General features: G+C 57.1%; 2 protein-coding genes and 1 long non-coding RNA gene across 10 annotated transcripts; all 3 read left to right on the top strand.

Moving 5' to 3' along the window:
• Positions 1 to 1,729: 1,729 nt before the first annotated feature.
• On the top strand, positions 1,730 to 15,560 carry RAB36 (RAB36, member RAS oncogene family). 6 transcript variants are annotated; one of them, XM_067015649.1, is made up of 11 exons: positions 1,730 to 1,965; positions 2,669 to 2,751; positions 5,777 to 5,868; positions 7,574 to 7,639; positions 8,038 to 8,139; positions 10,114 to 10,178; positions 11,660 to 11,711; positions 12,620 to 12,701; positions 12,967 to 13,057; positions 14,351 to 14,470; positions 14,718 to 15,560. In XM_067015649.1, the coding sequence occupies exons 2-11, from the start codon at positions 2,683 to 2,685 to the stop codon at positions 14,780 to 14,782; spliced, it is 804 nt and encodes a 267-aa protein (XP_066871750.1). In that variant the 5' UTR covers positions 1,730 to 1,965; positions 2,669 to 2,682; the 3' UTR covers positions 14,783 to 15,560. The 6 variants fall into 6 exon arrangements, with proteins under 6 accessions (XP_066871750.1, XP_066871749.1, XP_066871747.1 ...); XM_067015648.1 differs by having other exon boundaries at positions 14,351 to 14,480; XM_067015646.1 differs by having other exon boundaries at positions 12,922 to 13,057; positions 14,351 to 14,480.
• A 3,552-nt stretch (positions 15,561 to 19,112) lies between these two features.
• On the top strand, positions 19,113 to 21,240 carry LOC136792728 (uncharacterized). 2 transcript variants are annotated; one of them, XR_010836992.1, is made up of 3 exons: positions 19,113 to 19,263; positions 19,893 to 20,056; positions 20,551 to 21,240. It is a non-coding gene; the product is annotated as an uncharacterized lncRNA (long non-coding RNA). The 2 variants fall into 2 exon arrangements; XR_010836993.1 differs by having other exon boundaries at positions 19,133 to 19,263; positions 20,460 to 21,240.
• A 1,293-nt stretch (positions 21,241 to 22,533) lies between these two features.
• Positions 22,534 to 121,226, top strand: BCR (BCR activator of RhoGEF and GTPase). 2 transcript variants are annotated; one of them, XR_010836991.1, is made up of 24 exons: positions 22,534 to 23,904; positions 72,104 to 72,270; positions 77,643 to 77,747; positions 78,310 to 78,495; positions 83,834 to 83,941; positions 86,798 to 86,858; positions 88,068 to 88,120; positions 90,357 to 90,497; positions 94,572 to 94,693; positions 95,714 to 95,882; positions 97,045 to 97,164; positions 97,757 to 97,832; positions 99,155 to 99,259; positions 99,918 to 99,992; positions 101,390 to 101,487; positions 103,016 to 103,147; positions 114,010 to 114,069; positions 115,054 to 115,163; positions 116,473 to 116,612; positions 117,137 to 117,271; positions 118,024 to 118,129; positions 118,567 to 118,729; positions 119,081 to 119,565; positions 120,251 to 121,226. XR_010836991.1 is itself a non-coding variant. In XM_059040095.2 (23 exons), exons 1-23 carry the CDS (start codon positions 22,599 to 22,601, stop codon positions 119,168 to 119,170), a joined length of 3,828 nt encoding a protein of 1,275 aa, XP_058896078.1. In that variant the 5' UTR covers positions 22,534 to 22,598; the 3' UTR covers positions 119,171 to 121,226. The 2 variants fall into 2 exon arrangements, 1 of the variants encoding a protein (XP_058896078.1); XM_059040095.2 differs by having other exon boundaries at positions 119,081 to 121,226.
• Positions 121,227 to 121,716: the final 490 nt, after the last annotated feature.

The following is a 121,716-nucleotide window of genomic DNA, read 5'->3' as shown; positions in this document are numbered from 1 at the left end:
CTCATTTCTGTGGTTACCGTCTCACAAATGCCTCTGGAAACCATCTAGCCCCACATGCCTCTCTCTGCAAACAGAAACTAGCTCACAGAAGCTCAGTGACTCAGGTCAGCCTTTAAACAGCCATTAATTATGGAAATTAATGTTGTAGCATGAGCTCTAGAAGCCAAGGCATATGATATTCAGTCATCATTAGGTTCAGAACTATGCAGATGAAGGTCAGGAAATGGAAGGCGTGTCCATTCCTTGTCACTGCAGGGCGATCAAATGCCAGTGCTACAGCAAGAGGCTTTTCATATGCCATGATTGCAGAGAGGAGGAGGTGTCTGTGGGAAAGGTACAAAGCACACCGGAATACATCAGGGCTAACTCAGAAGGGCTGAGACGGGGGATATTATTGTATTCTCTCTGTTCCAGAATGTTTATTTTCATTTGAATTATTTACCGAATAGGTGATATATGCACATAGAAGAAAATCCAAAAAGTATGAAAGTATAATGTCTCCCTCCCTGCTTGGTCCCCAGCCAATGGATTGTCCTTATCTATGGCAACCACTGGAATCTTTCCATTCATAAACTAATTTATATGAGTAAATACAATTCATTTACCTTTTAATGTAATGGGAGCATACTTCAAACAGTGTTCACCTTCTTTTTGTAAATGTAATATTTGTTCACTCATTTAACATTCACTCCATGCCTGCTTATGTGCAGGCACTGTTTGGCTGATGCAATAAATCGTGTGGACTATACACAAGAACCCCTGCTCTCATTGCGCTCAGTGGAGGGAGACAGACAATCAACATAAACAGCAAGTTATATAATGTGTTAGAAAATACTAAGTGCCTGGGAGAAATAGAGCAGAATAAGGGGTTGGAAGGATGCGGCAGTTGTAAATAGGATGCCTCATCTAGAGGTGACATCTGAGCAATGTGGCTATCTGGGGACAGAGCCTTCCAGGCCTAGGAGACAGCTGATGCAAGCACCCCGGTGCCTGGCGTGTTGGAGGAACAGCAAGGAGGCCAGTGGAGCATGTGTGGGATGGGGGGTGGGGGGAAGCAGTAGGAGATGAGCTAAGAGAATAAATGGGGCAAATCACATGGGGCCTCTTGGGCTATTGTAAAGACTTTATTCATCTAAGAGCGATGAGGAGGCATTGGAGGGTTTGGAGCTGAGGACTGACATGATCTGATCTGTGTTTTAACAAGGGATCCCTGGGGACTGCTGAACTGGGAATAGGATAGAAGCAAGGGTGGAAGCAGGGAGACCAGTTAAGGGGAGAGAAGATGATGATGGTTGGGACCATGGTGAGATCAGAGGAAGCAGGAGGGAGAGAGAAGATACTGGACAAATTTTCAGGGTAGAACCTACAGGATTTACTGATAGATCAGACACTGGATGTGATGGAAAGAAGTCAAGGGATCTTGGAGATCCCTCCCTACCAGATAACAAGAAAAACACGAAATATTTTACATAACAAGAAAAAGGTCACATTTGCTATATTATGAAAATAAGTACTTAAACCCTTCACATAATTCCCTCCACGTTTGAACCACCACCCCTCCCCAGCCATGGTGACATCAGGGAGGCCAGGTGCGCAAGTCTCTCCACGGTCAGCCCCGCCCAGGCCCGCCCGTGGAGCCCGTCCGTGGAGCCCAGGCCCCTGGCCGCCCAGGCCCCTGGCCGCCCAGGTCCCTGGCCGCCCAGGTCCCCGCCCACCAGGCCCCGCCCCTGTTGCCATGATGATCACCAGCCCCAGGCCGCGTCCCGGAGTCTCCCGCGAGGCTCTGGTTGCTATGGTGATCGCTGCGCAAGGCGCTGGCGGAACACTTTTGGCTGTGAGCCCCATCCCCGACGTCCCGGATTCGTCAGACGCCCGCCTGTCTCGCGTGGTGCTCGTTGCCATGGTGATCGTGGCCACTGGACCCTCCGGACTAGGCAGCGTTAGGAGCCTCTGCAGCCGCCGCAGGTGAGTCAGCCGCCCCTTCGGACTCACCCTCTCCCGCCTGCGTGATGCCCCGCCCACCTCCCACTGCATAACCTGAAAGCGGCCTGGGCCCCGGGCCTCCTCGTTTCCTGACCGCACACCCCGGGGCCCCAATGCTGGTCTGGGGAGGGACGGTCCGATGCGGAGGACCACAGGCCTCTCTCGGTCAAGGCCACCCAGTGGGGAGGGAGCGGGAGGGAGAAGGAGCCGAGGCTGTGGAATAGACGGGAGGGGCCCGGTGCCGGCTGGGGTGGTTCTGGGAAAGGCCTGTGGGCTGAACCCTGAGGGCCCTGCATACCCAGAGCCTTCATCCCTTAAGGGGCAGGAGCAGGGGACCCCTCCCCACTCTACTTCCTCTGCCTGAGCTGTGTGCACAGCCTGGCGACTGTGTTCCCTCACTCAGCCCAGAGCTGAGCTCAGGGAGGGGCCACTCCTGGTGGACATCGGGCAGGAGACTCAGGTCTCCCCGACTCCCAGGCCGCGTGGCAGGCCTGGTACCCGCCCCCGTACCCCAACAAACACTGCCTGCAGATTGGAGAGGTGACCCCTGGCATCCTGACATTCCTGACAGAGAAGGAAGCTTGGACTTGTTTTCAAAGCTACTGCAACATTAGGCATCAACTTTGGGGGAGTCCCCAGGGATTTGCACAGCTCCCTAACTCTCTTTCCCCTGTTGGGGCCACAGGACTCCCTGAAAGGATGAGGTCCTCTGTGATGCCTTTGGGGCCCACTGTGAGCCGGGACCGTGTCATCACCAGCTTCCCTAAGGTAGGGAGGCGTGAGGCCAGCCCTTGATATGTGCACTGCTCTCCGCACACCATGCCCTCATCCGGCTTTCCCCACCTCACTCACCACTGGAAACAAAGCAGGTGAATTGGGAAGGTCAGTCCCTCACTGACAGACCCCAGGGACTCAGCAGACTTCTTGAGAAGCTTGGCGTTGACTTGCCCAAGGTGGGCCAGCAAGTGAAAGGTGACACCAAGAGGTAGTGTGGCATGGATGTTAAGAGCACAGACTTTGCAGTCAGACTGTCCTGCGTGTGAATCCTGCATGTCATTAAGCTGTGTGACCGCAGGCAAGTTACTCAACCTCTCAGAGCCACTGGTACAGAAGGATAATTCCTCTCACATTGGGTGTCTGGCTCATGGTAAAAGGAAGCTCCCTTGCCCAAGTGTGGTCACTGTTTTTCTCATTTTAATTATGACATTATCAAACAGCACTCCAGTTTCCTAACACCAAATCCAAAGTTCTCACCCCTTACCATTCTGCCTTCTGTCCTTGCTGGAAACTCACAGCTCTCCCATCTGTATTAAAATCCATTATTAATCACAGCAGGGGATGCAAATCTGCACAGCCTCCTAAGGGGGCAGCGGGATAATGTCTCCCAGCACTGCAGATGCTCCTGCCTACCCTCTGCTCCGGCCGCTCAGGGCCAGGCACTGCAGCAATTTGTAAAGTAGAAGGCCAGACACAACATAATGTCCTCGAGAGGGGGCCACTTAGACAGCAAAATGCTGCTTCCTGACACAGACTCGGGGAGGCATGAGCACCTCTCAGGGGCTGATGCACAATGAGAGCCAAAGTAAGCTGTTGAGCACCACGTGTGAGAAAAGGAGCAGGAGAAAAGAAATGCACATGTTTGCTTCTATGTGCAGGGTATCTGGAAGGATGCTTAAGATCGTGCCATCAGTGGTTGGCACTGTGTGTGGGGGGAGAAATCCTCTCTTTTGAGTCTTGAAATCTGTGCCCAGGCCGGTGGGGGAAGGAGGGTAGGCTCTGGGTATTTGGGGTCCGCAGTCATTCCTCCTCCTCCTCTCCTGCCTTCTCCCCCGCCGAGTTCTGTCTCCAACATGCACAGAGAAAGCCTCGGTGCCTTAGACCCGTGGACAGTGCCCCCAGGACTTTCCATCTCATCAGAGGCCCAGGCAGCTGCATCTCTACTGAACTTGACAGTGGTGACTGGGGATGATGGGGACTGGGGTTAAAAAGCCAAAGGAAGGGAAGCGAGATTGGCACAAAACAGTCCAGGTCTCATGGGATGAAGGACCCCAATTACAAAGTGGGATGAGGCTCAGAGAGGTGGAGGACTGCCTGAGGTCACACAGCTGGGCGTGGGGGAGCCCAGACTTGACCCAACCGTGGCCGACTCCAGAGCTCTGACGTTTCCCCACCTTGGGAGGCAGTCTAGGGCATCCCTGCTTCCACAGAAGGTGAGATTATCCCCCAGCTGCCTGTGGCCAAGTTCATCCCACACTCCAGGGCCACAGCACTTCAGACCCGAGCAATTCGTGGTCAGGGGGGCCCAGTCCTTCCTTCACCCCATGTGCCTCGGTTTCCCTCTGTGCACTTCCTGCCAGCCTTCCCTAGCACACTTCTCCAATCTGTCCCAAGTCCTGGGACCCCTCTACTGACCGCCGTGTCTTGGCCAGCCCCCAGCTTGACACTGACACGGAAGTGGACGGAAAAGCAGCCAGCTTTCCCGAGAGGTGGCCACACACCTTCGCGTGGGTAGGGGCCCTGGGCTGAGCGCTCGTCTGCACTACCCACTTACTTCTCCAGTGAGCAGACCAAGAGGTGCCGTGAGGGGTGCCCCCACCTTACAGATGAAGACATGGGCTCTGTGAGGTCCCACCCTGACCCTTGGCTGAGCTCCTTCACCGTCCCTGCTGCCTTGGTCACACAGAGCCGAGAGGGCAGGTGGACCAGGGCAGAGCCGCAGGGGCCCTGAAGGACAGAGGGGTGGCCCAGGGACCACAGCAGAGCACAGCAGCCTTCTCCAGCATGGCCTGCTCCCACATCCTGGCCGTGCCCCACACTTAGCCTTGGCCAATCTGACCGTAAAACGTAATGGTCACCTTTCATTTGTTTAATATCATTTTTTTCTAGTTATAGAACAAACCTGCGTTCGATAAGTGTCATGGTGTCTTTGCTGAGCACTTAGTACATATGTGCCAGACCAGCTCTGTGCTGGTGGCTTCACAAATATAACCTCGTGTTATGCCCCCAAGTCCCTGAGGTTTTCCAGATGCAGCAATTGAAGTTCAGAGACATGAGGCAGCTACCCAGGGTCACACGGCGGCTGAGGGTGAACACAGGGGCCCTGCTCTTAGAACACTACCCAGTTCTGCCTTCTGAAAAATGTGGAAGATGAAAGTGCCTTCCAGGACATTTTCCATGCACAGATATGCATATATATATATTTTTTTAACATCTTTATTTGAGTATAACTGTTTTACAATAGTGGGTTAGTTTCTCCTTTACAACAAAGTGAATCAGTTATACATATACATATGTTCCCATAACTCTTCCCTCTTTTGTCACCCTCCCTCCCACCCTCCCTATCCCACCCCTCTAGGTGGTCACTAAGTACACAGACCTACTAGAGCAGATATGCATATTTTTAAAACAAAGATGGCATCAGAGATCCACAGAAGGTGTAGGAGGATCTTGACGCTAAAAGGGCCCTTACAGCCCACCCCTTCTGTCACTGGAAGAGGCCCAGAGGGGACAGGGGTTTGATACACCCACAGCAAGGGCACAGCTGCCCCCAGCGGGACACAGCTCTCTGGATCCCCGCCTGGGCACCCTGGTGTGTCCTGGTCCCACTGCTCCTCCTCGGGGCTCACAAGACTCTGGAGCCTTAGGAGTCGCTGACAAGGTAGAGGACGGATGTGACAGAGGCTCAGGAAGGAGGGAGCTCTGGGTAGTAAGTCACACCTGCTGCCCGCTTGGCGAGCTTTGCAGGGTGATGTGGCCACCTGTCTGTCTCTCTGTCTGTCTGTCTTGTTTCCAGTGGTACACGCCCGCCGCCTGCCTGCAGCTCCGGGAGCACTTTCACAGGCAGGTCAGCGCCGCCTGCCAGCACAGGAATACGGGGACCGTAGGGTGAGTGCCGGCTTGGCCAGGGGAGGGTGGGGAGGACCGAGCGCACGTGTGAGTGTGTGGATGCACATGTGAGCCTCGTACACAGACAGGCCTGAGGAGCCGTTTATCTGGCTTTACCTGCCGCACCTGCTGTAGGAACAGCTCCCCCTCACGCCCCCCCCGCCCCTGGTGAGGCCGGCACCGAGGTCTGAGCACGGCTGTTCCCTCTAGAAGTATTTCCTGCCCTTCAGGCCTCAGACTTAGTGTTGGGTCCCTGCGGTCTCCACCTGCCCCCTTGCCCAGGTGGAGCGGGTGCCGCCCTGCACCGTGCTCCTGAACTCCGTGCTGGGTTCCTCACCAGGCCACACGCAGGAAGGAGAGGCACGTGTGCGCCCTGCCCCTGCCTCAGGGTGCCTGGCACTGTGGCACAGGTGTCCTGCCATGGTCACACCTTCTTAGCAAACAGGTGTGGGGTCCTGTTTCCGCCCTGCATCCTGAGGGGCTCATGGTCTGCTCAGGGAGAAGGCTGAGCTCACAAGTCACATGGGGACAGTGAGGCCAGGATGGCCGAGGTGGCCGTGGTCACGGGCTGAGCATGGCGGCGGCTGCTGGGGGAGTGCTGGTTCCACACCAGGGGCTTCCCACCAAGAAGCTCCCAACCCTTCCCCACACTCAGTGCTGTGAGGCCAGGGAACTGGGGCACGGGAACCCAGTGGCCCTGCGGCAGCACCTTTACTCCTCCTGAGAAGCAGAGTCAGGGCCACCTGCTCCAGAACTAGCAGCACAGGGAATTCCCTGGCGGTCCAGTGGTTAGAACTCAGTGCTTTCACTGCTGGGGCCTGGGTTCGATCCCCGGTCAGGGAACTAAGATCCCGCAAGCCTCGCGGGTATGGCGAAAAACAAAACAAAACAAAACACTAGACGCATGCGCGCATGCGCACACACACACACACACACACACACACACACACACACACACACACAGAACGAGCAGTGCAGATGCAGTGCCAAGGTAAAGGACACAGGCAGGGGTACAGGGCCTGGGGCTGTGTGCCTGCCAGGACACCACCATCACCCTGGAGGGCGTTCCAGGGCCAGGCAGGCTGGGGGCGTATTGTGGACTCAGGTCTGCACGCCTGGGCCATGGCTCTAAGGTTCTCAGGCTCCCTGGGGAGGGGGGACCCTGCTCACCTAGAGCAGCTACCCCTCCCTCTGTGTGTGTCCTGCACTTGCACAGCAGCATTCCTGGGACTGTAGGTCACGCCCAAACCACCAGCCTCCTCCACCTGCAGACAGCAACAGGGCACCTCTGTGTCACCTGGTGACTTGGTGCAGCTCACCTGGCCACGTCTTTGAGGGAGGGGCCATGTCTACTCTGCTCCCAGGCAGCAGCTAGTTCTGGGGCAGGTGACCCAACTTGGACACAGCTCCTCCTGGGGCTCTTCCCGCTCTTCCCTCAGCCCAAGACTCAGCCTCCCGTGGCACCCATTTGTGATTCTCACGGCAGAGACGTGGACCCAGTGGGGTCAGGGGTACAGAGTCCCCAGAACAAATGCAGGTCCTCCTGCCCTCCCCTCTGAGGGCCAGCGAGGGGGACCGACATCCCAGAGCGTGTCGCAGGTGACCTGTCCCCATCACCAGTGGGGAACGCAGGGAAGGAGGGGCCCGTGTGCGTGAAGATGCTCTCGTGACCGCGCCTGAGAGAACCGCACCGTCCTCCTCACAGGCTCAAACTCTCCAAGGTGGTTGTGGTCGGCGACCTCTACGTGGGCAAGACCAGCCTCATCCACAGGTGCGCCACCAGCCCGGGAGGCTCCGTCACATGTCGTGGTGGAGACCATGTGGCTGCTGGGAGGGGGTGCAAGAAATCCGGGAGATGGTGGGTCCACGGGGAGTGCGGCGTCCTAGGAGCCTGGAGTTGGTCACACCATCCCCGGGGCCACAGGCTCCCCTCCCTGCCCTTCCTGTCGGCAGACGCGGTACTTTTCACTGCCTTGACCCACTTGTTGGTCTCCTGCTGCCGCAGCCTCTCTCCCCACGGAGTTCCCGCTGGCAGCTCTGTCGCCCATGGCCTGTCTATGTGGCCCATCTCCATGGCCATCACCGCCTGGTCTTCCCTGAGGGTGGACTTTCACTGTCAGGAGTGACACCTCCACACGCGGTCTCTGATGGTTTCCTCGGCCCCCACAGGTTCTGCAAGAATGTTTTCGACCATGACTACAAGGCCACCATCGGGGTGGACTTTGAGATGGAGCGCTTTGAGGTCGCCGGGATCCCCTTCAGCCTCCAGATGTAAGTCACCGTGCCTCACGCGTTTCCCATCATATGGTTGTGGAGGGCTTCGCAGAGACGCCAGGGAGACCCCAGGGAAGGCCTCGGCGAGCGGGCAGGAAGCCCCAGGCGGTTTTGTGAAGCTGGGCTCTCTGCTGCCCCAGTCCGCACAGGCTGATGTGCCCGCCCCCGCCCCCAGCCTCCGCTGGTGCTCCCAGTGGGCCCTCTGTGATCCCACTTGCCAGGCCAGCAGCACGGCCTCCGGCAAGTCAATTCAGCCCTCCAGCCTCTGTTCCCACCTGGAAAACGGGGCCAAAACCGTTCCCTGCGTGCTGGGCTCTAGCGGAGGCCACACGGTCCACAGGCCTGACGCTCCCCTGTCTCTCTCCCTCTGTCTGTCTGTCCCCTCCCTGCCAGACCCCATGCCTTGGCCTCTCAGGGACACACAACCCCCCAACCCCTGGCTTCGGCCCCTCCCCTCTAGTTTCCCTCAGAATAGCCCAGGGTCTCCCCGCAGCCTCACGCTTTCCCACCAGAGCCCCTCTCCTCCAGCACCTGCTGGTCTCCAGCCTGGCCCTCTCCTGCGTGGCTGCCCCTGCTGGCATTCCCTGGGCCTCTGTCTGGTCCCCTCCTCCTGCACTCTCCCTGGTGCTCACCCCTGCTCCCTGGATTCACTCCTCGGACCTCCATGCCCCGGGCTGGGCCTGGGATCGCGGTGATCACGGTGGAGCTTGCTCCCTTGTGGACTTCAGCTCCTAATGTGTCGAGATAGTGCCCGCTCCTCTGAGACCAGCCCCAGTGCAGTCCTGGAGCAGATGGTACCACCAAACCTCGCCCAAGGGGGTGTACAGGGTCAGACCAGAGCAGAAGAAGCTGTGAAGACGCAGGGCTGCAGGACCGAGGGGATGAGGCAGGAGAGTGAAGCAGCACGAGCTGCTGGGGACAGCCTAGCTGGAGCTACGGAGGGCAGCTGTGTCTAATTAGAGGGCCCAGGAGGAAGCAGGGGGCTCTGCCTCTCCTTGTCCTACACTGAGGCCATTGCCAGCCAACCAACTGGGCCCACTGCCAGGCCACCCTCCCAGCTCCCACCCAGAGTATTCTTCAGAAGTGGAAATGTGGATGAATTAATGAAAGAGTCAAACAGTTCTGCATCACGCTGGATCACTTGGAAAAATTTCAGATTATTGGTGTCTTGTTCGTGGCTTGTCTACTTGTTAGTTTACTGAGAAAACTTAAATTTTGATGTGTTGATTTTTAAAAAGGGTGGATTTTCAGACTCAGCCCTGCATTTTGACCTCCAGCCTTGTTCTAAGCCAGGGCAAGTAGATCTCATCAGGTAACTTCCTCTATCTTTACTGTGCCCATGGCAGACTTCATTAATCAATTGTTGCATTTTTTTTCCCATGGAGCCAGGGATCAGCTCCTCCAGAGAGCCAGAGCTAACTGATCAGAGAAGCAAACCATGTCCTTGTTAGACAACACACCCCACCCAGGGAGCTGAGCGTCCACGCCACTGCCATGGAGAAGGTGGAGCCACACCCCAGTCACACATGAGCAAGTGGCAGAGCCCCAGTTCCATTCCCGGGGTCGCTTCTACAGGTGGTCTTTCACATCTTGAGAGCAGCCACATCAGGGAGCACAGTCTCTTTTTTATGGCACAGTCGGAAGGGACTGAGCTACAGCTCCATTCATCTGGTCAGTGGAACTGCTAAGGCTGTGCCCCTCCCCTATGAGCACAGTGCATCCAGAGAGGGGGTTCCCCATGGGCACCCAAGGAAGGAATCATAAGGGGTTGGGGGTGGGGCTGGCTGGCTGGCAGCAGGCACTTTGTGACACCCATGCAGCTGGTGTGGGCACGTGGGTCTCTGGCCCAGGGCCCCACAAGCCTGCTGGCTGTGGCCACTGTGATCATGGCTTAACCCGCCACCTCTCCATTTCCCTTTTTCTCTCCATCTCCCTCTCTCTCTCTCCCCCTCCCTCTCGGTCACGGCACAGCTGGGACACAGCAGGACAGGAGAAGTTCAAGTGCATCGCGTCTGCCTACTACCGGGGTGCCCAGGGTGAGCAGCCGGGTGACAGCAACATTGGGGCCTCAACCATATGCAGCAGGGGATCCCTGTGAATTCCCTGCCGGGCGCACAGCGAGATGCCCCGGTCTTCCGTGCAGGCACCAAATCTGTCCTCTGAGAGCCACTGAGGAAACACGGGGCCAGTCCTCGTCTTCCAGCCAGGCCCAGGCCAGCCTCGGCAGCCACGTGCTTTAGGGACCCATGGTGGTGGGTGCTACCTGAAAGTCTCAGCCCCAGTTTCAGCTCAGAAAGACGCTCAGAGTGGGGAGTGCTTGTGCAGAGACCCCAGAAAGAAGAGCAGAGTCAACTCAGCAGCAGGGGGGCGGGGCTTGCTGGAGGGGAGGAGTGGAGGTGGGCCCCCAGGTGGGGGCCAGCGGGGCTCCTCGCCCACCACATCCTTGTTGAGGGTGCCCCAGCCCTGGGCAGGCCTCCTGGTCAGCAAGCAGTGGCAGCATAAGCCCCCTCCTCTGACCAGGAAGAAGAGAGAAAGGGTTTCAGTGAGAGCGGTCCGAGGCATCCAAACTGGACTCAGATGATGAGGTACAGTTAGGTCCACTCAGTACTGGTGTTAAAAGTCACATTTTCACTAAGGTTTGAAAAAAGCAAAAACAGGAAACCACGAGCACCTCGGCTGTGGATTGGAATAATAGCTCTGCCACGTCTGCTGTGGCCTCTCTTCTCAGGGGGATGACACCCCCTGGGAATAAGGCGTGAGGCACCTGGCACAGCCCCTCAGACAGCAGCCAGGCCACAGCCACCACCACCATCAGCTTCCTCCTTCACTTCTCAGCCCCTCTGCCAGGGCGGGGCGCGTGGGTGGGCCTCCTGCAGCCTTCAGCCAAGGTGCAGAGGGAGGCCCGCATCCAGCCCTGGGGCCAGAAGAGAGCAGGCCCTCTGGAATGCTCTCCACATGGGGCCCCCCAGGGCACAGGGGACCAGACAGGGTAGTGATGAGAGGAGCTGGGGGGAGCGGGGGCTGCATTTCCCAATTTCCTGCCCACCCTGCTCCTCAGAAATTGTTCCCCTGAAGCTGGTCGTTGCTAATCGCCTGCAGAACCATAGCTGCCAGTGGGGGAAAGTCTGCCCCACGTCAGGCCCTGGGCCAAGAGCTTTAAAACAGCTGCTCCAGCTTAGTCTTCAGAGCTACACTGAGAGCTAGAGGTAGCTGTGGTCCTCACCGTGTCACAGACGAAGGCTGAGGCTCTCAGCGTCAAGGCCTCACTCGCACTCCCTCAGCTGTAAGAGGCAGGGGGGAGATTTGAACGCAGGGGCTCACCTTGCCTCCCTGGAGCCCCCTGTGGCTGGGCTGCTGGGTGTGGATCAGAGTGGGGGGCTGGGTCCCCAGGGCGGCCATGGGTGTCTCCCTCCCAGCCTCCTCCGTCCCCATCAGTTCCGCGGGAGCCCCCTTGTCATGCCGCGTTTGCCTCCCCCATCACTGACCGGCTCCTGGCTCCCCCCTCCACCCCATGCAGTGATCATCACGGCCTTTGACCTCACTGACATGCAGACCCTGGAGCACACCAGGCAAGTCTGGGGCTCTGCAGCCCCCGTGGGACCCTTGGGCCCAGAAAGCTGCCTGGAGGGCTCCCTAAACCTGGGCCACGAGCTGGGCCCCTGACAGTGGGTACAGGTGACCAAGCTCGCTGGTCAGCACCCACCACCCACGGGCCGAAGACTGTTGGCTGCCTTTTTATCCTTCAAGATCTGCAGCTACAGCAGAAGGCAGGTCCAGCTGGGCCTGTGGCCAGTGCAGAATGGCTCACGCTGGCTTCAGTGCTCTGCTGTTGTCATCTTGAATGCCTTATTTAATTTGTGGCGAGGGGCCTGGCATATTCACCTCGCCTGGGCCCTGTCAGTGGGGACACAGCTGGGCACTTGCTGTCTCAGGCAGAGATCTGGGTAAGAGCCGGCGGTTGGGAATTCCCTGGTGGTCTAATGGTTAGGACTCCATGCTTTCACTGCCAAGGTGCAGGTTCGATCCCTGGTCAGGGAACTAAGATCCCGAAAGCCACACAGCACTGCCCAAAAAAAAAAAAAAAAAAAAAAAAACCAAACTTTTTTTAATTAAAAAAAAAAAAAAAGAGCCAGGGCTCATCAGTTGACGGACCAGAGCCCCTTCACCTTGCTTTTGTTTGGGGTGTTCACAGCTGCATGTCCAGCCCTGTGAGGGAGGCCAGGCTGGTCACTCCAGTTGGTGACAGTGCAGGACTCACCCAGGGCGAGGGTAGAGCCATGGCCGGGACGGGGCCTTCAGCTCCCCCTACAGCGCTCCTGCGTCCCCACCCACCTGAGGCCCCCGAGGCGAGGCCAGCTCGGGTCAAGCTCCCCTCCTTCTAACCCCCGGCCCTGGGAGGACCCGGGCTGCACCCCATCCCAGCTTCCTCGGCCCCTGGGGGGGTGGGTGCCGTCTCTGCCTGTCCCCCATGTTCCAGGCAGTGGCTGGAGGACGCACTGAGGGAGAATGAACCAGGCGCCTGCTTCCTGTTCCTCGTGGGGACCAAGAAGGACCTTCTGGTGAGCGGAGCGGGTCAGAGCCAGGGGTGGCCTCGGGAAACGTGGCCCCTTCAGTCTGGGCTTGTGGAGCAGAGGGTGACGCGGACGTGCCTAGGTGGGAACTTGCAGGCGGGGGTCTGAAAGCAGGGGCACTCGGTTCCCGATGCTCGGGGCTCGTCCCATCATGGATGGACGCTGGCTCTCAGACTCACCTGGGACTGCCAGGCTCACCTCTGGGCAGGTGCCAAGGCCCAGGGAGCTGGGTCAGCAGAGCCGCTTCTCCCAGTCAGGGGCCGCGTGCGAGCAGGCGGAGGCGGAGGCCGTGCGCCTGGCCAACGAGATGCAGGCTGAGTACTGGTCTGTGTCGGCCAAGACCGGTGAGTGGGCGCGGGGCTGCCACCATGGTGATCGGGGGTGGGGGGCCCTGCCCTGGATGGGAGGAGTGGCACACCTGTGTTCTCTAGTGAGACCCCCACAGCCGCTGTGGGGCACATCCATCCCGTCCCTGTGAGGTCACGTCCAGAGTCTCAGGGAGGCAGTGGTGGGGCTGGGGTTGGAACGCAGCCTTACCTGTAACCACACCATCCTCCTGCCCCTGACCTGGTACAGGTAGGAGGGGCCAGTGACCGGCTGTCCCTCCCTTCCCCAGGTGTCATCATAGAAGGCACTCAAACATCCCTCACGGCCCCCCAGCCCTCCCCCACACCCCACCCAGTCTGCCCCAGCCTCACTGGGTTCCCGGCCCCTGAGCTGCCCTCGCCCACGGGCACTGCTTACCCCGGCCCCCAATGCCTCTGAGCCTCATCATCCTCATCTGGGAAGTGGAGTGTTGCTGTCAATCTCATTTTATTTTTAATGGAAAAATGTGTTTTAAATGATAAAAGCCATATGATTCACTGAGGAAAAATGAGAAAATGCAGAGAAGCAAGGAACAGATTTTGAAAACAGGTTGTTGGGGGGATGAAATGAAATAACTTTCAGTGCCTGGGGCACAGTAGGCCCCAAGGCTGTGGGGACTCAGGAATTACACCTGGGAGTCCTTACCCTGGGCGAGGGGCCGCCGTGGACACCTGCCCAGGGGTTGGGTGAGGCAGCAGGAGTGCGAGTGGAAGTACCACCTCCAGCCCAACACAAAAAGGTAGCAGCCCCCATGTCGTTCCCTCTGCTCCTTCCTGACGGTGTCCCTGAGACTGTGAGAACCTGCCCTCTTATTGGAGTAACAGCATGTTCCCTGAGAGCTCCCTATGGGCCAAGAAGGACTGCCCTGTGCGGTGGTATAGGTTGTTAACTGCACAAGGGCAGCATGCGTGTCGGGGGCTGGGCCTGGCCCTGTGCCCAGATGGGTGGTCTTGTCCTCCTGGTGGAGGAGGCACAAAGGCCCCACATGGGGGCCAGTGGCTCTAATCCTCATGGCTGCCCGCTGGAGAGGTGCTCAAAGGTTACAGGAAAGCAGGCCGGTGCTCAGTAGCAATTGATTGGAAGAGCAGATGCCGGAAAACCAAGGCTCAGAGATTTTCAGGAGCAGCCAGGGCAGGTGGCCAGGGTGGGGACCCCATCTTCTGCACAGTGGGGGTCTGTCCTGGCTCCCGCACCGCTGGCTCCCCCACCCCCCAGTGCATCCATGGGCAGGGGCAGAGGTGGCCGGGGTCATGGCTGTCCCGTGCCCACAGGGGAGAACGTGAAGGCGTTTTTCAGCCGTGTGGCCGCCCTGGCCTTCGAGCACTCGGTGCTGCAGGACCTGGAGCAGAGGAGCAGTGCCCGGCCGCAGGTCGGCAACGGGGACATCATCCGTACGTGCAGGTGATGGGCCGGGCTGGGGAGAGGCTTGCGGCCTGAAATCCGCGTCCACCACCCTCCAGCCCAAGAATCAACCATTCCCTTGGCTTGTCGCCCTCTCCTCTTGGCTCCTGGCTGCCCCTTCCCCCATCCCTCTGACCTCCAGCCTGCAGCCTCCCTGCCCACCTGCCAGCTCACACACCCACCCCCATCAGCTGCAGGTGCCTGGTTGATGCCAGGTGACTTCTCCCCTCATTACAGGGATGGAGGAACATCTACCCGAGACCCAGGACAGCAAGAGGCCCTCCAGCCCAGGTTGCTGTTAGCTGAGCCTGCGTCACAGGCCTCCACTGCCTGCATGCGTGTGGGCAGTGCCTCCTGTGACCCGGAGGGTGACATGGAACACCCACCGTGCTGAGCCCCAGGGCTCTGCCTCTTCTCTTTAGCGGGTCGGGAGCCAAGGAAGGCCCCCAGTGGCTGCCCAGGGCCCCATGCTGCCCAGCTGGTGTGGACACTGAGGCTGTCATCTGGAAGGCCAGTTGCACTTACAGAGTCACCCGACAGCCCCCTGGCCCCGGGAGGCTCAGGACCACAGGCACAGACACATGCCCCCAGGACCACAGTGCTCACCCTGGGCACAGTCAGCATCCCCTCGGGCCTCTTCCCCACTTTCCTGGGTCGGCCTCGGAATCCTCCTCATCTCGGTGGTCCAGGCAAGCAGGACTTGCTGAAGTTAAGGCTCCCTGTCTGCCACAACCCACATCGGGCAGGAGCACCCAGGCCTCCCCTCCCCAGCTCCCACCCAGAGCGCCCAACCCTCTCCACGCCCTCATGTTGCTCCTCCTCAGGGGCTACTGAGCCCCCACCCACCCCACTCTCCCCAGCCCTGGGTGTGTGCCTCCCAATCCTGCCCTCCATGGCCATAGGCAGGTGGCACATCTGGCTCCCGCCTGTTTCTCGTAGATGGTGAGCATTTCTCAGGCAGCCAGGTGGTTAGCCGCCGGGAGACTCGGCAGCTTCTGTTCATTCCCCCTTCACCACATTTTTAGCTCTCCTTTTTTATAGATAGGAGATACTTCTTTATATAAATCACTCCTAAAGGAATGGCATATGTGCTTATTGTGAGACGAGACAGCACAGAGCTCTGCATGCAGAGTGACAGTCCCTGCGGTCCCGGACGTAAGCCTCGTCTGCAGCGGGTAGGACTCCTGTTCCTACACAGCACGGCCACGACCTCGGTGCCTTGTTTGCTGTTAAACCAGAGTGACCTCTCCCCACGCCCACAGGGCAGGCCGCATTACGAGGAACTGCCAGAGCGAGCCTGTGTGTCCCTTTAGCAGCTGCAGGTTTGCCTTCATGCAGATGGGCCAGAGTCCGTTCACCCCGACCAGCTGTGGGACAGTTGGCTTGTGTCCAGCTTTTAGCTTTTTTTTAACTGAAGTGACCATCCTCATAGTTATAGCTTTGCACACTCAGGCTTCCCCACAGAGGCCTTGCTGGGCCTTCGGTGGGCTGGCCCACCAGACCCAGTTTTGAGGGGCAGGCTGTCTCAGGGTGCACCACGACCGGGTTTGGGGCACACCACAGATAGCGTCAGGATGGCAGACTCTGGTCAGGTGGGCTAGCACCCTCCTGGCTCTGTCCCCTGCCCCTCTAGGCCCGAGGACTGGAGGGTGGTAATGCACCCTGCTGTCACTAGCCCCCAAGCCAGGACCACTGTCTCATGTGCACCCACCCCTACAAATGGCCCTTTGTGAAATTCTCCTCCTGTTGCCCTGTGTGTGCCCACCTGTTCGGTGTTTCTTCTGAAGTGGCAGAACCACTTCACTGTGGTTCCACTGATACCACGAGTCCACAAAGACATCCTCTACAAGCACTTAAATTTCTGGGGCGGAGACCCAGGGCCGCATGCGAGAGCTTCAGAGCCATCCCGGGCCCCTTCCCCTCCTTCGCTTTTCTGACCCTGGCACTCGAGGCCCCTCAGTGGCCGCCCCAGCCCACCCTGCAGGCCCCTGTGCTCCAGCCTTCACCCGTGGTCACTAGTCTTTGCAGGTGCCAGGCCTCTTCTGTGCCCAGCAGCTTGGGCGCCCCTTCTCTGGGAGGACTTCCTGGAGCCCCCATGGCTCCCACAGCACTTGCTACTTCTGGGTGTGGTGTCCATGTTTGGGGTTCTCCCCTGTCCCCCCCCAACTGCCTTGTGGGACCCTAAGAGCCAGGGCAGCAACCCTGTGACCTCATCTCCCCAGCATCTCCTAGACCAAAGGCCCCCGGCAGGTGCTCACCTAGATGTAGCAGGGAGACAGGAATCCCGCTGAGTCTCCTGGCAGACACATTCACTCTCACTAAGATGCCTCTTCTTGAACCTCCTGGGGACAGTCCTGTGCTTGGCCCTCCTCGGTGGCCAGAGGCGGATGTGCTCACTGCTCACTCAGAGGCTCCTGAAGTCAGGCAGCAGCCAGTGAGGGCTGCAGGGCTCCCTGTTCCTGGGAGGAGCTTGGTGAGAGCCAGACACAGAAGATTCCAGGGAAAGCCATGCAGGCCTGGGGAAGGAGTCGCATGCAGGCACCACCACTGCCTCCAGCCCATTGGAGGTGGGAATTCTGGCCCAAAGCAGGGGCCACCCCGGAATGGGGCCATCCAGCCTCTTGGGGGAGTAGCCAGAGCCCCCATTTACTGAGCACTCAGTGGAGGGGGAAGAAGCCCCTTTCATCCCAGCGACCCTGTGGGCTGGGTATCAGGACCTCCTGTCCCCACCTAACTGGAGAGGAGCCTGAGCACAGAGCCCAGGTGACAGGATGCAGCTGAGCACTTCTCCCCCGCATTCCTGGTCCCTCCTCTGTCTCCGCCTCCCACGCCAGCCAGCTTGCAGTCTGATCCCAGCGGGAATCCCACACCAGGTCCCACACCTGGTCCTCCTCAGGGTCCACAGCAGAGCTAATGAGCTAATCAGTCGCTCTCCATCACACCCTGCTTCCTGAGCCCTGTGATTTTAGTCGGTCCTTCCCCAGCCCCACAGCCACGAGACCAGTCTCTGCAGTGACCCAGAGCAGGGTGGGGGGTCTCGGTCTCCTGGCAAGCAGGAGCCTCCCCCTTCCCTGACCCTGCTGTGGCCTCTGAAGGGAACGGGGGGCCTCGGATCCACCCAATGCCCACTTTGGCCTGACGATGGGATGGGAGCCACTCCCAGAGGGACTGCGCTCTCCTGAGGGACCCGGGGAACCTAAGCTGGACACCTGAGGTCGCCTGAGATGTAGGTAATGGAGCATGGTGACGGGCAGGGGACCTGCTCCACTCACACCCTCACACAGATAAGAACCTGGGAGAGGCCAGGGTGACAGGCATTCCTGGCCTGGGGACTACAGAGGGGACTAGGGGACCCAGGAGGCCCAGGGTGGGGATGAGAGGTGGGGCGTGGGGTGTGGGAGCTTTCAGAAGCAGCAACAGCTCAGAGAGGCCCCTCATCTTCTGAGCCTTCGGGGCTCCCGGAGACGGGGGCAGGGGGCCCTGGGCGCACGTCGCCCAAGGAGGCCCTGAGGCGAGACACCCTCCCAGCAGTCCCCGGGCTCCTCTGCCATCTGCTGTGGCCTCCCCTGTCATCTCCCATATGTCGGGCAGACAGGGAGCGTGGCTGTCCCACGGCCTCCTTCCAGGCTCCACCCCCTCATCCAGATGCCTCCCAGAATTCAGGGCCACCAGCCACCTGTCTGAGCCTGCGCTCCAGGAGGGAGCAGGGTAGTGTGGCCTGTCCCCAGGCCGCTGTTTGCAGACCCTTCCTTCTGCTCCCTGATCCCCAACAGGTGGATGGCACACCTGGCCTGAGGGTGCTCTGGGCCTCTGGCCACTGGAAGCCACAGCCTGCACCATGTCACTGGCTGTGCCTTCAGGAACCAGCTCATCTTGTCCCAGCCCCTTCTTCTCTGTGAAGCTGGAAATGGCAGCCTGGGCACTCGGCCGGGATGCCCCCTGCTGCAGGGCTTCATCCAGAATTGATTCTGCAGAAGGTGGTGGAGTTACAGACAAGGGGGCCTGGGAGGAAAGGCCCACAGCTCACTTGTTCAGAGCCCTTGGCCAAGGAAGTCCCTCAGAGACCCCGGCTACCCACTCTGGGCAGGGGCTGGTAACCTGGAAGAGGCACCCCACCAGGCATCATCCAGCACAGAGCAACGAGCAGGGCTAGAGAACATCTGTATTGATCGCCCCCATTTTCTGATCTTGCCCGCAGCTCCCTGGTGCTGATGGATGACAGATGACAGATGGGGGTCATGTGGCCACATCCCGTTTGGAGGGAGCCCTCCTCTAGCCTCTGCCCCCAAAGCGGTGGGGAGGAGGGTACAGACAAGGCAGGGAAGGAGCAAAATGGCCCCCACTTATTGTTGTGTGAGACCATTAGCAGTCACTCCCCATTTCTCCCATCCCCTATCCCCAGGTGACCACCAACCTACTTTCTGTTTCTATAGATTTGTCTATTCTGGACATTTCATGTAAATGGAGTCATACAATATGTGGCCCCTTATGACTGTTTTCTTTCACTTGGCATAAATTTTTTCAAGGTTCATCAATGTTTAGCATGTATTGGTGCTGCATTTTCTTTCATGGTCATATAATATTCCACTATGATATTCCCATGACGGACTTTGGGGTTGTTTCCATCTCCAGGGTTCCGAGGCATCGGAAGTTCTGCATTCTTTCCAGCAGAGGAGGCCGTTGAGTCCCAGCCTCTCCTTCCAGCAAAGGAAATGGATAGCCTCGGGGAGGGGTTGCCAGAACATTGGTCTGGGTTCAAGGACCACTAGGGCTGCTGCTGAGGGTACGAGTGTGTGTGTGTGTGTGTGTGTGTGTGTGTGTCTGTGTGTGATTGTGAAATGAATTGTGTGTGTGTGATTGTGAAATGAAGTGTGTGTGTGTGTGTGTGTGTGTGTGTGTGAGAGAGATTGTGAAATGAATTATACAGCCACAAAACCATATCCCAGAAAATGAAGGAAGTTGAGGAGGGGACATCACCAACAATCCCACTTTCCTGTTCCATTTTAGTTTTTAGATTAAAAAAAAAAAACCCATCGGGCTTCCCTGGTGGCGCAGTGGTTGAGAGTCCACCTGCCGATGCAGGGGACACGGGTTCGTGCCCGGGTCCGGGAAGATCCCACATGCCGTGGAGTGGCTGGGCCCATGAGCCATGGCCACTGAGCCTGCACGTCCGGAGCCTGTGCTCCGCAATGGGAGAGGCCACAGCAGTGAGAGGCCCGCGTACTGCAAAAAACCCACAAAAAACCATCTATTGGGAGTGGTGGTGATTGTGGTGATGGTTTTCACGGGTGAGAAACCCCTGATGTGACCTCCTGCAGCCCACACGAGCCTCACCCCCCAACCCAGCTGTTCCTCAGACACACCCAGAACTCTGAACTCTCCCCATCTTTGGCTGTCTGTCCCCATCTTTAGGAGCAGCTCGCTGGCCAGCCTTCCCCTGACCTCTGCCTCCTCCTGGATGCCCGCCCTCAAGGCCCACACACCTCTGCTGCGGCCTGGCTCTGCCCGCCTCACCCTTTCCTCTCTGGGCTCTGCGCTCCCACCTGGGCCAGCACTGGCTGAGCACCTACTATGTCGTAAGCACTGGGGGTTCACTGGGGAACAAGACAGACAGATCTCTGTTCTTGGAAGTTTAGATCTAGCTGGGGACAGACACCAAATGGGGGGTTATAGAGTGTTATATATATGGACCCCACTTTCCTCCTCATTCTTCCCTTCCTCAGGAGGGAGGAATGATAAGAAAGCTCTTCAGGGAAGGACCAGAGACCCAGGGTGGGAGTGCTTTCAGGGAAGGCTCAGAGGATGGGAGGAGTGTCCTTGGGGCCAGAACAAGCTGTCCCATGGGGAGACAGCCACTATCTTGCAGTGTCCTTGTGCCCAACAAGCCACTTGCTCTACCAAGAGAATGAAGCTTGCAAACCCAAACCAAGCAACGTCAGAGTTTCTGATATGAGCTTGCTTATGTGTACAATATTTAAGGTGGGGCTGAGTTGGGGCCTGCAAACCAGAGAAAGGGACACCTCACTGATGGATGAAGCCACCCCCCCCAAAGTATCCTTTTCTTTCCCAGGTGTTTAATGATAATGTCCCTGATGAGACCACAATTACCACTGGAAACTGAGAGACCCTGTCAGCAAGGGGGAAAATATGTTTGTGCTTTTGGGATTCTCCTTGCTGACAGCCAGGGAATGGGGTTCTGGAGGCCTGGGTTCTAGTCCTGTCGGACCCACCCGCTGGGTGACAGGAGCAGGTCATCCAAGGAATGCAACTAATACCGATGCTGAGCTGCTGTGTGCCATGTCCTGGGAGGTCAGGATTTATTATACTCGTTTTGAAGAAGAGGTCCTCAGGACGTGAGCACTGCTGGGGTCCCTGCCTCGCATTGCTGGCCACAAAGTCAGGGCATCAACCTCTGTTTCCTCACCTGCAAAACAAGCTTTACAAGGGCCCTGTTGGCCTTGCAGAAGAGTGGAAGGGGACTTGGGGCCTGGGAGAGCGTGACAGCAGGAGGGTGGAGAGCCTGCAGGGGGCGGCAGTGAGCTGTACCTGGAAGTGTCTGCCAGTCCCGCTCCCCAGGGTTTTCCTGCCGGTCTCCCAGGGCACCAACATTAAAGGCAATCATGGAAGAAACAGCACATGCTTTATGTTTGCCCCATCTGGTTGCCTTACACATGGTGCTCACAACATCTGACATATGAGGACAAAACTTGGGCTCAGAGAGGGGAAGGGAATTGCCAAGGTCACAAAGCCCGGAGTGGGAGAGACCTGAATCCCAGCCAGGCCGGCCCTGGGCTCTGTTCCTCTAGATTAGATGTCAGGGCATCCGCTCTGGGTGGCACTGGAACTATGGGGAAGGCAAGACAACCCCTCACATCCGTGCAGGGACAACAGACGCGGGGGCGGGGGCGGGGGGTGGGGAGGTATCCTTGTTCTCATTTCAACGCCCAGGAAGCAGGCACAGAGGGGCAGAGGCGGTCAGGACTCAAGCCGGGTTTTCTGATCGACAAATCCGACAAATCCTGTTTCCGTATCCCCTCACCCAGCAGGCTGGTTGGGGTATTTTCACTTGGCGCCCCTTGGACTCCCTCCAGGGTGCTGTGTGTCTGTCTCTGGGCTTCCCTGGGGGACGAGAACAGATTTTGTTTCGCTGCCGCCTGGGCTATGCTGTCTTCCACCCAGCCCTGCGCGTCCCAGTGGAGGCTGGCGACCCCTTCAGAGGCAGATTACAGAGATAAATTCTGAGTCAGGCAAACACCTGGCCCAGGACCGCAGGAAGGGAGACGTGGGTGTTGAGTGACCTGGGGAGAAATTCCTATTGATTATCTCTGTGACAGTCCCGTGTGGCAGATGTTGCTTCGTCACCCACCCCGGGACTCCAGCGCTGGAGGTCCGTTGGCACCACTGGGTGACCTGCCCGCTAGGGGCGCGCTCAGCCATGACGCCGGTGAGGGGCTGCCGGGCTGGGGTGCAATGCGGACCCAGGGGTTCCTGTCCCAGGTGTGCAGAACTCGCCATCCGGGCCTCGGTTTTCCCAGGCGCGGGGCGCTGGCAGGGCCACGGCTGGGCGGGGAAGCGGCCCCTTTAAGAGGCCCTCCCGCTCGGTCCGCCGCGCCGCGGCCACCGCCCCCCGGCCCTCCCCTTCCTGCGGCGCCGAGTGCGGGCCTGGCGCGAGTGCGGCGGGAGCGGGCGGGCCAAGCGCAGCGCAGGGAGGCGGCGGCGGCTGGGCGCGGGCGCGGGAGCCCGAGAAGAGCAACGCGCCGGCGGCGGCCATGGGCTAGCGGGCCCGGCCTAGCGGAGGTAGCTCCCGCCCCGCGTGCGCCGTGAGCCCCGCACACAATAGCGGCGCGCGCAGCCCCGCGCCCTTCCCCCGCGCGCGCGCGCCCGCCCGCCCCTCGCCCCGCCCCGCGCGCGGGGAGCCTGGCCGCAGCCTCACCTGCCGCCCGGGAGGGGGCGGGCATTGTTCGCCAGCTGCTGCCACCGCTGCCCCGCCGGGGGCATGGGGGCCGCCCCGCGCCTCGCGCCGGGCCTGGCGAGGCCGCCGCGCTGCCGCTGCCGCTGCCGCTGCCGCTGAGCTGGGCCCCGCGGCAGCCGGGCGGCGCAGGTGAGGCCGGCCGCACCATGGTGGACCCGGTGGGCTTCGCCGAGGCGTGGAAGGCGCAGTTCCCGGACTCGGAGCCGCCGCGCATGGAGCTGCGCTCGGTGGGCGACATAGAGCAGGAGTTGGAGCGCTGCAAGGCCTCCATCCGGCGCCTGGAGCAGGAGGTGAACCAGGAGCGCTTCCGCATGATCTACCTGCAGACGCTGCTGGCCAAGGAGAAGAAGAGCTACGACCGACAGCGCTGGGGCTTCCGGCGCGCGGCGCAGCCCCACGACGGCGCCGCCGAGCCCCGCGCGCCGCGCCCCCAGCCCGCGCCAGCCGACTGCACCGACCCGCCGCCCGCCGACGAGCCCGAGGCCCGGCTCGACGGGGAGGGCTCCCCGGGCAAGGCCAGGCCCGCGGCCACGCGTAGGCCCGGGGCCGCTGCTCCCGCGGACCGCGACGACCGCGGGCCCCCCACCAGCGTGGCGGCCCTGCGTTCCAATTTCGAGAGGATCCGCAAGGGCCCCGTCCAGCCGGCGGCGGCGGACGCCGAGAAGCCCTTCTACGTGAACGTCGAGTTCCACCACGAGCGCGGCCTGGTGAAGGTCAACGACAAAGACGTGTCGGACCGCATAAGCTCCCTGGGCAGCCAGGCCATGCAGATGGAGCGCAAGAAGTCCCAGCAGGGCGCGGGGCCCGGCCCTGGGGACCCGCCCAGGCCCTCCTACCGCGGACGCCTCTCCGAGAGCAGCTGCGGCCTCGACGGCGACTTTGAGGACGCGGAGCTGAACCCGCGTTTCCTGAAGGACAACTTGATCAACGCCAATGGCGGCGGCAGGCCCCCCTGGCCGCCGCTGGAGTACCAGCCCTACCAGAGCATCTATGTCGGGGGCATGATGGTGGAAGGGGAGGGCAAGGGCTCGCTCCAGCGCAGCCAGAGCACCTCGGAGCAGGAGAAGCGCCTTACCTGGCCCCGGAGGTCCTACTCCCCTCGGAGCTTTGAGGACAGCGGAGGCGGCTATACCCCGGACTGCAGCTCCAACGAGAACCTCACGTCCAGCGAGGAGGACTTCTCCTCCGGCCAGTCCAGCCGCGTGTCCCCGAGCCCCACCACCTACCGCACGTTCCGGGACAAGAGCCGCTCACCATCGCAGAACTCCCAGCAATCCTTCGACAGCAGCAGTCCCCCCACACCCCAGTGCCAGAAGCGGCACCGGCAGGGCCCGGTGGTCGTGTCCGAGGCCACCATCGTGGGCGTCCGCAAGACGGGGCAGATCTGGCCCAGCGATGGGGACAGCTTGTCCAGCAGGCTGCTTCAAGACGGCACCTTCCATGGAGACGCAGGTGGGTACCTCTACCATCCTGGTGGGCACACCTGCCCCTGGCTGGAAACCACTGAGCAGCAGGGAATGTGGGGAGGAAAAGGTAGATAGTTTTTGGAGTGATTTTCAAATACTGTTGTGGACTGGAAGGATTCTTACCGATTCTGAGCCTGAAGCAACTACATCCCACCTTCCTTCTGAAGGCAGATTCCCAGTGTTTGGAATGGGATTGAGGTGGGAGGGGTGGTGTGTGGGATGGTCGGTGTGGCTCCTTCCTTTGGGTCTAGAGCCCTGTGCTTCTCGCGAGAGTACTGTCTGTGGGTTGGGACCAGGTTGCCCTGGGCAGTCATCTCCTTGCCTTCTGATCCCTCCCACCTGAGCAGTAGGGATGGTATAAAGAGTGGGTCATCTCTGCTGCTTGGATGGATGCTTTTAGCTGGGATTGATCCGTGTCTTGGGCAGTCCCCACCACCTGTCCTGGAAGAGTTAGTTATATGACACGTTTAGGGAACCCAAGAGGTGCCAGCTGCTCCCAGACCATAGGAGTGTCAGGTTTGCTTGCTAGTCAGAGCAAGTGAAAATACGAATGAAGAGGAAGTGAGGCGACGGACAGTTCTGACTCAGTGGGCCACTGAAGATACACAGGGTGAAGATTTTATCCAGGGCAGAAGCAGGGCCACGCCCGTTCTGATCTGCCCAGTTTTGATGAGAGACATCACCCAGCATTACTCACCTCTGTGCATCTTACCCTAGCTCCGTTTTCTGATTCATCAGTGTGCTCTTGCCTCCTTGTCTTCCCTGCCCACTGAGGCTCATTTGGGGCTCCTAGTCCACGGTCTGACTCCTGGCCCTGAGATTAAACCTATGGGATTTGTGTATATAATACGTGTGCACATCTGAGTACAAATACCGTGAGGCGCAGGGGTGATGGGACTGGCTTTTGAGATCCAGGCACAGTTCGTGATTGGAGTAAGGAGAGGGATTTGGGGGGGGTGGCGGGTGAGGCAGTTGGGAGTCTCTCAGAGTCCTGGTCCCTGTTGGGCTGATCCGGTTTTCTGCTCCATTGATTTTTCTTTCTCTGCTGATGGAGTTGTATGTGCTTCGTTGGTCAGCATCCTCTTGAAACAAGTGAGGCTATTTTTGGCTCTGTGGAGTGGCCTCTTTGCGATCAGTGCCCCGTCCTGTTTGTTTTAGGCACATCTAGTTGCTGACTTCATTTGCTGCTGGGGTGGGCTGTGGTGTGTCGCAGGGATCTGCGGCCTGGCCCAGCCGCATCCCCCGAGTCCCTCGTGGGACAGGTGAGGGGGAGGCCGTAGTATTTAGAAGCCTGCTTTGCAGGCACGTCAGCTCCTCCGGGGTCTGGAGGATTGCCCTGTGGTCACTGGGCACCAGCCCCGTCTGGCCAGCTGTCGGCCGAGCGAGCCAGCTTGAACTGGTTCTCGGCGCCTGCCAGGGTGTGGGAGAACATCGTTAATAAAGCAGAAAATGAGACGTTTTCGTGTTGACCTACAACCTGAAACCCTGATGTCTTGCTGGGGGAATTCAGAGTCTCCAGGGACCGGGGCCCTGTTGGAGGGGGTGTGTTTCGGGGCCCTCCCTGCTGGCCGTCTCCCCAAGCTCACAGCTCCTTGCCTGCCTCTCAGCCCCTGCACGGAGAACCCAGCTCCATGGGTGATGCTGGGTAGGTTCCCAGCCAAGGAGTTAATTTGACAGCTTGGACCCCACTCTTGGCACTCTCTGGGTCCTTCTCTGAAAGTCCTCAAGGTCCCACGTTCTCTCTCCTGTTAGGTTTTGAAACTCTTGGTGGTTTTAGCTTCTGGAGCCTGTAAACTCAGTACCCAGCACGCTCCTCTGAGCGTTGTGGCTGGAGGGGAAGGAGGGACCCATTGGCCCGGCCATCTGTCTCTGTCCTGACTGTTTACCCATGTTCTTTAGATGCCTGCTGGCCAGGTCTGCGCCTCTGAAATGTGACAATGAGGAAAATCGCTGTGGGGAGGGAGTGGAAGTCACCTAATTCTCTGACGCAACAGCAGCTGCCGACATGGAGGCCCGGCCCTAGTAGTTTCAGAGCCTCTTTACTCTCATATTTCCGAGTTGAGGGAAGGAGCTGAAATGACCACCAGCCACTGTGCGCCAGGCATGGTGACAGCTTCAGGCAGGGCCCCCTGTGGGCTCTCCATCACCCCACCTGCTCCACATCTGCAGGTAAGGGTGCAACCAGGAAGTCGCAGAGGTGGGCCTCCAGGCCCTGCGGGAATGCAGAGCCCGTGTTCTTCCCACTGCCCCACACATGCCTGAAAAATGCGAGTGGGGGGGTCCAGGGGTCCTTCGAGCTCCGCACACCCAGGGCCCACCGGCCGCGAGCTCTGCTGTGTGCAAGCCTCTCCCTCCTACAGTATGGGCTGCATAGAAGAAGAGAGTGTGGTCCTTGCCCTCTGGGAGCTTAAAAGTTAATGGGAGACAGGAACACACACATCACTTATGTGTTCAGAGGGCGTGCAGTCAGGGAAGCTTCCGGAAATAGCTGCATTGGAGAGGCGCCTTGTCTAGGGCAGAGGGTGGGGGCTGCCATCTGCCCCTGAGGAGTAGTGGAGCAGAGGCTTCTATGACTCTGGACTGTGTGCTTTGTCCGTCATTTATTTATGTATTTATTTATTTATTTTGTGGTACTACATGACATGAAATTTACTACCTTCTCCCACGTTAGCCGTTTTTAAGTGTACAGATCAGTGGCATCAAGTACGTTCACATAGTTGTGCGACCATCACCACTGTCCGTCTCCGGGACTTTTCATCTTCCCGAGCTGCAACTCTGTCCCCATCAAACAGCAGTGCCCCCTCCCTGAGCCCCTGGGACCCTCTCCTCTACTTTCCGTCTCTATGATTCCATGACTCTTGGCACCTTGTCACAGGAGTGGAATCACACACATTACGTGTCCCTCCGAGTCTGGCTAATTTCACTTTGCGTCGTGTCCCCAAACATCATCCACGTGGTGTGACATCCACGTGTGCGTCTTGAAGGCAGGGATCCCTGGTTCATTCCTGGGCTTCCCTTGGAGCCCACCTCAGAGCCGAACACACAGCACATCCCTAAGATCCTGTCCTCCTTTCCACAGCAGGGGGGCCGGGTCGGGAAGCTGGGAAGGTGGCTGGTCATTGGGAAGCGTCTTAGCTGTGTCCACCCCTGTCCCTTAAACTCCTTTCGAGGACTTTGGCCACCCTTTCCTGAGAGAGACCACACAACCAAGGACCTTTCCTCTTTTAGGTCTGAGGCACCCCCAGTCCTGTGTGTCCCTTGTGAGATGGGACCCTAGATCTTGTGTTTCTTCCTGGGCGCTCCTGCAAGTGGCTGCCCTGTTGTTTCACATTTCTGTTAAGCAGCTTAATTTGCCCTTTGGATTCTGGTGACATGTTATCATCAGAATGATCGCAGCTTTGTTTTTCCCTTGGGTGGTTGAATGGACCAGCGACAAGCGTGAGTAACTGTGGGGCAGGAAAAGGTCACCCAGGCCTGGCCTGGGCTCCACCGGCATCTCTAGACCAGAGCCTGCCGCCACCTCCAAGTTGAGTGCAGGCTCCTCCCGGGGGACAGAGGCAGAGTCTGAGACCATTGAAATCATCACCAGGGTGGAAACGGAATGTAGATCCAATTTTACAAGGATTCTCCATCTTGGGAAGGATGACTTTCATGTTTTGGGAACAGAAGGAAGCATTCTGGACCTTTCACTGAAGAAGGAGCTGGGAGTGTAGATTCGTGTGGGTCCAGGGGTGGGTGCCCCCCGATTCCTCCCTGTTGCTTCTGGCTTCAATAGCTGCCTCCCCTCCCTGGCTGGGAATCCCGTGGTCCAGCCTGCACTGTGGTTTCAGAGGGTTCCACGTTCACGGTGAACGGATGGGCGTCTTCTCCAGTTGCCAGACAACAGGCCTGAATTTTGACTGAGGCTACTTTTCAGATCAAGGCTCAGGAGAAGGTGGTGGCTGATTTAATTAACTCTGAACCCCACGGGGGTCTTGACCCCGACTAGAATTATAATCCCTGTGGCTCATGTAGGATTTTTTCCTTATTTTTGAAAAAATGTAATAACTTTAATTAAAATAACTTATTTATATAACATGTGATAGCTTTTTCTTTATTGTGGTAAATATATGTAGCAAAATGTGACATTTTCACCTTTTTTCCGTGTTCAGTGGCATTCTGTATATTCATGCTGTTGTGTAATCATAACTATCTCTAGAACTTTCCATCATTCCTACCAGAAACTCTGTATCCATTACGCAATATCTCACCTCTCCTCCACCCCCAGCCCCTGGCAACCACTGCTGTACTTTCGGTCTATTTTCTGTGAATTTACTTGTTTCACGTACCTCATGTGAGTGGAATCATGTAATATTTGTCCTTCTGCGTCTGGCCTGTTTCACTGAGTTAGGGTTTTGAAGTTGCTGGGTAGCATTCATCCTTGACGCCCCATCTCTGGTCCTTCATAGGTGTCTTCTCTTCAGAAAAACACCTGTTAGCCATGGCGATGTTTCCTTGGCTTTCACACCCACGTGTTTGAAGCAGCCCAGTATGTCAGTGTTCTGGGGCAAAAGGCCACAGGCTGGGGGCTTCAACAACAGAGATCGATTTTCCCTGCAATTCTGGAGGCTGGGAGTCCAAGATCAAGCTGCTGGCAGAATTGGTTTCCTTGGAGGCGTCTCCTTGGCTTGTAGATGGTCCTCACCTTCACATGGTGTTCCCTCTGTGCCCGTGGACCCCTGGCGGCTCTGTGTGTGTCTAAAATCTCCTCTTCTTATAAGGACATGATTCAGATTGGATAGGCCCCACCCTGATGACCCCATTGTAACTTAATCACCTCTTGAGAAACTCATCTCCAAATACAGTCACATTCTGAGGTGCTGAGGCTAGGACCTCAACAGGTGAATTTCGGGAGGACACAGTTTGGCCCCCAGCACTCAGTGAGTCCCTGATTGGGCAGCAGAGAGATGGTGTGTGTGTTGTGCTCACCAGCTGGGTTTTAGGAGGAGTTCAGGTGGAGCATCATGCGGCGCTGGGCAGCCTGGTGGGCCAAGACCACCCGGCCGGATGTCAGGAGAGCTGCGTCCTAACGCTTCACATGGCCACATCTCTCTCCTCATCTAAAACGTTAGGAGTTGGACACTGTCATTGCTAGGATCCTTTCCTTCCATTCTTTATTTTTTCTTTTCTTTTCTTTCTTTTTTTTTTTTTTTTTTTGGCCTCATGGCTTGTGGGACCTTAATTCCTGGACCAGGGGTTGAACCTGGGGCCACGGTAGTGAAAGTGCTGAGTCCTAACCACTGGACCGCCAAGGAAGTCCCTTTAACGTTTTTTCTTTAAAATTTATTAACACAATTTTTCCACGTCTTTCTTCTTTACTCTGGTTTGTACCTACGTTTCCTTTACTAAGGCAACCACCTGTCCTCCGTTCAGGCACTTAGAGGTATTTATTGAGCATCTACTAAGTGCCAGGCACTGTCTCCTGGAAATTCTGTCTTGCCTTTATTCACGGGTTTGTGGAAAGGCTTCTTTCCATGTGCCTTGTCTTTAAAAAAACCAGTGCAGACAAACAAAACCTTTGTTATGTCCTTGCGTCTTCCCTGACTGTGTATCTTTCTTTAGCTGTATGTTTGCAGCTATTTCCTGTGAATCCTGTGTCTGTCTGGCTTCCTTCTTCAGGGTGGTGAGATCCTCTAGACAAAGACCTACCTTGGTGTCCATGTCTTGGGTGCTGTGGTGTTTGTGGGTCACGGATGGAATGAGACCCCCATCTCTGAGGTTTCTGTTTGGTCCGGCCCCTCCTTGTTCGAGCCCCACTCCGCTTTCCCCCATCTAATAATTGGCATTGATTTGGGGGGGGCATGACGACACAGGTGCCCCAGAAAGGAAACTTGTTAGCTTTGGAGATGTCCTGGAGGTTATTTTTCTTTCTTTGCTGAGGTTTGGACTCCTCTCAATCAATCCCAAGAGCTTCCTGAATCCCCGGCCTGGGGCCTGCTAATCAGCTGTCTGGTGCCCCCTGGCCACTGCCACCTTGCAAAACGGGGATGTGGCGGTGGTGGTGCCTGGGGAGATGCACCTGCCAAGGTGGGGTGGGAGGGTGCGGAGACTGCGACACCTGACTTGGGAAGTAAACACGACTTTGGTGGAGGCTGTTTCTCTTGCCCTCGGAACATTCTTGTGAAGTGGCTGGAGTGAGATTATACGCTATCGTCAAGTTGGGTCCGAGAGGACGTGAGACAGACACATCCGCCCAAGGTCAGGCCGTCGGTGGAGGGGCCGGTGCTGTCCTCTCTCCTAGGCTGGGGGGTGATGCCTGTTGCATGAGAGTGGGCACTGAGTGACCTCCCCAGAGGTGGAGGGGACCTGATCAGTTGTTTGGCAAACAAAAAACACCTCCCAGAAAATGTTGTAACCCTGTACATCCTCCTGGGGCACCTGGCTCAGATTCCTCCAGCAGGTCAGGTGGCAAAGCGCCCAGGAGGACAGATGTGTTGGGAGGACGCTGCCTGTCCATCTGCCTTTTCCCTTCTGCAGTCAGGGCACTGGGGCAGGGTCATGATGCTGACAGGCTCTGCTGTGGGCAGTCCTGGGAGGTGCAGAGGGGCAGGGGCTGTCTGGGAAAAGGTTCAACAGAGGTGGCCAGCCGTGTGCACAGGGGGGTCAGCGCATGGCCCAGGGAGCACTAGGAAGGAGATGTCGGTGGCTGGGAGACCATGTGGAGACACTGGAGGGAGAGGGAGGGCCCTGCTGCCCCAGCTGCCAGGGGAGCCGGGCCAGCAGAGCCGGGGGCGAGCAGTCCCAGGGCATCCTCCCAGGTGCCTCAGTCGGCGTTGAGAAGGGCTTGGAAGATTTGCCTCCTTTTACAGGCCTGACCTGCTCGCTTTAAAAAATGCTTCCCCGGGGGCTTCCCTGGTGGCACAGTGGTTAAGAATCCGCCTGCCATTGCAGGGGACACGGGTTTGATCCCTGGTCCGGGAAGATCCCACATGCCACGGAGCAGCTAAGCCCGTGTGCCACAACTACTGAGCCTGCGCTCTAGAGCCCGCGTGCCACAACTACTGAAGCCCGCATGCCTAGAGCCCGTGCTCCGCAACAAGAGAAGCCACCGCAATGAGAAGCCCGCGCACTATAGTGAAGAGCAGCCCCCACTCACTGCAACTAGAGAAAGCCCACACACAGCAATGAAGACCCAACTCAGCCAAAAAAAATTTTTTTTAAATGCTGCCGGGGTTAGTTGATCTGCCAGGGGGGCAGGAAGAGATTTTCTGCAGGTGACACATGTACACATACCAAGGGTAGCCTTCTGGAACATATGTCCACATAGTCTGGGGAAAGAATGCAGACCTTGAAGGTAGGAGACCTGGACATGCCTGAGATCCAGCATGTGGATTTGTGCAGGGACTTGGTTCTGTCAGCTGGAGAGGACGCCCCATCCTTGGGAGCTTGGTGGGAGCCTGAGTGCCCAGGATGGTGGCCCCCGGGATCTGGCCCCTTCTCTGGTCTCACAGAGTCACTCCCTCAGGCATCTAATGTCAGTTGATTGAACACCACTTAGCAAGCGATTTTAAAGGAGAAATGCATAATTCAGTAGGTGCAGGCCTTTTCACCCACTGGGCTCAGCTCCAAGAGGACCCCCAGGGTCTGCTGGGCCCTGCATCCCTCTGTTCCCTCTCCTAATGTGTCCTTCTGGGCTGAGTGGAGTTCTTAGGTCTTAAAGGTACAGTATGTGTGTATTTTTCTGCATCGTGGCCCCAAAGGAGAGCCAGCTGCTTCACCTGTTCTGTTGTCCCAGGGCACCTGGGGCCGCGCACGCCCCTGTGGGGTGGAATGGGGTCTTCTTGCAGTGTTCCTGGGTGCCTGGGAAGCTAGGAGCTGCAGGGAGAGAGAGACGGCTTGATTTTTCTCATAGGGCCCCCCCACCCCCAAGTTTGTAGAGGGAAAGCTTAGAACGACTTGGTTCTCGCTTTTAGTGATTGTGAGGCCATGAGAGAGAAAGTAAGAACCACAGACTTGCTTACTTCAGTGAGAAACAGAGGAGGAAGACGGGAAGCCACGAGAGTGGCTCATGCTCGGTGCACCCAGGCTGCTGTGTGGGCTGCCCAGGGCTCCGCCAGGCAGAGGGTGCTGCGGAGGGGACACAGGACAGCTGGGCCCCATGCAGCATCTGAACCATTTTCAGTGTCCAGCTCAGCGGCATCAAGCATTGGATTGGCCAAAAAGTTCATTTGGGTTTTCCATACCATCGTAAGGAGAAACCCAAACGAACTTTTTGGCCAACCCAATATATTCACGTTGTCGTGCCACTGTCCCCACCACCATCTCCAGAACCTTTTCCCAAAATGAGACTCTGTCCCCATCAAGCAGTAATTCCCCCGTCCCCCTCCCTAGCCCCTGGCACCCCCAGCGACCCGCCGTCTGTGGATCTGCTGTGGGGCCTCTCGGAAGTGGACTCACATGGCCCTTGTCCTCTTGCGTCTGGCTCGTGTCACTCAGCGTGATGTCTTCACCGTTTCTCCCTCAGGCCTCGGTGGTGGTTGGACAGCAGGACCACGACCAGGCCAAGCTGACCGAGGCCTCTGCTCAGTGGGGAGGCACATGGTGCTTGGGGAGCGGGCTGCATCTTGCACACCACCATCCCTCACAGGGGTCCCTGAGGAGGAGCAGCAGGGATCCCCATAGCTGAGCTGTCTGAGGCTTTCGGTGAGGAGCTGGGGGAACCTGCAGGCTCATGGTTGAATAGATGGGGCAGTCTTCATCCCTGGCCCTCCCCAGTCTCGTGGAGTGACTGTGCTGTGAGCGGGGACGTGCAGGCTGGGCCAGCCACGCCGGTGCCCCCCTCTCCTGTCCTCTCCGAGGTGCGGGGGTCCCCGTGCTGGGCTCAGAGCCGTTGTCCAGTTGACTGGAAGGTCCTGCGATGTGGCCTGGGAGCTCTCTTAGTTGATGCTCGGCATGGCAGCTCTGCCTCTGGGTGTGTGTGCAAGCTGGCATGTGCAAAAGCAGGATTCGTATCTGCTCAAATCTTAGACCAAAAAATGCAACTCCCTTATAAATGTTGACTTCTGAAAGCTTTCCACTTTCTCCCCTAGGAACATGGGTGGAAGTGTGTGCTTTGGGGCCCCGCCGGGTGGTAGGGATGGTCTGGATCCGAGACCGCCATGCTTGTGGGCGCCCGCTGGGAGGCCCTGTGGGATAGCATCTTGCTGGAGGCAGTCAGATGGGCCCCCTTCTCCCCACCCCCCCGAGGCACCTGGGCAGCCGCTGTTGGAATTCGGCTCTAAAACTCCAAGGTGTGATGATGAACATCAGTCTGGGTACCCCTCCTGTGGTATTTTGTCAGCACCCAGATGGTGCCAGTCGCTCTAGAGCAGACTTTTCTCTGCGGAGGGGCCAGCAAGACTCCAGAAGGCGGGGTAGGGAAGTATTGGAGACCCGGTCCCCGCACTGCTTGTCACCTCCCAGCTTCCCCTGCCCCGTGGGCCCTGTGCTGTTAATCCCTGCTATGTCTGCAGTCTTGGGGTGCAGAAACCCCAGCAGGGTAGCAGGGAAAGTCAGAGGGCTGAGACCCGGCTGCTGGCTGCCTGGGAGAGGCCCTTTATTCTAACCACTGGGCTGGAAAACTGATTCCGAAGGTGGCAGGTGGGACACCATCCCAGTCGGCTGATGGGGTGCGGCGGGCAGGGGCATGGCTGCCAGAGCCTGAGTGCCCTGCTGGACCCCCCAAGAGTAGGGGGGACATCTGGGAGGAGAACAGAACGTGTCTGTCTCTCTCTGTCTCTGTCTCTCCCTCCTTCTCTCTCTCTCTCCCTCTCCCCCCGTTCTCTCTGGCCCCAAAGCACTGGGCCCCCTCAAGTATGTGAGTGGATCAGAGCCAGTTTTAAAGGAGGAGAGTCACCTTATGTTTATTGAATTCCAAGGCAGGCATGATGGGGCATGACAGTAAATAAGACCTTGGACATCAAAGGCCAAGGCGAGGCTTTCTTGGGGGAGCTCCCTCTGTCATCGGGGAGACCCATGCCAGCCCCATAGGGCTCGGAGGCGTGCAGACCGGGCAGGAGCAGCGAGTCAGGACCCTTGTACTGTCCCTTGGCTTTTCCCTTTCACAGCTGTTTTCAGGGGGCTTTTTAAAGGCTGGACTGGGCTGTGGTTCACTTGGGAAGGGTCTGGGGGGTTCATTTGACTGGGGCCTCCTATGGGTCAGCGGGACAGCACGTGACATCTAGGGGCCCAGGTCCTTCCCGGTGTCCTTGGACGTGTCCAGGTTGTAGCTTTACTCTGCTCGGTGCCACTGAGCCCAAAGACTCAGCAGGAACTGGGGGGCTTTGACCTGGTGGAGATTGAAGGCAGTGTCTCTGTCCTGGTTGCCCACATGGACCGCCTCTGCTGTAGTTAGAAAAATCATACACATCGCCACAGCTGGTCACTCCTGGGAAGTCTGATTTGTGAGGTTCTTTTTGTTTTTGTTTATCAATATCAGTTTCCCTGGGTCAGCAGTCCAGCATGGCTTAGCTGGGTCTTCTGCTCAGGGTCTCCAAAGTCTGCAAAGTGTCGGCAGGGGCCACATTCCCATCTGGGGCTCCACATCCCCTCACCGGCCCAGGTTGTTGGCAGAATCAGTTACTGGTGGTTGTAGGACTGAGGTCCCTGTTTTCTTGCTGCCTGTCGGTGGCTCCCAGCTCCCAGAGGCCTCCACTCTTTATAAGTACTTTCTACACAGATATCTGATTTCCTCCTCCGAGCCAACCTGGATTTCTGGTAATCTCCCTGGGTGATCTCCTCTGCAGCCAGGCTTGAGAATTGTCCACCTCCGGAGTCCATGGGCACTAGCTACTATGTGTCTTGAGCAGTTGTCATGTAGAAGAGGGAGTAGATTTCTTTAGGGTCATACCTGGGAGGCTAGTTTGTTACTAATGGTTAGAAGCTTCGGGGAAACATATTTCTGCTCAGTGTTAAGGGAGGTTTTCTTTTCTTTCCAACTTTACATAAAATCATATCTCTGATTATTTTATGTAGCTGAGATCTAGCTGCACGGGGGGTCCTGCTTTTGTCAATTAGCGTGAGCATTTTCTTGTTTTACTCAATATCTTGTAAATATTATTTTTAAAGTCTATATTATTACTTTGTAATAGAGTTATAGCTTAATTGATATAGTTTTAATGAATTTTGTTGGACATTTAACGTTTATTAAATGTAGCTCATTATTATAATGTTTCAGCGAGCATCTTTTTTATTTTTTAATGAAGCTTTATTGAGATATAATTCACATACCATACAATTTGCCCATTTAGAATGTACAATTTGATGGGTTTTGGTATATTGCATTATTAACTTTTTAAAATTATGTTTTTATGTGTGTATATGTATAAGCATAAAACTTAGCATTTTAAGCATTTTTTAGTCCATAGATCAGTGATAGTAAGTACATTACATTGTTGTGCAGCCATCACGACCATCGTCTCCAGAATTCTTTTCATCTTGCAAAACTGAAATCTGTGTCCTTTAAGCAATAACTCCCCCTCCCTCCCCCGGCCCCTGGCACCACCATCCACTTTCTGTCTCTGAATTTGACTGCTACAGGGACCTCACAGAAGTGGACTCATACTCATACTCATATAGTATTACTATAAACGTCTTATTTCATTGAGCATAATGTCTTCGAGGTTCATCCACGTTGTAACATGTGTCAGAGTTTCCTCCTTTTTTAAGGTTAAATATTTATCCCATTGTTTTGTACTTAAACCACGTTTTGTTTTAAGTACGATTCAGTGACATTCATTAGTCAGTGAGCATCTCATCTTTTTACATGTGTTTCCATTTGTATTTCCGCTCCCTCCTTGAGGGTGAGCATCTGTCAGTGGATTTGGTCGGGGTGTGGGTGGTTTTAAGACACTTGATATCTGCCACCAAATTACCTTCCAGAAACGCTGTTCCAGTTTACCTGTGGTTTTGCAGTGAATCCTCTGCTGTCCTCTGACTTCTTTCTTGCCAAGCTGGGTCTCACCATAACTCCTGATTCCTTGGTGCTCCCCAGGCACTCTGGATCAAGAGAGGCTCAGAGCTGGGGCCACGCCAGTCCCGTCTCTCATTTGGGAAGATCTCTGAGGCTACCAGCTATGTGACAGTCCTTTGTCAGCTCCGTGGTCCTTGGCAGGGAAGGAACTCACTGTCTCCTTGTTTAGCATAGAAGCTGCTATCTTATTGCTGCCCTGGGCTGCTTGTAATCGAAACCGAAAAGCACTTCAGCCTCCCTTGCATGCATCCTGGCGGTGGATTGAGTCAGCTAGACAGCATTGTCCAGTTAGTTCTGGCCCCTGGAGTTCCTACCTGCCTTAAGGGAAGCTCCAAGGAAGCCAAACACTGTGATGAAAAGGGATTTTACAGAAGGTAGTACATGGTTGCACTCAGGCTGCAGAAGCTGGCAGAAGCTGGCAGGGCCAGGGCAGCAGGATGCTGTTGGGCTTGTCAGGTCAAACACCTCCCTGTGCCTGAGGACTTGGAGCCTGTAGGCTGTGTAGTTGTGTAGGCTGTGTAGTTTGTGTAGGTTGTGTGGTTGTGCAGGTTGTGGTTGTGTAGGCTGTAGACGGGGCAGGTACATACAGGAAGGTTGTATCTGGAGGGTGGGCAATGTGGTATAATGGCCTTGGGGAGGAAAGGAGAGGGATGGACTCTTTTCCATGATGGTGAGTTGTCTTACACTGCGGATGATCTGTCTTATATTTAAGTGCTCGCTGCAGCTGAGAGCCAGCACTTCTGGAATTTTAACCATCACAGCTTGTGAGCTATAGAGCTGGGGCTCTCACTTGTTCCCTCTTCTCTCTGTTGCCTGTCTTGGCTGTGCCATCAGCTGCTGTTCTGATTCTGAGTTAATCACTTAAACCCTGTGGGCCCCTGACTCCCTCCCACCCCCCACCCCATAAATGAGGAAGCTGCACGGTAGCATCTTTAAGATCTCTTTAGTTTTGTGATTCCAAATAAAATTAAGTCATGTTGCTCTGAGCTGCCAGCAAGTCACTTGGAAAACCTTACTGGCAGGTGTCCCGAAGCAGTCTTCCCGTAAGACCCCAATTGGGTCTGGCTGCCTGCAGTGACAGGTCCAGGGAGCCCGTGGTGGGCCAGGGGGTGGATTTGGCTCTGCGTGTACATTTAATGGGAACCAGCATGCTTCTTTGCTGGTTGATTTATCTCCTTTACTACCCACTGGCCAGCCCTAGGGTCGGCCCCCGGGGCTGGCACAGATGTTCAGGCTGTGCAGGTGTCACCTGCATAGCGTGCTGAAAGGCATAACGTGGACAGCTGGGGGGGCCCAGCCTCAACGTGAGAGAGGGTGAGGGCAGCGTGGAGGACGTCTGCCGGGGCAGAGGTGGTGGTATCCAGGCAGGTGGTTGGCAGCGGGAAGCCTGGAGGTGCCAACTGGTGTCTTGCCAGCCAGAGCACAACCCCTGCATGGTCAGGAACGCTTGTGCTGAGGCCAGCCCTGAGACAGTGGGGCTTGCATGCAAGGCTCTACCTGCAGCATCTCTGTGCCGTGGTGTTGGGGGACTTTTGGTACCTTGGGGCTGTTGTTTTCCTGCATCACAGATGGCCAGTCCTCAAGCAGCCTGCTGCCTCCCAGGCCCCACCTGGGATCAGAGTCTCAGGGGAAGCTGTCTGTCTAGTCCCTGTTACTTTCTGAGCACCCTCAGTGTCTGCCAGAGCAAGGACTATCTTGTACCCGGGCTGGCCAGCCCCCGGGGATGAGTTGGTCAGTCTGGAGGACATGAGAAGAAGGAGCCCGTGCTGACCGTCTGCACTGCCGTGGGGCTCAGATGCCTCAGCAGAAGTCCGTGCTTTCCTTCAGGACTTCTTGTTTGGTGAGCTCGACTGGGACTCCCAGGGACCCCCAGAGTGGCTGGTATTCCCTCTCTGGCGGTCTTGCGGGAGAGAGGACCCCTCCTTTTACTGGAACTTTGCACTTGGGTTTGGCTTTGCACTTTGTAATAGAATCCCATGTGCCTTCTGGGATCTGAGCCCCACTCCACCCTGCAGAGAGCTGGGTGGTACCCGCCATTGGAAGAAGCTTAGACCGGTCAGAAGGTTCCATGGCAGAGCCTGGATTTGAACCAAGCGTGGTTATGTGAGCCTCTGCTCTTCACTTTGCGGTATTGGGGTGGCCAACCTTTCCTTAAAGGGCCAGATAATAGCTAATTTAGGCTTTGTGGCTGAGAGGCAAAATTGAGACTATTAGGTAGGTACTTATATAACCACTTAAAATGTAATCGCTTAAAAATGGTTGGGCTTCCCTGGTGGCGCAGTGGTTGAGAGTCCGCCTGCCGATGCAGGGGACGCGGGTTCGTGCCCCGGTCCGGGAGGATCCCACATGCCGCGGAGCGACTGGGCCCGTGAGCCATGGCCGCTGCGCCTGCGCGTCCGGAGCCTGTGCTCCGCAACGGGAGAGGCCACAACAGTGAGGGGCCCGCGTACCACAAAAAAAAAAAAAAAAAATGGTTAGATCCATTCTCAGATCTCGGGTCACACAAATGGGTAGTGACAGGCTGGGTTTGGCCTGTGGGCCGGAGCTTGCTGAGCGCTATCCTGCAGTGCGCTGCCTCCTGATTCCTGGTGATTGTGAAATGAGATGACGGAGCTGCGTGTGGGTGTCTCTCCTCTCTGATCAGGAGCCCTTGTGAGGCAGGTAGGGTCAGTCCTCCTGTCCCTATGAGGCCTCCTTCCCGCAGGAAGTTGCGGGGGTGGGGAGCGGTCACCAACAGCACCCTGTCTCTCCCCCACATCCTGCTGCTTCTGAATGTTTATCCCCTGAAACCAGGCTGCCCGTGGATTCATGATGGTTGAAGCTAGGTGATGGGAATGGTATTCGTGATACTGTGCTCTTGATTTTGTATGTGCTGGAAATTTCCTGTAATAAAAAATTAAGAAAATAGTCATTTATTGATCAAAGTTATAAAAGAGAACCCTCCACCTTGAGAGAACAGGGTGTTGGAATCCTGAATCTTTCTCAAGCTCCAAATATGTGTGAGTCGAATCTAACTCATCTGTTCCCTAGTAGCAGATGTTCTGGGAAAGCCAAGCTGTACTTGAGCTCCATCTGTCATCCATCCATCCCTCCATCCATCCATCATCCATCTCTCCATCTCTCCAACCATCTGCCTTAGTCCATTCGGGCTGCTATACCAGAGTACATTAGATTGGGTGGTTTATAAACAACAGAAATTTATTTCTTGGAGGCTGAAAGTCCAAGACGAGGGTGCCAGGAGATTCAGCGTCTGGTGAAGGTCCACTACTTCCCAGTTCATAGACGGCTGTCTTCTCACTGTGTCCTCACATGGCAGAAAGAGTGGTGGATTTCCCTGGGGTCTCTTTTTTTGTTTTTGTTTGTTTGTTTGTTTGTTTGTTTGTTTGTGGTATGCAGGCCTCTCACTGCTGTGGCCTCTCCCATTGCGGAGCACAGGCTCCAGACGCCCAGGCTCAGCAGCCATGGGTCACGGGCCCAGCCGCTCCGCGGCATGTGGGATCTTCCTGGACCGGGGCACGAACCCGTGTCCCCTGCATCGGCAGGCGGACTCTCAACCACTGCACCACCAGGGAAGCCCTATGGGGTCTCTTTTATAAGGACACTAATCCCATTCATGAAGGTTCCACCCTCATGACTGAATCACCTCCAAAGGCACCCCCTCCTAACACCATCGCATGGGGGATTAGGTTCCGACATACAGATTTTAGGGGGACACAAACATTTATTCCATAGTTCCATCCATCATCCATCCATCATCCTTCTATCATCTAAATATCCATCCATCCATTTACTCATCATCCATCCATCTGTCATCCAACCATCCGCCTACTTGTTCATCTGAAGTTTGTGTAGCACCTGCTGGGGTCCAGACTCCATGCTTAGGCCTCAACACAGTCCATGACCCCAAGGAGCTCATAGACACTGATAAATGGGGGCTGCAATGAAGGTCAGTACCAGGTGGGCACCAAGAAGGGATAACTCTGCTGGGTTAGCTCACAGAGGGCATCACGGAGGGAGCGGCCAATTGGTTGGGTCTTGAATGGACCCCACTGAAAAGGAGAGTGTTAGGCCATTGTGGGAGATGGGGAGAAGGGGCATTTCAGGCGGAGGAGGCCTGTGCACAGAGGCCTGGAGGTGTGGGACAGCAGGGTTCTGCAAGGCTTGGGACAGCTGGAGCATGGCTTTGGGATGAGGGACTGGCTGGCAGTGAGGTGGGGAGATCTGGTGTGCCTCCCACCCTGGGCCAGAGAAACCCCCCAGTGACTCCTGCATGGAGGATGGGGTGAGTAGGGGGTGGGAGAGCCACCTTGCAGCCACGGGCCTTGCTCAGTGCCCCGCCCAGGGCACTGTGGGTTCCGGGGCCCCTTCTGGACAGAACTCCTGCCCAGCTGGGCGGCTGCCAGCCTAGCTTGGGCCGAGCAGGTGGCTTACCTGCACTCACCTTTGCTTTGACTTCTTGGCTCACGAACTCCTGTTGGGGAGCAGCGGTCCAGACAGTGTGGAGTTTTGTGTCTGCCTGCAGAGCAGACGCGCTGGAGCCTCAGTGTTGGTGGACCTTTGCGCTACACTTGGCTCCTCTGGGCCGGGGTGGGGCGGCTGTCTGCACTGCACGCCTGCGGCTGGAAGGGCAGAGACAAGCAGCCCTTTCTCCTCCGGGGCCCCCCTCGCGCCTGGCGTGTGTGTGCGTGGCGTGGCGGGTCTGTGGCTGCGTGAAGGCCATGGCTGGGGCTGCGATGCCAGGGCCTCATGGTCACTTAGGACAGTGGGAAAGAGTTGTTGAGGTTTGTTTGTTTAATTGTGGTAAAATACACATAACATAAAATTGACAGTGTTAACCATTTCTAAGTGCACAGCTCAGTGGCATTAAGTATATTTATGCTGTTGTGCAACCGTCTCCACCATCCACTTCCAGAACTTTTCATCTTCCTGACCTGAAGCTCTGTCCCCATTAACACTAATGCCCCCTGTCCCGCAAACTCCCTCCCCCGGCCCCTTTCAGTTTCCATGCATCTGACTCCTCTAGGGACCTCATGTGAGTGGAATCCTACAGAATTTGTGCTTTTGTCCTGAGCATAATGTCCTTGAGGCTCATCCATGTTGTAGCATGTGTCAGAATTTCCTTCCTTTTGAAGGCGGAATTTTATATTTTCCATTGTACGGATGGACCACATTTTGTTTATCCATTCATCTGTGGATGGATACTTGGGTTGCCTCCACTTTTGGCTGTTGTGAAATCATGCTGCCGTGAACATGAGTCTCCAAATTCAGTGGGTTTTTTTTTTTTTTTTTTTTTTTTTTGTGGTACGCGGGCCTCTCACTGTTGTGGCCTCTCCCATTGCGGGGCACAGGCTCCAGACGCGCAGGCTCAGCGGCCATGGCTCACGGGCCCAGCCGCTCCGCGGCATGTGGGATCTTCCCGGACCGGGGCACGAACCCGTATCCCCTGCATCGGCAGGCGGATTCTCAACCACTGCGCCACCAGGGAAGCCCAAGGGTTTTTTTTTTTTTCATCAGAATTTTACATTTGTTTGCCTCCCCCTTCAGCTGTTTGGTTTGTTTATTCATTTTTATTGAGATATATTTGGCATTTAACATTGTATTTATTTTAGCTGTACAATGTAATGACTTGATAATATGTATATGTTGCAAAATGATTATTGCAGTAAGTTTAGTTAACACCTGTCACCACACATAGTTAACAAATTTTTCTTTTCACCTATTTGTTTTTCGATCAATTCCCTTTTCTCTTTAGACAGATTTCCAATTATAGGAAATTTTGTCCATGTTAGGAAAATGGAAGTTTGAGCTGAGGGTTAAAAAAAAAATACATATAAGCTACCTGTTCTTTTTTAAAAATGCCAAAGATTCAAAAGATGCTATGATGTCAGTAGGGGTATATGTGCGTTGAAGTGTAATTCACAGACAGTAAAAGTCACTCTTTTAGCTGTACTGTTCTGTGAGTGATGGCAGGGTGGTGTAACCACAATCAAGATACATAAGAGGCCCGTCACCCCAGAAATTGCTATCACCCCCAAAAGCTCTATCACCCCAGAAACTTCCATCACTGTGTCTCTTGTATACACCTCTCCCACCCAACCTGCAGCCCCTGGCAACCACTGATGTGCTTTCTCTCCCTCTGGTTTTTCCATTTCCTGAATGTGGAATAAATGGAATCCTACAGTGGGGAGGCTTTTGGATCCAGCTCCTTTCACTTCGGGAGGGCACTTGTGACCCATCCAGGTGGTTGTGTATGATACCTTGTTTCCTCTTGTTACTGAGATGTTTTTTCATCAACTGATGTGTGTACTGTTCCTTTTCCTTCCTGTTCTGTTCTAACACCTTTACTGAAATGTAACTTATATCCTGTCTAGTTCCCCTGCTGCATGTGACCGTTCAGTGGCCTTTACAGATCCACAGATGGAGTGATGCAGCCACCATCACTCTGTAGTCCCAGAACCTTGTCATCACCCCAAAAGTAACCCCACACCCATCAGTGGTCTCTCCTCACTCCTCCCCTTAGCCCTGACACTGCTTTCTCTCTGTGTGGATTTGCCTTTTCTGGATGTTTCACCAGGCCACCCCGCATCCTGGGCGGGCAGATGGAGGGTGAAAAGCTGCTCCTCATAATATGTCCCCAGCTCCTCCCCAAGCCCAGGCCTTTCTCTCTGAGTTTGGGGCTGCTCCCCGCAGGGTACCAGGAAACAAACCCCTTTTTCTCCTGGCTCCCCTTCCCCATAACTGGGGTCCCTGCTCTACCGTCCTCGGCCTCCCCCAAGGGTTTGGATCCCAGAGTGCACAGGTGGATGGGAGGTCTGACCCTTCGACCTCCGAGAGGGGCCTGCAGCTTCCTGGGTGCCTCTCTCTTCCCCATGAATCCAGCTGCTGAGTCCCCTTTGTTGTTTTTGCTGCCGGATTGTCCCGGCCCCTGGGAGGGGGCTGAGGCAGGAGGAAAGCTGCCCGGCAGTGGCTGGAGGACTGCTGCTGGGCTTGGCAGACACGCCAGCTCTGCAGGAGAAAGACCTGCCGGGTGGGCTGTGATCACAGTTGGATCCCTTTGCTGCCCATTGTCCTCGGCCTGTGACTGCTGACACGTGTCCCTGGGAACCGCTGTGGTATTTGGTACCTACAGGAACGCCCATTGTCCAGGGCCCCGGGCCTCAGCAGGGAGCATGCGGGCTTCTGGAAACTTCTCAGAGCTGTGGCCGCAGGTGCACCAGCCTAGAATAAGCCCCTGGGGGCTGGGCTCTCCCACAGGAGCACAGTTTTTACTCTGGGAACGCAACGGCTTCTGGCACCAGGCGAAGGCGTAGACATGTGTCCGTGGACCGGGCCCTCCCATGAGCGTCCCCTACCCCCACCCCACAACCTCCACGGGCTCTGATTCTGACGGACACGGGCGTTTATGACTGTGCTTTGGTTTATCCCCTTGTTTGAAAAGCAAGCTGGATGCACCTGCTCTCGGGCCAAGAGCGGTGGCAGCTGCAAGCTGCACGCCTAGCGCCGAGTCTAACTCAGACCGAGGGATGAATTATTTGCTCATAAATCAGTGTCTCGTCTACAGAGGACTCAGAGATGTGAGGGCCGGCGGGCTTTCTCTCCATCGCTGGGAGGGTGGGGGCTACAGAAGGCACGAGGAAGGACAGTGCTCTCTCTGGAGACTTCCAGACTCCCCCACCCCTGGAGCAGCATCCTGGGGAGGCCCTGCGAGAGCCTCCCACGTGTGGGCTTGTCTGCCCGCGGTCCCCTTGCTAGTCTGAGTGAGGCCTAGCTGTAGCAGGGCAGCCATCCCTGAGGAGATGCACTGACCCCTGTAGCCCTCAGGACCCTCACGGCCCTGGGCTCAGTGGGAAGGTCCCAGGCCCAGGTGGGCACTGGCCAGGCCGTAGGTAGCAGCACTGCTGACCCAGCTCCCAAGCCCTGGTGTCTGGGTGAGGCAGGGGCTGGGCTGAGGGGTGTGGAGAGCCCCTCCTTCAAGGGACACAGAGCTGGGGACATCACTGGTCATTGCATTCACCTGACACTCCGTCTGTGGCCGCTGAGAAGGAAGGCCACACTGCCAGTTAGCATTGTGAGAGGCAGGGAGGAGCAAGAGATCCCACTTTATCACGTCGAAATCTTCGGGGGACTTCCCTGGCGGTCCAGTGGTTAGGGCTCCATGCTTCCACTGCAGGGGGCACGGGTTTGATCCCTGGCCACGTGATGTGGCCAAAAAAAATATTTCTTTTCGGAAAATCCGTGTCTGAGAATCCAAGAAGGATGGTTATGTTTCCTCATCTGTAAACTAGAAGTCAGAGCGGTCATGCGCTCGGAGGCTTGTGTGAAGGTCCAGTGAGATGGTGCACGCGAGAAAAGCACTTAGCCCGGCTGCCGGCGCCCCTCGGTGCTTCATAACACTTGTTATTCTCGTTTTGTTGTTATGACAGAGAGTGGGGAGGATGTTGGCTGCTTCATCAGCTGGCTGGACGTTTGGGTTTTTTTTTTTTTTTTTTTTCTTTTTTAAGAGACTGCTGTGGAGGATGAGAAGCTGCCTTTTTCCATCAGAGTTGGAAATGCCCAGAGTCCATTTCCAAGCAGTGATTTTTCAAATGCTTCGGTTTTGTTCTAGGAGCACAGCCCTTCTTTTCAAATGACATTTTAGATGACACCTCAGTACATGAAACAGATGAAAAGGGTCCCCCGCTAGCTGAGCCCAGCCCCGTCGGCCTCCCATCCCTCCTGGCCTGGCGGTCTCCACGTGGCTCCGAGGACCCAAGTGTGTGCTGTCCCGGGGGTGGCGGCCGAGGGTCTGGGGGCAGGTTTTTCCTGGAGGTCGGTGTCCTGTGTCTTCTTCAAGGTGGAGTTGGCCGGGCAGGGAGCCTGGCACAGCTTCCTTCTTGGAGCAGAGAAACAGACTTGGTCCCCAGAATGACCAGCTCGTTTCGTCAGCAGATGCGGGGTGAGGTGAGGGGTCACTCTGGCTTAGAGCCTGGGTATGAGCCTGTGTTGTCCAAACCTGCATTTGGAAGGGGTTAAAGACAAGACTTCTGTCTGTCACAGAACTTTGCTTTTGTTCTTCTTCATTTAAAATTGTGATAAAAAGTTTAAGCGACACCTTAGTGGCATGAAGTATGTTCTCATTGTTGTGCAACCATCACCACTGTCCAACTACAGAACTATTCATCTTCCTCCTGAAACTGTCCCCATTAAACACTAACTCCCCCCTCCCCTTCCACCCCTGGCACCCCCCTTCTACTTTCTGTCTCTATGGATTTGACTGCTCTATGCACCTCACAGAAGTAGAATCCTACAGTACTTGTCCTTTTGTGTCTGGCTTATTTCACTCAGCATAAGGTCTTCAACGTTCGTCCACATTGTAGCAGGTGTCAGAATGTCCTTCCTTTTTAAGGCTGAAAAATGTTCCTTTGTGTGGAGGGACCATGTTTTGCTTATCTATTCATTTATGGGTGGACCCTTGGGTTGTGTCTACCTTTGGCTGCTGTGAACGTGGCTGTAATACTTTTACTCTTGATTCCTTGCAACCAGGACCCGCGTGCAGGAGCACCCAGGGCACCACTCAGCTGCTGTTGAGGGGGGATGGGAGAGGGCACCGTTTTCATGAGCATAGCCCTCTGGGATGTAGCAGGTGGCTGATGAACAGGGCAGGAGTTCTTGGAAAGGGGTGTTTCTGGTGACGAGTCCCACCGCCGTTTCCAGCCACTTTCTCTGCCAAGGAAACTTGAGCCAGCCACTCCTGGGATGTGGCAAACCTCCGATCAGGTTCCGGGGAGATGGTGGAGTGGTTTTCTGGGTGATCCGGCTCCCCTGAGCCAGTCAGTGACAAAGCCAGTGTAGTGGTGGGAGAGGGACACCTGTCCCTGTTTTGGTTTTGACACTTTGCTTCCTGAGTGGAATAGGGTGGGCAGGTGCCTTCCTCCCAGCAGCACCAACAGTGTGGGCTCAGCCCTGGGGTGGACTGTGGTCCTGCCCTGCAGTCAGCAGTTCAGGAATTGGAGGGGGAGAGCCTGCCTTCAGGCGATGGGGATGTGTAAGGAAGCTATGGGACCAGGGAGTCAAGGAATCAGGCAGTGACTGAGACTCCAGGCATTGGCCCTTTCCTGGAAACCTGGGTCATTTTCTAGAATAAGCAGATTCCCTTGAATTTTGCCAGGTTCAGGAAATCTGTCTGAGCTGGCCTAGCTTCAGAATACGGATGCCTGGTTTCTGCAAAGCTGAGTTTTTTCCCAGCCCCTTTCTCTGAATTCTCAATGTCTACATTGTTTAGGAGTCATTAACATGTTTATAAGCAGAGACCCAGGAATCCCACCCTAGATTTTCCTAAGGAAATAGGACTTTTTTTTCCCTTTTCCTTTTGGTATTATTATACACGCTGATTCATTGTATTCATAACAGTGGAAAGCTGGAAATAAACTAAAACTAGTCCCCGCAATAGGAAAGGGGTTACATTATTAGCTAGGTGGACTATGATGTAATCAGCACATGGTAACAATGAAGATTATGTAGCCACATGGTTCAAGCTCCTAAGTAGAAAGAGTGACACACAGAGCTGTATGTGTTAGGATTAGTATCTGTCATCTCTTGCTGTGTAACAAACCATCCCCACAGTGAGTGGCTTAAAAGAGCATGATTTAATCTCTTGTGACTCTGTGTGTGTATTGGTGGGTGGTCACCTGGTGGGGACAGTGGAAGGCTGGGACCTCTCTCTCCCTGTGATCAGCCCTCATTCCAGCCTGAGCGCCTTCACACGGAGCCTGGGTTCCAAAGACAAAGGCAGAAGCTGAACGGTCTCTTGAGGCCTGGGCTGTGGAACTCAAACCCCATCACCTCAGTCATATTGGTCAAAGCAGGTCCCAGGGCCAGCCCTGGTCCAGGGCAGTGGAGAACTAGGACTCGACTCTGCCTCTTGACAGGAGGGGTAGCAGCATCCCATGGCCGGACATGGCGTGGACACAGGTGGGTGTGATTCCTGGTGCCCTGGTTATGCTGCGCTCTCTGGGGTTTTAGTTACGTGGTCACACGAGAGGGACTTCTGGGATTGTGGGAAAATGAACCTAGGTGATTGGTCAAGGAGATGAGGATGTGGGTGAGTTCTCCCTCTAGAGTCTTGCTACTGCCATGTTTATGTAATAGGCTTAAAATAAAATTCTCTGCACACCAACCATTGGGTGCCTAGCTTGAGAATGATGGCATGGGGGGGGCCCAACTGTTAGGTCCCCTAGATGTGCAGTCTTGGCTGGTGTAGGACACTGGGGCCTGGACTCTGGGAAGAAGATAGTAAGTGGGCGCCTTCCAGCTCCATTGTGCCTTGTCACCTGGACGGAGGGTGGATGGGCCTTGGGCAGCACGAAGGGACCCAGGCCATTGGAGGTGTTGTTTGACCACCTCCGAGAGGCAGGCATGGCCCCAGGCAGCACCAGCTGAGCATCCTCATAGGATGAGGGGGCATCGTGGGGCCCCTGTTGTCTGAGGACAGTGCGGGCAGGAGGTGTATTTGTCTATTCTCCCAGCTTCCCTTTTTAGGTCATTGCTGTCCTAAACAAATGGTTCTTTGTACTTTGCTTTCAAGTTTTGTGTGAGTTTGAAAGTGTTTCAAAATAATAAGTTAAGCAAATAAATACACGGGAAACCGCACTCCGCCTACACATGGGACGGTCGGGAGGACTGGAGGGAGGAAGGGCGTTCCCACGCAGCCTGGGCTCTGGGCCGTGGCCGGTCGGTGGGTGGGAGATCCTGCTTGAGAGAGAGCCGTGGCCCAGGTTCCTGAATCTCCACCTCGTGGAGAAAAGTTGGATCTTGCACAACTGTGCCCCAGGAGCAGGGAAGCGGTCTGGACCTGCCCGGAGCTCCTGGGCTTCGCTCCAGGGGAAACTCAGGCTGTGGATTAACCCTCCTCTGATCAGAGAAATTCCCCCGCTGTTGCATGGGGACCTGCCCCCTTCTTGGTATTCCTGTGCTTACTGTACTCTTCCTCCTGGGCACCCAGGCCCTCAGGACCCCATTGGCCACCCCCTCTGGCCTGATCTTCAGGCCCTGCCGGTGCCCTGGCTCCCCAGGCGGGTCGGGGGGAGGGGGAGCCCTCAGAGCTGGGTGAGCATTCAGGTCTGCTCCTGATGCTGCAGGTGGCCAGCCTTGGAGCTTCTGTCTCCTCACCACCCCCACCCCGTCCCCCAGGAAACCTGTAAGGATTCCGGGAGGTGACCCAGAACAGTGCCTGGTGTCCAGCTGGGAAGAATCACCCAGAAACTGAGTTCTTTTCCCTGACCCACTGTTTTTCAGCTTTTTCTTTAACAGCTGCAGAATCCTTAGCCAGAATTTGTGAGACCCCCAGGATATAAGGCAGATGAACCTGGTTGACACTCCCCCCTCCCCTACATCGTCCCAGCTTGGCTCCCACCTTGGGGGCCACCATAGGGTCCGGACAGCTGGGAAGGCACTGCCTCAGGCCCTCCTGGTCTCAGGGATGACCCCAAGGAGGGGTCTGGTCCTCTCTGCAGCACAGTGGACCTGGTTGTGAGCCCTGAAACTTGTCTGGGGCAGTGGTGGCTGAGGACCAGCCTGACGGTGTGCTGGCAATTCAAGCCACAAGGGACTTGGACAGGCGTGGTGGACCCTGGTTCTCATAGTGAGCATCCTTTGCTTGCAGCCCAGGACATCCAGGTGGTGGCCCAGGCCCCAGCGCTCGGGGAGGGGAGGGGAAGGGAGGAGAGGTGGAGGGGGCTGTTTTATCCACACTGGAGTGAGCCAGCTCCAAGGGTGAGTGGCTGTCAGCAGCTAGGATGAATCACCTATTTACTTGTTCCATTAAGAGGCCCCTGGCCCGTGGGAGAGATTGCCACCGGCCCTGCTTGGGAGGACGTGGTGTTTACAGGGCCCAGCGGCGCAGGGAGAGGAGCTGGCTCTTGGAAAGGGCCTGCAGCATGCCCGTTCCTGCCCTGCCCCTGCCCCGCCGGTAGTGACGTGGCCATGGATGGACGGAGGGCCAGGCCAGCTCCACAGTGAAAACAGGAAATCGAATCTTTTAAAAATAATCTGGGGGGAGGGGAGAAAGTGGAGGAGCAGAGAGTGTAAACCAGCAGCAGGCGGGGTGGAGGGGAGCGTCTTCTAGCGGCCAGGGTTCCTCAAGGCTGGAGATCCAGCGAGTCAGCAAAAAGTCAAAGATGCTCAGTGGGCAGAGGGCGTCTTCCAGGTCTGTCCCTGACATTAGATGCTATCTTAGCAGCAAGGCTCCTACCCGGCTGCTCCCCACTGTGCTCCAAACCAGCCCCACACAGAGCCCAGCGGGCAGGCCTGACCCCCACCGTGACTGTGACCTGTCCTTCCAGTCTGTGTACACACCAGATCGTCTTCCCAGAGCCCCAGCCTCTGCGCTTCCCAGGCAGGCAGGCCTGCAGGACACCTGCACTCCGCTTCCCCAGCCTCGTGGGAGCTGCCCTCGGAGCAGAACTCCCTCCTCCCCACCAGCGCTGAGATCCTACTCCCTTGCATCCCTCCCAGACCCCATCTCTTCGCCTGGAATTCCGTGGTCCGCCATGTCTCCACCTGCCCAGATCCATCTGTCCTCCGGGACCCAGCTCTGATGCTACTTTCTTCACAAGCCTTCTTTGTCCCACCCCAAGTCCCTCTCTGCCCCTGGACCCCGCTCCCTCCTCTGCCCTGTCCCGGCCCCTCATTCATGCCTCCTCATGCCTGTCCAGGCTCTCCAGTGCTTATATGTGCACCGCCTTGCCACCTGGAGCGTGGAGGCCTCCTGTTACCACCGTCACTGCCCATTGACGGTGGGGCCCATCCGTTGGCGGTGGGGCACGGTCTGCACAGACCAGGCTTCCTTGGGTTGAGCGTCTCACTCTAAGGGGCTCACGTCACCTTATTGTCTCCTGGTTCCAGCTGCCTTGACAGTGAACCAGAATTGCTTTGGCTGCAACACTTCATTCTTCCCAGTGTACGAGGATTTCATATCCATAATTTACTCCCATTCTTACAAATTGGGGAATCAAGACGTGGATGTAAAATGACCTGCTCACACCCCGGGTGGAGACGGCAGGTTTTTGACGCTCTTCCCTAAGGCTGACCCTCCCCAGGGAGAGTGGAGTTACCTTTGCTTCACAGAGGAGCCCTGGGTGGGCCGTATCCAGCTCCTCCTGCCCGGTCCTCACGCTGCTTCCCACCTCCTCATCTTCACCCCAGTTCCTTCTGGCAGTGGTGTATGTAGATGGTGGGTCTCCTGCTTCTGCACACACACCTCACCCCAGGGCGGATGGGAGATGTCTTCACAGATGGGGTCCCAGATGATGGGTTCAGAGCAAGGGGCTGGGGGATCCTGTAGGACCTGGTGGGAGGGGAACAGGCAGCCCCCTTTTACCCACGTGCCTGCCGAAGGCAGAGGCCAGATAAGGGCACCCACGTTGCTCAGTGCCTCTTAAGGAAGGTCCCAGCTCCCTCAGATCTATAGGGATCTGACTTCCAGGGTGGAGGAAACTTTATTTCTTAAGACTCAGGACAGATCCCCTGCTATTGGTGAATGTAGCTTTTGTTTTCCCGGTTGGGTTCACTGGTTTCTCTGCCTTCGACAGGCAGCTTTGGGGATGGGGGAGTCATCTTTATTATGAAAAGTGACACTTGTCCAGGGTTCCCACACCCGTCCCTCCTGTCGGTCTCCCTCCAGAGCAAGCTCCCCGAGGCCTGCGGTCACAACCTGCTGTGTTCACTCCTGCATCCCCATTGCCGGCAGCAACGCGGAGCACTTGGTAGGGACTCAGTTAATGTTTGCAGAGGGAAGGGAGGCCTGCCTGTCTCGTCTTGGGCCCCCTCCAAGGCACAGTGAGGCACAGACAAGTCTGACACGGACAGTTTCCAGCCTAAGTGGGAGGTGGAACACAAATATTTGAGAATTAAAATGAGAAGTAAAGTGATAGTTCACAGCAGATGGTGGGAAAGGTTCTGTGACTGTCAGTAAATTGCACAGATGCTAAGTGCTGTGAAAGTTCAGAGCAGGGGGATTGTTCCAGCATGGGCTGAAGGGTGGAGATCTCGTGGAGCAGGGTAAGGGAGGGTGGGATTTGGCAAAGGGCAAAGGGCGCAGGAAGACGTGCCTGCGTGGAAGGGGGCAGCTAAAGGCCCCGAGCAGAAGTGAGAGGCCGAAGCTGGGTCATCGGTGCCTGTGACACTGGTTTCAAGAGCCTGAGCCTCTCTCTCAGGCAGAACAGAGAGGCCAAAGCTGGGTCATCGGGGCCTGGGATGCTGGTTTCAAGAGCCTGAGCCTCCCTCTCGGGCAGAGGTGGGTTGGGTACCTGGGCGGAACTCCTGCCCTCACCTTGGTCCCTCTGAGTCTCTGGACGGCATCTCTGAATAGAGCAGGGGAAGGGGCATCATCTAGCAGTGGGACGAGGGATCAACCAAGGGAGTCTGAATGTGTGCACGAGGGTGTGGGTGTGCACACGTCTCTGAGCGCATGTGCGTGAGTAAGCGTGTGTGTGCGTGCATGTATCTGTGCCCATGCAGCCCATGGGCGAGAGGAGCAGCAGCTCGGGGCTGGGCTCTGGCCCATCCACACAGGCGTCTCTGAGCCTCATCTCATAGATGAGGATGCCCGCTCCCTCACATGTCTCTGAGAACATGAAACGAGAGCACGTGCACAATCCTGCACGTGGCGGTGCATCCCCAAGGGCTCTGAGACCCCTGGAAGGCAACACACAGCAGTGGCAACAGGTACTGCCAGGTGCACTGCCTCAAACCAGTGAGCATCCTAGCATCTTCACAAGAGAGCCATTGGCACCTTGTTTTCAGAGAAAAGCTGAAGGTTTACAAGTGGAAGCCATGTGTCCTGAGCCCCAGAGCTGGCAAGTTGAGTTGCAAAGCGAGGTCCACGCAGGCAGGTCTCCCCGGCCAAGGCTACCTCCTAGAGCCTCATGGGTCCAGCCACACCCTGAGCTGGATCCCCAATTTCAGACACCCTGGGACTGCACCCAGAGTGGGCTGGGACAAGGCAGTGCTAATCTGGTATTTTACACCAGAATTTGAGATGTACTGGATGTGAGCAGATGTCAGAGGCTAAGGAACAGACCCGGAGTTGCAGGGTCTCAAAGTCTCATTTTCCCTCTGGAAAACCTTCTCTGCCCGGGAATCCTGGGACTGCCAGGAACTCGCGCATCCTGGACTCATATTTGGAAAAGGGAACATAATGCCATCCGTTCCCAGCCTCCCCCCACCTGACCTCCAATCATCCCTTCGGAAAAGAGACAACAGACAAGCCGGGCTCACTGCAGGCCGGAAGACTTGCTTCATCTCTTCATGTTCCCACCAGTGAAGTGGAGATAATGACAGCCCACCCACGCACCCCTGGGGTGACAAGCAGGCCCCGGGGTTCCCCTGCCAGAGGGGGACACGTCAAGAAGCACAAACATCATTTATCGTAATTATTGGAAGCCTCGGCTCTTCACGTGGTCCAGCCTGCGACGGCTGCAGGCGCTGTGTCCCAGAAAACCACACCACGTTCTCCTGCCCGACTGCACCCTCGGTGCTGCCCTCTACGTCCACACCAGGCTGAGGGCTCCACTCTGGGAAATGGGACGGGACCCACTCTCGTGGGGCTGCTGGGAAGGTTCTTCCCGGGGCTGGGAGCTATGTGTCAGCAGGGCCTGTGGCACCTGTCGGGCCGCCGTGGGTCGGGGTGACCCTGGCACAGTGATCCTGTCCCTCTGGTCCACTCTGAAAGCCACCATCTCAGAGCCACCCACCAGGAAGGTGCGGCCCCCCAGTGTCCTGGACGCAAGGTGCTTCCCCACCCCTTGGGGCTCAGGGTCTCGAAAACAGCTGAGGAATCAGGAGGGAAGTAAGCTGGCGAGGATCTCTGTACAGATGTGAGAGGGAACGGAGGACTAGCCTCAGCTCTTGACCTGAAACTTGAAACTGTCATGTGGGAATTACCACCTCAAGTGATAATCCCAGTTGTCATTGCGGTGTGACAGCCTGCTCAAGCCTCATGGCTCACTCAGTCAGCCAGGCTCCTGTCCTGCTGCCCTGGCCCGTGGGAGGAAATGGGACTGGTCATGCTGCCCCCAGTGAGCACAGCTGCCGGACCCCCACTTAGGGCTCCAACTGGCTACCCGCAGGCCACCAGGAGAGCAGGTTCCCATGGGGCCTGGGGTATTGGTTCTGAACACCTCCTGGGGAAAACGAGTCTTCCAGAGAGACTCAATCCACAGACAGGGCAGCATCGACCACCACGCAGCAGGAGGCCGTGGGCCCATCAGGTGTAGATCCACTAGGAAGAGGCCCTTCCCTCAAGAATTGTGTGATCCAGGGAGGACAAGGCATCTGGAAGGGCTCCCAGGGGTACCTGACACCAGCTCTGAGCCTGGCGCTCCTCCCAGAAATACCCGTGTGGTAAAACACCAGCTTGGCTCAGCCAGATGACCCCGCCCAGCACGCACACCACAGGCTAGCAATTCCTGTGCGTACTGTTAAAGGCACAGAATCTGAGCTCGGGCTTCCCGAACAGGCCTGGAGAAAACAAGCCCGACTCCTGGGCCCCAGTCCACTGCCTCAGGTCACTGACCTGATGTCTCTGTCCTTCCATCCGGAATGGGCACCGCCATCCACCTGCACAGGAGAACAGTGAAGACCAATCAGGTCACACGCCCAGGCAGCGCATGGCACACAGCAGGCACCCAACAGGTGTCAGTCCCCTTTCCGACACCATGAAGGAGCCCCACTGCTTATTCCCAGGGCTCTGCCCTCAAGGACTCTCCCCAAATTACACACTTTCTAAAGCATTTCTGAGACTCGGAATTACTCCCAGCCATGCAGGTGTATGTCTCCAGGTCTCGCCTTACTCCAGCCTGAGACGCTTTGCTCTTGGCTGAGGGCTGGGGAATGTCACCGAGGGCAGTCAGACGGTGGAGCTGGTCTATCTGGATGACTGGACTTGAGCCAGCAGCCCCTTCCCACCCCTTCCAAAGAGGCCGCGTGCATTAGCACTGCAGCGGCAGTGCAGACAAGCATCCCCTGGCCTCCTGGCTACTCAGCCACGGTGCATCCTGGGGAGGAGACAGCCATGCCCCAAGCCACATGGAACTGGACGGCGGAGCTCAAGGAGCCTGTGTGGTGGGACCAGCCTTTCTCTGGGGGGCATTAAAACCTGGCAGGCACCTGGGCTGGCCAGTGCCCAGCGAAGTGTCACATGAGAGGCCTCAGAGTGGGGGTGACAAGCCAGCCTCTAGCCACTATGCCCTTCAGCCCTGGGGAGTCAGCCCCCACGGGTGCAGCCCCTTGGCCTTCAGGGGGGAAGGCACTCTGAGATGCCCCCCCTGAAAAATCTGACGCCCTCACCCACCAAGGGTCACTCCCCCAGGTTCTTCCACCCACCGTGCATGAGCCCCTTTGACTTTCTAACTGTTTCACAACTTGCGTCCAGATGCTAGAACCCTCCTTACACACTCATCCGAGTCCTGTCCCTCCTCAGACCACTGACCATCGGGACACAGGGGCCATTTGTGGAGGCGCTATCCCCCACCCCACTCACCAACCCAGGGCCAGATCAAAAGAAACCACACCCACACGTAACCACCAGCCCACGGGTGTGCTGGACCCACAAGGCAACAGGCTGATAAGACAACAGGGTATGAGTGCCGTCCACCTTCTCCAAGAGCCTGGCTGTGTGCTAGTCTCCGTGAAAGTGCTCCCACCGCCCCTCCCCGGTTGACAGCCACCGGAGGACCCAGCTGGGTTTCAGGGCATCTGAGGGGTGAGGGGCTGGGCTCACTTCTGAATCACAAAAACCGGAAGTGATTTTTTGGGTTAGTGACAAAGAGAGAGCCTCCAGCATCTGCCCGGGGACCCCATGTGTCCATGGTCCAGGCTGGCACACCTCGTGCAGCAGGCGAGGTCACTGTGCTTCGTGGGATCCCAGAGGGGAAGCGCTGATGGGGAAGGGGGTGTGCCGCCCACCACTTGCACATGCAGAGCCAGCACCTGACACGCAGCACCCAATGCAGCCTCATGTGTTGGGAAAGGGGAAGAAAAGCAGCAATGGTGTCTTCTCTGTTTCCAAACAAGAACAGCCTGTCAGCACCGGGCAGGGAACTGCCAGCGCCAGGAGGGGGCCGGCGGGGGCGGTGTGAAAACACCTGCACGGGCTGCTTCATGCACATTTCAAGAATCAAGCATCCAAGCGGGAGCCGGGGTGCACGTGGGCCCTCGGGATGCTCTAGCGCAGACACTCTGCTTGACGTCAGGAGCCTGGGAGACCATGACAGGTGCAGAGGAGCCCCACGGGAGATTCCCACCAGATCCTGAGAGTCCGGAAAGATTCTTCTCTCTGAGGCTCTGGACCAAGTCCATGCAGAAACCCTCCGAGCGGATCTCTGTCCCTCCATGTTCTCCCCTTCCTTGCAAAGAAGTGTCTGTGTGCGTGCGTGTGTGCATGTGCATCTGTGTGCGTTCATATGTGTGCACATGTCTGAGGCACGTGCACCCACCAAAAGGAGCCTAACCCAGCTTCTCAGACCGGCAGCTCCCACTTGTCACCAAACTGACGCAGGACAGAAGCCCCTTGGTCTGGCCCCTGACGTGGGACCTCGTTAAGGAAGCCTCCTCACATCCTTACAGCATAGCAGCAATTGTGTCCCCCTCCTTGGCCATCTCCCCTCAAGGCTGAGGGGCCACATGTGCCCACAGGCACATCAGGTGGGCTCGCTGAGGAGCCACAGGGACACAGAGCTGATGAGTGACCTCCAACCTGGTCAGGCCCCGTTTGCCCCAAGGCACCAACCTTTCCAGGTGGCAGGGTGGCCACCTCCATGCCGGTTGGCTCCGGGAAGAACTCAACATGCAGAGCAGAGCAGAGCTTGGCTCCAGCCCAGCCCCACTACTGCCCAGCTAGGTGACCTTGGCAATTTACTGTGTCTCTCTGGGCCCCTGGCTTCTCATCAATAAAAAGAGGTTTCAGCTGGTCTGCTGGCCTCACGTCCTGAGGGGGAGGTGCTGAGCAGTGCTCTTGGCAAGGCAGCATCCTGGAAGGTGCCTGCCCAGGGGCCTTTGGGGCCTGGGTGCTCAGCCCAGCTGGGCCAGGACTCGAGATCAGCACACTGTCCTTGGCTGAGCACTGGGTCTCAAGGCTTCCAACTGCTGGAGAGCAACATAAAATTTAGGGGCTCACGCTGAGGTCTGAGTTAATAGGTGGAGAGCAAGTCCCTGGGAGGGGAGGCTGGAGAAGTTGGACAGCGTGGCGTGCAGGGGATGAACGGCCTTCAGACCGGCTGAAGGCGCCCCAGGGAGCAGGCGGGCAAGGCAGGGCCACGGGGAACCGGAAAGGGCTGAGAAAAAGCGTGGAAGACCCCAAAGACTTACTCCTCTGGGACTTCCCTTCCCCACCTGCCGTTCTCGCCTGGTGTCCGATCCTCCTTCTGAAAACAGGGCAAAAATGTGGGAATGGGCATGGGTGGGGACATAGCTCAAGGGCCCACGTGCTGCACGGGCCCGGCCAGATGGGGCAGGTGGCTAGAGTATCCGGCGAAGAACGCACGACACGTTCCTGCTGGATTCCAGGCTTGCTCTTTACGGCAGCGGGCGGTGGCGGGGAGAGCACAGCCAGCTCAGCCTCCCTCCACGTGCACTGCCTGGCCCTCTAGGGAAATCATGTCGGATGCAAAGCCCCTCCTTCCCGAGGCACCTACCACGTGCCAGGCTGTTACAGACCTTACTGCAAATCCCGGCATAGCCCTACAAATTCCTCAAATCACTCCCACCTAATGATGGGAAAACAGACACAGAGAGGAACGATCACCACCTGACACCCTCTGCCCCTCCAGATGGTCCCGGACACTGTGCTCCCTGCTCCACCCATGGCCCCCACCACAGAGAAGCAGGAACCCCATACCACGGGGGGCACATGCCACAGAGGACCGCTATGCGTCCGGGACAACTGCAGGGGTGGGTGACAGCTGGCCGTGGGGCTGCTGGGAAGGCAGGGCAGGCTTGTAGCACAACTTCTGGCATCCCCCGGCCCCAGGAATCTCCATGTTGGCAAAGGTCTCCATGCACAGGTGTCCTGAAGCCTTTCTCCCCCTGGAAATGCAGGCAGGAACTTTAATGTGCAGCTGTGACCAACCACCCTGTGAGGACCTCTGAGTCAGGCCTCGGAAATCCACAGAGGGTCCTGCGGCAGGGCAGGGACGGGCCCAGCCAGGGCATGCGGCCGAGGAAACCAGGGAGGCAGAGAGGGGCTCCCAGTATCACAAGCTGGACACCATCCTGGTTGTTAGGGACACGGGGCTCCCCCGAGGGCCGGCCTGAATCTGCAGTGCAAGTGTCAGCTGGGCCAGGCTTGGGGGTTTCAGGAGGGGCTGCAGGAGAGCTCCTGGAAGCTCAATCCAGGGAGTACCTCCACACAGAAAGGAGGAGAGTCAAAGGCAGAAGTGTGAACTCCTAGTTCCAGGGGAGGTGGAGAAAGCGCACCAACCTTCCCACTCGCCCCAGCTAAAATTTCTGGACAAATCACATGAAATAGCTGTCCAGGGGCTCTGAAAGGCAGATAGGAACAGGAGGATGGGGGAAACTCAGGACTTGAGGGACGTCCTGGCAGTGACTTCTTTGTTGTTGTTGTTTGCTTTTTTTAAAACTTTATTTCTTTTAGAGCAGTTTTCGGTTCACTGCACTTTGAAAGGAAGATCCAGAGATTTCCCATATGCCCCCTGCCCCCACGCAGGCACAGCTGCTGCCATATCAACGCCCCCTCCCCCCACCAGAGTGAGACATTTGTTACCATTGATGAACAGAGTCTGGGTTCCTCTCAGTGGAACCTGCTGGGACCCCCACCCCCACGCCCATGCCCACAACCACTCCAGGGCTGACAAAGCCACCCTGGAGCTGGCCTGACAGAGGCTCAGCACAGCAGGCACCAGGACCCCGTGAGATGGTCCTGCCTCCCGGGAGATTTCTTCAGTTCAAGAACCATCCCAGAAAAGAAACCTCCAGCAACTCAGGGCCTTGGACGTTCTCAGGGGCTCTGTGCTGCTGGGATCTGATTAGCCAACGATTTGGGGGGCGGGGATCTGCGGGGAGAGAGCTGCTGAATCAGAGAGGGGGAAAGGTTTTCTTCCAGGGGCCAGTGAGGCCAATGCCAGTCACCAGGCATATGGTTTATCCTTCCCAGAGCCCTCCCCAGATGGGAATTCCTCACACTCCCCTGACAGCTTTTCCATGTTTAACCATGCTTGCAGTCAAGATGTTCTTCCTTCTGTCCCCCAGGCAGCTCAAACGCTGGCTAACTCCCCTTTCTCTCCGTGAGGCTGGACCACAGGGCAACATGCCCCGGCGGCTCCCTCCTCACCTCTGTGGTCAGGGGAGCTACATGGCTGGGCCTTGCTGAGGTTGAGCATAATGACAGCGCCTACTGCCACCGGGCACACTGTGCAGAGTGGAGAATGCCAACAGCAAGTGGCACCTTTAGTCTAAGGCCGCAGGCCGTCCAAAGCCGCATCTTCACCTGCTTTCTTCAAGGCTCTACTTTATACTCTTTCAATCACTCAGTGTGTTCGGGCAGCTCAGGGTTTGCGTGGTTTTGACTTTGAGGGGACTTTTTCAAGCTCAGGGTGAAGCTGTGTTCACAGCAGGCAGCTCCCTGTCATGGAAGCACATACACAGCCAGCCGCCTCCAGATCACCACCGGCCGATCCTGGGCCTGGTCCCCAAGCCAAGTTTAATATCACTTCCACCCAGACCTAGATGTCTGTTTTTCTGTCCCCTTTCAGGTGGAAATGAGGGGGCTGGCATTTTCATATTAAACCTATTTTAAAAGCTAAAACTGCCAAGAAGAGACTCTCTTTACATAGAGCCATTATTCTGGGGCCTCTCCACCTCTGCCTTTTATCCTAAACCAGGGGTCAGCTACCTTGTTTCTGCAAAGAGCCAAGTAAACATTTAGTAAACATTTTCAGCTTTGCAGGCCATGTGGTATCTCTCACAACTACTCAGCCTCGTCATCACAGCGTGAACGCAGCTGTATGTCTTGCAGAGACCAATGAGCATGCTGTGTTCCAGTAAAACTTTATTTACGAAAGCAAGCCGTGGGCTGGATTGAGCCATAGTTTGCTGACCCCGGCCCTAGTAACCCGGAGAAGTCCCCGCCACCTTCCTCTCCTCAGTTTCATAACCTGGCTGTTTCTTGCCATCACCACAGACCTAGAAATTTGTTATGCAGCTTGGGAGACTCTTCCTTCAACTCTGCCAAGAACCCATCAGCACAGGTGACACACCATAAGACAAAAAGAATGTATTAGCTCCCTTCACATGCAGCAGAGGTGAAACACACACACACACTCTCACGCTCACTCTTATAGAAGAATGACTCTGGGCCCTGTGGGAAGAATATTTCTAAAGGGAAAACTCACATCAGTCATGGCAGAAAGTGTGAGCCAGAATCTTGATTCATATAGAACAGAGATTGTGCTGGAAAACAGCACAGGACACTTGTAGGAAATGAATCACTTATGGAGCCTAAGGAGGAGGTTTGTAGGGTTTCTCGGGAGACACCCCACCCTACCCCTCCCAGAGGAGGGGCTCCCACTGCACCAGGGCCTCCAGGTCCCAGGGAAGGAGAGCAGGATGTGGGCCAGGGAGCTTGCCAGGCTGGGTGGAGCGTGTGTTTTTGTAGGTTTTATTTGCCTGTTTTCAAAAGGACTGGGGCAGCTCTCAGAAATTAAACTGTGAAATAAGACCATGGGAAGAAAACAAAAATGAAGGTCCAAAGAGTGTTTGAGGTCCCTGGGGTGCATGAACTGTGCCAAGTGGCCCCCAAGCTTCCTGATGGCAGAGGCCAGAAAGGTAGATGAGCCTTGGGTAATGGCCGCCCTCAGAGGGGGGAACTGGAGCTCAGGAAGACTGGGAGCCAGCAGTCACTCACTGTGGACTCCTTAGGCCTACGGTTCTCCCCCACCCCTTTATCTGCTGGAGCAGGTGATGCCAGAGGTTGAAAATGAGGGCCAAGCCCTGGGTCACCCTGGCCTCCTCCAGACCCACAGGGATTTCCCCAAAGTCAAAGCCCCAATCAGCTTCCAGCACAGACTGGGCAGGAGGGCACTCGGCCCACACCCTCCGAGTCCCCAGGTGTGAGAGCCCCCAGCAGGGACCCTTCAGTCTGGTCTCCAGCCGGCCGTCTTTGCTTTGGCAGAGCCCATGCCCTGCACCTGGCCAGCCTGCCATCGGTGGAGTCAGAGAAGCAGGGTGGGGTCCACCGAGTGAGTGGTCCTGGAGCTGCACAGAGAGGAAGCCCCCCAATAATCACCACCTGTGCTGCTCTGGGCTCCGGGGATGCCTTTGGTCCAGGTCCCCCATGGCCAGAGTCCCCTGTATGTACGTGGAAGGGGGCAGCCAAGGCACAGGAAAGGCACAACCCCAAACTGCTTCTTTCACTGCTTCACACATATCTCAGGGGAGCTGACCTCAGTTCCACTCCAGACACACTCAGGCACATCCTCCCCACAGCAGCCGGGCCAGCTGCCCCAATGCCGGCTCTGCAGTGAGGTCTCCGAGACTGTCCCTGCCTGGAGCACTCGGCTCCAGGCTCCTCCCCACCCCCACCCCCCACTCCCCCTCTGGGCTCATTGGGGGCTGCTCTGCACAGGTCCAGGAGGGAGTCCCTCCTGCCCTGATGAGCGAAGGGGCTCCGGGCAGACATGGCACCACAGCAGGTGGCAGGTGGGGAGTGGACTCCCCTCTTGGCCTCTGCCCTCCCCTGCTCACAGGTGGTTAAGAGTTCGGGACCTCTGACCCTCCCAGAGGCAGAGGTGGAAGCTGAGCTCTGGAAGAAACTGTGTCTACCCCGGGCGCTGCCAGCAGCCGGCCCCACCTGGACCCTGGTGCTGCAGGCAGGTCACCCTGAATGTCCCCTTGTCCAGTCTACTGAGAGCTCTAAGAACAGTTAATCAAGTCAACAGTACAAATGCCACCTCTGAGGCAGCCCTCTGGACAGGAGAGCCCTGGGGGCCAGAGGTGTGTCCCTGGGCAGCAAGAGTGACCGTGTGAGGCGGCTGGTGCCGAGGGACCCGTGCCCACGCCATCTTCCTGTTGTGAAGTCGGTGCCTGGACTCCACAGGCACCGACTGGAACTGCGTGGAAAGGGGAGATAAACGGGCCCTCCGGGCCGGTGGCCGAGATAAGGATACTCTGGTCACTCCCCCTGAGCAGCTCGTGGGGCTGGGTGCCAGGGCCTCTGCCTGTGGGAAAGGCAGGGCCAGGCCTCGCTTGGCGGACAGGGGAGGAAGAGAGGGTGAGCCCAGGGCTCATGCTGCAGGAGGAGAGGGCCAGAGCGCCCACTCCTCTCTGTGTGGGGAGGTGGGTGGAACAGGTGCAGAGTCAGGGCCTAGAAACAAAATGCGGAATCTCAAGGCCAGGGCCGCAGCCCCCGTGTGCTGGGAGGGTGGAGGTGTGCCGAGCCCTGCTTGGTTTGTAGACAACCGTCTTCCTGTTCATGGGGCATTCTCTCTGTGTGCCAGTCTGTCTCCAAATTTCCCCTTTTTGCAAGGACACGATCATGTTGTGATTGTGCCCAACCTAATGACCTCATTTCAACCTGGTAAAGGCCCTGTCTCCAGAGAAGGTCACACTCTGATGTACTGGGGTTAGGACTTCAGCATATGAATCTGGGGGACACAGTGCAACCTGTAACACTGCCCTTCTTTTGTTTGTTTCTTAAATCTCCAAACCTGGCAGATCGTGTGTGTGTGTGTGTGTGTGTGTGTGTGTGTGTGTTAAAATATGCACAAAGTAAAATTTACCACCTTAACCGTCTTTTAGTGTATAGTTCAATGGGTTAAGTACATTCACGTTGTTGTACAACCATCACCACCATCCATCTCCAGAACTTTTTCATCTTCCCAAACAGAAATTCTGTCCTTATTAAACAGTCACTCCCCACTCCCCCCTCTCCCAGCCCCCAGCACCACCATTCTACTTTGTGTCTCTGTGAGTTTACCTGACCTGGGTACCTCACAGGTCGTGGACTGATTGTCGTGGACTGATGTCCCCCTAAAGTTCATCTGTTGAAGCCCTAACCCCCAATGGTAGTATGAGCTACACTCACTGTGTCCATGAACATGCAACCAGACAAGGCCGGATGAGGACTCAGCCAGAACCCATCCATCTGCACACCAGGAAGAGAGCTCGCCCTAGAACCAACCCAGCTGGCGCCCCATCTCACACTTTAGCTCCCAGAACTGGGAGAAAATAAGTTTTTGTTGTTTAAGCCACTCAGTCTGTGGGATCTTGTTATGGCAGCCTGAGCAAACCAATGTCTCCAGACAAGTGGACTCTATAGCATCTGTGCTTTATGACTGGCTTATTTCACTTACATAGTGTCCTCAAGGCTCATCCATGCCCGTCACATAGAGCAGAACTTCCTTCTTTTTTAAGGCTGAGTGATGTTCCATTTTGTCGCTGGACCACATTTGGCTTATCCGTTCCTCTGCCAATGGACACGTGGGTTGACCCCACCTTTCAGCCGTTGCGAATGATGCTGCTGTGAACACGGTGTACACGTGCCTCCTCTCTGGACCCTCCCCAGGCTTCCTGCGGGAGGGGCAGTGCCGAGGCAGAAGTGGGGAAGGTGGGTCCTCCTGCCGGTGGCTGGGCCCTGGGCTGGGCTCCATGTAGTGTCCACCAGATAGGGAGCCCTTCCCTCCTGCCATCTTTTCTTTCCTATCCTCCATGTTTCCTCTTTGGAGTGGGAATGGGCTGGGGGAGGGGAGCATAGCCATGCAGTGACCATGACCTGGCTCCTGGCCGGGCACCTGGGCCAGCAAGGAGGGACCACGCTGATGGCTTCCCCTCCACTCCTAGACCACGGTCCTGTGCCCGGCGCTGCCCTCTAGCAGGGGTCATCCTGCTGCCTTCACTGCGTTCCTCCCACCTCCTTCCCTGAGGTCTTGGCCTCAGGCACTGGGAGCTCAGTGTCCCCTTCACTGTTCCTCCCCTCCGTCCAAGCCCCTTGGTCTGGCCCTGTCTATTGTGTGTCCATGTCTTACTGTCTGTTCCCACTGAAGCTGGGCCCTCTACCGGTTCACCTGGAGTGAGCGTCACAGAAGCCTCCGGCGGGTCCCACCTCCAGCGCCACACCCAGACATACTGCCAGTGTCACCGGCCCCCGGGCCCCACTCTTGCTCCAGACCTTCGAGGCCCCTGATTCCTCCTAAATGAAGCCCAAGTCCTTGGCCCACAGCTCACAGCTTCCCCAGGAGGACTCCTGCCGCCTCTCCTCTAATTCCCAGCACGTCACCCTCCCAGCCTCCCACATGCGGGACCCTGGAGGCCCCGACCCCCTCCAGCGTCTCTGCTGGCTGAAGGCCCAGTCGTTCTGTCTCATACGGACCTCACCTCCGTAAAGTCCTTCTGGATCCCTTGGGTTGGCCGTCTCTTTTCTGACTCCGTGGCACCACTGCCAGGCCATAGGCTATGTCTGTGTCAGTGTCCTGTGTCTGCCATAACAAATTATCACAAACTATGGCTTAAACAACAAATGTGTGTTCTCTCCGGTTCTGGAGGCAGAAGTAAGTCCAATGTGAAGGTGGGGCCAGGCCGTGTCCAGCTCTGGTGGCCCCGCGGACTCCTTGGCTTGTGGCCGCATCATTCCAGCCTCTGCCCCCATCCTCACACGGCCTCCTCCTCTTCTGTCCTTCCTGCCTCGCGTTCTGGGGGAACTAGCGTCTGCCCCCTCACTCCATGGTCACTTCCTCTGGGAGACAGTCTCTGCTGCCCGGCTGAGGGTCCAGCTGCCCCTCATCGGTGGCCTTGCCATGATGCATGTGTCACGTGACTCCTGGGGTTCTGCAGCTCCCGGGGGCAGGGGCTGGGTCTGTGGTGCCCGCCGTCGTGAGCCTGGCACCGTGCCCAGCATGAGTCAGGGGTGCCGTACGTCTTGGCTGAGTATTGGGTGCTCAGTACATACGTTAGTTTGATTGTCTGAGGCCAAACTGCCGCCGTGATCACAGAGTCAGGCTGTGCAGAGTAACAGTCACATCATCCTGGCCCAAGGGATGCAGCTCGTCCCAGCTGGTGCTGCAGCCTCCGCCTGCCCCTCCCAGCACGAGCTGGCTCCGGCCCAGGCCCAGAGCATAAGTGATCTTTCCCTTCCCGAGTATCTGGGAGCGGAAGGCACAGGTGGGTCCTTGGAGACAGAAGAGAGTCCTTTGATAATGTTCTAGATGCTGAATGGGGAGGGTCGTCATCTGCCCACACTGGGGGCACTCGGGCTTTAGTGCTGAAAGTCCTTGGCAGAGTTGACCTTCAGGCGATTCAACTCCACCCAGCTGGAACCCAAACCCTGGGTGGGAGGGGACGTGGGAGCTGTCGGCCCATCACCCCAAGAGCTCAGCCTGGGCACCTGGGGCTGCCTGGAGAGTGGGGCTCAGGCCCCTCCCGCCTGCATTTTCTGGCCTGTTGTAGGGACTTAACCAGCCTCGGGGCCTTCTGTGTGTCATACACTGGTCTGAATTGTGAGCTCCCCCTGCCTGGGCAGTTGGGACTTGCCATGCTGGCCTGGTGATGTCATTGTTGGGGTGGCAGCATGAAGGCTGAGAGGTCCTGGTTCCTGGGGTGCCCTCTCTGCCCCTCCTTCTCCCACAGAACCATGGGCTCTCACGGCAGGCTCTCGCCAGGATGCAGCGGCTGACTGGATGGGGGATGTCTCCATGGAAAGGATTTTGACCCACGTGGTGTAGTTGCAGGAAGGGACGGCTGCCAGCCTGACGGTGGAGGAGAAAACAGAAGAACCACCCAGATATCTCAGAAAGCACGGCAGCCTCTCAGTGCCCATGGGTGGCCTGGGGTTACAGTGCCAGGCCGTATTGACCTCTGTCCGGAACGATGCTCCGGGTCTTCAGGAAATGGCTGGATTATGTTCTGAGGTTCCTGTTTAAGAGAGAAAAACAGGTCCGTTTTGTTCTGTTTTGTATTGTTGAGATGAAATTATACAACAGAAAACTAAACATTTTCAAGTGAACCACTCACTGGCACTTAGTTTATTCACAATGTTGTGCAACCACTACCTCTATTTAGTTCGCAAACATTTTCTTTTATTTTTAAAATATTTATTTATTATTTTTTGGCTGCGCAAGGTCTTAGTTTCGGCATGCGGACTCTTAGTTGCGGCATGCAGGATCTTTAGTTGCGGCATGCAGGATCTAGTTCCCCAACCAGGGATCAAACCTGGGCCCCCCGCATTGGGAGTGCAGAGTCTTACCCACTGGACCACCAGGGAAGGTCCCCCGAAACATTTTCATTACCCCAAAAGGAAGCCCCATACTCATTAGGTACCTGCTTTCTGTCTCTATGGATGTGCCTGTTCTGGACATTTCATATAAATGGGATCAGGCAGTATGTGGTCTTTGGGGGCTGCCTTCTTGGCATAATGTTTGGGAGATTCATCCATGCTGTAGCCTGTGTAAATACTTCCTTCCTTTCTAAGGCTGAATAATATTCCCTTGTATGGATAGACCACTTTGGTATATCAATGTGTTTATCCATTCATCAGTTTTTTTTTTGTTTTATTTTATTTGGAGTATAGTTGACTTAAATGTTGTGTTAGCTTCAGGTGTATAGCAAAATGATTCAGTTATACATGTACATATATTCTTTTAAAAATTATTTTCTCATATAGATTATCACAGAATATTGAGTAGAGTTCCCTGTGTTATACAGTAGATCCTTGTCAGTTATCTGTCTTATATATAGTGGTGTGTGTGTTCACCCTAGGCTTCTGATTTATCCCTCCCGATCCATTCATCAGTTGGATAGCTGTGTTGTTTTACCTTTTGACTATTTTGAAATATTGCAAAAGAGAATGCTCTTTGAACATTCTGGTATAAGTTTTGGTTTGAATACCTGTTTTCATCTCTTTGAGTTACATACCTCAGGAGGGTAATTGCTGAGTCATACGGTTATCAGTTCGGCTTTTTAAAAATGTCTTCGCTTTGAAATGTGTTTGGAAGGTGACCGAACTGGGCAGATCACACGGCGGACCTGGGTGTAGTTTTTCTCTCGGAGACTCAGTTTCCCTGTCTGAAAAATGGGCATCTGGAACTTCCTGCCCCCTAAGGGGATGGGGGTGGAATTCAAGAAGATGATGTGGGTGGGTGGCCAGCCCTGTGCCTGGCCCAGAGACTGTGCTGGGCAAAGGTCAGCAGGTATTTGGCAAAAATACCCACTTGCTACATTGAAGATTTGAGGGTTTTTCACTGTTTGGGGAACTTACTTCCCTGTAGCACCACAGACATCCTCTGACTGTACCCAAGTTCTGCTACAAATAAAGAAGCCAGCCTTGGACACGGAGCCCCAGGACCAGTGGCCCGTCCCACAGATGGAATCTGCTCTCAGCACACAGGGCAGCAGGAGGAGGAGGGCTCAAAGCTCAGGATGGGTGTGGGGTCCAGAGCCAGCTGTGTCCTGTGGAGCCTGTGGGCCCTTTGGTGAGACCTGGACCTCCCTCCCTGCCCAGTTTTCTGAGCCTCTCCCAGAGGGGCGATGCCTGCCTGGCAGGACCCCCTCAAGGATGTGAGCTGCTGTCTGTGAAAGTACCCAGCACTGCACCACCAGCACCACTGTACTGCTGCCCTGGGACCAGGAGGGGGGGTGCGGGACCAGGAGAGGAGGGCAGGAGCCAGGAAGGGGGCTTCTGCAGACACGATGCGATGTGGTGAGGGCTCCAATGCTGCCTCACGCTGCAGCTGACCGAGACGCTGGAAGGAAGCCAGTATTTGATCTGCTTTTAATTTTGTAAATAAATATGGCCCAGCCCTCTGCTGGCGGTGTAAACGGGAATGGAGACCACCCGCTGCCTCTGCCCGGGGTGGGGGGTGGGGGTCTTCCTGTCGCCCCACCCGAGTTCCTGGTGCCCCTTTTCCTGTTCCTCTGTCTTTTTTTTTCTTTGGCCGCACCACGCAGCTTGTAGGATCTTAGTTCCCAGATCGAACCCGTGCCCTCTGCAGTGGAAGCACAGAGTCTTAACCACTGGACCAACAGGGAAGTCCCCTGTTGTGTCCTCTTGACCCCATGCGTGCCTGCGTATTTATCAGCGAGCCACTCCCTGCTCCCCAGGCCTCTCTCCTTCGTCCCTTGTCTGTTTTGGGCAGGGAGGGCTGAGAGTGTAACCTTTGCTCCTCCCGAGGGCCTGCTCCAGACTCGGGGTGGGGAGGGCACATTGACCTGGGGGTGAGACCGGCCTGGGATCTCGCAGCAGCAAGGCAGCCGAGGCGGGAACTGGGGACCCTCCAGGCACCTCGGGTCCGGGAGGGTCCCCCCGCTCGGCTGCCCCCAGGAGGTGAGCAGCCAGCGGTCCGGGCACACGTTTCATGGGAGTCCTGCAGCGGGGGTCCCGCAGGGCCCGGCAGAGGCCTCGGAGGGAGTCTCGCTCCCTGAGGTGCAAAAGCAGAAATGAGGAGGGGCATGTCAGGCTCCTGGGGGCCCTGTGAGGAGGGGCTGAGGGACTGAGGCTGGTCTGGGGGCAGGTGGCGCTTTCCAGGTTGGTGTGGCGTGGCTCTGCCAGGGCAGGGAGGACAGCGTCCGGGGGCTGCCGGCACGGATCTGCGATGGGCCAGGTACTCCTCTGACCTCAGGAGCCCGGCTGGCAGGGATCTCATCCAGCCTGGCTGGGGAGAGCGCAGGCGGACAGGGAGGAGGCCCGGGAAGGGGTATGTAAACTCAGAGGGGAGGGGCGGCTCCGACCCGGCGGGCGGCGTGGTGCTGGTGCGGCTCTGCCAAGTTGATGGGTGGGCTGCGTGATGGCATGGGCTGCCCTTGAGGCTGCGTTTACAGAGAAAGCCCAGGCTTCCCTATTGTCTTTATTACTCAACAAATACACAGGTGGGAGGGTGTCCTGGAGCCTGGGTGGCCATCACCCAGCCCTCTCTCAGGGAGCACACCCTTGGAAGTTTCAATTCTATGCTTATTTTGTGCTTATTTTAGATGTGGTTGCCGAGGGGCTGCTAGAGATTAAGGGAACTTCCGCCCCTTGTCCGCTCCCGCGGTACCGACACCTCACCATTGCCACTGGCGGGAGGGGCTTAGGAATGTGTCATGTACGCAACATAAAGTGGGCCACTTTAATTATTATAAATGTGCCATTCAGTGACATTAAGTACATTCACGTTGTTGTGCAGCCATCCCCACCATCCGTCTCCAGGACTCTTCATCTTCCTGAACCAAACTCTGTCCCCATTAAAAAAATAACTCCATTCTCTTCTACCCCCAGCCCCCAGTAACCACCATTCCACGTTCTGTGTCTATGCATCTGACTGTTTAGGGACCTCATATTAAGTGCAGTCATAGAGTAAATTTGTCTTTCTGTGACCGGCCCATTTCACTTAACATGGCATCCTCAGGGTTCATCCACGTTGCAAGCAGGTATTGGAATGTCCTTCCTTTCTAAGGACAAGTGATATTCCATTGTATGGATACATGGATAGACCACATTTTGTTTATCTGTCACCCATCAATGGGCAGGTGGGTTGCTAGTGCTGCTGTGAACTTGGGTGTGCAAATATCTGTTCGTGTCCCTGCTTTCAACTCCTTTTAGTATATACCCAGAAGTGGGATTGCTAGATCATATAGGAATTCTATGTTTAATTTTTTGAAGGATTTTTTTAAACCAGTGTCGTCCTCGAGGTGTAAGAAGGGGATGTGACCTGGGCACTGACTGGGGACCCCCGCCACCGCCAAACCGACCCTTTTCCTTCTGCTTTTCTGGAGGTGGGTGGGGGCTGCCTTTTTTCCTTGCATTGGAGGATGGATTTTAGATTTGCAGAGTGCTTGGCTGGAGGCTGCTGAGCCAACTTGCCTGGAGAGGAGGTTTCAGATTTCACTGTGCAAACCTTTTTCCACACTAAGCCGGGAGCTGTGACTCAGCCTCGCTCCCCATCCACTCCTCCCCTCCCCTCCCACCTCCCTCCCTTTCCCCCTTCCCCTCTGGCTCTGAGCATTGAGTTGAGCCTCTAGAAGCCATGGGATCCCAGGCCCATGCCCGCTTCTTTCCTGTGTTTGGCTTCAGCCTTGGGTAGAGCTTTTCAGGAAGTGCCTGGCCTCTGCGGCCACCGTGTCACCAGGTGGCCAGGCCCAGAGAGGTTTTCCCGCTGGGTGTTGCTGGCAGAGGAGGGGAGAGCAAGGCCTCTCTCTCACTTTGCTCTGGTTCTGGGGAGACAGTGGCTTTCCAAATCCCCAAATAATGCACATTGTGCTCAAGAGGAGGGGCACCCCTGTGGCATGGGGACCTCGGGGGTATGAAAACCCTCCCGCAGGGTGACAGGAAGGCAGGTCCCTGTGTGCTGGTTAGAAGCGAGAGGAGGCAACTGAGGGCTTTCTTCCCGCCCATCACACTTGCATCGGAGCAGTCTTGGGGGGTCAGTGAAATGAGGGGTGCTGAGTCCAGATGAGCTGGACAGTGGACTGAGCCCTCAGGTGGGATGCAGGAGGGGTGGCCAGCCATCCAGAACTCAGGCTTAAAAGCATCAGTTCCTCAGACGTCGGTTTGGGGAGGTGTGTGCAGAGGGAAGACGGCTGGGTTTTTAGTCGCCAGGGAGCCTCCTCACTACACCATGGCATCTGGCTGCAAATCTGGCCCCTCAGTCTCACCTGGTGGGGGTGAAGCATCCACGTCGGAGCCGATGGTCCCCCTGGACATGGGCCAGCAGACCCTCACGGGGTGGGGAGCATGACTTGGTTTTGCACCAGGTTGTAGCCCGGATATCGTGGAACCAGCATGTGGTTTCACAAACATGAATTCTTTCAGTTCTTAGGGTGAGCCTCGGGTCCCTGAGCCTGACCCTGAAGTTCTTACTGGAGACTCAGTGTTGATTTGACCTTGGTCATGAGCTCAGCGCAGTCACGGGCCTGAAAATCAGGTGGCATGCTCAGTGTTCTTCCAGGCGATGAAGAATATGTTGACTTTTTAAGACTGTTATTTTTTTAAAAAACAGTTTAAAGGTTCTTAGGATTTGTGGACGCTGGTACTTCTGAGCTAATGGAAAAGCCGGGCCCAGAGGAGGAGTTGGGGGCAGAGGATGGGACCTGTTGAAGGAGGTGGGGAGGGCACGGCTGGCCGCCCTAAAGAGTGACAGTGATGTTTTAGAGCTGAGGGGGCCTCTATCCATTGTCGAGTTCACGGGCCCAATTTTAAGTCAGCAAAACTGAGACATGGACGGCGTAAGTGAACCGCACCATCTCAGGTGTGCAGACCCCTGGACAAGAACAGAGCCTCTTGCTTCTGAGACATTCCCACCACGGCTTAGAGCTGCCCACCTGCCCAACCTGGAGGATGAGTCCCAGGTTGCAGGGCCAGAGCAGAGAGCCCCATGGCCCAGGGGGACCATTCAGGTTCACGGGGAGTGAGGCCCTGACAACTGAAGCCTTCCGCCCGTGCCCAACTGCTGGGAAGCAGCTCCCGTGGTTGGCAAGTTTCGAGTAGGGGTTGCTGTAATTTAGGATAAGAAGGCCTCGTGTTTATTTTATTTAAACAAGCAAACAAACCTATGATTCCCAGAAGGAAGTGGAAGCTGGAGTCAGACCTGTTTTGGAGGGTGGAGTACGGAATTAGGATTCTGCATTAACAGGGTTTTGTGTTTTTTAATACAGTTGACCCCTCCCAGCTGTCCTTGGGGATGCTGAGTGAAAGCTAGTTAAGTGCCTTTGCAAATTCTCAGGAGGAGGAGTCAGAACTTGACCATGGCCTCGGACTGTCCTGCAAGGACAATGCAAAACCCAAAGTCCAGGGGGTCTGTGGGTGATAACCCAACACAACGATCTTGGTAACTAAAGCCCCTATGATGGTCCGTGGATTAAGGGTCCATGGGATTAAGAGGTACCAGGGTGCCTCTGTGCAGCTCTTGGGGTCCTCCTGCTACACTAACTAGTCTCTGCTGGGACCCTCCTGTGGACACACACAGAGGCAAAACCCAGCCTGGCCTTTGCGGCTGGCACCTGAGTGCAGACACCAGGGACACGGGTGGATGGACATGGTAACCAGCACAGTGCCAGGCTGGGTGGGGGTAGTGCAGGATCTCTGCCCTGGCTGTCTGCTGGAGTCCCATGGGAATCCTTTACAGCCACCAGGGCCCAGGCCACCCCAGGCATCTGACTCAGTCTGTTTGCAAAGCTCCCCAGGTGACGCTGCTGTGTAGCCAGGGCTAAGGACACCTGTTAAAAGGCATGTGACCAGCTGGGACCTAGGTGGAGGAAAGGGGTGAGGCAGAGGTGTGGGAGGGAGCTGGGACTTTGGCCGTGTGGGCGCCCGCAGCTCGGTGGCCGGTCTTAGCCTGCAGTGAGCACCTGGCCTGTCCAGCCGTGGCTCCTCCCGGCTGCCCATGTGGAAGGAAGTGAGAACAGTCCCGTTTCAGGCTCTGGAAGCCCGAGAGTGGCCCTGTGCCGGGCCCTGTGCCCACCTGGCCTGGGCAGTGTTTGGTGGTGGCAGTTGTTGTAAACTGGTGACTGACCGCCCTAGAGGCCACGTGTGCTGTAGCCTTGGGCTGCTTGCAGGTGAGTCACAGTGACGTGACTTAACCCAGTTGGGATGACCTCTTGGAAATCCCGGGTGCCCTTTGGAAGAAGTCGAGAAGTGGCCCTCATGTGAGATTTGGAACAGGCTGGGCCATTGTAAGTTGATGTCCCAGAGTGGGGGTCCCCTGAATTAGAACAGTTCTGGGAACAAAGCTACCAAAGGGCCAAGGGCTTGGAAGCACGTGTGGGCTTTGTGGTTTGGCCTGGGATGGGGCTGACTGCCGTCAGGTGCCTGTAGAAAGGTGTTAGCTCTATAATTAGGTACCCCCAAATAGGGAGCCTGCTGTAGCATAAGCCACTCTGTGCTCATGGGGACACTCAGCTGGGAGAGGCCTGCATCCTGTTTCCTGGCCCTGTACCTGGGTCAGCAGGATCAGGTCGGATCCCACAGACAAGGTAAAAGGATGTCCCTGACAGCAAGACACTAGCATTTGGGGTCCACCTTTCAGGGCCCCCTCCCGCTGCCCCACAGCTATCGAAAGCCCAGCCTTGTGTCGCCTGACGAGGGGGCTGCGCCTTCGTCCCCTCCTCGCGCTGCCGTCTTTGGCCAGTCAGTCGTGAAGGTGAGGTCAGCCTACCTAAGGCCCCTGTTGCACGCCTGTAGGTGACCGGTGGGGCGTGGAGCCCCTCTCCTGGGTCTAACACAGGCTGCTTCTCTGCAACGTAGATGCACCATTTGGGACGCCGCCGGGGTACGGCTGTGCCACTGACCGGGCCGAGGAGCAGCGCCGGCACCAGGACGGGCTGCCCTACGTGGATGACTCACCCTCCTCCTCGCCCCATCTCAGCAGCAAGGGCAGGGGCAGCCGGGATGCACCGGAGTCCACCAAAGTGGTGAGTCCCGGGGTGGGAGGGTGGGTGCCAGCAGTAGCAAGTGGGTGATGGGGCAGCTAACAGTCGGAAGTCAGTCACTAAAGCCCTTATTCCCCCATCTGGTGCATGGGGACCGCCCACCGGGAGCATGATCGGGGGGGTCGTGGGGCTCTGTCGGCGGGGCATGGACGGGGCAGGCAACCGTGCTGAGGCCCAGAGCTCGGCTGCCGTCTAAAGCAGTGGAAACTGGGGTGGTGGCCCCAGCAGGGTGCCGAGCAGGGTGGTGTCTGCACCCAGAGCACTGGCCCCCTTTTGCCAGAGGAGATGCTGAGGTGACTCATCCACTTTCCAGGGTCTTTCTCCTGAGGTCTCACTGCCATTAATGATCCCGCCATCACCTCCACTCCACTGATGGAGAACTGAGGCCCCCGAGGTCCATGGCGAGTGCAAGCTGGCACATCCTTCAGGTGCCTCTCGTGGGCACACAGCTGGGGTGGTGGCGGAGCTAGTGTGCCAGCTCAGCCTGGCTCAGTGTCCTCCCGCTCCCAGCAGTCCCACGGCTCAGGCGGGCACTTCTGAGGTGCATTAGGGCCCAGCCGGGCACCCCTTTGACCTGCTGAGGTCTTTCCTTTTGGGCTGAGAGGGTGCTGTCCTTGGGGCACCTCTGTCTTTCTGGTCCCACTGTCCCTGAGGACAGACACCTTCCCCGTTCTGCTTAGCTTGTTTCTGGGTAATCTCCACTCTGAGTTTAAAACTGAGAGAGAGGGACTTCCCTGGTGGTCCAGTGGTTAAGACTCTGTGCTTCCACTGCAGGGGGCACGGGTTTGATCCCTGGTCGGGAAACTAAGATCCTGCATGGCGCATAGCGCAGCAAAAAAAGAAGGAGAGAGAGTGAGAGGACTCTGCTTTTCCCTGTGGCTGGAAGCCTATCTTTTCACTGCAGCGGCCTCTCTGCTGGGCTGGCGCCTTAGCTGCAGAACTACTTCTTTCTTTTGCTTTTGTGATTTCTGAAGACCGCTGTGTTGGACAGGCTTCTCATCCTGAAACGGGGATGGGAGGGGAGCCCATGTGTAATGCATACCTCCCTCGTGCAGCTTCTTACCAAACAGCCAGTTTCACCATTTTACAGACGAGGAGACTGAGGTTCAGAGAGGCATAGTGACTTGCTTGAGACCGTACAGCTACCAGATCTGAAGCCTTCCCAACCCCTCAGCTGACAGCCTTTCCCTCAACTGCCTTGCCTTTTTTGGATGCATCCCCTTTCTTCCTGCGTTGTGGGTGTCACTTGGTACAGACAAGCATCCTTATGGCTGAGCCCTGAACTTGGACAGTCTTCCCTGTCCATCTATGGTCCCTGAGGGCTGTCTTCCCCCCACACGACCTTGTTCTACTTCAGGCCCCTTGAGGAGGCTGCTCTGCCCTCCCTGTGCCCCAGGCCCTGTGCGGCTGGATGCCCACCTACCTCTCCCTGGGCTCCTGCCCTCAGACCCCTGCCACACTGACTTGGGGTTCTGCCCTCACCTTTTAGCCCCCAGTTGAGGGGCTTATCTGCTGTGGAGCCTGTCCAGATCCAGGTGCTCACCCCCTCCTGCCTCGCGGAGCCCACAGGCATTTCTCACATTACACACAAGGCAAGAGGCTGCACCTGCTTGCCAGGCCTGGGGGCTCCAGTCCCCAGCAGGCCACCTGGCCCAGAGAGGTGTCAGGAAGCACCTGGGTGAGATGGGGACTTGATCAGAGGAGGGCTGCACTGTTTTGTTCCAGAAGCCCCGTGGTTAGGTGCTTGGAGCCCCAGGGTGGGCTCCAAGGGAGCCCCGGAGCCCCACTCCAGGGGAGTGCCTTCACTCCCCTGGAGACAGGCACAGCCCTGACTTTCTGGGTCCCCTGTCAGCTCTGCAGTGGGACTTCCTTCTTTCATCTTTGATTATGGGTTTGAAGACGATGCAGCTGTCACTTTCTAGCACCCGCAGAAAGCATGGTGGTCTTGAGGTCAAAGCTGCCTCATCCCCATCAGCCAGGGGACGGGTCCCTGCTCACCCCTCTCCATCCCTACCTTCCCGGGTGGGGCTCATCCCCGGCTGCCAAGCTTGGACCCTTTGAGCGGTAAGGTGTCAGGAGGACCTTCCTGCGGACTCCATGGCAACTTGGGGGCTCAGTGGCCTCCTGGGGTGCAGGTCAGCTCCGTGCATACCTGTCCCCTGGGGTGGGTAAGGCGTCAGCAGAGGCCAGGCCCACCCCCTTGCCTGGGGCGCTGTGGAAAGGATGCAGGTGGCCATGTAGGGTAGATTCTGGTGACCGAGGCTGTCCCAGCGCTGAGCGTCAGTGACATTCGAGACATCCCTGGTCGTTCTCAGGGGTGCCTGCCAGTCTTGTCTGTGTTTCCCATGGACCCATGACTATGCAATGCCAGCCAGCGAGTGTCAGGAGAAGGATGAGGGTCTGGGCATCACCCCCGGCTGCCATCCTGTAGGGAGGCAGTGTCCTTTGTTCTGCAGCTGTGCTGACCACCACATCCCAGCCAGGAGCAGCCCAGCCCTCACGGCCCAGGTTCTGCGCCCCAATCACCCCAGGCCCCAGGGTGGGGGTGGGCCTGGCAGCTGGCTTGCGGGTGGCAGTTCTGTTCCCCTGGGTCCCTCTCTCAGCTTCTCTACCTTGTTTTGCCACACCCAGTTCATTTTTTATTTGTTCTTTTAGCCTCAGAGTTGTGTTGCCTTGCCCTCTCCCCTCCAGGCAGCAGTGAGAGGAGGCCTCCTTCCTTCCTTCTTCCACTTGCCCTTTTCCTCCAGCTTCCTCTGGCCGTCTCCCCTCTGGACTGGGTGCATTCACGCGCCCTTCCCAGCGCTGGCACGTGCCGAGTTGGGGTCGTAAACATTGCTGGTCCCCGCCCTGGCCTTTGCTCTCTCTTCTGCACTTCCCCTCCACCCTCTCTCCTCCGGGTGGGGTGGGCCAGTGTCCAAGCTGAGCGGAGCCGTCCCTGTCTGCTGCCACTGGCCCGTTTGAGGCTCAGGAGAAGGTTGTAGTCTGAGGAGAGGTGCCCTCGCCGCTGGCCAGACGTTCCCTTGAGCTGGCTGCGCCCTTTGGAACGGAGAGCTGGACGGGGTGCTGTCCTGCCTACGTGCCTTTTCCGCTCAGCTCTCCAGGCTGCGGCGGTGGGAGCAGCCCCACTGGCTGTGCTCACAGTAGTGGGGTTGTTCCCGGGCGCACGAGCCTTCACCCTGGACACCCGCTGGGAGGCACGTGCAGGGTCCTCGCAGGGTCCACTGGGAGCTTGCTTCCCCGAGGCGCCTCCGCTCACGACATGGCCTCTGTTGTCTGAGGTGAGAGGAGATGATGGGATCCCTCCACCCTGCACATCTGTGCTGATGGTGGTGGTACTGGGGGCCCAGGGCAGGCGGCATGGATGGTCCTAGGCCCCAGGACCCACTTGTCTCACGGACAGGGGTTCCCTGGAGGGGCCCTCGGAGCTTCGAAAAGATGCGGCCAAGCCAGGGCCCAGCCAGCGGTTCTAGATCCTCTCATTGGTTGGTTTATTCTGTGAGTTTTCGTGGAGCACCTGTGTGTTCTGGGCGCTGTGCCCCAGAGGCTCCCACCCTTGGAGCTGCTGCCCAGTGTGGCCTGGACGGGGGCTGTGGTGTGGGACATGGGTGTCCTTTCCCCGGAGTGGCTCTAAGCCAAAAATCTGATGACTGTCCCCCATGTGTGCACGCACAGCTGTCTCCCATTCACCCACAGGCCGGGAAACCAATGACGGAAAGCGCAGGGCTGTTACGTCCCCTTCTCTGGACACAGGGCCCCAGCCGTCTGGCGCCTCCCTCGGACTACAGTGAGGCCGGTCAGCACAGGCCGGGCAGAGGGAGGGCAGCCTCAGCCTGGTGGAGCACAGGCCATGGGCACGGCCAACCTGACACCGGATTGCCTTGTTGGTGGTCCAGGAGCAAGTGAGGGGTGTGGCCAGGAAGTCGATGAAGACAGCAGTTTCATTGCCTTTGGAATCATCATCTGTATTAGTTTCCTGGGCATCTGTAATAAAGTATCACAGACCATGTGGCTTAAACAACAGAGGTTGATTTATCCCAGTTCTGGAGGCTGGACGTCAGCAGGGTTGGTTTTTCCTGGGGCCTCTCTCCTTGACTTAGAGATGCCCATCTTCTCCCTGTGTCTTCCCGCTCTGTGTGTCTGTGTCCTAATCTCCTTCTCTTGTTCTTTTTTATATTGAGGCATTGACATATAACATATTCGTTGTAGGTGTACCACATAATGATTCGATATATGTATATATTGTAAGATGATCGCTAACCATAAGTCAACATCCATCACCACACGATTACAAATTTTTTTTCTTGTGATGGGAACTCTTAAGATCTATTCTTTCAGCAACTTTCACGTATATAATACAGTATCATTAACTGTAGTCACCATGCTGTTCATTACATCCCCAGGGCTTATTTATTTTATAACTAGAAGTTTGTACCTTTTGATCGCCTAGTCTCTTCTTAGAAGGATACCAGTCGTTTTGGACTAGGGCCCACACTAATGACCTCACTTTAACTTGATCACTTCTCTAAAGACCCTTTCTCTGAACACAGTCACATTCTTGGGCACCAGGGACACATCACCCCCATAACACCATCACAACTAGGGATGGAATGTCGTCTTCCAGCCATCTTGGACCCTACCCCCTGCATCTGCATCCAGGGGCGCGTCAGCTCTCTGCTTCTGAGGCAAAGGCAGCAGAGCATCACCCCACATATAGTAGGGGCGTTTAGTAGTAGGGAGGGGGGACCTTGCTGTAGCCCACATGTATGTGGGCCCAGAGTCTGGAAAGCAGGCTCAGAAGAGCAGGTTCAAGGGACAAAGACCCTGAACCCGGGGTATGGGGTTTCCCTTGGGCTGGTGGCCACAGCCCCCAGCCCCACCACTGTGGCTGGGAGGGAGGCAGTGCTGCCCGGGCCTGGTCGGTCCAAGGATCAGGTGGCAGTGGCACAGAGGCTGGCGAGGCAGGTACCGGGAGAGGAGAGGGGAGCTGCGGAAGGAGTCGGGGTGGCCGTGTGGGGGGCCCGATGCCCTCTGGGCTCAGCCTCTTCCAGGACAGCCGCTCCTCGGTCACAGGTAGAAGGTGTGGAGAGAGGCCTTGCCCGCCCTGCTCAGCTCCAAGCTTCCCGTTTCCTGTTGTCAAGACCAAGGGTGGCCTTCGGCTTAGCTGGATGACCATCCAGAATTTGCAGTGACCACAGTTGAGCTGACATGCCAGGACTCCTGTGCCTTCCTAATTTAATCCCACCTGGAACCTTCTCGGGAAGCTTGTCCTCAGGTTGACAAGCCATCTTCCTCTCTGAGAGGGGCCGCCTCAAGCACCCTCCCCTGGGTCTGACTTCTGTCCGTTTCTCCTGCAGAGTGAGCTGGACTTGGAAAAGGGCTCGGAGATGAGGAAATGGGTCCTGTCTGGAATCCTGGCTAGCGAGGAGACTTACCTGAGCCACCTGGAGGCGCTGTTGCTGGTGAGGAGGGTGCAGGGGCTGAGCGGGCAGGATGGGCCCTGGCGAGCTCTGCTCATGCGTCCCAGGTCCCAGGTCAGCCTGGGAGCAGCCCACCCTCCCAGGATCCTCGACACACCTGAGGGCAGGCAGGACATGCCACCTCTGTGGAGGTTGGGCCTCCCCAAGGGGCAGTGGATGCCAGTGAAAGACTCGGGTACCAAACCAAGCTGGCTTTAAATTTTCATTGTTAATGGAATTTTAAAAATAAAAGCATGGGGGCTTGCCTGGTGGCACAGTGGTTGAGAGTCCGCCTGCCGATGCGGGGGACACGGGTTCGTGCCCCGGTCCAGGGGGATCCCACGTGCCGCGGAGCGGCTGGGCCCGTGAGCCATGGCCGCTGAGCCTGCACGTCCGGAGCCTGTGCTCCGCAACCAGAGAGGCCACAACAGTGAGAGGCCCACGTCCCGCAAAAATAAATAAATAAATAAATAAAAGCATGTATGTCACATGACCACATTGCACTTGACAAGTGGCGAGTCCTGATACCTGTGCTGCCCCACTAGTCACCTGTGCCCTCTTCCAGCCCATGAAACCTTTGAAGGCTGCTGCCACCACCTCTCAGCCGGTGCTGACGAGCCAGCAGATCGAGACCATCTTCTTCAAAGTGCCTGAGCTCTATGAGATCCACAAGGAGTTCTACGATGGGCTTCTCCCCCGCCTGCAGCAGTGGAGCCACCAGCAGCGCGTGGGCGACCTCTTCCAGAAGCTGGTGAGTGACCCGGAGCAGGGACCTGGCAGCCTCCTGGGGGTGACAGGGTGACGGGTGGGGGCCAGGCCTCTCCCTGAGCCTGGTGCCACTTGCGGGCAAGGCTGCTGAGGGCACAATGGGGAGGGCAAGTCCGGGACACATCTTACTGCCTGGGATGCCAAAGGGGGGCTGCGGGGAGGGGGTGCCGCCACAGCACCACTGCTGGATCCTGTGTGAAAGTGAGGCTTCCCCCCCTCTGCTGGCCCCAGTGACATCTCTGGTCCTTTCCTGGTCCTCTCAGTTTTACTCAAAGTTCCCAGTCTCCAGACTGGTGCCCTCTGGACCACAAAGAAGCCGCTGCCCTAGAAACAGGACTCAGACTCTGGGCAGGGGGACTGGGGCAGGCAGAGCCTGGAAGGGCAAGCACAGGTGGGGACAGCGGTGGTTTGTTGTACTTTATTTCATTTTTGCAGTCCTGTAAGTTAAAGGCTCTTGAATTAATCAAAAATTAAAAAAAAAATAGTTTGGGTAGGGAGGACTGGTCAATAAAAGTCAGGGTCGGGCTTACCTGATGGCACAGTGGTTGAGAGTCCGCCTGCCAATGCAGGAGACACAGGTTTGTGCCCCGGTCCGGGAAGATCCCACATACTGCGGAGCGGCTGGGCCTGTGAGCCATGGCCGCTGAGCCTGCACGTCCGGAGCCTGTGCTCCACAATAGGAGAGGCCACGACAGTGAGAGGCCCGCGCACCGCAAAAAAAAAAAAAAAAAAACCTCAGGGTCATATGAGAGGAGCCCTTGGGTCCCCAGGGGGTCCCTGGCTGAGGAAGTGGTGAGAACAGGCCTTCCGTGTGGCCCCAGCTCCCGCCGCAGCCATTTTGGGGACCTGGAGGCACGTTTAATGCTAGCGACTGTGACAGCAGCTCCCTAGAGCCTAGCAGGAATCATGACGCGTCCTGTGGACAGGCTGGAGGAAGGCAGGAGGGCTGGTTTGTACCTGGGGACGGCCATACCGGGCTGTGAACCGAGGGACCATGAGGCCGTCTGGTCCCGGATGGTAGGTTCATATCTGATCAGGGGGCTCAAGGGGGCCTGCGGGTACCCTGTCTCAGCTGAGCTGAGGCAGCCCCACCAGGCAGGTCCCGTCTCCACCCCGTTCAAGCGAGGAGGCTGAGTGGCAGGAGTTCACCTGCCCCGACGTTACCCCTGGTCTGTCTGCCTCCAGGAAGAGTGCTTTGCCCCTGCCTTCAGGGGCATAATACTGGAGGGTGGGTGGTGCTGGATGACAGAACAAAGGTTTCTGCAAGGGCTCAGTGTGCCCAAACTGGCTGGGAGTCCATTTGGCAGACATAGCTCTGGGTCCCTGGTTACAGGGAGGGAGAGGGGGCCGTGGGGGCAGGTCAGGGACCTTCTCTGGCCATTTGCTGACTTCGGAGCCCATGAGAAGCCAAGGATTCGGCTTTTAAAAAGTCAATGGGATTGGGAAAATCTGGTAATCAGATGAAGCGGGTTGGTGGACCCCTTGGCACTGGCCAGGCCACGCCCAGAAGGGACCAGGCTCGGGTGAACACTGAACTGAGACGTGGGTAACGTAGAACTTGTCCCAACAGAAGGGGTGGTTGAGGGACCTGAGGACGATGGAGAAATCTCTCAGATGGAGCTGCCGGATCGATGTTTGTCTTCTAAGGTGTGAGGTTCATGTGTAAGGAGCCCCCCACCTCTGTGGGTCTAAAGGGGGAGCCAGTCTCTTGAGGTGGAGGCTGGTAGGGCATGTCTCTATATAATGGGCAGCAAAGAGGCCACCTCCCAGCACCGCGAGCCCCCATCCTGGGTCGCCCTCGAAGGTGGGTGCTGGGTAGGCCTGGGTGACTGGGATTCCACCTCTGAGGACCCCTAATCCTGATTAAAGGGTTGCCCGGGCCTCCTGTGCTCTTTCCCTTGAGTGTTCTCCCTCCTGAGGGAAGCCAGTCCTCTGGGGGTGGGGTGGCCAAGGTCACCGGGCCCTCTCTAAGTGCCCAGAGCACGCGGTGGAAGAATGCCAGCCCCCAGCCCTCTTGGGCTGCCCAGACGCCCAGCTGGCCCACCGCCAGCCTGTCTTGGCTCGTGCTGGGCTCCGACGTTCCTCCCGGGTGTGGCTTTCCTGTTGGCCACCGCCCCAGGCTGCAGACTCTCCCACCCGGGACCCTTTTCCCGTGGCCAGAGAGCGGAAGGCTGTGTTTTGACGCAGGTGCTCCCCTGCGTTGAAGCCCACATCTTTGAAGAATTGTGTTGTGGGCAGAAACTGCAACCACGCTGTTCCCCAAATAACACTCTGAAGTCACTCGGAAACTGAAAAACAAAAATTTAATAGTCTGATGAACACCAGAATTTGGAAAGTTTCCTCTGGTTTCCCTGGTGTCCTTGAACTACCTTCACGTATCAGATGTTGCAGCGCAGAGATGTGGGGAGAGAGGTGGGGCCACTGTGGGAAGTGGAGCCCCAGGAACCACGTGCTGCATGTTCACGTGTGTGCCATTGGGGCTGGGCACTGGGCTCCCCAAGGACAGACAGACACCATCCCCGTCCCTTTCAGAACAGCACAGCGGGGTCAGGCTCCCCGGCTAGGAGAGTCTTAGGACCTGAGGAGCCTGTGATGCCCCAGCCCCGGTACCTCTGCCACCTGGGAACTCATGTGCCACACCTGGTAGCTAGGAAGCCCTGTCCTGATGGCGCCTTGACTCCCCTTCCTGTGGGGCTGTGGGTTATTGCTGCCCATTGGGGGCTTTGTTTCTGGTGAATTTTTATCAGCTGGGGTTTTTTGTTTCTAATCATTTCAAACTTCCTGAATTGTTTCAAGAATAGCACAAAGAACAGGGTGTGCTCCAGGATACACCAATGGTAACATTTTGCACTGATTGAAACACTTTGCCATATTTGCTTAATCTTTATCTCTTTCTCTCTCCTTTGTATACACACCCCCACCCCCACCCCACACACATGCTGAATAGTTTGAAAATAAAATGCAGATCCCTTTGCCCTTTTACCCCTAAATACTTCATTGTGTATTTGCTAAGGACATGCTCTTCCACAACCCACAGGACAGTCCTCTATCAGAGGACAGTTCACAGTTGAGTGATACTATTATTTAATATGCGATGCTTCTACAGATCTCTCCCAAGTTAGCCATCGTGTTCTTTGTAGCCATTTTCCTTCTGAGTCGGAATGCACTCCAGGTCACGAGATATACGTGGTTGTCAGGTCTCCTTCCTTTCTTTCCATCTGTACCAGTTTCTCAACCTCTGCTGGTCTTCCACAACCTTCACATTTTTCTGAAGGGTGCGTTCTAGTTCGGGTCTGATGTTTCTTCAGGAATATTCAGGTTCTGCACTGATGGCAGGGAAAAAAAAACCCAAAAACCACTTCAGTGATGCTGTGTCCTGTCGGTGCCTTACGTCGGGGGGCACGTTATCTCCATTGGTTTATCAGTGCAGCTCGGGTTCTGATTAGTGCATGAATTGGTTGGAACTTCTCAAAAACCACGTGGAAGATGTGAGCTACTGGAAGAGGGGGCAGGAGAGGTAATGAAAGGGGTTCTCCTCCCAAAGACCCTGTGTTCGTTTACTAAGGCTGCTACCATCCAGGTGGCTCAAACAACAGAGATCTATCTCCTCCCATTTCTGGAGGCTGGAAGTCTGAGATCCAGGTGTGAGCCGGGCTGGTTTCTCCCGAGACCTCTCTCCTCGGCTGGTAGAGGCCGTCATCTCTGTGTCCTCAGGTGGTCGTCCCTCTGTGTCTGTGTCCTAATCTTTTCTTCTCATAAAGCCCTTAGTCAGATTGGATCCGGGCCCACTTGAATGGCTTCATTTTTGCCCAGTCACCTCTTTAGGTCCATTTCCAAATACAGTCACATTCTGAGGTGCTCAGGGTTAGGGCTTCATCATATGCATTTTGAGGGGACACAGTTCAACAGTGATATCCCCTCAGGACTCGGCTCAGACGTTGCCTCTTTAGAGAGACCTCCCTGACCACAGTATCTAAAGCAGCCCTGCTGTTCTCCTCGCCTGCTCTGCCTTCAGCCATCTGCCATATTACTTGTTGCTTTACTTATTCATCGTGTGTCTCCTGCTAGCTGGCTGCGCTGTGTCTGAATGATTCGAGGTGACAGTGCCTCAAGAAGGGCCTTTGTTTTTGTGGGAGACGCTCAGGGAGTGGAGGTGAGGGGGAGAAGGCAGGGCTCTGGGTCCGACTGGATGGCAGGGAACCTGGCGTCTGGAATGCAGCGACTCGTCCAGGTAATCCGCGGGGCCGGGCAGGGCCTCCTCCAGCTGCTGCTTTCTCTCGCGCGCCCCCAGGCCCACACGCAGCCCCCTCAAGGAGCAAGTCCAGAAGACCAGACAGTGCCAAGGGCATCTGGGATTGCCATCTGAAGAAACATAAAATTCAATATAAATGCAAATGCACGCAGAAATAAAATTTAGGTTCAATGCAGACCAAACACCAGGATCAGCAAAAGCCTCAGGCCTCCCGCTCCTGGTCGGCTGCAGTGGGAGGCCCGGCCAGCAGGTCGTGGCGTCTGCCCTTACACCCCAGGCCGGGGTTTCCCTGCTGCCTCTGGAGGTGACCGGGGGCCCAGCGATGGTGGTGGCTGCACACAGGACACCTCCCCGCAACCATGGAAGTCTTTACTCAACTGAGTGTCGGAGTAGGAGGCCGAGTGAGGAGACACTCTATTAATGCCTTTGGTTGAGAACAGGACAAACACCTCTCGCCTTGCACCCGGCAGCAGAGGTCTCCCATCTGCCAGGTGTGTAGCGTGACACCTGGGCCCCGTCGCCAGGTTTGGGCTGGGCTCATGTCTGGGCAGCACGAGCCCCTTTTCTCCAAGGGCAGCTCAACTGCGTGTTTCTTGCGTGTCTGAAGAGACCAGATAGGAGCAGAGTAGTGGCCCCTCAGGCCAGGGATGGGTCCACTGAGGTCTCCCGCAGCCAGGATGAGAAGGGGCCGCTCCATCCCACCTGCTGGAGACGCTCATCCACGTTCACTGATATCCTGGAACTTCAGCTGCTGCTGGTGGCCCCATTTAAATGAGTGGGGTGGGAGGATGAAGAGAACTGCTACCCTTCTGGGGCTGTGAGTCACTTCTCAACGTGTCGCTTTAGAAGAAGGAAGTGTGCTTAGCGCGTGGGGAGGGGAAGCAGGTGGGAGGCAGTGACAGCGTGGAGGAGCTGAGTTTCCTGCAGCCCTGCACTGTCTCCTGCACCTGGGCTTCCTCCAGAGCTGTGCACAGAAGCCCGTTACCCAGAGGGATGGAGACCGCCTGTCCCGCACCTGTCCCACACCTGCCCTACACCTGTCCCACACTCACTCCCTTCCTCCCTGCAGGCCAGCCAGCTGGGTGTGTACCGGGCCTTTGTGGACAACTATGGAGTTGCCATGGAAACGGCTGAGAAGTGCTGTCAGGCCAACGCTCAGTTTGCAGAAATCTCTGAGGTACGCGTGACGCTGTTCAGACAGGTGCACCCCTCCACCTCCTGAGGGTGGGCTGTGGGCTGGTTGTTGGCACACCGTGACCCGGGAGAACAAGGCACCGCAAACTAAGGTCTGGTTGTGAACCTCAGCTCTGTTTCCAGATGCCTGTGGGTTGTCATGAGCAGATAGACGGAGCAGCCCGAGGAGCACCTTGCCTCCCCAGCAGCCAGGGCCCAGCTCTGGGGTACCCCGGACAGACTTGCACTGTCTGTGTGCAGTTCGGGGTGTCCATAGTTCTGCCCCATTAACAGAGGTCTCAACACTTGAGTCCTGAGGCCGACATTGCACCTTGCGGATGGAGAGCAGGTGGGAAGGTGTCATGCTCTGCTCCTCTGGGGTCTGCAGCCGGCCCAGGGGATGTGGCTGGTGTGCGTTCTGTTGACCCGCGTGGGAGGAAGCTGCAGCCTGGGCATCACACCGGCCCGGGGGCTCTGAAACCTCAAGCCCTGGAGTGTTAGCACGAGAGGCCTCGGAAGAGCCCCCCGGATGCAGAAGACGGGTGGCTGTCGCGGGCTGGTGGCCATGCCAGGTCCTCCCTGCCCTGCTCCATCCTGCTTCTGTCCGTGGCAGTTGGGTGATACTTTCTTCTTCCCAGGCCTGTAGTCCTCAGAGCCCTGACCTGCCTTCCCCGCCAAACAAGGATTCTGGGTGGGAAGACCTCCAAGTGAAACCCCAGCTTTAGGAAGAGAAACGGAAACTAGAAATAGGCAGGAGAGGGTCTCCTGCTGGGATACGATCGTACCCCGACTGTCACACCTGGGCTTTGTTCCAGGGGATTTGTGCTATTTTATAATTTATCACGGGGGCTGGGCCCTGTGGGTCCCAGCACTGGCATCTCCCATGGTGATAACGTGCCATACCGTTCCCCAGAGCCCGTGGGTGCCCTGCTCCCCACCTGGTGCCGCTGGTAACGGGCTACATGCACCCAGGACTGCAGGCTGGCTCCACACTTCCCTCTGAAGCTGCCCTGGATTGCCTGCAGCATTGGGTCTGTTCCTCTCTTTAGCTCATTAAACTAGCAGCCCCCATACCCCTAACAGCTGGAATGCTGGCGCCAAGTCCCAGGTGACTTTGACAAATTAGATTCATAATCTTTTAAGAGCAGGCTGTGGTTAAATGGAGCCAAGTTCACGTCCACCAGGACAGGTGTCTACAGAGGAAGGAGGAAGCGATGGTGGGACATCACCTAGGAGTCACGTGGTCCCACCAACCAGGCACAGGTGGGAATCTGAGCCCAGGCACAGGCACAGGCAGCAGGACGGGATTCGGGGCGGCCAGATGCCGGTTCTGTGAAACTTTTACCATCAGGTGGTATCCACTTTGGTTTTCCATCCATGTTTCAAAAAAGACCCAGAGAAACTAGAGCCACACAGACAGTGAAATGAACCAAAAGGGCACAGAAGAAGCAGGCCATGTAGAGGTGTGGGGAGTTGCATTCTGGTGGGTCAGAGCTTGGCCATGGAGACTGGATGTCCATCTCCAAGGACAGGCAGGGTGGAGCAGTGGTCCTTCATGTCTCCCAGGACTGGCCTGAGAAATGGATGTGCTGCAGTGTCCAGTCAGACTGGAGTTGCCTGAGATGGGTTCTGTGAGCTCGAGCTCCCCAGATAATAACTAGGTAACAATCATGTGAAAAGGGCTTCCGGAGTCTAGTCAGTTTGGGAAATGTGGGGTTAAACCAAACTTGTAAGTTTTCTTAAGGCAGGCCTCCCAGAGCCCCGAGATGCTCAAGGTGCCCACGTTCATCGCACCTTCCAGGGGCCCTTGGCGCGTGGGCTGCTGCCCTGGCTCATGTGAACAGCACCTAATTTTTGCAGATTTGAGCTCTCATGCCCCCTCACCCCCCCTGCCCACCCTCTGGGAGCTGCTGAGGCAGACAGATGGAGGAGTCATTGAGGGGAGCTAAATTATCAGGAGAGGCACCAAGGTGCATTGTGAGTTTGGCCCCCGTGAGCTTAAAATACACTATGTTTTCTAGTCCCAAGAGGTTTCCCACAGCCTGAGATGTTGGGAAGGTCATCTCCAGGCCCCTTCCCATTCCTGTGCTGTGTTTTCTGTTCGCTCAGAAGTCTCATACTGGGATTAACCACAGCTTCTTTCCAGAGACTATTTCAGGCACACAGGGACCTTTTATCCACATTTCTCTTGGTACCTTGGGCCAAATCAGCAGTGCCTTTGACATGGTTGTGTTGAAAAATGACCCACCCACTAAAAAGCTCTGCTCACTTCCTGGGCAAGGACGTTTGCAAAGTCAGGGGAGGGGAGGCTGGGGTGGAGGCAGAGTGCATGCCAGCGCCCTGCCCTGGCCTCCCCGAAGCTGAGTGCTCTTCTTTCTGACCCACCAGCCCCTGCACGTTGTTTAACTGCTCCAAGAAAGCTGATCCGTGCACCCAGGAGGGGCGTTGCCAGTTGCCTTGGTTTGCAGGATCCTCTGTGTCAGAGGTTCTCAACCAGCGCTGATTTTGTCCCCTGGAGACACTTAGCAATGCTGGGGGACGTTTTAGATTGTCACAGCAAGAGGAGAGGGTGCTGCTGCGCCCATAGGATGCTATTCAACATCCCAGGGTGCATAGGACAACCCCTTAGAATAGAGAATTTCTGATCCTAATGTCAGCAGCCTCATCCAGGGCGAGCGTGTGCTCCGTTGGCCCCGTTCTGCAGGCTGTGGCCCAGACACAGCCCTGAGGTTTGCCACATCTGGGCTTCTCAACAGTGAGAGGAGGGTGAGAGCTCTGCTGAAGGTTCCTGACCGTGAACTCGCTGCCACATCAGAGCTGCTTCATCTGCCCTGTGGAAAACGTGCTTTTCTCTTTGCAGAACCTGAGAGCCAGAAGCAGCAAAGATGCCAAGGACCAAACGACCAAGAACTCTCTGGAGAGTGAGTTCTCTGTGCCGAGGCCCCTGCATGCCCCTGTGGTGGCAGCCGCTGCCAGCAGACAGGAGCAGCCAGGGCACCCAGCTGGGTCACACTCTGGCCCCTCTTCTGCTCCAGATTTCCAGTAGTGGGGTGTGGGGGGATGGGGAGGGAGCAGCGCTGGCCATGGTGGGTGCGAAGGGACACTGTCAGGACCTGTTGCCACCAATGGGGGGTGGTGGGTGGGGCAGGGAACCAGGAAGAAGTGGGAGTTATCTGACGCCCACAAAGCAGGCACAGCCAGGCATTTACAGTGTCATCTTGTTGTCCCAATGGCCCTGCAGAAGGCTCTTGTCTTCCCTTGTTTCAGATGATAAAACAGGTTTAGAGTGGAAAGGACCGTGTAGAACGCGGATTCAGAGTGGCTGGGCAGGGGTCAGGGCCAGGTAGTCGGGCTCCTGGGCCTGTGTTTGCCCTCATCCCTCTGGGCAGAGTGAGCTCAGGAACAACAAGGTACTTCTCGTTTCTGGCTGTTAGGGTCTTGGGAGGAGTTACGCTCACAGAGAACAGCAGACATGGGCCGGGGCCACAGCTACACCGCCCTCTGAGCTGGTTTCCCCCATTTCTGTAAAATGGGGATAACAGTGCATGCCCTGCACTAGTCGTGGAGGTTACGGGCGGAACTGCACCCTACATGTGAGAACACATGAATCGCCTGTGCCCGTGATGGGCTGTGCCCACCATGGAGAAGCAGGGATGGCCCTGGCCGGTTGGGGCTCCATGCTGCTGGCGTCCAGGGGTCCAAAAACGCTTATAAAACCAAGAGCCACATCTCAGCATCAGGCCTGGATACACATGGAGAGCAGCGTGCTGGTCCGCACCCCCTGGCCTGGGATCTGCGCTGGCGCTTCCTCCCCCGAGTGCTGGCCAGCTCCCTGACTCCAAGCGGGAGGGCCGTCAACAGGGAGGCCTTTGAATGCTTGCTGCTGAGTCAGCCACTCAGGCTCGGGTTCTCATCAGCCCTGGACCTGGCACTGATGTCACAGACTGAAGGCTCACAGCCATGTTTCTGACCTTCCAGGAATGCATCGGGTTCAACCTTGTCACTGAGCGGTGGGGAGGTGGGGTTCCCAGGGGATGTGGAGGCTGGGGCTGCCCCCACCTCCCGCCTTGCAGTGAGGGTGGGTGGGCAGGCAGGCGGTCCGCCTTCTCTCACCCTTAGTCTCTCCGCAGCCCTGCTCTACAAGCCTGTGGACCGGGTCACGAGGAGCACACTGGTCCTGCATGTGAGTCCCTCGGGCCCGGGGCCTCCTCACCTTGGGGTTCTTGGTTTCTGTTCTGGGGCTGACGCTGATGTCTGTCAGTTTTGCCCGCCTGCCCCCTTTTCTGCCACACACCTGTACTGAGGATGCAGAAGTGAGGCACCTCTGCCATCCCTGGGCTCCTGGGGGTGGGAGGGGGGAAACACAGCAGGCTCTCCAGGTGTTCCAAATGCCTCATCAGAGCGGGTACAGGTAGGGAGCATCCTGTCCCACATGGGCAGAGGCTTGCAGGTGGAGAAGCTTCCCGGGGGAGGGGGCGGGGACACATAGCACAGGTTGGGGCACCAATGTCAGGTGCACCCCGGGGCTGTGGTCAGACCACATTCTCCAGCCGGGAGAGTGTATGTGGAGAGGGTGTGCAGGGAGGCCCACCTGGCGGGGCTGCTCCTGAAGGCAGTGGGGAGTCACTTGCACATTATTAAGTGGTCGTCTTAATACTGAGAAACAAAAGCAGGAAAAAAAAGGCCCCCAATCCTACTGCCAAGTGACCCTATTCGTCTGTATTTAGAGCAAGTCTTACATGCGCATTTGTTTTTAAATAAATTTATTTATTTATTTCGGCTACGTTGGGTCTTCGTTGTTGCACGGGCTCTCTCTAGTTGCGGCGAGCGGGGGCTACTCTTCGTTGAGGTGCACGGGCTTCTCGTTGCGGTGGCTTCTCTTGTTGTGGCGCATGGGCTCTAGGCACGTGGGCTTCAGTAGTTGTGGCACGCGGGTTCAGTAGTTGTGGCTTGCGGACTCTAGAGCACAGGCTCAGTAGTTGTGGCACACGGGCTTAGTTGCTCCGTGACATGTGGAATCTTCCTGGACTAGAGCTTAAACCTGGGTCCCCTGCCTCGGCAGGTGGATTCTTAACCACTGCGCCACCAGGGAAGCCCAACATGCGCAATTTTTTTAAAATGTACAACCAAGTGACAGAATTGTTTGAAATGTCCATTTCCTGTCTTGCTTCCTCTCCACAAAGGAGCCACCACCACAAGGATCTTTTTTTTTTTTTTTTTTTTTTTTTTTCGGTATACGGGCCTCTCACTGTTGTGGCCTCTCCCACTGCGGAGCACAGGCTCCGGACGCGCAGGCTCAGCGGCCATGGCCCACGGGCCCAGCCGCTCCGCGGTATGTGGGATCCTCCCGCACCGGGGCACAAACCCGCGTCCCCTGCATCTGCAGGCGGACTCTCAACCACCGCGCCACCAGGGAAGCCCCACAAGGATCTTTATGCCGACACATGTGGCATCTTTCTAAATCACTCAGACGGTGTTGTTCTGTGCATACCATTCCACAAGTGGCTTTTTACCCCTTAATGTTATATTGTGGCAGTTGTTCCACTTTGGCCCAAACAGCTTTGCCTCGTTCATTTTTAAGCTGCGTGGTTTTCCATCCAGTGCACGTTTCATAACTTCTTACCATCCTCCGACTAAGAGTTCCTGGATGGAGGGAGATAAGCTGAGATTTGCGGTTTGGGAGGCTCTCGCCAGTGGCCCATGAGTCCTGGAGACCCTTTATTTGGTCCCCTCACCACAATGAGCCCAGGCCTGGCAGGGGGAAGCCAGAGCCACCAGGAGCGGTGGGGGGGGCCTGGGATCCCCAACACCAGAGCCTCCCCTGAGCTTATTTCATCTCCCCAGGTTCTCTTTGCTGTAGGATTTGGGAGCTAAGAGGGTTTTGTTGCTCTGAACCAGGAAGCCGTAGACTTTGAGCACAAATTACATGCATTCGCAGTAGAGAAGGAGTCTCAGGCTCTGATCTAAAAGAGGAGGAGCCGGGAAGGTCAGGGGCTTTCCCCTGACCTCACACGGACCAGCGGACTAAGATGGGTTCTGCCCCAGGGGACCTGTGACAATGTCCAGGGGCATTTTTGCTTGTCACAGCCACACATGAGGGGGCACCACTGCCATCGAGTGGGCAGAGGCCAAGGATGGTGCCAGCATCCTCCAGTGCCCAGACAGCCCCCACCAAAACCAGCCTGCATGTCACCAGGGCCCGAATAGAGAAACCTGCCCCAGACCTGTAGCGTGGAGCCCCTCTCTGCAACGTGCAGTGGGGCGCCGTTAGGGGCCTGCTCCCAGCACAGTGCTCGCACAAGTGCTGCCGCGTGGCCCAGGCCACGGTGAGAAGTGGCCCCAGGTCACACCCATAGCGTCTGCGGCTCTCACGGCAGAGATGCCGGGGCTGCTCTGACTCCATCCTTCGTCCAATGCAGGACTTGCTGAAACACACCCCCTCTGGCCACCCCGACCACCTGCTGCTGCAAGATGCTCTCCGCATCTCGCAGAACTTCCTGTCCAGCATTAACGAGGAGATCACGCCCCGCCGGCAGTCCATGACCGTGAAGAAGGGAGAGGTGAGCATGGCGGACGAGCAGAGGTGGGCATGGGGCCCACTGTATCCGCACAGCTCAGCCCAACACAGAAACGCCTGGACTTGGGGGCCCTTGACCCTGGCAGGGTGAACCCAGGCCGGTGTGCAGGGCATCGGAGTGTGGTTTCAGGTGTGCGGGCGTCACCTGGGGGGTTATGTCCCGGGCACCGCACACCCTGCCGGATCAGGGTCCCCAGCTAAGGAGACCGGTGAGAAGGAGGATGGCATTTGTGTGCCTGGGGACCACTAGGTTCCTCTTGAGTGTTCTTTCATTAACATACAGTTAACAGTGGGTTTAAGGACTTTAAAGGGGATGAAGGGGAGGGGGTTGTGGTTTGGAGAATAGCTGGAGAACGAACGTGGTTGACTTCTTCTGCCAGAAGGGCTCTCCTTCCCCTCCTCCCTCCCTCCCTCCCTGACAGCCCCTCCCAGTCTCCATCTCTCTGCACATTGTAGATGAGAGGGTGTGGAACAGAGGGGCTCAAATGCCCCCCCTGCTGCCTCCACTCCTTCCTGGGAGGGCCCAGCCCGGTGCCAGGCAGCTTGCAGCAAGATGGCAGAGGTGTGCCAGTCAGGGGCGGCATCTAGTGTGAGCATCTTTTGTTGGAAGCGGCACCGCGGGGCAGGGCAGGGCTGCGGACCCGCGCGGCGTCTGGGGTCTCATGCAAGGACAGGAGCCGTATGGCCCAGCAACACGTGGGCTGGCAGCGAACCTTACTGTAGCTGCCGCTCGGAGCCACTCCTCTTCCCGTTAGTGTGCCAGGGGCTCAGCGGCGCCGAGGCTGACCTGTCAGGACTTGGGGCTGGTGGGCAGGCTGCTCTCAGCCCTGTGCTTCCACACCTGTGTGGGAAGTGGTACCTGAGTGCTCGGCCTCCCTTGTCAGCAGTTGACATGGTCTCACAAGACTCGGGATTTGCTTCTGCCAAGACTCCTGTCCCTGTCTGGTTCGTGCTGCTTGGTCTCCCCTCCTGGGACACCATGCTCTCTCGCAGGCAATTCCTTTATAAGAGCACTGCCCTCCTGGGAAGCAGCTGTGCAAGTCCTTCTGTGGGTGCTGAATATGCGCCTGTGTCTCCCGCTACACTTAGGTTCCCCGGGGAGAAGTGCCTCCTTGCTCTTCGGATCATTGGAAGCAGCTGCCTTCAGGAATTGAGGAAAATCAGATGTCGCCTGGCAGTTGTCAGCCAGGCCCTTGAGCCCGCATCTGTATCCTAGGCCTCCTTCCCTGTGGACCCATGGTCGGGGTCCCGGGGCGCCTGACTGGGAAGTGTGTAGGGGCCGGTGCTTCATGGGGGCAAGGCTTCTACCTGTGCCCACCCCATCCCCACCAGCATCTGGTCCTGTTGACCTGTGGTGTCTGCTCCTTGAGGGGAGTTGCTTAGGTGCCTCAGCCACGAATGGGGGAGAAAGGCCGGTGACCCTGAAAGGTCGGGAGTCTGAGTCACACGCGCCTTCATTCAGGGTTCTCCGTCAGGGGCACAGTAAGGGAGATAGATGGCGGCTAGACCAGGATGCAGGCAGATCCACACCCACACCCCTGCCTGGGACGTCCTCGAGAGCTGGGGGCTGGGGTCTACAGATAGAGACAGAATGAGGCCTGATCCCTGGGCCAGGGTCCGGGCTCCCTTCGTGGATTTGCCAGTATCGTGGTTGGGGGCCCTGCTTTCCTGGAGCTGGGAGACCCTTCCTGCCCATCTGCTGCGCATTTTCTGTTTGAGCCACTGCAGGACCCCAGGGTGGGCTGGGGTTCCGAAGTGAGGCCTGCGGCCTCCTTGGGAGGGAGGACATCTGCCACGATGGGGAAGCTCGTGGTGAGAAAGTCTGACTGCACTCAGAGGACAGCCACACCGTCCACTCCCCACACTGTGCACCTCGTGTGGCCCTTGGGAGACGTGGTGCAGCACAGAGCAAGGCTCAGGCCAGGACGTCATGGGGTGGGGGGCTTCTCCTGGAATGATGAGGATTTGCACAGGCAGGGGTGCATGGGGAGGGGCCTGGCAACTGAGTCCACCCATCAGAGCCCCCCAGGGCTGCCGTCTGAGCCCATGTCTCCTAACACAGATGGGTGGATGTACAGGCTGCCACAAGTGCCAGGGTGACACTGGTGGCCTCTGGAGGATGAAGTTGGTGGCTGGGGTGGGACTTTGGATGAACCTGTGAGCGGCAGGACCCGGCGGGGAGGAGGGGAAGGGCCTGCAGGGGGCTCCATCAGGGCTGGGACCCTGGACGATTCTGACCGGCTGACAGGGGACGAATCCACCTCTGAGCTGGACCTTGGGGGCCCTCTGCTGGCAATGGCCAGAAGCTCAGCTCCTTTGTGTGGAGAAAGGACTGCAGTCCCGCCTCACAGAAGGTCCCTTGGTCCTGCCTCCTGGGCTGGAAGACCATCTGCCGTGTCCCTGCCGAGGGGGCATTCCTCGAGGACCTCAGTGTCCCAGGGCCTGCCCCCCGGCACAGACCCCGCAGTCAGGCTGCCCAGGTCCCCGGTGCTGCATGGCTGTGTCCCCAGGTGCTTCCCATGGGTGCAGACGCGGGGCTTGCCTATGCCCATGGCAGGCGGGGGAGGGCAGTGACGATGGGTCACGACCTGGGCACGTGGGCAGCCCTCTTGCCCTCCCACTTGTGGTGTGGTTGGCACTGGCGGCTCCCATGTAAATCATCCAGTCTCCGTGCCAAGGCCTGGCCAGCTGCTGTGAGCTGAGCTGCGCACTACGGTGATGTGGGAATGTTGGGGGGCCTGGCCCAGGCTGCATTTGCTTCTGGGAGGCTCCTGCTGTGAGTGTGGGGGGAGTTCAGGGAGGCACAGGTTCCCTGAGAAGAACCTCAGGCGGCAGGTGGCAGTGGAGCCAGGTGCCCAGACCTGCTGCGGGGGGTGGGGGGTGTTGAGGGCGGTGGGGTGACAGGGTTAGGGAGACGCTGTGGGTCTTCGCCCCCTGTGGTGTGTGTGCCTGACCCTCCGGACCCTTCCCAGGCCATCACAGAGAGGGATGGGGAGTTGCCCTTTCTGGGGGGCCTTCCCTGAGGCCAGGCAGGCAAGGCCCCCAATGAGCACCTGGTCTCTCTCCTCCTGGGCACAGACCCCTGAGTGTCCCCGCTCGCTCCCTGTGCTGCCTGGGGTGGATGGTGGAGCTTCCTGAGGCTCAGGCTTCTCATCTTTGAAGTGGGCATGAGGACTCACCCACAGCAGAGGGTCACATCCAATGACAGGCCACGTGCTGGCACAGCACACCCAGCATGTGCGTGGGGCAGCCTCTCATCCCGTCCCTGCGTCCTTGGCACAGCACAGCGCCAGCCCAGATGAGGTGGCGGGCACTGTTTGTCAGCTGAATTACCGACTTACCTCCATGTGCCCTGGAAACTTGTGAGCCATGAGACCATCCCTTGTCTTTCAGATGAAGCCCCCAGGGGCAGAGAGGCACAGGGCTTGCTGGGGACTGGTGCCTCTAGTCCCCCTGCTCCTTCGAGGATGCCTCAGGGTCAGGGGTGGTCATCAGAGGTGTAAAACCCCTATGTGGGCCCCTGCCCATCAGTGGGCACTGACCTCAGAAGGACTAGAATGTGGGGTCCCAGCTGGGGAACCCCTGCCCGGCCTCCTGATGCCCTCAGATCCAGGCCCAGCCCTTAGCGTGACTGCCCCCTCTCGGAGTTCTCTCGGCCCATCTCCTCCCCCGTTACCAGGCAGTCCCCTCTAGGCCAAGCACCAAGCTCTTGTTACCTGATCCTTGACGGTCCCTGTACGAGAACGTCCCCTCTCCACGTGGCCGGCCTCTTGCCTGGGTCTCCAGGCCTGTCCTGGGAATGTATGGGCCACCCTGCTCAAAGGGGCTCTCCCGTCGCCTTGGCTGCAATGTTTCCTCCGGCCTCCAGGCCAGTGACGGTGACTCTGGGGCTTGAGAACTTTGATGAACAAAAAGCAAGGCATTTGGCATGTGTCCTTGTGTGCGGATGAGGTGGAAGGAGCGCTGGGAAGTGGGTGTGAGGGTTGGAGGTGGGGGGAGTGGAGGCCCAGGCCGCCCCTGCCCTGACCAGCACCCCCCCCCACCCCTGCTCCTGCAGCACCGGCAGCTGCTGAAGGACAGCTTCATGGTGGAGCTGGTGGAGGGGGCCCGCAAGCTGCGGCATGTCTTCCTCTTCACTGACCTGCTCCTGTGCACCAAGCTCAAGAAGCAGAGCGGAGGGTGAGTGACCGTGCGGCCCCGGCTGAGAGGAGGGTCCCCGGGGTATGGGGTGGTTTCTATAGGAGGAGACCTGGTGTTCTTTCCAGTGAGCCTCAAGAGGTCGTAACCTGTTGCCAAGCTGCTCTTGTTAAGCTACATTCTGTTTCCAACTGGACGTGATGCCAGGCTCAAGGTCAAAGTTCATCATTAGGAATCTGGAGACATTCAGGGTCTGGTTGGGTGACCAGGCTGTTGACTATGACTTCAGGTGCTATTGGGGGCCTGTCATGTCGTGACCCAGACAGGTCAGGGGGCTGCAAGGTCTGGTGCAGGTGCGGGATGGACACTGGCTGCCCCTCCCCTGTCCTTGGAGGGCATCACTAGGTGATCCCTACATTTTGTCTTCCCGGAGATCATGGTGGCTTCTAAGTGATTCTCAGCATTGGCCTGCAGACCCCACCCAAAGCCACAGGGATCAGACCACACAGGTTGCAGCAGTGGGGGGCCGGTGGGGGGAGGCAGTGGCTGGAATGGAGGAAAGAAGGTCACGTTGGGAAGAACCAGAACTGGGCTCTTCACCCCATTCTGCCATCACCACGCTGAGTGGATTTAATCAGAAGAGAGCCTTGGTTTCTCCGTCTGTCGAGGGAGGGATTACACTGGGTAGATTTGCAGCCCCTCCAACTCTACAGCTCTGGACATGTCTGTAGTCCTCTCCTGACTGTCATTGGCGGCCTAGGTGGTCTCCCGTGTCAGGGAGCCTATGAGCCACCACTGTCAGCACAGAGTAGGGTGGATGAGGGCTTGTCAGACCCGTGGGGCCTGGGTCACACGTGTACAATGCCCCTCGCCAGGGGTCACTGAGGCTGGGTCGCCAGTGTCTGCCTGTGGCCTTATCCCAGCCTGTCTCAGGGACCATGAGCAGAGTTAGAAGGTCAGGTAAACCTCGTGGCCATGAACTTAGGGTCCCCCAAAGTCGAAAGCAGTGACTTAAGCAAAGGAAGGTGGTCAGCTTGTTAACCTGCCCCTCCCCCCACCCAGCAAAACCCAGCAATACGACTGCAAATGGTATATCCCGCTCACGGATCTCAGCTTCCAGACAGTAGACGACTCGGAGGCTGCACCCAACATCCCCCTGGTGCTGGATGAGGAGCTGGATGCCATGAAGATCAAGATCTCCCAGATCAAGAGTGACATCCAGAGAGAGAAGGTGGGGCTGGGGGGTGGTGTCAGGCCGGGCTCTGCAGCTCGAGTGGGCAGCATCCCCTCACGCTGGCAGGCGGGCGAGTTCTGCAGGGCATCTGATCCCACTGCTGGTCTCTGGGACCTGCTGGGACCCCTGTGAACCCTCACAGTGCCAGGCCTCCCATCAGGCATGGAGCCATCCAAGATGGGGTAGGGGGAGGTGCCCCTCTGTCCCTCTTATAACTGCCCTGATCTGGAGCAAATCCCAGGCTGGGGGGAAAACACAGCCCCCCCAGGGGGTCTGGACTGCACCCAGCAGGCCCCTGGTTGTTTATGGAGAGGAACAGTGTTCTGGAGGAACAGTGAGGATGAGCCCTGCGCCTGTAGGGTCAGCCCAGGCCAGAGCGGGTGCCTCACAGTGGCCAAACACAAGGTGCGTCTTCAGAAGGTTGATGTCCAGGGACACCCAGCTGAGGTGGGTACAGCAAAACAGGGGTCCTTCTCAGCCCTCACCCTACCCAACCTTCTATACTGCAAACCCCGCAGGATGAGGAAAGCACAGGAGCCCCAGGACCAGCATGAACTCTGGGTTGTTTATTCGTCCCGACGGACCCGTGGCCCCCATGGCAGAGTGTCCCGAGGCAGAGGGGAGCCAGGGCTGCATCCATGGGGCTGTCAAGCTCTCTGCTACCACTCACCCATCCGAGCCGTGCCCTCTGCCTAGTGGCAGGCAGCACAGCCTCCCCCGGGGACAGAGGGCTTCAGGAGGGAGGAACACGACACGCAGCAGGGAGGGTTTTCCCAGTCAGATCCAGGGGGTGCATGTCACCCCCCATCAGGACCCTCGCAGTCACTCCCAGGGGACCTGATGCGGAAATGTGGCAGATCCGGGAGCAGGGAGGGGCCTTTGGGGTCACGACAGGCTCCTTCACATTGTCTAAGTTTGGAGCAAGTGAAAAAAGGGAGGTTTATGAGAGGAAGAACTTAATCCCTTAAGAAGGATGGGCTGAGCATGTCTTGCAGTCTATGCCGGGCCTGGACGCTGTGTCCGAGACCCTGTCCACGCTGGGCCGCCAGACGGTCTCCCGTCCTCCACTGACCAAGCATCAGGGGTGGTGGGGCAGGCAGAGTGGGAGCGGGCCGCGCTGGGCCAGAGCTGGAAGCGTGACCATGCCCTCTCCCCACAGAGAGCGAACAAGGGCAGCAAGGCCATGGAGAGGCTGAGGAAGAAGCTCTCGGAGCAGGAGTCGCTGCTCTTGCTCATGTCCCCCAGCATGGCCTTCCGCGTGCACAGCCGCAACGGCAAGGTGAGCGCCCCGCGTGGCACACGGGCCGCTCTCCGGGGCTTTGGGCCAGAGCCCCCGTGGCTGGGAGGTGGTGGGGTCTCCGGGGAGTCTCAATAGGGCGGGGGGCTTGCAGGTTTGTGCAGACCCAGCCCTTGGTGCAGGAATGCTGTCCGGGACCTCTTGGGCCAGAGAGACAGCTTCTTTCCTGAGTGGCTTCTGCTGCCTCTGTAGCCGGAGCCTTTCCCTCCATGGGCATCACGCACTTGGCAGGGGGCAGCCGGTGGGCTTTGCGGGAGCCTTGCCTCTGTGTCATGGGCCGGCTTGTGGGCATCAGCCCTCCCCTCTGCAGTTCCCACCTGGTGACCCCGGTGGCCCTGCACTCTGATTCGTCACGCCCTGACCCAGGTGCAGCAGGAGGAGTGGAGGGTGCAGGGAGGGACGAGCAGTGCTGTGAGCACAACCGCCCCAGCTCCGCCGGCCTGCAGCGCGGAGATGCTCGTGCCTCCTGTGGGCGTGCTGCAGGCTCCACGTGGTGACCAGGATGGAGCCCCGGATCCACTGGGTGCCCGCTCAGCTGGGGTGGAGATGACGAGTGTGCTCTCCCCCACTCCAGAGTTACACGTTCCTGATCTCATCTGACTATGAGCGGGCCGAGTGGAGGGAGAACATCCGGGAGCAGCAGAAGAAATGTGAGTGGCCTGTGCGCCTGGGATGTGGGCTCGGGAGCGTCAGGGCTGGATGGTCACCTCCCATGGTCTCAAACCTTGTTTTCCCCAAGGGACAGTGTAACTCTTATCCAAGTGAGATGTGCCGTGGAGCCCGAATATGGGAAATAATGGGGGAGGGGCTGTCCTAATAGGGCCCCCTGCCCTCTGTGCCCCCCTGCCTGCCCTCTGACCTCCTCCCGTGAACCCCCTTCCCCTCCTCTGTCCTTCTCTGAATTCCCACCTGCATTCTGGACCTCCCTACTCTGAATTCCCTGCCTGTCCCTGGGGGCCCCCTGCACCCCTGCTGCCTTTCCGAGGCTGCCATGCACGTAGCCCACCCACCTTGCCTCCCCCCAGGCCTGCCACACACCCCAGCAGATGCTGATGCCATACGGCCCTTGACTGGGCCCACCTGGGCAGCCACACTGTGCTGGCCCTGCTCCCCTGTGCTTGACCGCTGTCAGGACAGGGCGCCCACTCCCCTCTGGACGGCCCCTCCTTTGGGCGCTTCCCTCCGTTAGCAGTTCTTTCCTTCTGCTCAGCTCAGAGCTGCCCCGTCCTGCCTGGCAGCCTTCAGGGTGGGACGGCAGACCCTGCCCCAGGTCCTGGGGCTGCAGCTGCCTGGTTCCCTCCTCTGCCCCCAGCCATACGGTTTGGGATTCCCGAGCCATCCTTGCTAAAAGGCTTCCGCGTGTGCCCTGTGTGCCCCCCAAGGTAGGTTGGGGGCTCCGCACGCCGCTGCCCTATTCTGAGCACCTGTCCCCCCAGGGTTGTCATTCGTGCCTGTGCTGAGACACCAATGCCACTGCCTCCGGGGGCAGGACGGGCGCTCCTGGTGACTCTGACGGCCAGTGCCTGGGGCCCTGCCAGAGTTCCTGTCCCAGGTGTCCTGTTGTAACCAGGGGCCCAGACCATTTACAGCATGTGTTGTCTGCTCAGAAATAATCCCCTTTCCCCACCTGGTGGAGAGAAGGGGGAGCAGGGGACAGAGCCCCACAGGAAGGTGCCCGAGATCACCCCCTGGCAACCGCCTTGAGGCCGTGCCAAGGTGGTGGGCGGCCCTGTGTTTGTGAGCGTTGTGTGAAGATTCCTCCCACCCTCTGAGCCCAGCCTGGGCCCCCCGGGGCCATGCCTCACCTGCCCCTTACCGGCTTCTCCCTGGGAGCAGGTGGCCCCTGCAGTCCTTCTAACCAGGATGTGCTGAGGACCCAGTGGGGGTACGTCTGAGAACACCCCATGGGGGTCCTGGGGAGTCTGAGAGCCGGGCAGACTCACCAGTTGGTGCACCTGTGCCCCCATCTCAGGTTTCAAGAGTTTCTCCCTGACGTCCGTGGAGCTGCAGATGCTGACCAACTCGTGCGTCAAGCTTCAGACCGTTCACAGCATCCCACTGACCATCAACAAAGAAGGTGGGCTGTACCCCCCAGGCTGCCGTCCCTTTCTGCTGTTAGTGCCATCCTGAGACCAGAGATGTCCATTCAAAGGCTGGGTGTGCTGCTGAGGGCCTGTCGGCCTCTCCAGGGTGTGGACGGGACGGGTTAGGGGTGGTCGCTCCCAGGCGGTGGCCACCAGGTGGCTGAGAAAACCGATGACTTGGCCCCAAGTCCCGAGCCGCTCCTCAGACCCTCTGTGCTCTGGGCCCCGCTCCCCATCCCCCCGCCCACCCCTCAGCCTGGTGCTGCCCAGCCCCACCTGTGGTTGTGCTGCATCTTGCATTCACTGTTACACACACTTGTGCACATGCAGCCACACACAGGGGTATGCTTTGCACACTCAGGCACACACACCCCATCCATGTGGCATGCTCCCCGACCCCTCTCCTGTCCCGAGAATCTGTCACATCTCTTCTCGGTCCCTGGTTTGCCCATGTTGTGAACCCAACTAGATCCTAAGGTCCCCGAGACAGAGGCCACGATGGGTGTGTTTCTGCTCCTGACATTGCCTTGTCCCCTGCTAAGCAAGTGACAGTCACACGGGGCCCCCATGAGGGTCACCTTGAAGCAGAACCTGTCACCTGCCTGCTTCTCCCAGGAGGATGGACCCTCACCTCTCTGGTCTCTCGCACAGATGATGAATCTCCCGGGCTCTACGGGTTCCTGAATGTCATCGTCCACTCCGCCACTGGCTTTAAGCAGAGTTCTAGTAAGCGGCTGGGTTGGGGAGGAAGGCGGCCGGACACTGAGCCGAAGGGTGCGGGGACCAGAGAAGCAGCTGACCGCCCGGAGGTGCGGTGCTGGCTGACGCCCACTGGGTGTGGGGTTGCTTTCCCTGGGGTGGACCCTGCCATTGCCAGCGCCTGGCTCAGACCCTGCGAGCTGGGGAGCTGCCCCCTGCAGGCGAGTCCTGCAATTGCAGGGGCTGGGGTTTGCTATAGACAGAAAATGCTGCCTAGGTTGCCAGGAAGCCAGGAGGCTGAGGGCCGGCACCCTGACCCTGGTCAGCAGAGGAGATTCTGCCGCTCTGATGAGCCAGAGGGATACCCTTTTAATACTTCCCCCTGGGGGCACCTCTCCCAGCCACTTGAGCTGTCAGAGTGGTGAGGGCTGGTCGCATTTCAGCCCAGGTACAGCAGACACTCACCTGTCAGCCTGGCACCAAGTTCTCAGGGTCCCTCGGAGGAGGACACAGGGCAGGCGCCGTTCTGCTGACCTTCCCACTGTTGCTACAAAACCAAACAAGAAATCCCTGACGAGCCACAGGATAGAAGATATTTACAAACTGTGTATATATGATCAGGGCCTTGTATCCAGAATATGTAGAGAACTCTTACAACGCAATGCTTGAGACAACCCAGGTTTTAAAAAATGAGCAAGAGATTCAGATAGACATAAACAAATTTACAGATTTGTGGTTGAATGGGAGAAATGGGCATAAGAGATCTTTTAGGGGTGATGGAAACGTGCTACAATTGGATAGTGGTAGTGATTATGCCACTCTGTAAACTTACCAAAAAGCATTGAATTGGTCACTTAAAGTGGGTAAACTTTAAGGTATACAATTCATACCTCAGTAAAGACATTTTATAATAAAAAAGGAATGGAACACAATATCTCTTGAATAAATTGTCTCACTAACTAGAGGTGAATAAGTCTGAATACAAATACTTTTTCGTTTTACCCTGTATTAACTTTATTAGTACACTGATGGATGCCACGCCCCTGCACCCACTTTTCTCCCAGCACTGAGCTGCTGTCAGTAAGCAGGGGAGCAAATGTTCTGAGAGGGGCCGGTTCCCTGCGCACTGTTGTGAGGTGCTGCTAACCTTGCCGGCCACTGGTTTGGTGTCTTGTTTTAAAAAGGAAACCAAGGACTTCCCTGGCGGTCCAGTGGGTGAGACTCCGCACTTCCACTGCAGGGGGCACAGGTTCGATCCCTGGTTGGGGAACGAAGATCCTGAATGCCACGCTGTGCAGCCAAAATAACAAGACAAAAATAAAACTACGACTATTTTTTATGATTTAGAAAATAACACCTGCTTTTATAAAAACATTGGTAATAAGGGACAGCATGGTCACCCTCTCTGTGTCGCTCTCTTGCAGGTCTGTACTGCACCCTGGAGGTGGATTCCTTTGGCTACTTTGTAAATAAAGCCAAGACACGCGTCTATAGGGACACGGCTGAGCCCAACTGGAATGAGGTGAGGCCCGACTTCTGGGTGATCAAGAGGAACATCTTCCAGGGAGAGAGTGTGACCCCCAGGGGCTTCCCCGCAGGCAGCGGCGCCCACATTCCCGGAATCTCCTGGAGGACTGGGCATTCCAAGAGATAGAGATTTTATCTCCATGTTGCTGAGAATTCTCCACTCCCCTCCCTCCCCCCAGTTACAAAGAAACTTGTTTTGCTGGCATAGCATCTGGAAAAAGAACTTAGAAGGGCTTCTTGTTACTAAGGCCTTTGTTATTGCTCAGTGTTTCCTTGGGAGGTTTCCATGGCGTTTTCCCTCAGAAATTGGAATGAGCGTTCGGCTCTGTGACCCTCTCAGTGTCCAGAAGCTGGGGCTCTGCTTGTATGTGGGGCCTCACTGGGCTGGAGGGAACCCCAGTCTCTTTTCTCAGCATCACTCCTGTGATTATTAGTTGTGCCGCCTCCATAGGACTGGGGCAATGGACTACCTGGTCCTTATAGCTCTGGGTGCCCATACGGAAAGGGCTGGTGTCTGATGTGACACGGGGATATCACAGCCAGGTGGATCCATCAAAGATGGCTTTGCGGAGAGCAAGAGGGCCGTGACCCAGCAGAGGCGACAAGGGCAGGGCTCTGGATACTATGCAGAGGGTTCTGGTGTGAGAGCAGCCCTGGGGGCTCGAGGGACCAAGCATGGGGTGTGGGGAGCTTCAGAGCATCAGGCCACCCGGCGGCCACCCTGGCTATGTGTGTATGGATTATCCAGGGCCTCACAGATTCTGGGCATACACACCCTCCCTACCCCCATTCAGGCTCAGAAATATTTGCTCTCCCCTCCCCGCTGCTTCCCCAGCAAGAACCCATGCCTGCAAAAGCACTGGTGTGAAATGCAGCATTTACTGAAGGTTTCATAGGGGTGATGGAGGAGAAAGTAGACACCTTGAAAACCTACGGGAGAATTCTTTCCTCCCAGGTCCCTCTCGCCTAGGTCCCCTCCCTGGATCGATTTTTTTTCCCCCTTTCAAATAGACTTCATTTGTAGAGCAGCTTTAGGTCCACAGCAAAACTGAGCAGAAAGGACAGATTTTCCATGTCCCCCTGTCCCTGTCCCCGCCCCCCCACTATTGACGCAGCAGAGTGGGGCACTTGTCGTAATTGGTGAACCTCCGAGAACACATGCCCCAAAGACCACAGAGTGTCTGCGTTTGTAACCAGCACCGCAGAGCTTCTGGTGCAGGTGGTGCGGGGACCACGCTGCGAGATGCTGGCTTAAGGAGCTTGGATTAGGTTTGAGAGGCGCTCAGAGCTTCCAGAAGCATCCAGACTGGGCCATGGTGTGATGCTCACAGGGAAGTGGCTTCCGAGGGTCTGCATCACGGGACGAAAGTGAGGAGAGTCTCGACGCGGGCCCCCCGGGGCAGCTCGGGAGCTGTCTGTGCAGGAGCCACAGTTCAGAGGCCCCTTCAGCTGGCAGCACTGACCCCCACTCGCCGGGGCCCCCCCAGTTAACTCGGGGCTTTCCTTCTCTCTCGGGGCCACAGGAGTTTGAGATTGAGCTGGAAGGCTCACAGACCTTGAGGATACTGTGCTACGAGAAGTGTTACAACAAAAGCAAGATCACCAAGGAGGACGGCGAGAGTGCGGACAGGATCATGGGGAAGGGCCAGGTGCAGGTGAGGCTGCTGCCCTCTGCTCCCTGCAGGGTCCTGTCTGCCCCCACCACCGCCATGTAATTGTCCCCCTGCCCTGGACGCACCCCAGCTCCAGATGCCCTGTGTTCTTCCCCACTTGACACTCAGGGACGCTGAGATGGGGGTGAGGCAGGCCTGGCTCTGAATCATCCGCCGTGGGACACCTGGGTTGGCACCTTCGTGGGTCCTTTTCTGCCCCTCTGTCTGTCTGTCTGTCATGCCCCATCTTGTCCCCAAAGGAATTTCAGATCCACCAGTTTTTCCAGTGGGGCTGCAGTGCCTCCATAGCCTCCGGAAGACCCCAAGGCAGGCCGCTGAGTTGGTGCCCTGGGCTGCAATTGGCAATTAGGAGCTTCCTCTTGGAAAAGCATGAGAGTCTGAGTCTACCTGCCTGACATCCCCTCTCTGGCTTCTAGACTCAGATTCCAGGGGGTGCAGCTCCATCCCTCCTGGGGCACAAGTCCCCACCTGGAGTTGTCATAGGAGCCCCTGGTGGGCCAGGAATGTCTGTACAGGACCAGAGAGGGGTCCAAGGTTCAAACCATTCGGGCCCTCAGTCCTTCCAGTTTACCCAGGCCCTGGAAGCACCCCACCCCCACCCCCCAGCTCTCACACTGCTTGGCAGACAGGAGCTGCACCACCTGCCTTGAGCTTCTTGGCAGCCTCACCTGAACGGTTCTGCCCACCGTGGAGAAAGTCCCGGCACACCCTTTCCTTACAGGGCATCTTACTGGACCCAGCTAAGCGGGTTCCTCCCTGCTCTGCCCTGGAGGTGGGCCCTGACTGTTCCCCACTACCCCTGGTGCCCCGGGACCCCTGGATGAGGCCTTCTGGCGGGGGAGTGGTTGGACATTCCAAGTGCCAGTCAGAGGACAGGGCTCTCCAGGAAGCCCCGCCTCCCTTCCCTGGGGCAGGAAGTGAAGATCCTCACAGCAGGAATGACAGGAGAAAGGGTGACTCATCCCTGGGTAGTTCGTCATCTCTGTTGGCAAGTCTGGGAGTCACCACTCCAGCTGGCTGGCTTCCCCACCTTGGAAGCTTATTAGGGAATTTGATGGCTCCGGGTCTCCAGGGACCCCTGTACGTTGAAAGCAGGTCTGAAAGCAAAAAGGCCCCTCTGATCACCCTGTTCTGCTCCCCTCACCCACCCACCAGCTGGCAGCACAGGGCAAGACAAAGACACGGAGAGGAAGCCAATGACACCTGGGGCTGGGCTCTCCTAAGGTGGAGACGGCCCAGGGTGGGAGGGGACACCAGTCCGGGACAACACTCTAGTGAGCCCACTGAGGTCGGGGTGCGTGTTGGGGAGCAGGGCAGCAGCCTCGCCCGGCACAGGGAAGGCAGGACTCGTGGCCCCTCTTGGGCGGGGATGGTCCACGAAGGCCAGCTCCTGGTCCAGGGTCGCTTGGCGGCTGTCCTGGACCTGAGACCTGCCTGTGGCTTCGATCCTGGGTGAGAAGGGGATGGTCCCTCCTTGCTCCCCGTCAGCCCAGTGTTCCGTTGGGCCAGTTTTAGGGTCTTGGTTTAGAGCTGGGCTTCTGGATGGAAAAGCAGAAAGGCAGGCCAGGATTTATCAGTCGTCCCACTTTTGGCATCCCAACCAGGGACCTGTGACCAGCCAGGTCCCTCCCTCCACCAGGGCCACCCTGCGTGAGCTTGGCAGACAGGGTGCTGCGTGGGTGGCTCCTGTGGGTGCTGCCTGATATTTACTGCCTTGCGGCTCATGTGCATTGACTCCCCGCAGTGATCTTAAAACCCAGCCTTGTGTTTCCACGTAGATCTTGTCCACCCTCCTGGCTTTACGTGGAATCCCATGGATTCCAGCCGCATTGCTGGGCCATTTTGTTCTTGATGGATGCTAGGGCGGTCCCCAAACGGTGCTGTTCCGTGCGTGTCCTGAGCTGGATGCCTGAGTGCCGCCGTGTGTAGGCACCTGCCTCATGCCGGCCATCACTCTGGTCCTTGGTCGTCACCTCTACTGCTCGAGGATGGCTGGCTCCCTTTGCTCCCTCCCACTCCCCTCCATGTCTGCACCTGCCCCCAGCCCCCGCATCCCTCACCCACACTCATCTTGCAGAGCCTACGATGAGCTGACAGGCTGGTGCCCGGCTCCTTTTCTTGGCTCCGGTTCCTCCAACCTTTGACACCAGTCATCACCCTCCACGGCTGGGGTCCCAGGGGTGGTGGACTTTGAACTGGGGCCTCTAAGCACTGCCGCTGGGTAACCGAGGGTCTCAGAAAGGAAAGGAGGAAAGAACTGACACTCGTTTTCCTCCTTCACTGAGTCAGGCCGTCTTTGGAAACCCTCTGCCTTGATACATCTTGATGTAAACAAAACATTTCCTTATGCTCACACCTGTATTCTCCGACAGTCAGGGGGTACCAGGTGAGTGCCTGCCCCATCTGGGGAAGACATGAGAGGTGAGGTTAGGGGGCTGGTGAGGGGCATCTCCTCGAGTCTCTGCTGCTCCCAATGTCTGATCCCAGCCTGCGCTTCCCCATCCATGGTGCTTTGAGCTCCTCAGACAGTCCTCCTTCCAGTAGGACCCAGATGTGAGATGGGGGTGGGAGGAGTGGACTCAAAAAATACATTCATGGCCTTGTTAAACCAGCAATGCGGACTTCATTCCAGGGGGCTGTCGAAATAGGAGAGAGATGGGGCTCAGCTCTGAAAACAGCAAAGAAAGGTGGGAATTTACCACGCAGGGGACAGGGAGCAGATGGAAAATGACTGAGAACATCAATAATGGTAGTAGTCAAATAACACCAGGACCAAAGGGGCTTCTGGCTAAGCCGACCTAATGGGATTCTTGCTAAAGACAGGCCCAGGTGATCAGACATCACCAGGGGATGGTGGGGAATGAGTAGCTTGGTCAGATGTTGAGGTTGGTTAGATATCGAGCGAGGATGGGGGATTCTTGCTAAACTGACTTAGCAGGATTCTTGCTAAAATTGGCCTCTTGAGGACATGCCCCAGGGACAAGACCTACAGGCGTACCTCAGATATACTGCAGTAAAGCAAGTCATGTGAATTTTCTGGTTTCCCAGTGTATATAAAGGTTATGTTTACACTGTACTGAAGTCTAAGAGTGCAGTAGCATTATGTCTGAAAAAACAATGTAAGTACCTTAATTAAAAAATACTTTATTGCTGAAATATGCCAAGCAGCATCTAACAATGCAGGGTTGCCACAAACCTTCAGTTTGTAAAAACAGTATCTGCAGAGCACAGAAAAATGAGGGATGCATGTAGTTGGAAAGCAGCTCTGAGAAGCCTGTAGATTTGAGTCAAGGAGAGACTGTTAAGTCTCTCCCACTGCACCTCCTGGGACCTGGGGTGAGTCATAGCTGTGTCTGTCCAAACTCGTTTCCTCACCTGTAAATGGGTGGGGGTCATGGAGCTGTGCGTGGGGCCTTCAGTGTCAGCTGCTGCTATTATTATTTGTCGTCACTGTTGTTAGTGGGAAAGGCTGGCTTTGGCTCCGCCTCCTCATCTCTGCTTCCCTGGGAGACACGGTGGGAAACCCCAGCCTCGAGCCGTCATCACCCTGGGGGGTGGGGGATCCCAGAGGGGCAGGAGGGGCGTTTGTGACTCAGGCTGTAGGCGGCCAGGGGGGACCTTGTTTATGAACCGGGATCCTCAGGAGGAAGAAGGAAGGAAGTCAGGGGAGGGTGGTCATGCCGGCGACACCCTGGGACCCCAGCCAGGCCTCTTTCTCCCTCCCCCTCCCCCACGGATGCCTTTTTTCTATGGAGGGTCCACCTGGGGGCGGGCGTCCATGACTCCCGGGGCCCAGCCTTCCTGAGTTGGGACTTTTCCCAGTAAACCCAGGTGCCTTCCGAGCCGGGCCACATGCGAGGGGTGTGTGGCCCTGCATGTCCTGATGCGGGGTTGGGGGGGCGGCGCATGCCTACGTCCCCCAGGTGCTCCCAGCCCCATGTACACACCTTAACTCAGAAGCTGAGTGGAGAGCCCTTCCCATGAGGGGGGGAAAGTGCAGCACCCCAGAGTGTCCAAGGGGGGGGGCCATGGAGAAGTGGGAGCCAGCCAGGGGTCAGCGGGCCCCAAGGGGCCAGGGATGGAAGTCGGACACACCTGCCTGGGCCAGAGGTGTCAGTAGCATCTGGGGAGCTAGGTCCCAGTCCCCCAGGTTAGGGTTCTGGATCCATGTGTTTTTACCCCCCTGTTGGTGTCGGTGAGTGGTGGGTTCAGGAACCGCTGGCTGGACTCTCAGGGTTCGGCCCCTGCGTTTCAGGTGACTGTCCTGGGTGAGTTGCCAGGTCCCGCTTCCCTCCCCAAGAGATGGAGCCCCCGCGAGAGGAGGGTGGGGGACTGTCCCTCCAGAACCCAGGGTGGGTGAGCTGGTTAGCTCAGAGCACCAGCCAGGGACCAGGAAGGAAGAGGGACAGGCTGTCCAGTGGGGACGTGGCCCCGGGGTCGTTGCGGGCAGGTGTAAAGGGCCCAGTGAGCTCCCTCTTCAAGTCAGATCTGAGGCTCAGCGAGCTGTCTGTCCTCAGACCCCAGGAACCCACTGTGCCACTCTAGTGATTGACAGCCTCCGTGTGCCAGGCCCCGGGGAGCCCGAGGACGAGAAGGCAGCTGCCCCTAGGCTTCACGGTCCAGAACTCAGAAAGGAAGATGCTGCAGACGGGCCTCGAGCCGGAGCAGGCCCTGCCTTGGGCAGCCGCTGGCCTTGATGGTGCAGTTATGTCAGAGGAGGGAGGAGTCCGGACAGACACCTTCACTGCGTCTGGGGCTTCAGGGGCTGGTTCCCTGGGTGGAGATGAGCACATTCTAAGCTCCAAGAGCAGCCAGATTCATGGGGATGTATGGGGTGCCGTGGTCTGAGGAGTCACTGGGCCAGGACAGGGGCCCCAGTGCCCCAACATGTCCTGGGTAGGGAGCAGGGGGCATCACCAGGGTTAGCAAAGCCCAAGGAAAGTGGAGCCTCACACTGTCATGAATTTCTTCCTTCAGTTTCCCTTCTCTCACTTCCCTGTGCAATGTCCTCTCTTCTGCCCAGAGGGTAACTTTATATCACATCCTAGAATTTTGTCTTCTCCCATTTCCCTTGCTCTTGTGTATGTCTTGCTCGGCTCACAACTCAGGTTCTGATGGGAGCATCAGAAGTGATTTTTTTTTTTTTAACGTTTTATGTCTTACGTGAGCCTCACGGGTGAGACTGCGGCCTCGGGTGTCTGGTTTGACCCTCGCTTTATTTGAGACTACAGCTCGGGGCTGGCTCGGGGTGGGACACGGTTTCCCAGACTTCTCCTTCAGCCAGGAAGCTTGTACCTGGACTGGGTATGGGCCAGGGGGTCCAACTGTGCCCCTTTTGGGGTGTCCTGGCACCCACACTCCAGCCATCACCAAGCTGTGAGGTATACTCACTCTCAGTCAGTCTCCCCATTTGACCACCAGTTCTGGGCCATTGTGCCCCGGGAGCCCAGGGGAGTACCTGGCAACATCACCAGATGTGGAAGTGCCACCAAGACTTGTACACACATGTTCTCAGCAGCACAGACCATGACAGCCTCAAACTGGAAAGAACCCAAGCCTCCACCAGCTGCTGGTGAGTAGATAAACAAAATGTGGCGTGACCATACTGTGGAATAGTATGCAGCCATAAAAAGGGGAGGATGTTCTGACACACTATAACGTGGATGAACCTTGAGGACCTTCTGCTCAGTGAAATAAGCCAGTCACAAAAGGACAAATACTGTCTGATTCCACTTGAATGAGGTACCCAGGGTAGTCAAATTCGTGGAGGCAGAAAGTAGAATAGAGGCCACTGTGGGGGTGGGGGTGGACAGAGAGTTATTGCTTAATGAGGCAGTTTCTGTTTGGGAAGATGAGCAGGTTCTGGAGATGGACAGTGGGGATGGTTGCACAACACTGTATGTACATGTTTACATTACGTATTATATGCGTGTATGTCTGGGCACAGAGATACCACAGTGAATGGAACAGAGAAGGCCCTGTCCTCGGGGCGCTTGCATTCTAGCAGGAGAGATACACACCAGCCAAAGTGTGGATAAGAGCCCTGGAGACCCATCAGGCAGGAAGGAGATGGGGAGGGGGCAGCTGATCCTGTCACAAAGTCCCCAAGTCGCACCTGCCATCAGGATCCTCTCAGGACCATCCACGTTCCATCCACATGGCCGTTCACCTTGCCAGGGCCACTTGTGCACCTGGGGATGGAGGTGCGTTGGGGGGTCAGAGATGAATGGGGTGAGACTGTTGTAAAATGGGTGGTGATTGGTTTTCACAAACATTTGAGGAAGATTTTAGATGTTCAACTGTAAAAGTTGTGAACATGTAAAACCACTAGAGCACGTCCTTGTACGGATTCCCTGGGATTTGTCCTGAAGGAGCATATCACTGCCACCATGGGGAGAGTGGTGCTGGGACCCAGTCCCTCCTTGGCTCTGTTGTGGTCCAGTTTGGGACCCAGTATCTTTTCTTCGTTAACTGACATACCATTCAAAGGCCTACTTTAAAGTAGGTAAATCAATGATCTTCAGTAACTTACAGCATTGTACAACCATCACCAACAATCCTGTTTGAGAATGTTTCCATCCACCCAAAACCCTTTTTCTGTTCCCACCCCCGGGCCCGTGCTGACCCGCTTTTTGTCTATAGATTTGCTCATTCTGCATGTTTCCTATAAACAGAAGCATACACCATGACGTGGTCTTTGTGACTGGCTTCCTCCACTTAGCAAAATGTTTTTGAGGGTCACCCGTGTCATAGAGCATTTACTTTATTCCTTTTTTGGCTGGACCACATCTCATCCGTGTATCCACACGCCACGTTTTGTTTATCCATCTGTTCACCAGTTGGTAGATACTTGGGTTGTTTCCAGCTTGGGCTTGTGATGGTTAATGCTCCATGAATGTGTGCACGGTCTGTGTGTTAACAGGTGTTTTCCTCCTTCCTGTGTGGAGATCCAGGAGGGGAATTGCCAGGTCAGGCAGCCAAGGTTAACGTTGTGAGGAGCTGCCCTGCTTTTCCAGAAAGGCCATAGCAGCTCACATCCCCGTGGTGGTGTCCGAGGGCTCCTGTTTCTCCACATCCTCCCTGACCCTTGTTACCATCTGTCTTTTTGATTGGCGCTGTCCTTTGTCTTTTTGGGTGATGCTGTGGCCTGGTTGGGGTCAGGGAAGGTCAGGAAGGAGTTAAAGATGTAGAGGATAGAGCTCCCGAGAATAGATTAGTGAGAGGAGAAGCAGGAGAGCAGATTCCCCTCCTCCTGGGGGGAGTCTCTGGTCCCCTCTTAGGGACCACTCCAGGGAGTGGGTTACAGTGCAGACATGTGGGGCTCAGTCGGGAGGGCTGGGGAGCCCCGCTGGACTGTCCTGGATGTTGACAGTTTCCCAGAGGAAACCACAGTATCCAATGAGGCTGGTGAGGAGGGAACAACATTTCCTTTTTGGACAGTTCAGTCCTGCCACCGCCCAAGCTGGGGTGGGTGAGAAGATGCCCCGGGGTTGTCCGTCAGTGACCCGTTTGGCCGTGTCTGCTATAGAGCAGGCAGGGCAGTGCCTGGTCCTCAGCGCCTGCCCCGTCCTCACCGCCTCGCTGGCCGGTCTCACAGGACCATCTTCCAGGCAGACCTTAGGGCAACCGTCCACCAGGCTTACCGCCCACATTTGTTCCTCAGAGGTCCCCCTTGCCCAGCCCTAGGAGAGAGAAACGGGGACCTGGACCTTCCTCCTGGGAGGACGGGTGTGAGCAGACCCAGGCCCCGTCTCTGAGCAGTTGGCGCATTCCGTGCCGAGATCCCGACAGCGGCCCTGGGTTTTCCCTTGACTGCCGTTTTCCGGTCCTCTCCCCTCCATGGTCCCCACTTGTTTATTTCCCTGTGCTTTCAATAGCCCAGGAGAGAGCGTGCCAGCCTTCAGTGTTGTTTGGGGCTGGACGGAACCGAGCCGCGGCCTCACTGTTGTGTTATTCTCATGCTGCTTCCGCTCTGCTCAGCACGCTCTGTTTGTTGGAGCCAAGCCAGCCTGGGGACTGTCTTCCCACTGGAGCCGCCCGGGCAGCGCCGTGGCCCGGGTCTGCACTCTGGGGGCTAGTGCGCTCCCCGGCCTCTGGGGCCCGGTGGAGGTGGGGCTGGACATTGGTGCTGGGGGTGGATGGTGGCACCAAACTCCCTTGTCACTGGGCCGACTGGCTGTGCTCTGGGGGCTGTGGGGTGTTCTCCCGCCCGAGTCCAGCCCCGGCAGTGCCTGCCGTGATGGGGTCACTGGCTGCGGGGAGGTGGAGGGGTGTCCCCTGAGCACGTCTGCCCTGAGGCAGACTGGCCGGGCAGACACGGGTTACTCAGCACCTCCAAAGTCACCGACAGGAAACCAGCCACTTGAGAAGGAAGCTTGGCTTTTCTGGGCTTTGGAGAAAATCGTGACGCATCGGAATTCCCAAAACCAATAGGCTGCTGGTGGGGGTGTTTTTCCCATACAGACAAAAAATAGAACTCAGGGGTGATGGGAAACTTCTACCTTGGCTAGACTGCAGGGGCGGGGCTTCCTGAGAAGCCTGGTCAAAAGGCGGAGGAGGCCAGGAGCTTGCCGCACTGCTTCCCATTGCACTCCTGCCCTGCCATGCTCCTGTCCATTGCGCTTCTGTCCATCACACCCCTGCCCTGCTGCCAGCCCCTCGAGCAGCAGGGCTGAGGATGCGAGAGACACCATGTACAGCCGCCTTGCAGGGCTTCCTGCGGTACCTCCACCCCAGCCGGGCAGGCCGGAGACGGGTGGCCTCTGTCGAAAAGCACCTATGTGCTTGCGGCACCGCCCTGTGGACACACATCCGAAGCCTCGTGTGCAAGAGCAAGGTGGGCCTGTGGGTGGGCCGGGGACTCCTGGGTGGGTGGTGCCAGGCAGAGTCCCTGCCGCCCGGTGTCGGGCTCTGTTCCCCTCCTTGTCCCTCTGCTGGTTGGCTGGGGCTGGGCTGTGTGTGCCGGTCTCTGTCCTGGGAAGAGGGGAGGGGAGAGGGGCTTAGTGATTACTGTTCTTTGGAGGGAATGGAAAGGTATCTTTCTGCTGCCATGTCTCCCTGTTTACAACTGCCAGAGGTGGAGGGAAACAGTCCCTTTCTTTGGGAGCAGGAAGAACCGTGCCTGCCCCCTTCCTTCCTGGGCGGCCAGGACACAAGAGTTGGGGGTGAGGGACCAGCAGTGCGCGTCCTTCCCTCCCGCCACACCTGGTCTGGTTGAGAGCTGGGAGCTCCACTGGCCCCAGAGCTGTGAGGGCCCTGGTGTCACCCCCCTGCACACACCCTCCCCCGGAGGAGGTGTGACCCCAGCTGGGTATCGGGAAGCACCATGTGGGAGTGTTCTGTGACTGCTCTCTGCTCACAGACCTGCCCCTCAAGGTGGGGTCCCCACGGCCCAGGAGTGTGGCCCCTGAGACCCTCCTGGAAGAGGAGAACCTGTCACCACACGGCCGGGGAGGGAGATGCTCTGCCTCCCTCTGTGTCAGTCTGTCCATGCATTTCAGATCCTTGTGAATGGTACCCAGTAGGATCTAGAGGGGAGGGGAGGAAGGCCCACCCCTAGGAGTATCTGTGATAACGATCTGTGTGCCGAGGCGGGGCAGGGGGAGGGCCTGGGTGAACACATCTGAGAGGTAGGGCTTCGGGGCCTCGCTTTCCAGCTGCCGCCCCTGCACACAGCCCAGGTGGCTGTCTCCTCTTGGGTCCCTTGCAGTGGATAAACATGTGATGGCTGTCCTGAGCACACTGTGCTCAGTACCGCCACATGTTGGGGTGGGGTGCACGCGTGTGCAGCAATCGTGAAGTGTGGTCCTGCTCTTAATTAAGCAGCTTTCTAGTAGCAGAAATGAACCATCACCCAAAGCAAGCGATGAAGTCCCGGGGCACCGTGCAAGGAGTGCCAGGTTATGTGGTGTCGGATGGTGGCTCCCTGACCTCGCTTCACACCAGATTCACCTGGGCAGTTTTCCGTTGTGCTCCCGTCAGTTCTGCAGAGACTGGGGAGGTATTTCTTTAACAAGAGCTCCCAGGTGCTTATTCGTCCAGCCCAACCCACTAGTATAGAACATGTGCTCCCCCAGAACAGGGGAAATGGAGCCCTTGTGAACAGGGGACACGCAGCCTGACCAGGAAGGTCAGGGCCTCGTACAGCAGCACAGTCAGGTGACACTAAACAGCAGGGTCCCGAGGACCGGCGCTCGGACAGCGCTCTATGGCATAGAAGCAAGAGGGGCTGCAGGGAGCCTTTGTCCAGCCCCCTCGCCAGTGGCGTGATTTGGAGCTGGGCTCCAGGTCCTTCTGGGCCTGACTCTGAGCCATGGGCCCAACCTGGACTGGAGACCCTGCCTGCACGGGCTCCCACAGCCAGAGCTCGGGACAGTGTCCCCAGCTCTTGGATGACACCCCCCAGGAAGATGCCTTTGAAATCGGCCTTCCCAAAGTGTGTCTAAATTGACTGTTCAGCCTCCTCCAAGCTGCGTGAAGCACCTCTAATGCCAGGGGTGGGGGCAGGGAGCAGGACGGCAGGGCTGCCAGCAATGATGTTAGCTCCCATTGGGAAGGGACTGGAGGATCAGGGTACAGGGCCCGAGCTGATGCTTACTCATCCCGAGGGCAAGACTGGGCTACAGGCAGCGAAGGTCTGGGGGCAGGAGGGCTCTGAGGTGCTGGGAGCTTCTAGCAGGTCCTCTCCTCTCTCAGGACCCCTCTTGGTCTTTGGATAGAGGTGCCGGCCAAGGTCTGGCTCCGATTTGACTTAGACATGGAGAAGTAGCAGGCTTGGTCTGCTGCCCGGCCGGGCCTCTGCACAGACCCCAGGGCATCTGATAATCATGACCCCTTGATTTCAGCTGGACCCCCAGGCCCTGCAGGACAGAGACTGGCAGCGGACCATCATCGCCATGAATGGGGTATGTACCCATGGGGCTGTTGGCACCAGCTTCCTGCCGAAGGCTGGGGTGGTCCTGGTCTCTTCCACAACAGTCGGAAGGAGGCTGAGCCTGAGCCGGTGTCTGAGGGGGAATGTGGCTGGAGGAGGCAGAGGCACCGTGGGGCGGAATCGCTGTGTGCAGGCAGGAGTCCGCCTGGTGGCTGGAGTGCAGTCACCCGCCAGGCACTGAGCATCCCTCCTCAAATGGCAGTCCAGTGGCATCATGGGGACAGACAGTGCCTTGACCCTGGGGTCTGCCCATAGAAACTAAGACCCCTGATTAGCCTTCAGTGCCCCAGAAGGATTTTTTTTTAACATCTTTATTGGAGTATAATTGCTTTACAATGGTGTGTTAGTTTCTGCTTTATAACAAAGTGAATCAGTTATACATATACATATGTCCCCATATCTCTTCCCTCTTGCGTCTCCCTCCCTCCCACCCTCCCTGTCCCACTCCTCTAGGTGGTCACAAAGCACCGAGCTGATCTCCCTGTGCTATGCGGCTGCTTCCCTCTAGCTAGCTATTTTATGTTTGGTAGTGTATATATGTCCATGCCACTCTGCCCCAGAAGGATTTAGACCCTAAAAAGAAAAACTACTACCACACACCAAAAAAGGTCTGGGCATGTAGGACAAAATGTTACCATTTGATAGATAATTCATCTTTTTGTTATATTATTCTCTATACTTTTTCTCTAGTGTTTTGTTGTTGTTGTTGTTAGAATTATATAAGAAAGAGAAGCAATGGAGTCGTTGGGGGAGGTTCTGCAGAAGCTGGTTTTTAGGTCACCCTGACCATTCCTGGCTCTTGCTGAGTTGGACTAGGGGCCACCCCCAACCTGGACCTTACCCTGCTTGCCCGGGGCGGGGGGAGGTGGAAAGAATTGCTGAGGTCCCGGGGCCCCTGGGAACACAGGCTGTGAGGACCAGGAGGGTGAGAGGGTCGTGCCCCCTCCACCTGCAGATTGAAGTGAAGCTGTCAGTCAAGTTCACCAGCAGAGAGTTCAGCTTGAAGAGGATGCCTTCCCGAAAACAGACAGGCGTCTTCGGAGTCAAGATCGCCGTGGTTACCAAGTGAGTGGTGAGGGATTGGAGCTCATGCGTCTCTTGTCCCCAAGGACCGAGGGCACCCCCTCCCCAGGTGTTTCTGGAGGAAAGAGCAGGTGTGGGTCTCCTGCTCTGTGCACAGTCACTGCATGGGGACACCTCCCAGGCCCTTGGAGCACTGTGCTCAGCTGCCTCCCATGTTTACCGTGAAAGGTGTCCCCATAAGCTCAGGGGTGTCCCACCCCCTTCCTGTGCTGCCCGTGGAGCTGCGCTTGGCAGGGTTTTCTTCCCTCACTCAGAATTTGTCACGATCAGGCCTCCTGTTCAGTGATGGAAACGCTGCCCCTTTGTCACGGGTCAGTTGCCAGGAGAAGCTTGTATGTAGGTTTGAGGGCAGTTCTCAGGGACACAGGCCGCCTCCTCCCGGAATCCATTCGCTTCCCTGATTTGGAATCTGGCCGGGCCCTGACCTCGCTGGTCATCAGGCAGGAACCTGCGTCAGATGCTCCCTGGACACCTTTTGTGTCCAAACACTGCTCCCTGCTCCTGGCTGCACCCCAGCCGTCCGCCCCCACCCCAGCACCTCCGGATGGCTCAGGGCGGGAGCAGAGAGCACTGTCAGCAGGTGCCCCAGAGAAGCACTGCTTTTGAGAGTGTCGAGGGACAGAGCTTTGCTGGCCTCCCGAATGCAGTCACTATACTAGACTGAAGCTGACCCTCCAGACAGCAAGTCTCCTGTGTTTGAAGTGCTCTTACCCCGGCATCCTGCCTGGAGCTACTGGAATTGTCCATTGTTAGGACGTGGAAGAGAAAAGTGTAGAATCACAGGAGTCTGAGCACTGGCATGAGGCAGCCCCATGGAGCTGACCCTCCGGCCAGGCTGCCTGCTGGGCTTAGGGCTCACCTCTGCCCCAGGCCTGAAGGGGTCAGGATTGTTCTCTCGCATAGCAGGTAGGGGGCAGGGCTGAGACTGGGTCCCCTGACCCAACTCGGAGACCAGACCGCTTTCCAGGACCCTTGCAGTCACCTGTTAACCCAGGGCCTGGGATCTTTTAACTGACTTCCAGTGGCTGACCTCACTTAGAAAAGCCTCCTGACTGTCCCTCAAAGGTCGTGTGTGACTTGTAGGGTGTCCAGCCATCTGGAGCTGTTGGAAAGGCCCTGATAAGATATAAGCAGTGATAATCATGAGATCTCAGAACAGAGGGAGAACACACAGAAGGCTCTGGGTGTGCCCAAACCTGGGTGCTTCAGGTGTGCAGAGAGGTGCGGGGATCAGCCCCACTGCAGCCCGAGCCAGGGCTGCCAGGCACTGAGGGCGTCCCCTCCCCTGCAGGAGGGAGCGTTCCAAGGTGCCCTACATCGTGCGCCAGTGCGTGGAGGAGATCGAACGCCGGGGCATGGAGGAAGTGGGCATCTACCGTGTGTCCGGAGTGGCCACCGACATCCAGGCACTGAAGGCGGCTTTTGACGTCAGTGAGTGTCGGGCTGGGCAGTGTGGGATGGTGGTGTGGGCACAGTGCCCAAGCCGAGATCCCGGCGTGCCCATTTGTTACAACAAGAAGGAAATGGCACTGTGGGACGAGGTTCTGCACAAGCCAGTTCTTAACCCATCCTGACCACACGGGTGTGGCTCTTGCGGAGTTGGACCAGGGGCTTATGTGGGGGCGGCCCCATCTCGCACCAGGGCTCCGCCTGCTTGCCCCCAGCTGGGAGTGGAAAAGAGGTGCCAACCAAAGCCCAGGGGTCAGTGCGTCTGGCTGCAGAGAAGCTGGTGGAACTGCCCCAATTGCCAGATAAAGACACGAGACCCCAGAGGGTCCTGGAAGTGGAAGGGGGCAGAGCCGGGACTTCGGCCTGGCCTGGAGCCCTGGACGTGTGGGCCCAGCCACAGTTACAGCTCCCTTTGGGTGGCCAGCATGGGCCCGGCCTGTGGCTCAGAGGGTAGAAGTGACTCGGGGTCCATTGTGGGCCTTGTTCTCCGTCTGCGCTCTCTCCAGACAACAAGGACGTGTCGGTGATGATGAGCGAGATGGATGTGAACGCCATTGCCGGGACACTGAAGCTCTACTTCCGAGAGCTGCCTGAGCCCCTCTTTACCGACGAGTTCTACCCCAACTTCGCCGAGGGCATCGGTGAGTGAGGGGGGTCCGGGGTGAGGTGAGGGAACCCGAGTTTCAGCCCAAACCCTGCATTTGGCGGGGGACCGAGAACCAAGCCAGGACCGAGAGGCTTCTGCCCATCCTCAGTGGGCTGCCCGCCGTCCCGGTCCCTCCAAGTTGCCCGAGAGGCGCTGCTGTGGACACGCCTGGGTGCGGGGTCCTGGAGGCCACTGTCCTCCTCACCTACCCCAGGTCCTGGCCCCGTCAAGCAGGGCTTCAAGACCGACCTGACCCCCAGTCCACCTGGAGGGTGGGGGGCGCTGGCACATGGGGCAGCTGCGGCCTCCGCACCTCCCTCCAGGGCTGTTCAACAGAGGACCTGGCCCCCTGGGTGCACAGGGTGATGTGATGAGGGGGCCTTGGGGCCTCGCGGCCCTCCTGCTTGTCACTCTTCCTGCTTTATTCCAAGCCCAGCTTCCCCTGCCTTGGGCTCTTCCGAACAGGACGCAGGAATGGCCGAGTGTGCCAGGAGGGCAGCTGTGCCTGGCACCTCCTACTGCTGGTCCCTTTGGTGCCGTTGAGCACTTTGAGATTCAGAAAAGGCGTCCAGGGTGGCTGGCTCCCCACCCCAGCTCCCACCACAGCGTCGTCAGTGGGGGCCAGTGCTGTGTGAGGCAGGACGGTGACGGCCCTGGGCTGTCCTGTGCCCTCAGACACAGGCCCTGGGAGAGGCCTCTAGCCCATGCTTGTGACCCTGAGAAATAACCCCACCCCACCCCCTGCAGCTCTCTCAGACCCCGTGGCAAAGGAGAGCTGCATGCTTAACCTGCTGCTGTCACTCCCGGAGGCCAACCTGCTGACATTCCTCTTCCTTCTGGACCACCTGAAAAGGTAACCCCAGCTCCTATGTGGAGGCTCAGGGCTCCGGGACCCCCAGGGCAGCAATGGGGAGGTTCCTCCGTGCCCCGCTGTCTCCCCGATGACTCCCTGGCACCCAGGGCCTTCTCTCTACACCTGCCCCGGTCTGTGGTTATCCCCTCTGGGTACCAGAGCCACTGCCACCCCATCCCTCTCTGCCATGGCGAGTGGTGTGCTCGGATCCCCACCACCACTGCCCCCCATCCATCCCACAACCGGCCCCACCACCTGGTGGCCTTGAGCACTCTTCATCCCGGGCCCCTCTGACCCAGAAGAGCCAGGGTGGGGTCTGCTTTCTGCACAGCTGGGGCTGAGCCCTTCCTCCCTGGGGGGCCTGGGTCCCCCCGCCCACCTCCATCCTCAAGGTGGTGTCACAGCAACACCCGCTCTTCTGCCTCGGCCCTCCACAGGGTGGCAGAAAAGGAGACAGTGAACAAGATGTCCCTGCACAACCTCGCCACGGTGTTCGGCCCCACACTGCTCCGGCCCTCAGACAAGGAGAGCAAGCTCCCCGCCAACCCCAGCCAACCCATCTCCATGACCGACAGCTGGTCCCTGGAGGTCATGTCCCAGGTACGATGACCCTTGCCACTCAGCCTGACACAGGTGGCCTCTGTCTACCCCTCCCTGCGTCCTGCCAGTGGTTCCCACCGAGTTGTGCAGGGTGGGTGTCCAAGGTTTGGAGAGGGACTTGTCCAGGGCCATGAGGCAGGGAGGAGTGGGGAGGACCCAGGCCACCGCTTTTTCCTCTGCACCTTTGTGGGGTTTCTCAGGGCCTGCCCCACCTGGCCGTCCTTCAGGGGCAACCAGATCTGTTGCTGTGAGGGGCTCGTGTCACCAGCGGGGCCCTTGGTCTCCAGGCCCTGGGCTGTGCTGGAAAGGCCTCTTCTCTGAGCCGCTGTCCCCTCCTGCTCTGCCCGGCAGGTCCAGGTGCTGCTGTACTTCCTGCAACTGGAGGCCATTCCTGCCCCAGACAGCAAGAGACAGAGCATCCTCTTCTCCACCGAAGTCTAAAGGCCCAACTCCACCTCCAAGATGCCGGCAGAACGGCCTGGGAACCTCCTAGGGAAACGGGCTATCCACAGAGCGGGAACCGAAACTTCTAGAGGAGTCATTAGGCCAACCCCCAGGGCCAGGCTGCTGCCAAGAGACAGCTACCCAAGGCAAAAGGCCAAGTGGCCTGGGCAGTTCCAGGCCCCCCTCTGGTGGGGCCTGAGAATTCTGGGCTGGCCTCAGACTGTGGTTTTCTACGCCGCCACCAGAGGGCGCCCCAAGCCAGCCCTCGTGTGGGACCAGGCAAAGGGAGTGGTTTTTACAAATTTAACTTATGAGAGTTTAAAGATTTCTACTGGATCACCTGTCGAGATGCACCCTCTCCAGGGAGAAGGGAACAGGAGCAGATTCCCTCGGTATCGTGTCTTGAATAAATACTGCTGCTGCTTTGTGCCCAGGGGCCAGGCCCTGTCCAGCATGGGTGGGGGCATTTAGATTTCCCAGACTTAGAAATTCGACTCCTGTTTGTAACAGGGTTTGAAAAGCTAAATCTACTCGGTGTAGCGCTTGACCCCTTTCACCTCCTTTCTTCTTTCTTTCTAGAAGGATTTGTGCAGAAATGGGTCTTCTTCCTGTTCTATCCTGTTGCTTTGTTTTTGCTGATCACGTGCCCCTCGGAAGGCAGCTCCCTGCGGAGCTGCGTAATGTAACGTCCAGGACCGGACACCAGGGGAGGGAGGCCCAGGCTGCGCACTTTATGGCTGGTGGTCTAGGGAAGGTGATCCTGTTCACCATCCCAACTGACCCGCCGGGCACGCACTCTCCTCGTCAGCTCAGAAAGGCCTTGATCTCTGGCCTCCTCCGGCCTGTGGCCCATCTACCCCCAAATCTCCCTTCCCCTAATCGTGTCCCACTCCCTCCACCCCCCCAGATCGCTTCATTCCTCGCTCTTTGCTACACACACTCAGCAAACTTTTGTAAAGTTTTCCTCTGGGCAGCGGCAGCTTACTGACAGCTTGTTTTAAACTTTGATCTGAATAGCCTTTTGATACTTGAATATTTTTAAGTTTTATACATAGTTTCTAATTTTTTTCCTAACAGATTCAGATTCCTAATAAGATGTTAGAATGTACTCTGTGGACAATCTGTGTCCCAGCGGCATCTCGTCTTCCTCTGAGCGCCAGCTCTGTTTCCATCAGGAGCCACTTCTGAAGTCTCCTGAGCATCTGGAATTGGGGTCGGGGGGGGATTAGGAACAGGCTGGGCCGAGGGTAGGGGCTCCCATCCCGAAGCAGGTGGAGGGACAGAGCCCCCCACGCTCCACACACCTGTGCAGAAGCCAGGATATGCACCTGGTAACCCTCCTGACCATCTGACTTAGAGGAAAGAGAACTGGGGAAACCACTAAGTATTTTGAAGAAACAAGTCTGTGAAGAATTGCATCACTTTTTTCAAAAAAGGAATGGGGGCGAGGAGAGAAGAAACTTCCATGCTGGACTTGCAGGAAGAGAGGATGTAGCTGAACCGGAGGAGGGAGGTGGTGGCATGACTCAGGAAAAGGCGTTTGCTTGTCACGCGATTAGACCAGTAACAGGTGGCACTGTCCAGGATGCTTCCCGTGTCCCTGGTGGTGTGGGAAGGCTTAGTTGGTGTGTCAGCGGTCAGCTCCTGCCTGAGGTCGTGGCACACAGGGCCACGTGCCCCCCCAACTCTACCCTCTGCTCGCGGACCTGCCAAGGCAGGGACGGAAAAAGAAGTCACTTGAAGGTCTTAAGCCTGCATACTTTATTTATTTAGTTGTACTTTTTTCTCGTGAGGAGAGCAGACCCACTGTTTTAAAGCAGTGCTGCTCTCCTGGGGGATGAGGGCGGGGAGCAGTGTCCTCTGTGCTTTTCATGTCTCTGGGATCCATGCGTTTCCCGGGCCTCCAGTCCCTGGCCTCTTCTGGCCTGGCTTCCCATCCCCGTCTGGCCCTGCAGAGGGAACACACTTTACTTAGAAAAGCTAGACCTGGCCCCGGTTTCTTTTTCCCTGGAGCCTCATGATTTGCGTCTGTCGCATTGAAACTGGAAAGCAATCTCTCAGTGTCTGTGCCAATTTTTGTTCCCTCCCCCATCTCTTTCCTCTATTTGCTTTTTATTTATGTAGGATGCGTGGTGTTTAGTGATGGAATGACCACTTTTTCTTGTTCAGCTGTCAAAGCACTCCTTTGCCGAGCCTCAGTGGTGGCGGTCACTTTGGGTTGCTGGGCGCCCCTGTCATCCCTTTGACGCTCAGGCCTGAGGGTCGGCAAAGCCGGTGGGCAGGTGATTACCTGGAGGCCAGACGTAACCTTTTGCAAGGCTCAGCCTCTGGATTTGGCAACTAGAATTGATGCCTCGCCGTCTGGCCCTAGGTCTGGGTCTGGATCCTGAGCAGAGGGCAGCCCAGCCTCGGGCTGCAGGTGGCAGGCAGTCTCCGCAGCCGCATGTCTGAGTTTGGGCTCGGCCATGTCTGAGCTGGGCTCACCACAGGGGAAAGGACAGCTGCCACTTTTCGTTAAAGTTCCCTGAGACGACTTGTGTAAG

Source organism: Kogia breviceps, chromosome 15 (genome assembly GCF_026419965.1).
Source record: "Kogia breviceps isolate mKogBre1 chromosome 15, mKogBre1 haplotype 1, whole genome shotgun sequence".
Lineage (NCBI taxonomy): Eukaryota > Metazoa > Chordata > Mammalia > Artiodactyla > Physeteridae > Kogia > Kogia breviceps.
The sequence above is the reverse complement of the archived record's forward strand: the minus strand, read 5'-3'. Positions and strand labels throughout refer to the sequence as shown.

Excerpts from the sequence above, each read along its gene's own strand:
- RAB36 (XM_067015646.1), top strand. The coding sequence starts at position 2,683 with ATGAGGTCCTCTGTGATGCCTTTGGGGCCCACTGTGAGCCGGGACCGT. Across the intron at positions 2,752-5,776 it reads TCATCACCAGCTTCCCTAAG|TGGTACACGCCCGCCGCCTG; the intron begins GTAGGGAGGCGT and ends TCTTGTTTCCAG. Across the intron at positions 10,179-11,659 it reads CTACTACCGGGGTGCCCAGG|TGATCATCACGGCCTTTGAC; the intron begins GTGAGCAGCCGG and ends CACCCCATGCAG.
- BCR (XM_059040095.2), top strand. The coding sequence starts at position 22,599 with ATGGTGGACCCGGTGGGCTTCGCCGAGGCGTGGAAGGCGCAGTTCCCG. Across the intron at positions 117,272-118,023 it reads CAACTTCGCCGAGGGCATCG|CTCTCTCAGACCCCGTGGCA; the intron begins GTGAGTGAGGGG and ends CACCCCCTGCAG. Across the intron at positions 118,730-119,080 it reads CCCTGGAGGTCATGTCCCAG|GTCCAGGTGCTGCTGTACTT; the intron begins GTACGATGACCC and ends TCTGCCCGGCAG.